Below are 103,375 nucleotides of genomic sequence, written 5' to 3'. Positions count from 1 at the left end.
TCCCGTTCGGTTGCCGTCCGCTGCTTCCATCCCGAGCTCTTGCGCCTCCTTGGTGGCCTCTCCGGCGACATTGTTGAACAATGACAACATTACCGGCGGCGAGAAAGAGGGAGAGAATAATTTGCATATGAAATAAGATAAAAATTTCCTTATTATTTTTCCCAACTCTTTCACCATCTCTTCTAAAATCAAATTTTCAAGATTTCAAAAACTTTCCTTCTATATCTCTTGCACGTCCCTCCTGTACGGACTATCTTCTTCTCCATGAAACCAAATGCGTCGAGGAGGGAGGGGAGAAGAGAGAGAGGAGAGAAGAGAGAGGGACAAAGCAAGAGCGACGTCATCGATAGAGCGAGATCGAGAAAGACGAGAGCGAGATCGAGAGAGCAGTGAAGAAGTGGTGATAATAACGAAAAAAATGGGATGGTTAGGAAAAAAAGGGATTGTTTTCTTTTTCTTTTTTTTTTCTTTACTCCACCAAATTGAGTTAAATTAAATTTTAAATTTATGATTAAAGGAGCAGATTTATATTACGAGGAAAGATTAAGGAAAAAACAGGATTTTTTTTATACTTCCACGTAATTAGATAAAATTTTAAATTTACTATTAAAGGAGGACTACCTAATTAAATTATAAATTTGAATTATAATCCTAATCAAAATTAGGGGAGATATTAAAGGGGAGATTTATGTTAATTTTTCAAATGATTCGTTCAAATAATTAAATAGGAAAAAAACAATTAAGAAAACAAATCTAAATTAAATTTCAAATTTGAATATACTAAAATTAATGCGATTTTATAATTTTAAATTTTAGTTAAAAAAATCTTCAATGCTTAGTATTTTAAATTTGAGATTTCGTCTCTCCATTCCAATTTTTAAAATCGTCTCTCGCTCAATTTCGCTCAATCTCGCTCTCGCTCACTCATCTCTCGTTTTCTCTCTCTCGCTCAATTCTCTCTCTCTCAACTTTCTCTTATTCAACTCTCTCTCTCTATCTCCTTCCCCATCCCATCGTAACTTTCTTCCTCTCCTGAGCCTCTTTCTTTGACGAACGACCTCCCTCGTCGGCTTTGATGCCGGCGGCTTTGATGCATCCGTCGCCGGCGATTGTTGAAGGTCACGGGAATTATGGAGGCTACTATTTAAAAAATGGTGAGAAATTTAGGTTTTTTTTTTATGGTTTAGTAAACAAGAAAAAACACATGCTTGTAGAAGACATGGAAAAGAGAAAGAAAGAAGAAAAAAATCTGGAAAAGGAGGAAGATGGAGGTAGGGAGAAGAAATAAAGAAAAAGAAAAATAAGGGAGGAAAAGGACGAAAACTAAAAACTTTTGACAGTAGAGTAAGGAGGGGCATGGAAGGTCATTTGGCAAAGTAGGTGATGTCAGCAATGACAAAACTTGTGTTTTGAGAAGAAGAGGCCTCACAGGAAGCTTATTTTGTCAATTTTCCTCTGCAACCCACCCTTCTCTTGTTCTTTGTTGAAAAATTGTAAACCCCCATTCTCGTTCTTTGTTGCAAAATCCTTCCCATTCTTTGCCGCAAAATCCTTCTCGTCTTCGCCGTAAAACCGGCAATCATTATCGTCTTCTGAAAAATCTTCCTTCGCGCAAATCTTTGCTGCTTCCTGTTGGAAATAAAAGGAGAATTTAGATGAAAAAACGATTGTCTTGTTGTGCCGTGGACGAAGCCACTGGCCTGAAAGCAATTACGGCACGACCACGGCGCTATATCGTATATTTGCCGATCGCTCCCCAAGATTAACACAACTTTGAACACAGGCGTGCACTCGCCGGAGCCGAATGGAATCGATAAGCATGCTCAGAAGGATTTTCTCACTGTCTTACAAAACAAAAACAAGTATTTATTTATATAGAAACAGTATGCTATTTTTGGTAGTTTAAAAAATAGTAAAGTTAAAAATAGCATATTCTAAATTTATCAACTTTAAAAATAGCTAGAAAACTAAGTTTTGTAATAACATATTAGTCATTCCGGACCATCTTTGCATAAATCTTCGTAGTCGCCGCTCTGTTCTTTCTCTCAAGCAAACTTTCTTAGTTGCTCTCAATCGTGTTTTTTGCCACTCGCTTCTTTCGCTCGCGCATTGCCTGGTTGCTAACTTTAGGTGAGGTTTCTCTTTCTCTTTTTGTCTCATAATCTTGTGAAATATATTAGATGAGTCAGTTTTTGTGTTTATATTTTGAAGATTATCTTCTTCAATTTGTCTCTGTATGGATTTCTAGACAGTCATTTGTCTCTGTTTCGGTCCAATCTTCTCTTTATCATTTGTTCTAGTCTCTGAGCATGTTCATCTCCTTTAGATACTTATTTCCTAAACTTCAATTATATGTATTATCGTTTTTCCCCTTAAATTAATGGGCTTTTAACTGTTGTTTGGATTCCATTGTTAGCTTTCACTATGTGCATTATTCTTTAGAGAATGAGAGAAAGATTACATCATTCCCTTGTTTATTGCATGATTGAAATGTTTAATTGCGAAACTAGCTTTAGGATATGTGGGTATAAAAATGTGGGGTTTGGTATGTTGGGGTCTACAAATCTTTTTGATGGAAAGTCTGTTCAATAATTATGATAAAATTCATTTCTATACTGTTAATGAAAGTTATAAAATACCTAAATGAGTTGATTTCTAGATTCGACTATTTTCTTGGATCTCCTTTAAAGTACGAGAATTACATCTACTGCACATTCAAATCAGCTACCCTTTTTTGTACTTAAACTAATAGTAAAGTAATAGTATTGAAAAATCCCAATTCCCAAATCCCATGGTGTACAGTATGTCATTAAAATGATAATGATAATAGTATGTTTTCTTGTGTTTAAATTACAAAAAGTATCTATGACTGTGCTCCCTAGTGCCAAAGTTCCAATATTATGCTTTTTGTTCACCTATTTTTCCTTTTCTTTTTCTTATTTTCTTCTTGATTCACATTTTAATTAGAGCATAAAACAAAGTACATAGAGGAGAAGATTCTTAAGGACATCACAGATCCTATGGTGAAATTGAATGTAGTTGGAAAATAAAGTTGGTTTTGATTTTTATGGTGCCCAGTTTGGGCTTAGTTTTTTCATTGTTAATGGACATCACAACACTTTAAATTTTGGCCACATTTATCTCGAGAAAGGGCATACTTTGCAAAGTTTCAGACCGATCTTATTAATAATTACTCTTCTTGTTTATGATGGGAAGATTAAGTGTTTTGGAGACACTAAAACGTGTTGCTAACTTGTTTATATTTCTAATGAGTTAAAAAAAATTTCTTATTGTAGTCGACCATTAGGATGGGACAAAAATGCCTCCATTTGAGAATGATTGACATGGAAAATATAAGTATTGGCTATGTTGCAAACTTTTAGATGAATGGTGAGTTGGAATTTGTTGGTGAGTTTCCTTAGCTACCTTATTTCTCTTTGGTATTGAGGTTTTGTACAAGGAGCTTCAGATCCTAATAAAATACACTTTTCTATTGGAACGTATATGAACAAAAATATATTTTATGTTAGTTTTGAGTTAAATTAAAAAAAAAAATGTTAAGAACAACTTATTACATATACTAAAGTTCTATGTTTCTTTAGTTAATTTTGTGTTCGCAAAAATATAATCTTATTGAAATTTTATTTTGTGTACAGATTGAAAACTATTGAGATATTAATGGGAGCAAGGGGTGAATTTAGAGCTATAGAAGCTCCATGCCTCTAGTTAACTCGCCAAAACTCATGCGCCTCAAGTTGGAAGAGGTCCACGCCAACTGGGGTTGGTAGAATATGGATGTAATGAATAACATTTAATTTGACGGGTAATATATAATCTAACACTCCGGTATCTAATCTTGTATGTCTACCACACTCAAAACACAATTCTATTTTTTATATTTCATTTTTTACATGTAGTTCAATAAAAAAAAGTCGTATATTCATGCTGAACTTGATGAGATATGAGATGAATAAGTCAGATTTGTTGCGAATTACACTTGGTTTGTTAGGGGTGGTAAATATATTTTTGTTAACGCAGTTTTTAGTATGTAAAAACCTTAAGCTATTTATACATTGGCTGTACTAGTGAGCTAATTAACATTTTGCTATTTTGTTCATTTTTTACTTTTTAATGAAGTTATTCTTACTTAATGAAAGAGTTGATATTAGTTTATGAAAACTGTGTGTTAATGTTGTTGAATTTTGTATGTGTTATGGTTTGTTGAATTCTATTGGAGATATATTAGGATTTGTGACGATTGAATTGGAGGTGTTATGTGTCTGAATCTTATTAGTCTTATTGGATTACATTGATGTTTTGATGGTTAAATTGTGTGCTGGAGCTAAGAAAAATTTTGGTATTGGATGGCTATTTTGTTTATTGCATCGCTAAAAATATGAATTATCGTACTATTTTTGTGTTGGAAATGTTTTGATACCAGCATTATAGGTATTTTAATACAGTATATATTACAAGAATTTATTATTTTCCCAACGAATTTTTTTCCAATGTTTAAAAAGTCGTCCGAAGAAGTCATATTCTCGCGACGAAAATAAAATCGTAGGGATAATTATAAGTTTTGCCGACGTTTCTACAAAAACGTTGGGAAAAAATCTATATTTACTGACGTTTCCTACAAAATATCGGGAAATATTCGATTTCTTCTAACGTTTTACAAAAAAACGTTGGGAATATGGAAGAATAAATTTAAACACACAAAAGTTACGCACTAAATATTTCGAAGTTTTAACAAAAACGTGGGGCAAAGATCCCTTCTTCCGACGATTTTACGAAAACGTTGGCAGAAGACCACTCATCCCCACGTGTTATTAAAAACATTGAGAGAAGTAATCTTATCTCAATGTTTTTGTTCAAACGTTGAGATAACATAATCTATCACAACGTTTTATTAAAAACGTTGTGAAAAGTAATCTTATCCCAACGGTTTTAAAACCGTTGGGATCAGTTCGCCCATCATTTTATAAAAAAGGTCAATATATATGTTATTTCTTCCAACCTTTTGCAACAAAGGTGGGGAATATGAGTTGATAAGTTAAAATATATCAAAATTACGCGCTAAATATTCCGACGTTTTAATAAAAATGTGAGGCAAAGATCTCTCCTCCTCACGTTTTTGTAAAAATGTTGATATAAAAGATCACTTAACCCCACATTTTACTAAAAACGTTGAGAGAAGTGATCTTATCCCAACGTTTTTGTACAAACATTGGGATGCATAATCTATCTCAATCAGTTCGCCACATATTCTGACACGTTTTAATAAAAATGTGAGGTCAAGATCCCTTCTTGGGGGAAGGTCACTTATCTCCATGTTTTACTAAAAATTTTGAGAGAAATAATCTTTTCCCAAAAGTTTTTAAAAAATGTTGGGATAATATAATGGATTCCAATGGTTGATGCAGAAATTTGGTCTCTTGAGATTTCGTCAAGTTCGCACTAATCTTTAAGGATAAAAGGGATCGACGAGACCTGTAAAATAGAATAGCACTAAAGATCGGTGTGACTCTTGCCACACAGGCTCCGATGCTTAAGTCAGAATCAGAGTAGTTGAGTATGAAGTGTAGGATGTTGTGAGCATACCTCTAGAGTTTGACGTATTTATAGAGGTCGAATCCTAATCCCTTCAGTACATCAGTTGAACCCTAATTCCTTTAGGGTTTACATTAGTCGAATCGTCCCATCTATCCTCTTGAGGAGAAGTTTGGTTTCCAACCTCTGTTCGAACAGGAGAAGTACGCCATGCTAATGTGCCTTGGATGATCCACATCTCAGGGTCAGACGCTGATGAGCACATTGAACTATCCATGTGGTTGAGAGCACTCACGACCCAGGCACAATGACGCAATTATCAGGGGCGCGCTCTACCACTGAGCTAATAGCTCGTCTCAAGAGATCTTAAACGGAGTCGGCCTCATGCTGTATTATTCAGGGCCGAGACCAAGTCGATTCGAACTGGGCTTGCATGGGGGTTGGGGTTCATCGGAGAGGTTCTCGGCCACTGGGCTGAGAACCCCTTGGCGCCGAGCACTGCTTGGCGTCGAGGTATGGTCGGCTACGGCCGGCCCGGGTCACTGGGCCCCGACCCACCTACTTCTCTTCGAGTTCGCTCCTTCTTTGACTTTCTTTCCTCTTTTTGGTTGCTTAATCTGATCTCTATTTTCTTCATATAACACCAATATTTTATAAAACATTGCGAGAAGTAATCTTATACCAACGTTTTTAAAACATTGGGGTATTATTTTTAAAATAAATTTTAAAAGTTAGAATATTTTAAAAACTTGTTTTCAAAATAGTAATATTTAAAAGAATAAAACCTTTAAAATGGCTCCAACATTCATCAAATTTTATGAATACTTATAATAAAAAGACTTACCTATGGTTTAATTTCTAATCTATATAGCATTTTTTAATTACAATGAAAGTTTAAGATTTATATTTTTTCAATGTACCAATTTATTTATTCAATTTTTTTAAATAGAAAATGTTAAGTTTATTATGGTGTGAAACTATAAAAGGATTGTTATATTATTAATAAACCATCCGGGGATGGTTCAAGTGGTCAATGAGGGTCCTATCTAAGATTTAATATCCTACGAGTTACCTTATTGGCTCGAATGCACGGATTTCAAAATATATATATATTTTATTAATAACATGTTTGATAACTATTTATTTATTTATTTCTCTTTCTTAAAACAATAATTTAACTTGTTATTTTACCTTTTATTTCTAAACTTAATTAAAAAAAAAAAGATGGAAACGATAGTTTCCAAAAACTTGTGTTTATTTCTAAAATTTACCTCAAAATTCAAATATATTCGAAAGAAAAGTGAAAAACATAATAAATAAATTTTGAGAAACCAAGCATAATTTTTAAAAATATATAATAGAAAAATAAAATAGTTTTCAAACGAGGTTAAGTATCTATGCTATATATAAAATGGGCAATAAGGAGAAATTACATCTAATCATCTTCATCCCAATATAATTTATTTTAAGAAAGTTCTATTTCAAAGGAAGAAATTAAGACCAACAAAATTAAGTGGATAAATAAGAAGAACGAAAGGAAAATTCACGGATCCAGGTTACTACATTTTTCAATTTTTAACACCAAATATTGATCTTTCCAATTTTAATCGTTCTTCAATTTTTTGTTTTATTTGTGATTCTAATTTTCATGTTATGGAAACTGCATTTATCCTTGAATTATAGAGGTGACAATTACTTAGATTAAGAGTAAAATTTCTAAAGTGATTTTTAAAGTTAAGTTTTGATGATGTAAGTGGGAAGTGAGAGACTTTGAATTAATCAAACTGGCCTACCCCATCAAAAGGGCTTTTGCATCAGTGTGTGTTTGTTTTTTTTAATCTTTTTAGATCATTTGTATTTGTATTTTTAAGATTACAAGATCTTTTTTAGAAACATTTATCACTCATCTTTAGAAAAATATCTCTTTGTCATGAAACAACCTCATTTAGGATGGTACAACATCGTTTCGTTCTTCAACATCCTGCGGCGGATATTAAATCTTAAGTAGGTGGCCACCATGGTTTGAACCCATTTACTATTTACATTTGTCCTCATTGACCAGTTGGTCCATCACATGATTATGATAGCATGCTGAATTGTTGTGAAACATTTGATGCATGGGTCATGACTTAGAAAGCATGTAGTAAGACTCTGGTGAGAGTTTTGTTATGTTATGAAGTGAATGTATTTTCTATTATGCTTAATTGCAAAATTATACACTTTTGCTTCTTTAAATAGAAGTCTTTATATAGATATAGAAGTTGCTTGTTAGAAAAGTATGTGAGTAGGTAAAAGAAAGAAAATGATATGATTGAGACCAAGGTTCGAAATGTCGAGGTCCCGATTTTATAGATATGTCGATGTCGACGGATATTTGGAAAAAAATTACGTGTGAAAATTAATAATAATTGTTTTAATTAGTAGATAAAACTTTAATTGTAGCTTAATTTAGTTAATTGATCACTTTAAATATGAGTAACTTACCCATGAAAATATCGATGTCGATAAAAATGGCGGAACAAAATAACGAGATTGATGAAAATAATTTGAATTAGTAAAGTGAAGTTCAATGTTGCTTAATTATGTTTTATTAATAATTTATAACCAAATATAGTATTTAATTATATAATTGAATATTCCTAAAAAAATTATATAATTGAAAAAAATATAAAATATTGAGATATAGCTCTGATGATTAAATTGAATTATTAAAAATTAATGATATGTTTGAAAATTTATAATTAAATTTGAAAATAAAAATAAGTGAAGATCTACGACGATAAAAATAAAAGTAAAAAAGTAAGGAAGGAAAGGAAGAGAAAAAATAAATCAAATATAATAATATTATTATTTATTTATTATAAAGAAAGAAAAAAGAAAAAAAAAAGCAAACCAAAATCACATCGGTAAGGCGAGAGAGGGGCTCGGGGCGTGCCTCCTTTAAAATCGTCCCCCGTGTCACAATCGCACTTTAACGGGACTCAAGAAGCGATTGTGCGGCACTTGCTTTCACCCTCTAGCAAGTCAGCCAATGCGGAAACGAATAGCCGGTGGCACAAAGGCTATATGTCGCAACCTCCACCCCCGTTCTCGAGAAAACGGTTTTGGAAAACGGGGTTAGAGAAAAAGGTTTTGGAAAACGTTTGTAAGCATTTTGGAAGTTGTTGTAAGCTTGAATGCAAGAGAATAGATTAGTGGTAAGACAAGAATACAACGCAATGTAGGGAGGATAACTAGGTGTACCCCCTAAGGTAACCCCCTAAGGTAGATTATAAAACATTTTTCCTTTGGCAGGCGTGAACATGCAAAGTGGCGAGGAGTCACTCGCCACCAAAAGTACAAGGAAAACTAAATAACAAGCAAAACTAAATACATGGCATGAAAGTATGTGGAAAGAGGTTGTTATGGGCATGCGGCCACGGGCAACAGGCCCTGGATAAGCATGACCATGGCACCCCGCCACCCATAATTTCAATCTTCCATTTTGGATGTGTCGGGCCATGGGTTGGGCCCGTTAATGGTCTCGGCACTACTTAAATTAATTTTTTTTAATTCAATCGAAAATATCGTCGAAATATCGATATTTTGACGATATTTTAAAATATCGTCGACGATTTTCCCCCTTTGTGTCGATGTCGAGTCTCTCACCAGTGAATTACTATACTGTTCTGACACCCCCTCCACGCAATTTTGGTATTCTTGTTCGATACTCGATAGGTACAATATATGAATGATGAGAATTCCGAGTTGGAATTCTTGAAGTGAATTAAAAAAATCAATGGTTTTCATGAAGGGTCAATTAGTTTGAATTTCCGAAAGACGCCATTAATTACCATGTGGCAGGTTTTTGTAAAAACAATGTCAGTCTAAAATTGACATCATAGTTAATGGTCATCGTAAATTTAATTCCTCCTCTAGGTTGCCATAAAATCCCAAAATACGTCATTGATTACCTTGAACTCCACTAAACCATCAATATGATTTTTTGAAAAGGGAGTGAGATTAAATGACATGTCATCACGCCAGAGGAGCGCAATCCCACCACTTTTTCCTCTACAATTCACTACAATGCAATTTTGAAACCCCAACCGGAACTTTAAGTTACTCATCTTGTCTTTTGATGCATTTGTCTCTAAAAGAAACAAAATAAGGAGTTTAAACTCTTGTACTAAATCATACAAGCTCTGGAATGTTGGGGGACCCCACCCCTCGAACATTCCAAAATAGGCCAATCATCGGGAGAGGTGGGGCCGAGATTCAGCCATCGCCAAACTATTGGAATCGGCCCTTGGGCTTAGATAGAGGCCTAACTCTTATCCTACCACTCACTTTGATTTGTAGCTTGGGAATGTACCCTTCAATTTTTGGATTAGGTGAGCTTCAGGATTCAATCTTCTCCAGCCCACTTTCTGAATCGGCCCATTGCCAATTTCCTGTCCACCCATACTAGCAGATTCCACAAGCCCTTTAGCCTTATCTAGAACCTCATTATTAATTGTCGTATCCTCACAATCCATCAGATCAGCATTTGCCTCTCCCCCTGTGATGCAATCTGCGTTACCTTTCCTAACGCAAACTGATTCTCCATCACCATTGAGGCCTTCATTATGGAATGATTGTGTTTGAGCCCGAAATCACTGAGCTTGGACAGATAGTAGATCGGAACGTACAGGATGAGCTATTGGACGCTGTCCAACACCTTCTTAGAGCACTCACGAGACCTGCAAAACAAAGTTAGCACTCCGACGAGCAAGTTAGTTCTAGTCCAAGCTAACTTGCCGATTTTATCAAGGATTGCGTACCTTGCATTTAAGGCAAGAGTTTCTATTTATAGAAACTGGACCCGACAGGAACTCTGACACACCCTAAAAATGCGGCGTGTTGTCGAGTTTGGAAGAGACAACGTTACGGACTTCGCTCAAGGTCGGCTCGACCTCGCAAGTCCTACTCTGACCGCCGACCTAGGCATTTTGGAGTCTATTCCTATATTTCACTTGCGCGTTAATTCAACTCACCTCTTCGAGTATGACGCGTGGCAGGCCATAATTCGTACCCAACATTGGCCCCCACTTCGGCGGGGCGGAAGTCGGCTCGACGAAGGACAGCGAGCTAACTGAGGATGGGTTGAATCCACGCGTTCACGTGTGACGTCATGGATAGCGCCAGCCCTAGTTTCTGCTTCGAGAACTCAGACATTGCCACAGGGATCGCCTGACGTGGACAAGTCTTGTCCGTTGATTCTCCCTCGATCGGACGGCTCTCGTGCCTCCGGGCTGTCCTATAAAAGCGGGGGTTTTTCATTTTTACTTTTCACTTTTCACTTCGAAGTTTTTGTGTACCTCGGCCGTTGTCCAAGTCTGGTATTTTCTCCTTCTCCCTTTAGGTAGTTCTTTAAACTTCTCCTTTAGATCCGACCATGAGTAGCTCGTCTAGTGATTCGTCCTCTGGGTCGTCTAGCTCGTCTAGCACATATAACACCTTAGGGGACCCCAACCTAGCTTCTACCTCGGGGAACCCTTGTGTCGAGGATAGCTCGACAAACCCCAATGTAGCCTCCACCTCGGGAAACCCTAATCCTGGTCCGGTAGTCGAGCTTCCTCCCTCGACTTGCTTGGTGGGTAAGTCAGCCGAGCTTCGCAAAACCTACCTAATTCCCAACTTCGTAGAGCTTAGGGTGTCTAACATCGGCGAGTCTCTCGACGACCCTCCTCCAGGCTTCGTCAACTTCTATCCCCAGATGTTCAGTAGGGGGGTTAGGCTTCCACTTCATCCCTTCATCCAGAGGTTTCTTAGTGCAGTCAATCTCGCCCCAACTCAGCTCTCCCCTAACGGGTGGTCTACCGTCAAAGCCTCCAATGAGTCAGAGGGTCAGTACTACCTCTCTGCTCGGCGGAATGTATGTCAGCTGATTAGGAACCCCTCCTCTAACAAAAATTGGAAGGAATGTTGGTTCCTCGTCTCTGGCGAGTGGCTTGTGAGGGACGGAGGGGGTTAGCCGATCTGCCATGTCCCAGTAGAGTTCGGAGACGTAGGTGAGTGTCCTAGGTGCGAGCTAGGGTTTTTTTTGTCTTAATTTCCGTGCATTTGTTTCTGACGTAGTTTTCTGTTGCAGATCTGCCATCTCCCGTTCCAACGATCAACAATTGGTCTTGGATGATCATCAAGCGTGCTTAGAGCCTAAGTCTGAAGTACGCGCTATGGGGCGAAGCGCTTGTTTCAAACTCCCACCTCTTCTCCAGCGGTCTCAACCCGTACGATCAACCGGATGAGCATAAGAAGCTTCCCAAGCCTCGACAACGTAGGTCGGAAAAACGCAAGTCTCCTGAAAGTAAGCTCGGCTTTAGCATTTGGGCTCACATTCGTAACCTCTTTAACTAACTTCGACTTCTTTTCAGAGATGGCCTCCAAATTCCTTGCACTCAACAGCACGAAGCGGCAGCGCGCTTTAACTTCGGTTGCCCCGCTGGCGCCTCCTCAAGTTCGTCGTCGCACGAGTAGTGCCGATGTCCCGGCCCCCGGACTGGCTAACCTGGCCAAGTTCTAGGCCTTTCAAGCTCAGCCCCTGCAGACTGTTGCAGGCGGCAAGGGGTCATCCACCCCTTTGAAGTGAAAGAGACGAGCAAGGGATGCGCCTCAATCTAAGGAGGCCATCTCCAAGTCTCTGCCTCCCACCATCCTGGTCGACTCGGAAGAGGGGTTTCCGCAAGGCCGACAACCAGGAGACGAGGTCCGACTCCCCTTCAAGCTCGATTTCTCCCGTCCAAGCATTCACACTCTGGCGACGAAGGTGCGGTCCTCAAGCTCTCGCTGGGTGGAACGTCTCTCTTCGGGCACCTGAGAACCCTGCAGAGGCAGTGAGGAGGACCTTGGCTCTTGCTGCAGAGGTAACTCTCCATTTTTATTTCTCTTTTACGTCAATCCCTCGCAGCTACACTATCATGCCAGCCTCACGGCATCCATGGTGGGTTCCGAGCTTGAGGGTCGGGACCTGATGGAGGAGGAGACCCGCACTTCTACGAGCGGCGGATAGCTGAGTTGGAAGCTGAGGTCGATCAAGCGCGAGCTGAGAAGGAGGTGGAGGCTGACAGGTCCAAAGCTCTAATCGCCTAGGCCCGCGCCAACCTGCAGAATGCCAGAGGACAAGTCGAGACTGCAGAGAAAGGCTGGAGGGAAGCTCAGCAGAATTTGGCGAGTTGGGCCTACTTGGAGAAGAAGATCAAAGAATTCCCCGAATTCGATGGCTTGGCGCACGAGATGGCGGACAAGGGCTTCTTCTACGCTATTGACAAGCTCGAGACCGCTTGCTCGGAGGAAGCTATCGTTGCTGTCAAGCAGGAGTATGAGTTCGTCTGGGCCGATTGTCCTGCTAACTCTGGCGAGGGAGTAGGGATAAACACCGCCGCTGTTGGAGTCGAGGCGGGAGCCAGTAGGCCTGCCGACCCTCCACAGAACTAGCTCGTCCCTTCCTTCCTATCATTGATCTCTCTCTGCTATTTTTTTTTTTTTGAAAAAATGAAATTGTTGTACCGAGCCGAGGCATATATACCTCGGCTCTTAATCAAATTTTAACGCAATGAAATGAGACTTCATTCAGACTTAAGTTGCTTTTTCCAAAGTCCCTATACTTAGAGAATTTCAATCAAATTTCAATTAAATTTTAGGTTTCACTTTCTTAAGTCTGGGTAATCTCTTTTCTACACAACAACTTACGAGCCGAGTTAATTCAGCTCGGCAGTATGCTCGAAATGTTAGGGATGGCCAGGTTCCTACGAGCTGACCAATGCTTCTAATGTTTGAAAAAATTCAATGGCGTAGCATAGGTCATACCACATAGTCTTCCTCGGCCCCCATTTGATGTAGCTCGGTAGTAGTAGACGATACTAACGAATAAAGTCAAATTTTGCACAAGTCATTGGAGATCGGCTTTCATTAATGAATGAAATTTTACACGTCGGACTATACACATCTTATTGATAATAAACTCGTAAATGTTCGGCGTTCCATGGGTGGGGGAGTTGTCTCCCATTAAGGTCGGATGGTAGATAAGCTCTTGGGCGGAGTGACTTCAGGACCTTGTACGGACCTTCCCAGTTCAGCTCGAGTGCTCCGACATGCTGCATTACCTTCTTGAGGACGAGGTCTCCAGGCTTGAACGTTCGGACTCTTACTATGGCGTTGTAGTACCGAGCCATACGGTTCTGATACTCTGCTAGCCTGAGTTGGGAGTGAGATTTTTTCTCCTCGAGTAGATCAAGATTCACTTCGCTGTTGGTTTGCTTATCGAACTTCTCAACTCGGTACATTGGCATGCCGATTTCCACGGGAATGACAGCCTCCGACCCGAAAGCTAGGTCGTGTGGCGTTTCGCCAGTAGATCGATGCGGTGTAGTTCAGTAGGACCATAACACCTCTGGTAGCTCTTCTGCCCACCAGCCCTTCAAAGATTCAAGCTTCGTTTTCAAATCACATTTGATGTTTTTGTTAATAGCTTCAACTTGTCTGTTGGACTGCGGATGGGCTGGAGACGAGCTGAAGTGACGTATGCCGAGCTGTTGGCAAAACTGATTAAATCTTGCACCATCGAACTGTTTGCCATTGTCGGTAATGAGGGTGTTCGGTATACCGAACCGACATACTATGCTCTTCCATACAAAATTGACGACCTTCTCCTCGGTAATAGATGCCAATGGTTCGGCTTCCACCCACTTGGTGAAATAGTCTACTGCTACCACGGCAAACTTCAACTGCCCCTTCGCTGTCGGTAGTGGGCCGATTAGATCTATCCCCCACTGAGCGAATGACCAAGGACTTGAGATTGGCATCAACGTCTCCGGAGGTCGTCTCAAGATGTTTGGGAAGCACTGGCACTTGTCACATGCTTTTGCGAACTCCTTGGTGTCAGTGTTCAATAGTCGGCCAATAGTAGCCCTAGCGGATGACCTTGGCGGCCATGGACCGAGCTCCTCCGTGGTTCCCGCAATTCCTTCATGAATCTCAAGAATAATGTACCTCGCCTCCTCTGGATCGAGGTACCGCAACAACGGTAGAGAGTATCCTCTCCTGAAGAGCTTGCCTTCTTGCATCACGTAGTAGCCCTAACGGATGACCTTGGCTTCAATTCCGCGTTCGTGGACCATGAATCTGAGGAATTTTCCCGACGAGACCCCAAAGGCGCACTTGCTCGGGTTGAGCTTCATCTAATACTTTCGAAGTACGCTGAAGGCCTCTGCTAGGTCGGCCAAATGCGAGCTCGTCTGCTTGCTCTTTACCAACATGTCATCCACACACACCTCCATGTTGCGTCTGATCTGTTTGGTGAACATCATGTTGGCCATCCGCTGGTAGGTTGCTCCGGCGTTCTTCTGACCAAAGGGCACGTTGTAGTAATACAGCCCTTGGTCGGTAACAAATGAGGTGTGCTCTTGGTCAGATGCATGCATCCGGATCTGGTTGTACCCGGAGTAGGCGTCCATGAAGGAGAGTAGCTCGTGCCCTGCTGTTGCGTCGACGAGCTGATCTATTCGAGGTAGGGGAAAACTATCTTTCGGACACACCTTATTGAGGCTCGTAAAGTCGATACAGACACGTCACTTGCCGTTAGACTTTTTAACTAAAACAACATTGGACAGCCACGCGGGGTAGTGAACTTCTCTAATGAAATTAGCTCGTAGCAACTGCTCGACTTCTTTACAAATTACATTGCTTCACTCGGCGTCGACAGGCCGACGCTTTTGCCTTACCGACCTATAGTTAGGATCTACATTAAGCCTATGCACCATTATACTTGGGTCGATGCCCGACATGTCGTCATGAGACCATGCAAACACGTCGGAATTTGCCTTAAAAAAATCGATGAGCTCTTCCTTCATTTCGGCCCCCAATCTGCTCCCGATGCTAACCTGCTTATCCGACCCCAGCAGGGGGACAAGTTCTAGCTCTTCTGCTGGAGTGTCGTGGCTGGCCTCGCCGGCATGTGGTGGCGCAATTGCTTCTAGCTCCATGATTGCTGCACAAGTGGCGGTCCCCTTCATTGCAGCTGTGTAACATTCTCTCAATGTTTTTTGCTCTCCTCGGACCGTTGCGACTCCAGTTGGGGTCGGATACTTCAGCACTTGATGGTAAGTGGATGAGACTGCTTTAAGGTTGTGAATCAGAGGCCCACCAAGTATGGCATTGTACGTCGAGCTTCGATCTATTACAACAAACTCTGTGACTTTGGTCACCTGCTGATCTCCTTCGCCGACGGTGACAGGGAGAGAGATACATCCTTCCGTGCTAACTGACTCCCCTACGAAGCTGACCAAAGGTGTCGGGCTATGCTTCAAGTGTCTTCTTTCCCACCACAGAGTCGTCTAGGTCGAGAAAGACAATATATTAGCCGACGCCCCGCTGTCTACAAGAACTCTTCTGACCTTCACATGGTCTATCAGTGGGACGATTACTAAAGCGTCGTTATGGGGCATATACACCTCTTCGCTGTCCTGCTCGTCAAATAAGATTGGCATCACGGGCTCCTTCGGGTACAAGGTACAAACCTCGTGTGCTGCTTCCCGGGCTAGAGCTTTTCTTTTTTGTCCTGACTGTCCCCCGCTCGAACCCCCGTGAATGGTGTTTATAACGACAAGACGATCTTTCTTCCGCCTGGGCGGCGGCGATCTTTCTCGCTTCTCTTCCCGAGCTGATCCTTCTAGCTCAGCTCTTTTTCTACTGCCGAGTACTTCTTCAAATAGCCTCTCCGGATCAAATCCTCGACCTGCTCCTTCAAATGGAAGCAACGAGAAGTGTCGTGGCTGTGATCTTTATGGAATCAGCAGTAGAGTCGCTTGTCTCGCTTCCCTGGAGGTTGGCGGAGCTTTTCTGGGGCCGCGAACAGCGCTTCCAAGTCGTTGTCCTCAGCTGCAGCATAAATCTTCGTGATTGAGGCATTCAACGGACTGAACCTATCGAACTTCAGCCCTCGACGATCTGAAGGGACCCTCTCATCACGTCGACCTCTATTCTTGTTATCGTCGGCTCGTCGAGACGAACTTTGATCATCACCACGTTGCTTCTTGGGAGGAGGAGACTTTCAGTCCCGATCTTTACCGCGGCTGCTCCGCCTGGCTTCGTTGGCCTTCCACAGCTCCAGTCCATCAATGTATTGGCAAGCTCGGGCGAGCATCTTGTTCAAGAAGGCCGGCGGACGGCTTCCGAATTCTATCGTCAAATTTCTGTCGTGAAGTACATCATGGCGATGTCGTCGGTACAACTCACCACCTTGACATGCTCGTCCATGAACCGAGCGATGTACTCCGTCAGGGAATCATTATCTCGTTGCTTCACTGTTCCGAGGTGAGAGGGAGGCAACTTCAACAATTGTCGAGCTGAGAACTGATTGATGAACAACCTTTTCAGCTGTTGATAACTGTCAATGGACCTGAGCTTCAACTGTCGATACCATAACCTTGCTGAGCCTTCAAAAGCTATTTGGAATGCCCGACACTTTATAGCGTCAGTTGCGGCAAAAAAATCCATCTTTCCCTCGAACACCTCCACGTACGAGATGAAATCGCCAGACCCGTCATAGGAGCTCATGACCGGAGCCTTGAACCTCGGCGGGATAGGCGCATCCATGATTGCTTGGAAGAAAGGTGGCTCCTCTTACTCGACCACACGATGCGGATCCACAGGCCTACACTGTCGCTTGAGATCTTCTATCTCCTTCTAAAACTAGTTCCGGATGAGGTCCACCTCGGATCGAAATGAGTGATCGCACTGGGAGGACCTCTCTCGATCGTCGACCTCCGAGCTTCTCTCTTGCCGTAAGTCGACTTGGTACTCCTGATGCTCGGGTGCCACCTCTCGTCGTCTCGGTGGCCCCTTACCTCGGCCCTGATGGGTGTTGTAGCTGTCGATCGATGCCTGATGGGTCCAGATTGGCCGGATCTTCGGGCTTTGGCCCTCCACCTGGTGGCCCTGCTACGGGTGGCTTCGTACCGCTCCTGGGCATCGCCCGTCCCCAGGCGCTGTGGCCTTTGCGAGGGTGCTCTAGCTCGAGCCTCCCTACAAGGTCGGAACTGATACTCTATTCTTTGGGTCAGATGCATTGGTCCCTTTCCTCGGGCGGGATCTCTGGAGACGGAAGAATCGGACACCTTGCTGCCCCTCTCGACTGCTTCGAGCTGCGCCTTGACTTCTGTAAGCTCGACGATCACGTTAGCTACCACGACAGGGTCCACGCCCGCATCGGCGCTTGCCCCGGAACGCACACCCGTGTTCCCCCAGCTACGGAGACGAGGAACACGGGGCAGCAACCCATTCCTCTGAGGCTGCAGCGGCGGAAACTGATCTGAGGTGAGGTGGAAGTCCCGGGTTGCTATGGATCGGATGTGGCGGGCCGACCTCCATTATCCTTGACAACCCCTGACTGAGGCTGTCACTCGACGACAAGAGTTCCAGCCACCTACGAGTACGTGCGGCGAGGATGGGCATGGGATGTGGCGGCATGCCTCCATGGAGAGTGGATCGGCGAAAGCTGGGACCGTGACTGCTGAGAGCGGGTTTGGGCCATTAGCTCAGATTGCAAAAGAGAGACTGTCTTCCAAATATGTCGTCCCCATAGACGGCGCCAAATGTTTGAGTCCGAAATCGCTAAGCTCGGACAGGTAGTAGATCAGAACGTACATGATGAGCTATTGGCCGCTGTCTAACACCTTCCCAGACCACTCACGAGACCTGCAAAACAAAGTTAGTACTCCGACGAGCAAGTTAGTTCTAGTCCGAGCTAACTTGTCGATTTTATCTAGGATTGTGTACCATGCAAGGCAAGGGTTTCTATTTATAGAAACTGGACCCGACAGGAACTCTGACACATCCTAAAAATGCGGCGTGTTGTCGGGTTCGAAAGAGACAACGTTATGGACTTCGCTTAAGGTTGGCTTAGCCTCGCAGGTCCTACCCTAACAGTCGACCTAGGCGTTTTGGAGTCTATTCCTATATTTCGCTTGCACGTTAATTCAACTCACCTCTTCGAGTATGACGCTTCGCAGGCCAGAATTCGTACTCAACAGATTGCGTTATTGATGAATTAGCCGCAATTCCCGCCGGCCGCTGGTGAGACAATTCCGATTGACCCAGGTCTTCCCAAATCAAAGTTCATATCAAGTGGTTGGTCTGTAGTCGTCGGAACCAAATTGTCGAAGGTCCAAAGGCCGAAATGAATCACCCTACTTTTTTCTGCCATTGATTTGATCAGAATCATTCCTAAAGGTTCAATCCTTGTTGCATTATGGACCTTCCACACCGATTTCATACCACCTAATATTTCGTCGGAAGAAAAGAAAAAGAAAAATAACCCTTAATATATAGATTATCGACACATCGAAATTTTTTTTTCTTTTTTTTTTTTCTAATCTTTAAGTACGACATATCGGAATAATATACCGGTTGATGCTCTTGCAAGCTCAACCAAAAGGGCTGAAATCTGAGCAGCGGGAAAACGAGAGAAGAAAAATGGGCAGTAGAACAAATTTCTACAAGAATCCTTCCATCTCCTACAAGAAGGATTTGAATCTCTCCTCCGCTCTTCAGAACCTAAGAGGTGATAATTCTTATTCAGTTTACTTTCTCCCCGAAATTTTGTTTGGATGTCTGAGAAAACGCCGGAAGAATCAACTCAGTGGATAATATGGCATCAAGCTACCTCTTTAATTTGTCTAATGGAAGAATAAACTTGTAATTCGGATGAGAATTTTTGCTTCCAGCATATGTAACATAACGATTAGAGTGGAGAACTTGGTGCAGCTTTATCTGTTGGTTTATTATTTGATCGTCAAGCATGTTTATGCTACTTTTCGGATTGCTGAGATTGTTTTCTTTTTTAAAAATTTCGCCAGCATATAATATTGCTACCGGTAATGCTCCTCTGACCGAAGAACAACCACCTCCCGTCGTGAAGAAGAATGAGAACCGGAAACGCCACCGGGAGCCAGAATTGTCAAGTAATCCAAAATATGATGTTGGGTACAGTGACGGACCTATGTCACATCAAGATTATATTGAGAGGAGAAGGTACGCTGAAATGTTTAATTCTTGATTTCCAATTTTTCAAGGCATGGAAGTTTTTCTTGTAGCTGATTGTTAGTGTATAATCATGCTATTGAAACGGAATTTAATGCCAAATCTCTTCAATGCTGACAGAAAAGAAGCAAATAAATCTCAACCTTACGAGATCCTTATGGAAGATGTTTTGGTAATTGAATTTTCTGGGTTTTAGTTCATAGAGAAGAGAACTTACCTACGAATGCCACTTGAAATTTTTGTTTCTATGGCAGGGAACTTCCAGCTCGGGCTTGAACTTGGTAGGATATGAAAGTAAGCTTTCAGGGCATTATTGTTATAGTTCTTTACTCGATCATACGTTGTATAGGATTACTGGGGTTTGTTATTTCTACTTTTTGATGTTGTCTTCGTATGTTTCCAGAAATTCGTACCGTGACTGGACCTAAATGGAACTTATTTCTTGTTGTTCATGATTTTTGAAGGATTAAGCTTCCATCTGGCATATAAAGTAGCATCCATCATCGTGAATGGGTCCTTTTGATGTTTCAAAAAGCTTATGTTATACTCATGGATTAGACACGTTCTCGTGAAATATTGTACTTCTCATTCTAAGAGACCACCTTCAAAAGATTAACTTTATCTGAATCCGAAATTTGAATACCCATATTTCTTTATTTTATTGTTATACTCATACATTGGATAATGTTTCTTGTTTGAACGATTCTACTCATTATTTGCTGATATGGTGGACTATTAATCCCCTCTCGTATTTGGAAGAAGACATAGGATCGATTCAGCTATCCAATGTTGCTTTGTTCAATTTTGCTTTTTTATTTTTTCAATGTTTCACATAATATATTTTTATGGGAAAATATTTAATCGTTTGCAAATTTCAACATGATATGCATTCTAACTATTTATATGGATGGAAAGTTTTTGATAATCAACTTCCTGTGCATCTGATATTTGTTATTGATTCATTATCATGGGAATCATTTTCATTTCATTTTTACATGTTCATTAGGTGATGAGAGCACGTCTTCAGAAAGTGCAGTAAAGCAAGATCATCAAAATTCCAGTTTGTTCTTGGACTCAACTATCACTTTTAAATAATTTCTCTTTCGTTGCATAGGTTATTGTTATCATGGTAATAGTGTCAAGTGGCTTAGCATCAATAAACTTTAATCTTGATTTTTAATTTTCCAAAGTTCATATTTAATACATTTAAATCTGCAATCTGCATATTGGCACAACTAGTCAGTCGTTGATTTTGGTATCTAATTTCACTGTTTCTTAGGTCCCTTGAATGAATTTGAGGAAATTAAGAGCAAAAACGAGCAATGCTTCGCCATTGCAGGAGAACCTGTTTGTGTAGTATGTGGTAGATATGGAGAATACATATGCAATGAAGTGAGATGAGAACAATTCATTCAATGATTTCACTCACATTAAACTATTGATTTAGCCCATCCTCAGTCATTATGCATGATCATTTTGATAGACAAATGATGACATCTGCAGCATGGAGTGCAAATTGAAGCTTTTGGAAATTCTTAAACGGAGGGAGGTATTTTTGCCTACCCTTATATATGATGATAAATGATGATATTGTATATAATGATTCTGATCCTTCTTTCCCTTTCTTTTCAGGAGTCTTCAAACAGTGAAGTGAAAGATGTTGCATTACCAGAAACTAAGCATATCTTGCCTTCCCCAGAGTTTGAGGAGGACACCTGGGATTATAAGAACCATCGCTGGTCCAAAAAGAAATCCAATCTTTGTACTTATGAATGGTAAATTTCTCTTCCATATCTTTTGTAATTATGATCATTATTTGGGAATATCAAATATTATTGTTATAGGAAGTTGACATAAATGTTTCTGATATTTAGTACAAGTGTTTCTGATATGGAGTACAAGTGTTTCAATTATCTTTTTTTGTATTACATGGTTTTCTAGTTCATTCTGGGTGGTCACCCTTAACCTTTGCACTTCTAATCACAGCTGGAAATGTCAGAAGCCAGGACACCTTGCTGAAGATTGTTTGGTTAAAACCAGTAACCAGGTTCACCATAGTAATTCATATAGAATAATTGAATCTCCAGATCATTTTGGGTCCTAGATTTGCTATGGTTAGTAATGCTTGACTAATGACTTTGACTTGCTTGTCTGTCCAGGTAATGCAACAAAAGACTTACAATATTATACCCGGTGATCTCCTTGGACTGTACAAAAGGTCAGGAACATGCTAATTGTCCATATTTTATGCTTTTACAAATTCTCATCACGGCTAGTCTTTAGTTTTAATACGTTAGAAAATGCCTACAATTTGATGGTAAATGCATTTGTTATCATGCCACGAGAGGTAATAAACCAGTGTGTCAACAAGTTGTATGACATGTTGAAATTTATACAATTCATTTTTCCAGGAATTATAATTATTTACTATTTTTTTAGTTTCCTTTCTCATAAAGCACAATATTTTTGTGTTATTAAAAAAGGAAATAATAACTGTATTCTATTTCCCACGTTGAGTCAGGAATTTATCTAAATAAATGTCACCTCCACTTTCTTGAACTCTTGATAGTTAGTTACACTCTATGTGGTCATGAGGTGGAGGCGTGGAGGCAGCAACGAGCCAAGATTTAAGATTTAGAGTAATTTATAGTTGTAAGCAGAATTTTGTCTGAAAAAGACTAATAGATAAACTGGCAGGATTTGCAATGGTTGTGTGGATTGTTTGTTAAAGAATATCTGATATTCAAATCTCCGAAATAGATTTCCTTGATTGTTCTTAACAGATGTAAGATGGATCGATAACTCACATATTAATGTAAAAGTAAAGATGCCACTAACATGAAATTGGTGTGCTTTGCATGCTTTGTGTCTGCACAGATGTTACCAGATAGGAAAAAATTTGTCAACGGAATTGTGCAACGAATGCAGCTGTTCATTTAGTTTGGCGACATGTCTTGATTGTAGCAGTGTTTACTGTGACAGGCAAGCACTTCCATGCATCCCTTCTCTTTGTTTGTATGTTTAGGATGGGTTCTACTTAGATCATATTTCGGTCTTATGTCTCTAGATTTTTTCTTCTCCATAAACTGGACTTAATTTGGTTAAAGAATTTTCTTACAAAAAAATAATAATGAGTACCAGAAAGCATTATAGTGGGAATTTAATGTCTTAAAAATCCAAGATTCAAATCCGGGATTCATTTGCATGTGCATATAGTCATCAATTCAAGGTTTTGACTGCCACAGTTTTCATGTAGGTTGGCTGGATACTCGTGGTATTTAAGGAAAAAAAAAGAAAATCATTTCAATAGTATTTAAATGTTATTTTTTTAAAATTTTCAGAAGTAGACATACCTAGTAGTTAGAGTGAAACTATTTTCAAAAGAATAATGTAACGAAGGTTATTTTGTATTATTGGTGAATTATTTTTTTAAAATGACTGGTAAACTTCTTTCTTCTAATGCCTCTCACTAGTATTTCATGTGTGTGTTTTAACGCTCAGAAATTGATTTGGAAGTTTCTTTGTTTACAGTGCAGGTCATTTAAATGAGCATATCCACGCACACCCAACTCATGGATTATATTACTCGCATAAACTCAAACGTCTTGTAAGTGTATAAGGCAGTCCATATCTTCTGTTTGTTGTGTATACTGTTGTAATAGCCTAATAGGTTTGCATTGATAAGTTCTACTTGACCGTAGATGAGATTAAATTACCATCTATGGTAATACTTCTAGCTGTACACTTTAAAAGTGTATTTTTTCTGTAGTATTTGGAAGGAACTTAGATCCTTGGGTTTCTTTTTTGATGGTCGTAAACTTTAGATCTTATATTCCTTTTGTCAAAGGGTGACAAGTTTTCTGGCCTTGGCTAAATCCGGTTTGGTCAAGGATAAGGTTCAAAGATGATTTATAAAAACAGGCATTTGATTCCATTATTGTTAGGAACTGGTCTGGGCTGTCATTTTTCTCATCTAGCTTCTCTCTTACCAAGTTTTCATACTATTCAAGGTTGAGGAGGCAGTCTGTGAGTTAACTTTGCTTAGAGATTGCATATACGTGAAAACAAGTATTTCCTTATTTTTGGGGCAAATCACTTAATTTACCCATTAGTTGATAAAAACCTATGGGCAAATCATTTCATTTTACTCATTAGTTGATAAAAAAGTATTTATTCTCAACTTCTTTCAACAGTATATTAGTTCTTGAACTAGTCTTCGTATGATATTTATGGAATGACATTCATTTAGGTTTCTGAGGCTAAAGATCCCCAAAATGATGTAAAATAGTCCTTTCATTTCACTCTCTTAAATTCACTTACAATGACTCTTAAGATAAAAAGAGCAAAATCAATTGAAAATTATTGAGACTGTTTGCATAAAGAAAAAATATACTAACGTGTCGGTTGATAGGGAGTTGGGGTGCCTTCCTTGCTGACTTCAAGGAGGGTGGCTCTATCACTAAGCAGGCTGGTAGAAATGACACAATAGTAAATTAAAATTACAGGGTTGGGACTGAGCCTCAATTCTGAATCGAGGAAGAATTAACTTATTTATGATTAGTATGCACTCTCTTATTGGCATCCTTAATTCCATCATGTTATTTATCTCTATTGTCTGTAGTGTTTTAAGGCAAATTGTTTCTCTCCCATGCTTTGAGTGACTTTTCATCTATTTTAAATGTGGCTTCACCTGTGTGATAATCACTTCTGCATGCAATAAAAGCCATCACACCTGTCATTTTAGTGATCATTTTAACTATCATCTTAACTGATGCTAAATCATGGTCGGCATAGGTAAAATGTTGCAAATCAACATGCAAGGTGACTGACATTAAGGATCTTCTGGTGTGTCATTACTGTTTCAATAAAGCTTTCGACAAGTTCTATGATATGTATACTGCAACTTGGTAAGTATGTGGCATGTGCTATATTGTAGATTAAGACCCTCAAAAAAAATTAAGAGGTTTTGAGATTAAGTTGAGATCACTTGGGAAGATATGTATGTATTACTACAGTAAGTTATTTTTTGTTCCGAAAATTTGTAGAAGTAGATACCAATTCTTAGCTTATAAAGAATAAATCAGTGCTCTTGCAAGAGTTCTTGACAATTGACAGACCCCTCTCCCACCAACTTAATTATCATCTTACTTCCAAATTGAAAGTGGTAAAACTCTCTCATGGGAAAATAACATTTAAAATTTAATCTACTATTTCCTTCTTCGCTTTTCTAAACTTGGAGTTCTGTATCCATTGTTTTGTCTCATTTTTCTATTTGATTGCATATCTGAACGCAGGAAGGGAGTTGGACTCTCAATCATATCAGGTTCCATTTGCTGCGAAGATCACTTCACGTGGTACATATCCCAAGTTTTGTTTTTTTTTTCTTTATCACTTTCTTAAAGCTTCATTTTCTTGTCATACGCTCTCCACTTCTCTAGTCCAATCTATTAGAGTCATCCGGTGTTCCAATTGATCAGTATTCTTCAAACCGTCCCAGTAATGAATCATGTTTGTCTCTTCATTTACTTGAAACTTAATTTAAAAGGCATTTTCCTCTACATTTACTCTCAATTATTAGATTTAATACTTTTACGTGGGATCAGTTTCTAAGGTTTCTTGTAATTATTAATTAGGTGTTATTCTTTTGTCGGACTGTTTTTTTTGTATGTCCTTCTATATTCTTTCATTTCTCTTGATTAAGGCTCGATTTCTCATTTAAAAAAAAAATTATGTTTCTCTCTTTAGTTAAATCTTCATTATTTTCAAACCAAACAAAAAACCAAAGTTTCTGAACTTATAGGAGGATTTGAACTATCTGGACAGAGCTCGACTAATATCGCTTATGTGTTGCTGCAATGCTAGGCATCGGATGAACTGTTTCAACGCGGATGTTGAGGACAACGCCTATATCATCAATAGGAATGCTCAAAAAGATAAGTCCATTTCCATTAGTGATTTCATTTTCTGAGACGTCAAGAGTTCAAAGCAACTCAACTTGTTCCTTCTCTTTAACCTTCCCTCGTAGTTCCTATAGCTTCAGATCAAGATGTATTTATGAGGATTTATTTGATCCTGCGTTGGAGTTGGAGAACGTGGTGGACTGGGAAAATCATGTGCTACTCTCTCGTTCTTAATTGGATGTGTTCAATTTGAGGATTCGATCATCTTTTGTTGTTTTGTATTTATTCTTTTTATTACGAAACATGGGTTACTTGTTGGGATTTGTATTAATTTTCAAGACCTCCCATCAAAGGAGTATTGAGAATGGAATAAGTTGCGAATTTGAATCTAGTTCAACTGGTCAATACATTATAACTTCGGCATTATAACTTGGATAAAAAAAAGTGAGAAGATAGAATTCTCACTCATACGTTGAAATAGAGAAAAAGATAAAGTTAAATTGACAATTATTTATTTAAATATTTTAGAAAGATGTTGGAATTTTTTTAATGATCAAATTAAGTTAAAAGTTTAATTTATAGACTAGAAGTATAAACATCAGTTGATTCATCAAGGTAGTTCAATTGATTAAGTTATACATTTTCAACTAAAAAAATTATGGACAAAATATATTTTTGGTCTCTGAGGTTTGAGGTGGGTGTTTATTTGGTCTATGAAATTTCAAAATGAATATTTTTGGTTCCTAAGGTTTGAGGTAAGTGTCTAATTGGTTCCTGAAGTTTTAAAATGAATATTTTTGACCTTTGAGGTTTAAAGTAGGTGTCAACTTGGTCCCTGAAGTTTTAAAATGAACATTTTTTATCTCTGAAATTTGAGAAATAGTTATAAATGGTCTTTTTTTTACTGTTAATTAACTAATATTAAAATAACGTGACAAATTGCAATTACATTGTTTATTGTAGTTGTTGATGTGACAAATTATATTAAGTAAATGATATATGTCCGATATGAATTAATTTAATTTGTCACATCAGCAACTACAATAAACAATTTAATTGCAATTTGCGGAGAGAAGCGATCCTTTTCTTAGTGCCCATACAACACGATCCTCTCCTCCCCAAGTCTCACCACATTTAATAATATGAATAAGGTTGATCCAGCTATCAACTTCCCAATAAAAGGACCTCATCGGAAGCCCAAATCCCAATCATTCTCACTACCATTCCAGCAAGCAGCAATTCTGGGCTCCTTTTTAGTGGAAATATTAAACAAATGAGTGGAGATATTAAACAAATAAGGAAAAACATCGTTGAGGGGCCTCTCTCCTATCCAAATTGAACTAATCATACATACATATATTTTAAGTTGAACTTGAATTGACAAATAATTCATTTTTTAATTTATTATTTCAACCTTTTTTTTTAATTTTAATTAAAGATCTCTGGAAAGTTCTAATCCAAGTTCATGTTATCTAGAAAATACTTAATATTGTATCTTCCACATCGTTAACTCGTCGATGGACCAATATGTTTAGTTGGATTGAACCGGGTCGAGTTGACTCCATCCATTGATTGGTTCGGTTCACAAAATAATTGAACCGATTTGTTCGATCGATTCGGCCAAAACCGAACCTTACCCAACCTATTTACATAAATTGTGATTGAGTTTCAGAGTTTTAGAGAATTTCTCCGAAGCACGATAGACGAATAACGTGCTTTCGTCTATAATTTCAATTTTTGTGGAACTTTGGTTTCAGCTTTTGAATCTCTCATCAATTCGAAGGGGTTTTCTACCGATTAATTTGTACAGATTTGTAAGGTATATTGTGATTCCCCATCTTTATATTCTCCCTCCATGCAATTTTGGTATTCTTGTTCGATAGGTACAATATATGAATGATGAGAATTTTCGGGTCGGAATTCTTGAAGTGAGTTAAAAAAATCAATGGTTTTCATGAAGGATCGATTAGTTTGAATTTCCGAAATGTCATATGTAAATTCCTTTGGTACCGCCCCAAGATGTTCTATTCGTTGCAAACCAGAACTTCCTATCTCTGATCTTGAAAATCAAATTCAGTTTCGTGTTGTCTTACAAACCCTAATTTTGGCTCCCTCGTTCCCTCTTGTTGTAACCCCAAGTTCTCTAATTATTTTTATTTTAAGATTTAAATTTTACATTTGGATTTCTCCCGATTTTGGATAAATTAGAATTTAAGTTTAATTCGTGGGTTAACATAAATTAATTTTTCAAATTTTGGAAGGAGATTTTTAATCAAATCTTAATTCAAGTTTTGGAAATTTAATTTTACTCGTGAATTTAGGATATTAGATTTTATAATTAAATTAATCTCTCAAATAAATATTCTCAAAACCTATTGTGACATCATATTTAGTTGGGGTAAAAAACGAAATAACCCTAGTTTCATCTTCTTTTTCCACTTCCTTTGTTGCCCTAGCCGCCACCCACCCCTCTTCTTCTTCTTGTTCACCGACGACGGTACCACTCTGACGGCGGACGACTCCACACGCAGCAGCGCACGTGGTAGCAGCAAACTCCGACGTCCCTCTCTGCAGCGGTGCGACGAAACCCACGCGATTTCAGCCTCCACCCGCGTTGTTGAACGGATCCGTTGGAGTTCGACGGCCGGTGACAAGCTCTGATCAGAACCGGCGGCGCGACAGCACTCCTGCAGCAGTCCACGACAGTCTGAGCTTCGATCCGCCGGCGGCGTATTTTCCTTCGGAACCCGACGGTATCAGCGGCTGCCAATAAGATCCGGAAAGTCTCTCGTTCAGATCTGACGTCCCACTAGCAAACGACGATCAGCTGTAGTCTTCTCTTCTACCCACGACCCCTCAACGACCCACGAACCCGCGACAGCACGTGAATCAACGATTCGGTGAGCCGTTTTGTGATCCCAACGCGAGCAGTAGTATTCCGGCGCATTTTGGCTTTGACCCATACCAAATCGTAGCTCGATTCATGATACCCATCCTTGTTTGAAGCTAGAATTAAGTTACCCATTACTTTTCGGTATCGAACCAGCAAGCTCGAAGCTTCTTGGACCCGGATTCGGAAGCTCAAGCCTTCTCGACGTTGACCCACTTCTAACCTAAGAGGTTTTGGTGTGAGTCAGCAGGTAACGACTCACCTAGACTTAGTTTCGATTAAATTTAAAAGTTTTGAAGCGAACTCTAACCCAAGTTTGATTGTTTTTGGATTTATGAACCCTTCGGCGAGTTTAGTAGTCTGTTAGGACTTTGGTGTAAGTAGCCTCTTACTTTAGGGGATTGTTCGTTGCTGGTATGCTTGGTTGCTTATTATGTTATGTTCTCTCTTGGCTAAATCATGCTTCTCGTTAATTATTCTAACATATTGATCTTGTTGTTGGATGCATTGTGAATGATATGGATATAGTAACTTTAAATATTTATTTCTTGTTGATGGAAGATGTGTTAATTGTTCCGTTACTGAGAGTGGATATGCTTATGGTATGATATCATTACCGTGGTTTGGTGTTTGAACTGAATTCTGGAGAAGTATATTGCTGGATATATTATTGAATTATGGATAGTTATGTAAGTTGTGTGTTTATAGTGAGTTCTTGTGAGATTTATTATATAGTGAAAGCATAATGACATACTGGTTCATGATTAGTATCTTTGTCTGTGGTTATGATAGCATGCTGAAATGTATTTGTGAGCTGAGTGATGCATGGACCATGGCTTAAGAAAGCATATAGTAGGACTTCGGTGAGAGTTGGTTCTATTATGAAGTGAATGGGTGAGTATCAGGACCATAGGGTTGACACGACACTAGTTGGGTATCGAGGCTTTGAATAAATGGTCGAGGGTCGATACGCCAACTTTGGACAAAGATGAGTGTCGATGCTTTGAATAAACGGTCGAGGGTCGATGCGATGAATCTTAGAGAGAAGGCAAGTATTGGGGCCTTGAAGGGAAAGGACAAGGACCAATACGTTGCAAAGTCATCAAGGCCTGAATAGATGGTCAAGGGTCAATGCAACAGTTCGAGGCCTTGGGTGCAAAGGTCAATGATCGAACGCCAAGCGTCGTAAGGAAGTGTCGAGGCTCTGAATAGATGGTTAGGGGTCAGTACGACTCGAAGGAGTAAGTCTTGGAGGAATATGAGAGAGAATGAGTGAATCATGATGTGAGGATTGGGTTTTGACACGTAGTTTTCATGTTTAGTTGAGTTTATATTATATAAAGCAAGATGACTTATTAAGCATGCCATTTGAAATCCTTGTAAAGTATGTTGTTTATGCGTGACCCTTCAAGTAAGGAATGCTTACTGAGTACATGTTGTTGTACTCACCCCTTCTCCTTTTTCCTTCTAGATTTTGTAGGTAACGAGGTAACGTACGAAATGGTGATGGTGAGGAGGAGAATTGACTGGAAGGACCATACAACGTTGTGTTACTTTGTTTTCATTTTTAGATTGAATAGTGGAAGTTTTTTCTTTTAGCTTGATTTTATTATTTAGTTAATTGTTTAGTTTTGTTTAGATTCCTTTTGAAGAACGCTTTAAAGTTGTCATTATGAAACCTTTGAGATTAACTTTAGTTAAACGAATAGCTTTTGATTCATTATCATTTGAGGTTTCTCGTAGTGGATAGTTTATGGTTGGTAAATGTGGATTAATTTGCCTTAAACGAACTTGTTGGTCAAAATTGTAGTTTTTTTCTTTGTTGATGGTGTTGAGTGAATAGAAGGTCTTAGTAATGTGCCCCCATTTATTTTGTTGATGGTGTTGAGTGAATAGAAGGTCTTAGAGCGGAGTTGTTCTTGTAGATTGACTTAGATCCTAGGTTGTTGAGTGTTATGGTCTTTCTTGGTCTCCTTCTCCTCTCCATCACTAGGTATGTGGACTTGTTACCTTATGGTTGGTTGATTTATGGACTTATTATTCTCTTATATTGACTTTATGCGCTTATGCTTAACATGATTTGTTTTATGAATTGCTACGATTGATGATTAGTTACGCGTAGGATGCTCCCTTAGTTAACTAGATAGTTTTTCTAGAGTAGCTCAGAACTTGACAGTGGCGCAGTCAGGTCGCAGGGGAATGCCGGGGCAATTGGGACAATTAGGGCCGAATTCGGATTCCGAATCCTAGACTTGGGGCGTTACACTTATCTTTCCTGGTTACTTTTGCATAATCTCTAGAAGCTGTTTGGCGAATTTATTTGTTGCAATTTGTTTTAGCTACCGGGATTTCTTCTGAATTTTATCGCCTGCAGGGAAGTCGTAATCTTAGTTCCTAGATTTGGTGATCATGGGAGGTCATGGAGGTCTGAATATTCTTCCTCAAAAGCGATGGAATGTGTACAACTACGAGAACAGGGAGAAAGTGCGGCGAGATGAAGAAGCCGCAGCAAAAGAAGAACAGCTTAAACGCGAGCAGGCAAGGAAACGGGATGCCGAGTATCGTCTTGAGCAGCTTCGTACTGCACGGGGTTTAGCTCCAGTGAATGACGTTGCGAGGCCTCTAGAATCAGACCTGAAACCTGGTCACATAAATCTATTTGAAGGAATCAAGATTTTTGATCCAATTAATGGTTCAGAGAACAGAGTTGAAGATGGATCTAAGAAGAAGAGGATGAAGAAGGAAGAAGTGGAAAAAAAGGTTATCACAGCTGAAGACGAGAAGTATAAGTTAGGTTATGGTGTTGCTGGAAAAGGAGTCAAGTTGCCATGGTACCTTGAGAGGCCTATGGATGATTCTGATAGCGATGAAAATGACAGTTCATCGAGAGTGGTGAGTGGGGATGTAAAAAAAGGAGAAAAGAAAACCTTGGAAGAACTGAGAGCCGAGCGTTTGAGGCGAGAGCAGAAGGAGAAGGGAAGGGAGCGTGCTCTAATTGCAGAGAGAAGCCGGAAGATCGGGTCAGCTTTTAGAGAAGGAGATTCATCATCCAGGAGGTAAGCTAAGCTAACAACAATTTTCTTGTCTTTCTTATGTGTTTGGAGAGGTCATGTTACATTACTTTCTTAAGCCATAGGATTACCTTCTAATGGGATTATAGATGGTTAGATTATAAGGAAATCTATTTTTATTCAGAAAACTTGAATTCTTTTGCTTGAGAAAAACATTATGAAACTACAAGTTCTTTTCTTTCATTCAAGAACTTTGAGGCAAATCAAAATTATCACCGACTTTTTCTGACGCAAACGATCTATTATCCTATCTCTATATTTTATTCATCAATCTGCAATCCTCAGAACATTTAGGCCCGATTGATGGGTTCAGAATCATGTCATTCACTTGTAAACATAAACATGTTCAGAAGAATAAGGCATCTCTCTTGACCATGCAGGTGGAAATCCAGACGATAAGGACACATATCCTCAGGATTATGATATCATCTTGGTTTTAGCTTGCAGTTTTTGAAGAATGCTGACTTCCAGTATATTGAGATGATCTTTTGAAGTGCAAATTCTAAGCGTAAAATGTTATTTGCATCTTATAATGGTGTGATGCATTTCAATGCTCTTAAATGAAGATCCCAGGGAATTGTTTATGTTCAAAGCCCTCCTGAAAATTTTGATACTCTTTGGGTGAAATTTATGTGGGCCTTGTGGAATATGTAATTTGCAGTTCGTGCGGACAAATATGTTCTCAACTCTCTACTGGAATCCATTGTACTATTCTCATATGTAAGTGAAAACTGATCCGAGTTTGTCAAAAATTTCAAACTTCATCATTTGTTTTTACTAGTAACAAGGCAATTGCAAATGTCTCAATAATGCCTTATTTCTTTGAAATTAGTGTGAAAAAACACATTCTTACTGTACCAATCCATCTGTGGAGTAAAATGCAATTTGTTCAAACTGCATAATTTAAAGGTTAAATTATCACAATCAACCATCTTCCGAAATGTAGAATATAAGAAAAATGTAATCCTACAAAAAAAAATCTTGGTGGGTGGCTTTATAAACTTCAAATTAGGTGTGTTAGGCTGGATTTGAAGCTCATGATTTGTAAAAATAAATATTATAAGTAAATTTCATAAGCATAAACCTATAACCGAGGTAGATTCTTTCATTCGTATCTTGAGGTAAGCTGGTATTTTGATTTAATGGCACAGTGGAAGGAAAATAAAAAATGCTGAACAATTGAGGATGTAAAATTATTAACTGAACAGTTCCACAGTGAAAAATATAACAAGTTGAATGGTAAGAGAAGCAGAAGGAAGAAAAAAACAAGAAAAAACTCTTTTAAGTTACAGAGAGTGTGGAGTGTGCTACCTTGCAAATTCAGCAACTACAAATTCTTGAACACCACCTAACAATTTGCTACTTCAACAAATAAAAACTTACTACAGATCCACCCACTGAACATTAGTAGTTCCCTTCCTTTCATCACAGAGAATATAATGATGTAAATCCACTTTGCTGCAAGGAGATTCTCAAGTCTTCTTAATAATATAGCCAAAGATTATTCCGATCAATCCGATTAATATGACGAACAGGAACGAGATGCCACCGGCATTTTTCCTGCCTTCACGCTTCAACAGTTCCTGCACAATGCAAACCCTCCACAACATAAGAAACTGATGTAGCTCTGATATTATAATTCTAATATTCCATGAAAATAAGGATCAGATTTGAGCATGACAAACCCAACAGTGTAATCAGTAATCACAAACTAAATTCAACATGGAAAATATTTTAAGAGTAACTTTCAAGAGGTTTCAGGCAAAGAGACCAAGAAATTTTTTGAAGAATCTCAAAAGTAAAGGTGATGTTTCCAAAATCCAATGCAACATGAAACTTCTTGTGCAAAATTGCATTTACTGAAGCTTCAAACCGATCCCTCTTACCAATTCCTGACGAAGTTTGTTGTTCTGTTGGATGGCATTATTCTTTTCTTCTGTGAGTTTAGTTATGAGGGCTCTAGCCTGCACATATATCGGTGGTCAATAAACTTGCAACAAAAGTATGTAGCGGCCTGCTAGAAGCAGAAGGCATATGCATATACGAAAACACACAAAACACACAAAACACACGTACACAAATAGCTGAAGTGGCCCAAGATTTAGTCAATCAAACCATCTGCCGAATAATTTAAAAAGATCTGAGAACCATGACAAAGGTTTGAGAACATTGCACAAACAAATAAGAAAAGAACAATATTCTTATTTAAAGGAACAAGAGAACGAGTGATCCAGAGGTGGTTGGAATTATACATTATTGTACTTTTCAGATTTTGGCAAGGAGCTCTGAAGCAAAACGGATGGAGTTTCACATATTACCTCCAATATCTTTAACCTAATTAGTATCTAGTCACACTTGTGATTTGAGGCTCAGAAAAAATTATGTCTTGGAAGATAGAAGCACATTCTTTCTATAATTGAATGGGGGGTATAGTCACCACGTCATAAGCCTAGCTTAGGATCTTTGGGCAAAGAGACTTAGGATTAGCTGTGTAAGGAAATTAAGTTGGATGGTGATGTCAAGGAATAGAGTATTCGTGGGAGTATTAGAACATTGAACGAGCAAGCCAACCGAACACATAAAACATGCTTTAGAGTATCAGTTAGTTGCTATGAAACTTTGGAAAGAGTATAAATAAACAGCCACAAGGATATAGCATCACTTTCTTTATGGATAAAGGATCCTTTAAATCAACCAGTTTTGGGAAGGTTCTCTCCAAGTGGACATCCTGTCCTAACTCTTTACTTGTCATTGGGAAAATGTAAAATATTTACTGACTGGGGTAGGTGATGCTCTTGAACTCATGACCTCAAAAATATTGAGGTTTACAGTTTACCTCTTCACCACCCCACTAGACCAATCCATGGTGTTTCTATCCCAATATTGCAATACTTGTGGACAAGAAATTATGTCCAAAGCATATATCCATGAATTCATTAACCCTAGCAGAATTATGCTAAGTTCATTGTTTTCTGATGATAATAGTTGTATTTAAAGTTAGGAAATACAATAAAAGATCATATAAGAGACCAGACCATTACAAGAAATCTATACAACACAAGTAACCAGCAAGTTTACTCAAAATCTCAAAAGTAAATTCTCAACTATGAATATTATGACAAGGAAGTTACATTCACGTCTGTGTTCACACTAGAACATCTTTCACATAATATGATCTTTCAGGTAAGGCTGGAAATACAATAAAAGATCCTTGAAATATAGCCAATCATTTTGAGAAATCCACAAAAGAAATTCCAACAGGCAACATTTTCACCCAAATCTTGACTAGTATATCATCAATTACTAAAAATACAATGCTTGGAAAATTATATTGTTTACTGCTCAGAGTAAAGTAACACTCCAACCACAAGGTCATATATTTGCATTGAGTTCTATCTTATAACAATTTTATCATAGAAGTGGAAATTTGGCTGAAAAAACCGAATACATCATAAAAGACACATAAATCAGGCATCAGAGTTACAGAACACAAAATAGAGAATCATCATAAACAGCAGGCACAGAACCTTATGCCTATAACATGCAAAAAATCATCCTATCTTTTACCTCTGCAGATTTATCCTGGGGCTCCAACCGTTCAACATATCCCCTTGTAGCCTGCTGCAAACAGAAGGTAAAGGCGTGTAAATCAAATTGGGAAAATGAATGAATAAGGGAAAAGAGAAAAAAGGGAATCTGACTACTCACAGTATTTAACTCGGTATCATTGAAGTTTCCATTTTCTGAAACAGAGCCTCTTGGGGACGACCCTTCTTCAGAACCTTCCGGTACTGGAGAAGGTGGTTGAGGTGGAGAAACATAAACGACTTTCAATTTGCATTCTTCTACCACATGCCCTGCCTCCTTATTGAACTGCAAATCCCAAGCCCATAAAAAAGAGTAAAAGGCTAATAAGAACCACAAGCCTTAAACATTCACACTATAAAATACCATTTCTGCGTTGATCTCCTTTGCGGATGCGCCATCAACAGTTTTAACACTCTGGAGGAGAAACTTGTCTTTGCATTGCATATCAGCAGGAGCCTCTTTCTGGGCTTGCATGGTGACTGCACAACAGAAGGGCTCCCAAAATAAGTAACCACAAAAATTGTTCGAAATTAAAAGCCATTAGTGAAATATATGATATTGGCATTTGGCACCTATAACGTCACATGTCGACCGAGGTGAGACAATTCCAGTGTTTGGGCGAACGCAGTACTTTTTAGGGTTCGTAGTTTTAACCTGGAAAAGGATAAAATTCATATTGAGTGGACAGAAACATGGAACAAAATGATCAAACACGAGTTCAATCTGCGCGCATTTTGCCAGTAAATAAAGAATTATAAACTGAAAAAAAAAACCCCCCGTTAGCAAATTGAAAATTGACGAAATTAACAAACTTCGTAACGTGATCTGACGCCAGACAGATATATCAAGAGAAAAAGGAAAAGAAATAACAAAAATTGCATACGCCTACATCACAAATCCAAAACACCTTCTTAGGAACACTAAAGCATTTCACTGGAAAAAGATCAATTACCCAGATCATAAAAATTGAACTGAACTAAAAAGAATCGTACCTTAAATGCAACGTAGCTCTCGGTCTTGTTCGACAATTGAAGGGAACAAGAGATCTGCTTCTTCAATTCGACTAACCGCAAAGAAACAGCAAAAAGAAAAGAAAGTAAGGAGAGAACAAAATTGAAAGACGCAAAAAAACCCCCAAAAGATTACAGATCCGCGTGTTAGAAACGAGTAATTTCGTCCCGACAACTACTCACAGGGAAACTTGAGCTCGAGAGGTTCGATGCTGAGGAGTTCTCCCGTACTCATTGTTGGAACAGTGGCCCGCGAACACAGGGAAGAAGAATTGAGGAATACAGAACAGAAACTAGAGGAAGAGCAGAGGAGAATCTGGAAATGAGTTTCGTTGAGAGCAAGTTTCGCGAACAGATCGAGAAAAGAGAGGAGCAACAATGGCGAACGTGCTGAAGACAAGAGAAGGCTCCACGAAAACACGTGCACCAAACCAAGTAACTCCTCTCTCTCTCTCTCTCTCTTTCTCTCTTCTCTCCTTTATTTAGCCGATCGGTCATTTTCGATGGGCCTTTCGGGCCTTTATTGGGCTTTTATTGGGCCTCTCTTTTTTGCAATATTTGTATTAAAGCCATAATAGGAATTTAATCTTGCAGAAATAGTAATTTTAAGGCTTAATTGTAAATGTGGTAAAAAACTAAATTGCATGCCAATTACTGATTACTATAATTGTCTCAATTAATGTTTGGGGCACTCATAAATTATACAGACCAATTATTTCTGTAGACAAAATTAGGAACAAATGTATTATTGCTTGCCTAGGCATAATTCAATTGATTAATGCATATATCTTCAACAAAAGGTTAGACGTTGTCAAAACGAACATAACTCATGATAATTGACATATACCTCTAACCAAAAGGTTGTGAGTTCGAATCCCCTCCTCAACATGTTGTACTAATAAAATTTATACCTCCAAAATACAATTCAAATTCAAAACTCTATATAAGATTGAATAAACTACCATCTTACCTCAATTATCCATTGTTTTTTTGGTATAACAAAAGTGAGATGAGATTGAAATTCTAACCTCTATGGGAGGAGCAATGTGAGTTATCCATAGAACTCATGTTGGCCTCAAAAAAGTACTATTAACTCTATATATATTTTTTTTGATACTAGTGAGTGTCTACCAATTTATGCTCATCTCGGTTATCCACCGCCTGACCTTACAATATTTGACGCTACAAAACATGTAGAAATTAATTTTTAAGATAGGCATCATGGAGTTTGAACTCATTCCCTCCCACTTTACCTTAGTCCCTTTGGACCAATGAACCACTCATGACGGTTAAAAGTATTATTAACTATTATTGAAACATTTTTCAAAATTTTCATAAACATGTTCTTGAAAATTCTAAAAACACAGAAGCACATAAACACTAACTCTAAACATCATCCTCAATCATATATTCTTCCAAGGGAGAAAATTACAAGCAGTTACAGATTCAGCTCTCACTTCTCATTCCATAAAAAAAATACAAGAAAATGTGGATAATTTTAGGCCAGCCATTGGTAACACTGAACAAAGCTTTTATTCCAGAGAATTAACACTAGTGTACTTATAATAGATGCCTCTATTTTGGTTGAAGATATCAAAACCTTTTTGCCATTTAGAACAGTCAACAATTATAAAGGAAACATACTGCTGAGAAGTCATCTGGTGGTGGTTAAGGCTTTATTTTCTCCAACAACTTCTCAGCTTCAATAAATCCGATCGATCCCAATGATAAATACTTTGCAAACTTCCACCTGTTCGTGCCCGATTTTTGTTGTTGAAATTAAATAAAATAGCATCAAACTGATGGATTTTTTTTCAAAGGCAATATCCCAAGCATTTATGAATCATGTGAAAACAGAGAAACTGGGTACCTGGGTGTGTAAGGAAGTGCAAAACAATGGAGATGTAGGTGATTGACACTGTTCAATGGTGGCTGATGGAAGCCAAATCTTTCAGGAAAGAAAAAATAAAGATGAGCATCAATTTAGTATTATGCAGTCTTGAGAATATAAAGGATAAGAGAACTAAATGTAGAGTTGAAATAGACAAGTTGGGAACCATGCAGTGTTTCCTTTATAAGGAACAAAGCATTTCATTGATAAAATGTAATATACAAAGAGGACCTCGAAAAACCGACCAAGTTACAAAAATCTCTTCGCCCTCGAGGGGTTGGCCTGAGTACTAAGAGCTTGGGATGTTTGGAGATACCTTACGAGATCAGCTCGATGTAAAATATTTAGGGGTCGTTTGACATCGTTCCTATTTCTTGTTTCTTGTTTTCTATTTCTAGTGAGAAACAAAATTGCGTTTCGTATGTGTTTCTTGTTTCTTATTTGTTTTTTATTAAAAAAGAAACAAAAATACGTTTGGTAATCATTTCTAGTTTCTTGCTCTTTGAAATTTTAAATTAAAAAAGTAAAAAAATTTTATATGACAATTAATTTTTCAAATTAAATATTTAAATATTTATGTTATATTTATTTTTTGATATTTATTATATATTTTATAAGTAAAAAAAAGATAAAATAATATTTTTATCAATGTTTTGAAAAAAAAAAAAAACTAAAAACAAAAACAAGAAAACAAGAAACTTGATTATGTTGTTTTCAGAATGTATACACAATTTTAGAAACATTTTCTAAAATAAAAAATAAGAAATAAGAATAATTACCAAATACTTATATCTCTAAAAGACCGAAAATGAGAAACAGAAAACAAAAAATAGGAAATGGAAACTTTACCATGGGCCTATGTGTCTATATAGATCCTGTTTATGGATTAACGAAAATGTGCAAAAGCTTTATTTGCCTCTGTCATTTTACGAGTCTCTTCCTTTTTACGTATGACATTGTCAATCCCTTTGGCAACATCCACTAATTCGAAATGGACCGAACTGTCTCACGCGTTCTGAACCTAGCTCACGTACCGCTTTAATGGACGAATAGCCCGATCATTTGAACATACTATAGTCCCAAGCAGCGGAAAGCCAACATCGACGTGCCAAACCTTCTCGTCAATGTGAGCTCTTGGAAAGATCAGCCTTAATTGACTAGTTATAAATAGAACCAAACTCTGGATCAAAGGATTATCCCGAACCTGGCTCTAGGGGGGAAAAACCTCCTAGTCACGAACATATGATTGTTATTCCTATCAAGTCCTTGGAAGACTGTTTGACCAAATTTCTCAAAAGAAAGCTCCAAAAGAATTTAGCTGAAGTACTTTGAGCCTAATGTTTATATTATAACTATGGCCACAGAACATGAGAAAAGAAATCTGCCACATGGTTTTACATTGGTTGTTCACGTACTCCTAGCACTGGAATAGTCTACAACCCAACCTTTCACCTTGGAGAAAAATTTTCCAAACACAACCTTATGCTAAAACCCATTTGTTTATATTAGGCATTTTACATCTTAAGCAGACCCAGTCCTTCAGCAGAAATCAGATCACTTAAAGAAATAAGACTAAAAACTGCTCTCCTTTTAAAAAAAAGTTTAAATACTAATTTTACTAATTTGATCCTGGTACTTTAAGTTTTGGTTCATTTTGGTCCTTGTACGTTCAAAGCGTCCAATTTCATCTCTGTATTGTCATCTTTTGTTCATTTTAGTTCCTCTACTTGCAAAATGTCAGTTTTGGTCTCCATACTTTCGAGAAATGACCATTTTGATCCGTATTTGCAAAATTTTAATATAAATTTTAGACCAAAATGGTCGCTTTTTTAAAATACAGAGACCAAAATGGATGTTTTGTAAGTATAGGCACTAAAATGAACAAAATTAGCATGGAGACCAAAATCGACATTTTGAAAGTACAGAAACCAAAATAAACCAAAGTCAAAAGTAAAAGAACGGAACTTGGTATTTAAACGTTTAAAAAAACTATAACGCTCTTCAAGTATCTTTCCTACATCTGTGCTGCTGCTCAACAGAAAGGCCACCCATATTCTTCATGCAATCTAGCAAATTGAGCTCAATGTCCAAGGTATCCTTTGGCCATGGACGAATTTTTTAGAACAAATCGAAAAGCCAAACTTGCAGAACTTCACCACTACAGTACATTATTCATCACTTAATCTACCTCACAAGAAAGAAAGAACTAAGCTGCTACCGGGATACTGTCTTTAAAGTAGCTTCCTTGATGAATGCTTTCCTCACTAATATAATTATTCAAAATATATTACCATCAACCAATACAAACAGCAACAAACTTTAAAAAGTTTTCACAATATTATGCCACAAACTATTTTGATGTGCAATATAAAGTTATCCGTACGTATGAAAGGGTTGAGAGATCGTTAGTTCATTCATTAAGGTATCTATAAAACATTAAATTTACCGTAACTCATCAAGATAAGTTTTTGAGTCGATTAGTGATTTAACTCAGTATCAGAGCAAGAGGTCATGTGCTCGAATCCTTGTAATATCATTTTCTCCTCATTTAATATTGTTTACCACTTGTTGAGTCACGAATCCTTGTAATATCATTTTCTCCTCATTTAATATTGTTTACCACTTGTTGAGTCTGTAGCAAATTTCTAAGCCCACAAGTGAATGGGGAGCATTAATATATCTATAGCTTCATGTAATCCTCTTTTGAGGTTTTTTATCCCTCTCTTTTGAGGTCTCTTGTAATTTCACTCATCAATGAAATTGTTTCTTTCAAAAAAAAAAAAAGATAAAAAGTTACCATAACTCATGTTAATATATCTATAAAAGATAAAATTACCATAACTCATCCGTATAAATTTTTTGGTTGAGGGGTGATTTAACATCTTATGATTCATTTAGTTTCCAACCTGATTTAGCATTTGGATGAGGAGTAAAATATAAACACCGATTTCTTTCTAGAGAATTACAACACAAAAGACTTCAAGGAGTGGCTATCATGAGAGGTACCTGTGCTTTAGTTGAGGGGAATCCTGGGATAATAGTGTCTGCCCCACCTCTAACATGTGACTTACTGACAGAAACAATCAAGACAGCAATGAGCAAATCATTGTCAGAATTACCAAACTACGTAGGTTTAAGAATGCTCTTGTTTTAAAAAGGTTCCAAGTGCAACCACCTTAAAATCTTTTTAGGTTTTTGCTTTTGTTACGGGAGAAAGTTGTTTGGGTTTCATTATTAATCTCCTTGCATTTTTTTTTTAACAAGAAACAAACTTTAAAAAAGGAGTGAAATGAAAATGAAAAGAAAAAAGAAAGTAGAAAGATGATAAAACTACAACAAAAGCATCCAAACAACGCTAACAAGGAAATATAAATGCCTCCCAATTATTACAAACCATGCTAGCGGAGTAATGATCGGAAAGTTGTTTGGGTTTCAACGTATCCTTTCTTTTTTTTAAATAGAGAGTTGGGTCCCTCTTTATATTATGCTCATCGCCCACCCCACTAATCCCTGGATAAGTTTCACCAACCCGAAGGTGAACTAAAGATGTGGAGGGTTAAGAGAAGGGAGAAGAAATGGAGTGTGGGAGAAGAGGGCATTATATTGCAGTCCCATTGAAGGTTTAAAAAGCAGACAAAAAACTAACACAAGTTATAACATTGAATACTTTCTTTCTTCAAGCTTTTTAATGACTTGTTGCCCCCACTTTCCCCTATTTTAACAAAAAAACCATAAATGAGTTGCAACTAATAATGATTACAATACCGAGTGAGTAATCTTCAGCTCTTCTCTGGAGATTCCTAACTGTGGGAATGTGCTGCTTGGGAATTACCAAGTAATGCCTACAAAGTGGTAGTCCAGCATAAGAATGTTTTGCATCTATGACTTCAATCACAGAAGATAAATGCAGTGCAACTAACATTTTTGTGGTGGAAATTCCAAAGGCATCCCATTACAGTATAATTACTAGAAAAAAGAACAATGGGAAGAAAAGAGATGCCAGATTTCACGTAGATGACCATCAACTAAAGGAACATAACAAAAATGACAGATGAAAGATTAAGACGATAAACCCGCCATTTCTCTGATTCTTAGTAAGTGATAACATATCTCTTTCTGTACTCTCCAAAATTCATAATGGCAGTTGATATTCACTGTTAGTCTTAGTTGCCATACGGGGGCCATCCTGAAAGCACCTTCGAGATGGCTACCACTCACAGAGGCATTTCGAGGCCACTAAGACCATGCTACAATCAGGTCATAGATTTTTTTTTTTTTTTTTAAGATATCTTAGGAGTGTCACCATCTTGACTAATCTTACGAGACAATCTTCTGACTTTACTACATTTTGTCACCATAGATACTCATTCCCTTTAAGCTCTCTACATTTTTTTCATGGGCTTAAATCACCAACATCCAACCCAAGATGATTCAATCTGTTCATAGATATTACAGGCAAGCAAAAACTACAAATGTATATTGAATGGGAGAACATCTAAAAGACTGATAGAAACGAGCGACTAAATTTCTTGTACTCTGCAGATAACCATTGAGGACTTAAATTAATAATCACATTCAAGAATGTAAATTGTGAAAATTAGATCACAACGGAAATCATTTTGGGGCAGTTGAAATTTGGAAGACCCTCGTGACGATAAATCCTTTTTTTCTCATTACTTTTGCTCAAATTTTCGAAACCTTTGCTATTCTTTAGATGCAGATTTTCCATTGAATATAAAGCAACTGATGAACTGGGAATACAACAGTAAAAGCCTTCGTAAAGAAGCTGACCAAATGCAGAAATTATTTCCCCAAATGAAGATGCAATTAACACACAAGAAATTTTAAACACCTCGTGTCGATAGCAAACTGAATCAAACGCTATTAAGAAAATTAAGAAAAAAGGGTCTATTCTACTAAGATTACGAGGTTAAAATTACCTGACAGCAGAAGGGTTTATATCTTCAAAGGCTACAACTCTCTCGTCCTGCAGAACCCATATACTTAATCAGAGATCCTTCATTCAATCGCCCGTATAAGAGAAGAAGAAACACAGAGAAAATGGTTTTATTTATCAGATAACGAAAGGAGCAGACAAAATGGAGAAGGGCATTGGGGGCAGAATCGGAGACTCTCTGGCAGAAAATACAAGACGAAGCTGTTGCCGCCATTTTTTCCCCCACAAACTTCTCCCACCAATTCCCTATTTGCAGCGGGGCTTCCTATTGGGTTTGGCGCTAGCGTAGAATGGTTTTGATTTGAATAAAGATCAATTAAGATAAGATAAAACGAATTATATAATATACTTTCCGTAATAGCCACACCAAAAAAGGGCCAAAAAGAAAAAAGGAGCAACCTTTATTTCTTAATTAACTTAATGTTATTTATAAATTATAAAATTCGAACTTCGGCGCCGCGCCGCAGCTGAGAACCAAATGCGCAGATCCTTGCTTCACATTCTACCTCTCTTACCCAGAAGCTCTGCAACTCGAACTATGAGTTCTGAGTCAACTCAGCGCCTTTTTCAGCTAAAGTTTGACCCGCTTACCGGTAACTCGGAGTGGGTAGTCATCGAAGAAAGGGCGGAAGAAGGAGATGCAGACAATTCCCAGAAGCCCCTTTTGGCCACAACCTCATATTTGGACATGCTTAATGATTCCACTAGAAACAGAGCGTTCCGCGAAGCCATTGATAAGACAATATCAAAACCTTGCCATGTTCTCGATATTGGGTATTCTTTTTAGTCCTCTTTTAAGCTTTCTTTCTCCGATAAATGGTGAAAAGAAAATGGTAATCAGATTGAGTTTGCTGTTTTTTACCTTCTCGTGTGCTCGTATATTTTAAATTTTGTTTAGGTTGTATTGATTCTTAACATTTTTTTTGTTCAGTTTGTCATTCATAGTTGAGTTTTTTCAGTAGATAAAAATTTGTTAGCTTTTATGGATCATGATTTCGAAATTGTCGATATAATCGGTGTAGGAGTTCATTCATTTCGTAAGAGATTTTCAAATGGTTGCTCAGCCTGGAAATGGATTCTAGGTTCACTGACTTTCAGTGGCAGAGCCAAGAAGGAAGGTGGGCAATTTGCACCCGTAGTTTATCATAAATTCAAAAAAAGAAAATATAAAATGCTTAAGATTTTATAGTTTTTTTCCCCCTAATTTGCCGCTTACAGTTTATTAAAAGTTACAACCTGAAATTTTTCCCCGCTCTAAGAAAATTTCTTGATTTGCTCCTATTGACTTTGTGGTTCATCTATTTTTTCCAGTGCTGGAACTGGCTTGCTATCAATGATGGCTGCACGGGCAATGAACTCTGTCGTTGGTGATTCCAAGAGAATGGTTACGGCCTGTGAATCTTACCTTCCAATGGTGAAGTTGATGAGGAAAGTTTTACGTCTTAATGGGATGGAAAGGAAAGTAAAAGTTATTAACAAACGGTCTGATGAACTTCAATTTGGCGCTGATATTGCTTCTCGAGCTGATGTCCTCGTGAGTATCATAGACATTGGCTAGTCTACAACTTTCTTTTATAATAAGACATTTGTTGGTTAATATGAGAAGGTGCATAAAGTTACTTAACTTACAGGAAAGCCATTGAGATTTACATGGTTAAAACTGAAAGAGAAAAAGGACAAGAAGAACAAATTTGGAGTTGTTTCTCTTCTCACTATCTTTAGACTGTTCCTTCTTTTCTTGTTTGTTTTCCCACAGTCTTTCTGCCGAATTTCTTAGCTATCATTAGTATATGGGATGTCTTTGAAAGCAGCTGACTGTAATAAATTGTTTCTTGGACTTTCCTTTGTGAATTCAGTATATTTCAGTTATTTTTTGCCCTTTGACTTTCATTGATTAAGTCTCAGTCTGCCAATTAATTGAAGGTTAGTGAGATTTTGGACTCAGAACTGTTAGGTGAGGGGCTTATACCAACCTTACAACATGCACATGACAAGCTGTTAGTGGAAGATCCACTGACTGTGCCATACAGAGCAACCATATATGGCCAGGTATTTAAAAAAACCTTCATTGCTTCAGAATCTTTCATTTTTTTTGTGTATAGAAGTTTCCTTTTCTTATTAACTTCCTATTGCTATGAGTCAAAATATGCAGTATGGAACAAGCATTCTTCTATATTTGTAGTTTCCTCAAACAGTGACGATAGCCGCTTCATTTTACATGAACCAAACCAAGGGATGGTATCAAGATTTCAGATATATCTCTGTTGACTGCATGCATCCATGGGCTGTGATTGAATGGACTATAAATTTGTTATAATTTGCTGAAAATACACTAAAATGGTGAAAGTGAGAACTATTCATTCCATTTCCTTGGGTACTCTAGTAAAATAGTGGTCCTATAGTTCTTATCACATGTCACAGTGGGGAGTCATGTTTAACATCTGCAAATATTATCCTAGCTTTCCAAGTTATGGAAGGTATTCTGTTTTAAGAATCTCTTTTTTTTGTTTCCTTCTCAGCTGGTAGAGAGCACATACTTATGGAAGCTTCATGATTTACATAACAATGAAGCAAAAGCATCTGATGGCATCCATCTTGTTCCAGTAGGACTCGAGCCTATCATATGTGTTAAGCCACAACAATACGCTATGCACTGTGATGCAATCACCAATGAAGTGAAACTGGTAATGACCTAAAATTTGGACCTGATTTTCATAATCTTCAAGTGGTTTTATTACTATTTTTTTCAGGGTTCATCCAGCTCTCAGAACCCTTCAAAGTTTTTGAATTTGATTTTTGGAAACGTCCAGAGAGTCATGCCGAAAACGAGCTGCATATCAAGGCAACTGAAAGTGGTAGAGTTCATGCCGTAGTGTCATGGTAACCCCTTCATTCTTGTGATAGTTGTTCTCTGCCCAATTCTTTAAATCAATCACTGTAATTGTTTTCTAATGTGTGTCTCTCTAGGTGGATGCTGCAGCTTGATCGTGAAGGAACAGTCTTTTATTCCACTGCTCCAAAGTGGATAAGTCCTCCTAAGAACATAAGTGAGTCGTAGACAAGAGTCGTGCGCTACATTCTACTTCGGAATGGTGCCATTTAATTCTACTATGACCTATAATCATAGACTTATCTGTGCTAACAATGCAAATAGTTAATATTGGCATGATGTATTCAATATTATTTCCTTCTTTTGTAAAATCGAATGCTGATGGCAAGCATTGATAAGGTGGAGATTAAAAATTTTCATAATGGGAAAATATTTATGGCCTTGGGGCCAAATTTGGGGGAAGCTTTAAAATTTAGGTTAAAGTACAAGTTCTGTACAGAACTTTTAGGGTTGTGTTTAATTGATCTCTGAACTTAAAAAATGGTTTTGAACTTTCAATTTCGAGTCTAATAGGTCTTTGAACTTTCAAATTTTGTTTATTAAGTTCTTAACCTGTTTGATATGTTTAAAAATTGATGGACCTAAGGCACAAGATTGAAAGTTTAGGGGCATGTTGTATTAGAAGGCGTTTAGGAGCTACTTTCTCTTTTGAACTCAGTATTTCAAATTGGATGGTTAATAGCAGGACCTTTCTTTTTTTAACCAGCAGGGACTTGTTATTGCTTAGTGCTTTTCTTTAGTTACAAAATCTCACAACTCAATCCAACTGATCTACAGCTACAGTAGAAAATCAGAATAAAAATAATGTTTGTTTCTCAAAGATTTACAAAGTGATTAAGCTTGTTTCCATACTTCAACAGGAGCTGGTGATTGGTGTGACCACTGGAAACAGTGTGTTTGGTTTATCCCACGCAATGGTGCGTCCATATCCAAGGATGAAAAAGTTCATCTAATTGCTTCTCATAATGATACTACCTTCTCATATCATCTGAAGACCCAAATCCCGAGAGGTGAGGTTTTGCAGCATGGCATCAATGCTGAGAATTTTAAACTCATATACCCACCAGAAAGAATTGCAGTTTATGGAGACAGAGAATGGAGGCTTGCAATGTCACTGGCAATAACAAATGCAGTATGTTCTTATACTTGAACTTGATGCTATCTGCAGAATCTCTATGTTTATAATCATTACCAAGGATTATCTTTGACATCATTATAGTCACAGGGAAGAGCTCTCTCTGTATGCATGGTTGCGGATGATAGTGTTTTCTTAACACTTTTGGTTGCTAGTATTTTGAAAACGACGCGTGTATTATCGTTGTTTCCGGGGATTCGGGAAAAGGGTGGCAAGTATTTGCAGGTGGTTGCTTGTGCGAATGGTATCTCCGCGGATAGTATAAAAGTTATTGAAAAGAGGATATCGTGCTTGACCTTGTACGATACATTTGAGAAAAAGGTGAAAAAGCTCACCAACTCGTTCTTGTATTCTTTCTTCATACACCATGATGCTGCAAGTTAAAACTCCTGAAAAATAAATAGAGTTTCAATTTCAATTTATAAGATTTTAAACGTTGTTTTTTCCAAATGTAGTGCCTCGCTTATCAGTTTTTGTTCAATCTTTAGGTTGACTTGCTTATCAGTGAACCATTCTACTATGGAAATGACAGTGCACTCCCATGGCACAACCTAAGGTTTTGGTAAGAAGTTTGCCAAGAAATTCAATATCGTCTTTTAGTTGTTATAGAGAACACATAGACATGTTATCTGGATGCGGATGCCTGTTAGCAATGTTGTGCCGACAGTTTATTTATGATAGTTTTTACATGTTTAAGATCCAAATTTTATGTTTGGATGCTTAATAAGTCAAGTTCTTAAAGTAAAATCTGCATATTACAGATTTCTTCACTTTAAACTAACTACCATATTGCAACGGATTCAACTAAAGAATGTGTTTTGTCCCCCAAAAATCTCTGTGTTTTGTCTTTCTAATCTATTAAGACAAACAAAATAGTTCCCTTCTACACAAATAGCACATGGGTTGTGCTACTGGCTCTTTCCCTTTGACTTCACCCTCTATCAAATTCAAGTTAAGTTTGTCACTATTAGTTGGGTCTATCTATCACTTATCAGCGTAACTTTTAAGTGTTTAACTCCTTTTAATTGTTTTGCCCAGGAAGGAGCGAACAATGCTCGATTCGGTCCTATCTGATGATGTACTAATAATGCCTAGTAGAGGCATATTGAGGGGCTGTATCATGTCATTTCCTGTAAGATCTCTTTTTACCTTGAAAATACGTGACCAATACTGAAGTTATCTTCACTATTCAATAGAAGTCTTAGTAATAATTTGTGCGACGTATTTTCAAGGATCTTTGGAATAGTCGTCGCCGGTTGGGAACAATCGAAGGTTTTTATCACTCAGTTGCAAATAGCACTTTAGGAGCTTGTGGTGAGTTGCCTGAAGGAGAAGAAGGCCCATGTCTGGCTTTCTATATCTGGCAGTGTGGAGAATATGAGGTAATCCCTGTATAGAAAATTAACTTGTTTAATAAGAATGTCAATGACACTGATATTTGGTGCAACTTTCTTGAAAACTTTCAGGAACTCAGTGAGATATTTACATTGATGGAGTTTGATTTCTCAAAACCAATAAGCCCTTATAGTGGGAAAAGCCAGGTATTACAATATCTTTCATCCTCATGTTGTCTGGTTTTTTGCTTTTGGAAAAAAAAAAGAACTTTGTTTTGTTTAATTTCTTTGTTTGAGAAGCAAGCTGCTAAAAGATACATCAAATATCTCAGTACTCACACATTCTTCAGTAAATAAAACTGTCCGAGGAGACAGAGGAGGTTTGTTTTCTATGTTTCCAACAATCTTCATGATATGAAAACTCTGGTGAATTGGAATTAGAAACCTTTTGGGTATGTGAACCCCTACTTCATAAACACTAAAATCCTCAGATTGTTCAATTCTTAAGGTTTAGGTTAGACGTGGATTGCTTTGAGATCAAAGTCCTCGAGACAAAAGAACAGGTTCCTTGGCCTAAAGTTTGAACACTCCACGAGAGAAGATGATCAATCCTATTTGAATGTTCTCGGCATGCAACTCAAGTCATGATATTGATAAAGTTCAAGAAAGCTCTTAGCTAAACTTGAAAGGAAAAACTCACCAACTAAAACTCGTTCATCAAAACTGATCTACGTTGAAAGCAACCTAATGGCAAGACTTTAGATAGCCTCCCAACTAAATCCGAGATGACACATCATCAATCATTGCAAAATGATTAAAAAAAAAAAACCCTATTTAATATGTTTAAGAAAGGGTTAATTGAAAAGTAATAAAATTACATAAAAAAAAAACTCTTTAATAAAGGTATCCTAAGTTGAAGTCATGATGGTTCATATCACTCATTTCTGAGATGTGCTTGTATTTAGCTGTTCTTTTGTTTTTGAATCCAAAAAAGGAAGATCGAGTACCAATTTGTAACACGGTCTGTAGCCATTTTGGGGCTTTTATTTGAGGAATAGGAAACTGGAAGTAAAAATTTAGAAGCAAAAACCCATAACAAGAAATGTGATACCCTCCAAACTCGTTCAGGCTCCCACACATGGAGAACTTAATAATTTAAAATCCTTATTGTCTCTCAAAACTGGTCTTCGGGTGAAGCAGGCTTCCTCGAGAAGTCGTGGGATGGGCCATGAACATAATGCAAAGAGTACGACCTCTTGGTACCCTAGTTATCAAATAGACCCCAACTTTCTTACCTTATCTTGACTATCAACGTTACACCACGGGTTGGATTAGTGGCATTAGGAAAGTGTTTAAATTCTTTGATAGTCACCTTTCTAGAACAAAATCCTAGTATTTCTTGACAGCCATATGTTGTAAGGTTTTACCATCCGTCTCGTGAAATTTGTTGGAGTGCGCATAAATTGACCCGAATGTTCATGATACAAAAAGAAAAATCTTGACTATCAACAGTATAATAATAGAATCATGATCCATCGAGATTCAGCCCTTCGTCTCTCCAAGTTGTCCCTTCCCATACTTCGAACTCATCAATAGTATAATAATATACTATTAGATTAGTCGTGGTGCACGTCAGACCCAACTTTGATGTTTGTCTTGCAGGTTAAGGTAACTAAGGCTGGAATATGTCATGGAATAGCATTGTGGATTGATTGGGTAATGGATCCAAAGAATTCCATTGTCATATCCACAGGCCCAGGTAGTACTGCCTTCATTTCCAAAGAAGTCTGATACTGACATTTTCTGGTAATTTAACTGCTTCTCATTTCATCATATACTGATTCAGATAAGAGATTCTGGAAACAAGGAGTAAAGCTTCTCGCCAACCCTGTGACAGTCGGGGCTCGAGGTTCTGGTGAGGGCAGAGAATGCTGCTCTGCTGTCATCGAAGCTTCCTTTGATCCATCAAGCGGCGAGCTCGACATAAGACATACTTTTTTGCAGTGCAGTGAAGCTTTTGGCCCTCGAGCTGTTACCGATGACAAAACGGTGACAATAGGACAGTGACTATCCCGAGTCAAACCAAAAATTTTTGAAATAGATAGATCAAAATGGTAGGAGGGACATCTAGAGCTTGTAGCTTGTGGTTCATAATGACTTGTAACTTATTTATTTTTTTAAAAAAATTATATTTCAAACTTATATTGAATATTTACTAGGATATGTAAAATTTTGAATCTATATCTAATGGCTATTAGAGACGTGTCACATTAAATTAACTTTTCTTTTTTTGTTAAATAATGACGTGGAATGGCCATGGTACTCAAAAATTGTGGGGTTTTGGTTGTATAGTCCTTTTCCTAAGGGAGAATTTGTTTTTATCCACTTTTTTCAAACTCAAGTTTTCTAAACTTTGCATGATTGTTGCCCCTCCCCGAATTTTTAGATTTCCCTCCTTTTTCTTTAAAACAATGTATTTTCTCTGGCTTATAATTTTAAAACTTTATTCTTCTTCCTTCCCAACATAACCCAAAAAAAATCTCTCTTTCTTTTTTTTCTACCCATTTTTCATTTTAATCTCTCTCATTCACCCCCCCCCCCCCCCTTTTTCTGTTGTTCATGAAATGTTGACAAGAAATAGTTTTTGGGTTTTCTTCCAACTTATGTGAAATCGTGAATATTGCTGAGTCTTCCATTGTGAGCTAAAGAAATCTGAACAAAAACTAACAAGATCCAAGACATAGATCGAGATCTAATGGAGAGTGAGAGAGAGTGAGAGAGAGTGAGATATGAGTAAGAACGAGAACAAGATCTGAGAGATTTGAGCAAGAGTGGGAGCGAGATCTAACCAAGAATGCTTACCTTGAACGAGATCTGAGAGATGTGAGCAATCGTGAGATCTGAGCGAGAGTAAGATCAAGATTGAGATCTGATCGAGAGCTAGATTGAAATCTAATCGAGAACGAGTGAGGGGTGGGAGGAAGAAAGAGGAAAATTAATTTTTATGGTTGAAAAAATCGAAGAAAATGGAAAGACAAAATAATAATAATGAAAACTAATTCATTTATCTCCTCTCTCCCTCCCTCTCGCTCACTCTCTCGTCTCCCCTCTCTTCCCTCTCTCCTCTCTCGTCTCCCCTCTCTTCCCTCTCTCCTCTCGCCCACTCTCTTCTTCCTCTCTCCTCCTCTCTCTCTCCACTTACTCTGTTCTCTCTCCTCTTCCCTCTCTCTGCCTCTCTCTTCTCCTCTTTTCTCTTTTATTCCCTTCTATTAGTTAAAAAAATAGAAAAAAATACATATAGCATCGCGGAAGAGAGAAAAAGAGAAGAAAAAAAAGGAGAGAAAGAATGAGTTAATGGAAAATGAGAGAGAGAAAAAATCTAGAAAATGAGGGAAAGGGAAATAGAGGGAGGGAAAAATCTGTAAAAAGAGGAAGGGAACAAGAGAGAGAAATTAAAAAAGAAAAAAAAGAGTGGAGGGGTAATGAAAGTAAGTTAGTATTCAAAGCGATGTCAATAAAGATTAGAAAACATAAGTTTTGAAAAAAGTGAGTAAAAAACAATACTACCCTGATAAAAATACTATAGAGCCCAAAAATCAAAAATTGTGACTATTGTCGATCATGATGTTTATTCTTAACCGTCGTAATTATCTAATAATCATAGTGATCCTCAAGTGTAAACATTCAACTAATTCTTATATATCATTCATAATTTTGTGTCTATACTGTTCTTAATGCTTCGTGAACATTCACTTTTTCTTAATTTTGGGATTGTGTTGCGGAAATGATTGGTTGAATCTCTATAAACCTAAGATGAGAAATATAATCTTACAGAAGCGTTTGATTCACACATCTATAGAGTCAATTTCTCGTATCAAATCCTTGAAATTGTTTCTAGTTTTCTCCATACAGTTAATTTTCTTTTTGAAGACGGAGATTGTTTTTAGGTTGAGAGAGAATGTGACATCCTTAATAATATGTTTTATTCTCGAGTACATCACTTTTAACCACAGAAACTCTTCTTTTTCGAGCTTCTCAAGTGAAGTGGTCACGACCCTAATTCCTTTCTTATTTATTTTGTGATTATTATTATTCATTTTTTCCATGATTTTTTAAAAAGGAAGAAAAATAATCCGTCAAAATTTTTATGATTTTAAAGTTTATTCCGTGATTCTTAAAAAAAAAGTGAAAAAAATTCAGTCGAAATTCCCATGATTCTTAAAGAATGAAAAAAATGACCATTTAAAAAAATGAAAAATATATAAATTTGTGGGATATTTAAACTCTAATTTTAGATGGTGGCTAGATTAATTGTCCAATATACATTTTTTTAAAAATTTTACAATCATATATACTATTAGAGGGTGTAAATAAAGCTCTGTAAACAAAATTTGTATTTGCCCCTAGATACAAATCAAGAAAAAGTAATGCAGATTTTGGAATAACTATATTGCATATACTAATAAATATCTTTTTTTTTCAAAGAAAATAAACATCGTCGTTTAACTAGTAGAATGATTCGGGTGAGAATAATGTTTGAACTTTCCTCATTAGCTCCACTTAATTAATAGCGAAAAAAGAAAAAAAGAATAACCACAACATCGAAATTACCGGATCTTGTACTAGTTAATATTCCCAACACAATAATATAATATAAGATGTAGGGACGTAAATTAAAAGTAAAAAATAAAAAAAGGCGTTGATATAAAAAATAAAAAATAATAATTACAAAAGAAGAAAGAAAGGAACGAAAAATAGAGATTATTTTGTTTGTTGGTTCAAAATCGGAGGAGAATGGAAAGCGCAATGAGCCGTTGCTGTAAGTGTGTACATGGCAGTCCCATGCACGAAATTACACAAAATTTGGAAATGAAGTACTCCGTGGTGGTAGCGTAGGGGTGCTCGGGGCGTTGAATTTTGCATGTCACTAAGCCGTTGGAGGCTACGATAGCTAGAATCTGGAGATGCGAGTCCAGCGAGAAGTTCGGTGTCAGATGGAAGGAGGGCGATGGCGGCGCACCATATTAACTATATTGGAATTATGTATTAATTTACGTTTCCTTATGACATATTTATAGGAATAAATGGTCGGGAAAAAAAACATAAAGTAATCAAATTGGGAGAAAAATTATAGGCCAATCAAATAAAGAAAACATTTCTCTTTTTTTTTTTTTCGTTTTGAAATAAGAAAACGTTACAACATGCAACAATTGAAAGAAAAAAAAGTATATATGTGTGTGTGTATACATGTTTTTTTCCTTAAAAAGATAAATCTTTTTGTTTTATTTTTAAAAGATAATTTGTTTTTATTTTTTTAATTTTTTTAAAAATTTTATTTATGTTAGTTTTTTTTTTAAATGTTTTATTATGGTTTGTTTTAAAAGTCTGATTTTATATTAATATTTTTCTTAGATGGTTAAACCTAGTTTTCCATATCGAGAACGAAAATTTTGGTATATTCTCTCAAGATAGGTAAGTTTACTCCCCTATTTTTTTTGTTTGTTTTTTCGTAGTTCTTTGGTAAAAGTTTTGAGATATTTATTTTTACTTTTAGAATAAAAGATTTTTAAGGACTTTTTCCCCTTAAAATTTTCCATAATTTTTTGTTTGAATCCTGTTTATGAAACTGTTTTTGGGCTATTACGAGACTCTTTTTACCTAAAAAGTTTACCTATTTGAATCTCATAAACTATGACTTAGTGTTTCGATTTTTACTGTATGTTTCTACCAAATTTTAAAGATTTTCTATACACTTTTCAGATTTGATTTTTCTATAAAAAGCAATAAATTGCTAATTGTTTTGTGGAAATTCTGGGAAATGTTATTTTATATAATAGAAAATTTTCCAGATTTAAAATTCCCAAATTTTCAATTGATCAGAAGATTTTAAGCTTCTGAGAAACTTTTTGTAAATTTAGCATGTATCGAAAAGTTTTGAATTGATTTCGTATCAAAAGTAAGTATTTGTTTTGTATATTTATTTGAAAGATATTTTTTATTGATTTAATAGGATAGTCGTTCTGAGGAATGTTTTGTTTATTTGGGGTAGTAGTCTAATTTGGAATTGACGATGTATTTCTGTTCTAGCTTATTTGTGGGGTTTGGTATTCTTTGGGAATGAAGATTTGTGTATGTTATTCCCTCGCGTGGCCTCACACTTAAGTAACTGTTTTGTTTGTTCTGGTCGATATTAATTCGACAACTCTGATTATATTGAAGCTTCTGATTGATTGGTGTTACCGACGGGTATTCACATATCTTCTGTAGGCTACCCAAATAATGCAACCTACCACTCTGATTTTGAAAGTATGAATGAATAAAAGATTGCTTCGAATATTTGAATGATTTAGTTTATTTGAATGTTTGAAAGTTGTGCTAAATGTTTTAGGACTTTTATAATATTTGATATGTTGAATTTTTGTTTACAAATGTTTTGAAAGGAAAATAAATTTCAATGGTTGGTATGGAAATTGCTTATTGAGTATTTCTGTACTCATTTTTCTGTTTTCTAAATGTTTTCAAATGAAGGTTCAAATGATTGCTCAGTGATTGAGCGTTCTGGCACGAGGAGTTGGAAATCTTTAGTATTTTCCATTTTTTTAAGCTTACGAGAACTTAGTTAGTTCGGCTAGTTATTCTTTTGTTTTATTATGGTATAAGTTTTTGTTTCAAAGTTGGACTTGCCCTCATCTTTTGTCGTAATATCAAATTAAATAAAGAAAATTTTTCTTTAAATATATTGGTTATTTGTTTACACTTCCACATTACTGTTAGAATGACCGTATTAGAAAATACGAGTTGTTATAGAATGCTCAATGAAGCCCAAAAATCAGAGCAGACGCTGTCACTACACTGTTTGAATTTTTCTATAATATAATGCTCAACCAATTAGATCTAAGACAAAAAGTTTTGGAATTTTTCTAGCAACCTAAATAGTACAACCATGTCTCATATAATTATGGCGTTCAAATTTAGTACTACTTTTTTTCTGGTGGGAGAGTATCATGTTTCTCCCTCCATATAAAACATTTCAAAATTACCCAAAACCTTAATAACGTCAAATCAAATATGTTGTCAAATTATTCGTATATTTACCTTTTTCCAAAGTACTCTCCAATTACTCCCCTATCCTTGTCCTTCAATACCTACACGCTACACGGCCTCTTCATTTGTAATTTAAATTTCTTTTTTATTATTTTTTAAAAAATATATTAACTTTTTGAAGTTTTGTTTTTTAAAATATCAGTTTCTCCTCTCAATTACACTCTCATAAGCCTTTTTTTTCCCTAGCACTTCACTCTCACAAACAATACTCGACACTTTTGCTATACATCATTAAATTTTTTATGGATAGTTATTGTTTTGAAAAAATAAGAGGTGTCTCTTCTCCTATGAGTCAAAAACTAAACGGTAGGAGATATTGTTACACTATTAACTTAACTTAAGTCTTAATTGGTGCTGAATACCGTTAAATATTTGACAACTAAAAGAGAGAAATACAAAAGTTGAGAAGAATTTTTCAATAGTGGTTAGCATAGAGAGATAGGTGCTCACCAATATGTCTTTTTTAGTACAAGTAGGATAGTAGAATTCGAACTCATGAGCCATGACCTCTTGAGTATTAATTACCGCTGAATTAAGTTCATGTTAGTGAGATAGATACTCACCAGTCAGGATCTAAGTATTTTTCCCAAAAAAATCTTCTCTCTTCCTTTCTACTTTCTTTTCTTCTACTTATGAAAAATTAATGACCGTACCTTAGGTAAAATATTATTCTCTCAAAAATATCTATCTTCCTCTAATTTACCTTTCTCTCTACCTTTCTCTCTCAATTTCTCTCACTCATATCTCCCTCTCTAACATATTTTTTCCATAACGTCACGTTACAAACATAGGAGAGAAAATAAAAGAAAAAAAATTACTCGTAAAAGAATACACTAAGTGTACTGTGCTAAAACATTTTGTATTCATGGGCGGAGTGAAGAAGGAAGGTGTTATAGGGAACAAAACGGTCCAAACGAGGCGAGAGGTCGGACCGTTAAAGAAGAAATGTGCCCGAGATCATTAACCTCAGCCGACCCAGCACCCCGACACCGATCTAGCGCCACGGCGCCCCGACCGTTTTGCAGTACCCCCGTTTTGCAATTACGACCGTTTCACAGTTACGCCTGCAACGGGTCTGAAGATTGAGATTCGATTAGAATTCCTATGAGACTGCTATAAGAGGGAGATGGACCGAACCCTAGAGGTATGCTCTGAGAACCCGACATCTATACTCTACTTCTCTGGTTATTCTTATTAGGTGTGTTGCCCTAAACTCGTAGTTTGTATTTTGTAAAAACAAATGTCTATTTAATAAAGTTTTATTCAATCAATCTGTTGTTGAATCATAGCTTTGCATTGTCCAAAATCCAATAAACTAAACATCCAAGGTTATTTTTGATGTAATCGGGACAGTAGATAGTTGATATACGGGGTATATATTTGATATACCCCTGATATATGAATGGATAATGTCCCGTGAATAACCTAAAGGGTCTATAGTATATGGATAAGGCTGGGTACCTTATCCTGGCAACACTATGGATACAACCCACTCTGTAAAGGTTACATACGACTCGATCCAGGTCGTTCGTGTGGAGATATGCGAGTGGGGGTATCCTATACAATGAGTTTGTATAAGACCGGACCACGAAATAGGCAATCTTTAGATGTAACACCGTTAACTAATAGGTTGCTATTTCTTAGGATGACCAGACAACTCATTCTCAATCCTGAGTGAGTTATGGACTCCTGCCCGTGAGGGCTCGTCCTTTCATCTGTATGGGTGAGAGTGGCCCAAGTCACTGACTCAACATTCCTACCAGTTTGGGGACGAGACCGAGTTGGGAGTTGGGAACATAACTTTACAAGATGGAATTCACTCCTCCCCGACTTCAGGGGAGTAGATGAGTGTTCCCTTAAATGCAGACTCCGGGACTTGAACAACGGGCCTCACCCTCTCATTGGCCGAGAGGGACTTCCGGTTATTGGTTGGACCATAACTGGGTTGTTCATTAGAAGAGCAGTGGTGTTTAAGGAGTAAGATGTAACTCAGGGGTAAAACGGTAATTTGATCCAACTTGAGTTACGAACGCTCGTGAAGGATTGACTCGTCATTAATGGTCGTATATCCATGGACACGAAAACATTCTGCAGTGAGAAGAGTGCAACTGCGGGTCTTTAGTGGAATGACCCGTAGTTAACGAATCTTGATTAACTCGGTCAATGAGTTTGACCAATTAATCTTGCATCGTTGGAGCTTCTAATCTGTAGGTCCATTAGGTCCCCTTGCTAGCTCATAACGGGTACAACGGGGATCAAGGTTTTGGAAGAATTTGAATTGTTCAAATTACTTAAGGGATTATATGTATATTGATACATTATAATATATAGTTAATTATAAATTAAAACTATATATTATGAGAGAAATTATTTGAATGATATTCAAATAAAATTAATATGAATAAGATTCATATTAAAACTATAGGTTAAAAATAATGTGCATAAGATGTACATTAGAACTATAGGTTATACAAGAGAAATGTTATAGAATATGATTCTATTTTTGTGATAAATAATTAAATGTTAATTATTTATTTGATTTATATATATATATTAATTATTAATTGTATTAATAATTAATAATTATTTATTAATTAATATGATTAATTAATAAATTAATTTTATATTTTAATTATTATATATATATTAATTATTTATATAAATATATATATATATATTATTAATATTAATAATATTAAACTCCACTGCAATTTTGCAGGGGAGTGGGAGATTAGTGTGATGTGGGGAGTTACCCCACGTCACTACTTTTGTTTTTTGCAGTTCTGCAAAAATACAGAATAGAACAGAAGAAAAAAACTCATTTGATTTTCTCTCAAAGATAAAGCTCTTTCTCTCAATTCTTCCTCTTGTTCCAAAGGATTACTCCCACCAGCACAATCCCGAGACCCAAGAGGATAGCGAGGAAGACATAGTGGTGGTGTTCGAGGGAAACTCGTTGAAGAAACGTTCTTCAAAGGCAAAGTTTCCTCTGTATTTTCCTTCTTTCAATTTCGGTTTTGTATCCCGAAAATCAGCAACGAAGATCCGCTTTCGCTCCGGGATTCACATCCCTTCAATTCTGACTTGGGCATTGGAGCCCGCGTGACAGAAGTCACACCGGTTTAGATTTTGGTTTGTTCGATTTTGCAGGTGTTTGATTCTTGATCATCAAGTTTGCTACATATTGGAGATAAGAACCGGAATTGTCAAAGTTCACACATCAACAATTGGCGCCGTCTGTGGGGACGACATAGTCCAAGCAATTAGCCGAGGTGAAACCCAGATCTGCTGAGACGAAACCCAGATCTGAAAACAAGATTGGCCGAGGCGAAGCCCAGATCTGCCGAGGTGACACCCAGATCTGAGGAAGGTGGAATGAAGCATGTCGACGTAAACCCAGGTGAGGGCTGGCAACATTTCGAAAAGAAGAGTCAGGCCGAAGCTGCTGACCATTCGGAAAAAGCAAGCCCGAGCCTTGGTCATCAACTAAGTTTGACCACCCCCAGTAGGGGAGAGCCAGCTGAGGAGGTGGAATGTATCCCCCTGACGTCCGAGGATCGACGAGTCAACATCGGAACCAGGATGGGGGATGAAGAAAGAAAGAGCCTTATAAACTTCCTAAGGAACAATGCCGACATGTTCACATGGTCGCATGACGACATGTCAGGAATCGATCGAAGAGTCATGGTACAGACAACGTCGACGAAAGCTGTAAATCAGTGAATCAGAAACGTCGTGCATTCAACCAAGAAAGGAACAAAATTGTGGCTGAACAGGTAGATGAGCTTCATTCAAGAAGTGCATTATCCCTAGTGGATATCCAACGTAGTACTGGTAAGGAACCCAAATGGCAAATAGAGAATGTGCATCGACTTCACAGACCTAAATAAGGCCTGCCCAAAGGACTCTTTTCCTTTGCCTCGAATAGATCAGATGGTTGACACTACTGCTGGACATGAAAGACTAAGTTTTATGGATGCCTACTCTAGATATAATCAAATCAAGATGCACCTACCAGATTAGGAGAAGACATTTTTCGTCACAAGCCGAGGTTTATATTGCTACATGGTAATGTCGTTTGGGTTGAAGAATGCAGGCGCGACCTACCAGAGAATGGTAAATCGAATGTTTGCAGCCTTAATCGGCAAAAATATGGAGGTCTACGTGGATGATATGTTGGTGAATAGTCGAAAAGATAAACGGCACGAGGAAGATTTGGCAGAAGCGTTTGAGGTTTTAAGAAAGTACAAAATGAAGTTGAATCCTACAAAGTGCACGTGTGGAGTAACCTCAGATAAATTCCTGGGATTCTTAGTGCACCAAAGGGGAATCGAAGTCAATCCAGATAAGATCAAAGCTGTTTTAAAAATGGATCCACCTAGAAATCTAAAGCAACTACAAGGACTTAACGGAAGGATAGCAGCACTCAACAGATTTGTTAGTCGCTCAACTGACAAATGTCTGCCATTCTTCAAAATCCTGAAGAAGAAAGGGCAATTTGAATGGACAGAAGAGTGTAAGACTGCCTTTAAAGAGCTAAAACGATACTGGGGGTAGCCTCACTCCTCTAAAAACCAATCGCCAATGATGAGCTCTACTTATACTTAACTATATCCAACACCGCAGTGAGTTCTGCATTGATAAAAGAAGAATATGGGCGGCAATCTCCAATCTATTACACAAGTAAAGCAATGGTAGATGCAGAGCTCAAATACCCACAAGTGGAGAAATTGGCATTGGCATTGGTCACTTCGGCTCAGAGACTACGCCCATATTTCCAAGCCCACAGAATAACGGTCTTCACCAATTTTCCCCTACGACAGATTTTGCAAAGGCCAGACACTTCAGGGCGACTGGTGAAGTGGGCCGTGGAACTCAGCGAGTACGACATCCACTATAAGCCAAGAACTGCAATCAAAGGGCAAGCTGTAACAGATTTTATAGCAGAACTAACACCGGCAGAACCTCAAGTATGTAGCATCGGCCCACAGCTAGTTGAGGAAGAGCAACCCTGGACGCTCTATGTAGATGGATCCTCAAATTTTAGAGCATGCGAAGCAGGACTTCTACTAGTCTCTCCAGATAAAGAAAGATTTGAATACGCACTGTGGTTTAGTTTTCATGCATCCAACAACGAAGCTGAATATGAAGCTTTGCTAGTAGGATTAAAGGTGGCAAGATACATCGAGATCAGGAATATACTGATACTCAATGATTCGCAATTGATTGTGAGTCAGGTGAAAGAAGAGTTTCAGGCTAGAGAACCACAAATCGCAAAATACCTTTCTCGGGTAAAAGACAAGCTCAGTCAGTTCTCAAAATTTGAGATTTGACAAATCCCTTGTACCCAAAACGTCAACGCAGACGCATTAGCTTGACTAGCTGCAGCTTATGAAACCGACTTGGGAAGAACTGTGCCGGTCGAAATTTTGCCAGAGCCGAGCATAGAAGCTCAGGAAACAATGGATATCGACGAACAAAGGCAACCAGAAGAAAACTGGATGAGCCCTTTGATCAAGTATTTAAAGGTTGGGATCCTGCCAAATGAAAGGATAGGAGGCCAACATCTACAACGACGAGCAGCAAGATATATGCTTAAAGATGAAAGTCTCTACAAAAGAGGCTACTTGTTGCCACTCTTAAAATGCTTAACACCCGATGAAGCTTACTATGTCATGAGAGAAATACATGAGGGTATTTGTGGGAACCATTCCAGAGCGCGATCCCTAATCCACAAAATAGTTCGACAAGGATATTATTGGACGACCATGCTAAATGCACGACGCAATTCACCAGAAAATGTGATAAATGCCAGCGGTTCGCAACAATACCTAGGCAACCACCGGAGCTTTTAACAAGCATAATGAGTCATTGGCCGTTTGCCCAATGGGGAATAGACCTTATAGGACCACCCCGGCTAGAAAAGGGTCAGACCAAATTTGCAGTGGTGGCAGTCGACTATTTCACTTAGTAGGCCGAAGCCAAAGCCCTAGCTACAATTACTGAGAAAAAGATCACCAACTTTATCTGGAAAAATATAATTTGCCGCTTTGGAATACCCTGCACCATTATCAGTGATAATGGGAAGCAGTTTGACAATGCTGCCTTTAGAGAATTTTATAAGGAGCTGGGCATTATGCACATCTGTTCTTTGCCAGCGCACCCACAAGTTAATGGACAGGTTGAGGCGGTCAACAAAATCATCAAAAGAACTCTAAAAACCAGATTAGATAAACTCAAAGGATTATGGGTAGAAGAATTACCCAATGCATTATGGGCCTACAGAACAACACCCTGTACGTCGACAGGAGAGACACTATTCTCACTATCATTTGGTTCCGAGGTAGTAGTGCCGGTGGAAATTGGTCTCTCTTCCCCAAGGGTGGAGCAGTTCAGTCTACTTGACAACAATGAATCCTTGCAGCTCAACCTCAACCTGTTAGAGGAACATCGAGAAACAACACGACTACGAACGGCTGAGTACAAGAATCGGATAGCTCGATACTACAATTCGAAGGTTAAGAAACACGACTTTAAAGAAGGTGATCTAGTTTTAAGAAAGACCATGCCAAATTCCAAAGATTTAACTAGTGGGGCATTCAGACCAACATGGGAAGGCCCATACAAAGTCACTAAAGTAGTTCGAACAGGCACCTATGCCCTGGAAGACCAACACGGGAAAGCCTTACCACACCTATGGAATGCTCAGCACCTCAAAAGATACTACCACTAGTTCGACACATTTATTTTACGCTTTGAGCCCCCTTTTATCTTAGTTATTTTATTGTAACTAATTCTCCGACAAGACGATTTTCTTACTAATAGTCCTCGACATTTGGCATAAGTACTTGAGTTTTTATGTTCGTTCTGAAATAAATTTCTTAAGCAGGAGGCATTGTGTGTAAATATCTACGACCAGTCAAGAAACTCAAGATTGGGACAGACTAGAAGCAAGCCAAACACGCAAAAGGCCCATAACGGCTCAGCATGGTCAAAACTAAAGCAGGGAAGTACTGGATAAATATATATATATATATAAGCGCCAAGCGAGTTGAAATCCGACAATACCGATACTAGCCCTGCTAAAGTTAGATCTCAGAGCCAAAGGAGGCTCGGAAGACTTGATTGTGACCAACAAAAATTGGAAAAACTTCCAATTCATGAAATAATATCGACAAACTCAAGGTACAAACCAATATCAATAACCAAGCATTGTAAATCCAAAACTGTATACAAAAGCCTTTGGTAAACGCTTTGTGGATTAGAAGTCTTGGCATAATTAACCAATATGAATTATGTTATGAAATGATATCGTGGTAGCAACAAGCGACAGATACCTTTAAAACAAAAACTTGACACAGTCATTCGTCTTCTGTTTTGAGGGTGGGGGCAACAGGGAACAAAACGGTCCAAACGAGGCAAGAGGTCGGACCGTTAAAGAAGAAATGTGCCCAAGATCATTAACCTCAGCAGACCCAGCACCCCGACACGGATCTAGCGCCTCGATGCCGAGCAGTTCTTGGCCCCCGACCGAGAACTATAACGGCCCATCCGACCGTTTTGCAGTACTCCCGTTTTGCAATTACGACCGTTTTGCAGTTACGCTTGTAACGGGTCTGAAGATTGAGATTCGATTAGAATTCCTATGAGACTGCTATAAGAGGGAGATGGACCGAACCCTAAAGGTATGCTCTGAGAACCCGACATCTATACTCTACTTCTCCAATTATTCTGAGTTAGGCATCGGAGCCCGTGTGACAGAAGTCACACTGGTTTAGATTTTGATTTGTTCGGTTTTGCAGGTGTTTGATTCCTGATCATCAAGTTTGTTGCGTATTGGAGATAAGAACCGGAATTCTCGAAGTCCATGCATCAACAGAAGGAGAGGGAAACTACGCCATTATCCATTCTTTGATCTATTAAGAGTATAAAATTACATATAAAGTTAAAAGTTTAATTTTTAAGGTTTTCTTACTATTTTACCACTTCCCCTCCTCAAATTTTCAAAATTAAAATATTATATATATGGAAAGTTATAATGTAAAGTTTTATTTCTCCCCTGAAAATTCCTAATTCTGCCCCTATAGTTTACTATAGCAGTAGCACAGAAAATATATCCGCTATTATATGTTTTTTTTTTCATTAGTAAATAACAAAGGGCTTGAGATACCTAGCTTAGCTATGTTTTATCCCAACGTTAAGAAGAAAATAAAATAAAATAAAAACAAAACAAAACAAAAATAAAAATAAAAGTGGGGCCCACGAGTGCATGGCCATGTTCGGACCATCATTCGACATCATGGTCATACTCATGCCACATAATATGACCGTTTGAGCATCATGAAGTTTCCGTATTATTAACTGATTAATCGGAACTTTCCAAATTAACTTTTTGTGTAAATATCCTAATTTTAGTTTTTATTCATTTTGGTCCCGAATTTTAATTTAGGAGAAAATACTTCCTCATTTTCACTGAATATTTGACAACTAAGAGAGAAAAATGAAAAAATATAAACTTTTTTTAAATAATAATGAATTGTCAAATATTTAGAGATGAGATTCCTCTTTTATCACTATTTATGAGGCAAGTATTTTCTTTTAATTTACGTACTTTTAAAAAGGGATCATTTTTATTTCTATTTGGATTGTAATTTTAATATAACACTTCACTCGTTAAATTTCTTGAAATGTTGTCATAAGTTTGTATTAAACTCTTCTGTTGTGTATAAAATTTTGGTTAAAATTTTGTAAATAAAGATTAAATTAGTAACTTTTTAAAATTACAGAGATCAAATTCAACCATGACTAAAATGAATCGAAATCAAAATTTCGTAACAAAAATAGCATTCAAGAGATAAGGTCGTGAATATTATATTTACAAAAACTCGAAAGTAATCAAATTATTAAAATCAAAGAACCATCCTGATTATAAATAATTGGTGAAACATATGGAGAGTTAATAACATATAAATATAAGTAGTTATTTTATTCTTCTCTAACATTCCGTTCTGTTTCCGTATGGGCAATCTTATAATTAATATATTTGTACTTTTTACATTACACATGAGGCCCTGACAAAGAACAATAAAATAAATAATGATAAACTGAAAGTTTAATTAGATTTTTCTTGTATTTTAAATGAATAAAACAACCCATAGTGTTAATTTTGACCCAAAATAAATTATATGATCTTGGTAACTTCTCTTATTCACTCAACAAATGGCTATGTGTTGGGGGGAAATAAAAACAAAATAAAACATAGCTTTATCTGTTAGTTTGTGGAGCCACTTTTATGAAATTTATTGTTGGCAAAACAAAATCCTAAATGAAAAGGGCAAAATTGGTATAAATGAATTGAAAGTTATATTAGAGTTATTTCTCTGAATTTTTAGAGTTATTATTGTTGCTACAATTAACATAGGTATATTAGGTCTCCCAAAATGAACTTTATATAAAAGTTATATTGCATCTTCATCTGTCTGGGTAACCAAAACCAGACATAATTGGGCCAAGTGGTTGGGAGACACGTGGGGAATTCACAAGTCGAAAAAGTTGCTTTAAAATATTTTATTTTTTCTGTCTTTTTCTAAAAATTCCATAAATTTATTTAATAAAAGTTAGTCTACTTTTAAGAAACCGATTTTTTTTTCTTACTTACTTTTCCTAAATGGTACTATTTCTCTTTGTATAAAATTTTTCCCTTGCAATTTCATTAAATAAATTTAGTTTGTCCACTCTTATTTATCCAATTAGGTGTCACGCATCACTTATTAGTTTAATAATTAATAGATAATCATCAACACAATATTAAATAATCAGAACTTAATTACAATAAAAATCATAGGTTCGAGAACTCAATTGAAGTTTATGAATTAAATTAACACCGGTGTATCAAAATTCCTGAACTAAATATACTTGTTTCTATATTCTTTTTTTTCCTCTAACTTTTGATATAGAGCCTTTAGTCTTTTATCTTTTCAGTTCTCAAATCTCTCTCTTAACGTCTCGTTTTACACACAACTTTTCAATTAATCTCTCTACACATAAAGTCATAAAGTTTGCCAAAATATTGGTGTTTATTATTAGAGAGATTATTTTTATTTCCACCGGAAAGAAAAAACAAAAAAAAATAAAATAAAAAAGGAATTTGTGAAACGGACTAATTTTTGTTACTCTCTCTCTCACTCTTCCGCGGGAGAAAACGGTCCTTTCCAATCTCTTTCTCGGCCCCTCTCCAAAAATTTCCCAAAAACAACAAAAAAAGAAACATATTTTACGAAAATGCCACTGCCGTAGTAGTAGCCCAATCACCAAAAAATGACCGTTATAAAATTTCTTCCCTTTATTTATTTATAAATACACACAATTTACAATTTACAACATTCTCATGTTCCTCACTCTCTCTCTCTCTCTCTCTCAAATGGCATCCTTCATCAGATTCTTGTTGTTGTTGTTGTTGATTTCCATCTCCGCCGCCGAGCGCCGCCGGCACAAGTGGGTCGGACCCAGCGGCCACAGCGTGATAGAAGTTGACGTGAATGGCTCCGGCGAATTCCTGTCGGTTCAGGCCGCCGTGGATGCAGTCCCCGATTACAACACCGTCAACACCCTCATCAGAATCAGCCCTGGATATTACGTGTAATTAAATTACTCTTTTATCCCTCTCGTCTAATTATTCATTTTCATTATATATATCATTACCACCATCGCCATGCATCATTTTTTTCTTTTGCTTTACGAATAAATCACCTTCTTCTTTTTTCTCTCTAATGGGAAACTTTACCCAAACGCCTTCCAAAAAATAAAAATCTCAATTGGGCATCTTAATTGTTTTTTAACATATCAGGCTTGTGTTTGACGTAATTATTTTGCTATTTTTGCTTCTACATTTATGCTGCGTTCATTTGGCTACTGCTCTCTTTTTTTTTTTTTTCCTTCTTCTTCGTGCAATCTTGAGTTATCAATTTTTTAAAGAGCGCCTAAATTTTATCCTAAAAATTCGTTCCATCAGAAAGTTGGTGGAGCCAAAACGAACATAGAGTAGTATGTGAAATTACTGGTAAACTAAAAAAATCAAGGGGATAGATTTGAGTAAATTTAAGGGAAAAGTGGGTTTACATATTGGTTTGGAATATGATTTTGTAGAGAGAAGGTGGTGGTGCCGGCGACGAAGCCGTACATAACGTTCCAAGGAGGGGGAAGGGAGGTGACGGTGATAGAATGGCACGACCGCGCAGGTGACCGTGGTCCCAGCGGCCAGCAGCTGCGTACTTACAGAACCGCTTCGGTCACAGTTTTCGCCAATTACTTCTCTGCCCGAAACATCACCTTCAAGGTACCACTTCATTTCCTCCACGTCAACTCCCTCCAATCCACCTCTAACATTCTTCCTAAATTATTTTTTGTTTTTTCCTACCTTTTCTAAAAAAGAAAAAATAATTCAATAATATGAGGAGATGGAGCTATTCCAATAAAAGTAAATTACATGCTCCTGATCTTTTACCTCGAGTTAATATATTCAAAATTCTCAATTTATACTTTTATTATTAGAAAAAAAAATCGCCATCAAGAGAGGGGAGAGTCGTCGGCAGGATTTGAACCTACAACAATCAGGTTTTTGAGACTCACGTTCTACCAAACTGAACTAAGAGCACTTTCTTATTAAAGTAGATCCGACTACAAATAAAAGGATTCTTTTTTACCCATGTGAAAGAGCTTGAACAATGAAAGATTTTGCATGTCTAATTTGAATCGATCTCAATGGATACCTCGTTACTGCCTCGAGGAGAAGTAATAGGTAGGAATGACAGATTGTGACAGCTTTTATAGGATACGTACTACCTTGGGATCAGATAAGCTTCTGGAGAGCAACAATGATTACAAACTTAGCTAGCGAATTCAATCAAAAAGCAATTGATTTGGATATATTAGACAAATGATTAACTCCGTCTGTAAACTTTTTACATGTAAGTTCAAAAGATTCTGAAAATTGGTATGAAATTTGTTAAAAATGCAATTGAGCTCCGACTTGAAGAAGCGAGCCCAACACAGAGAAAACCATTGCGCGCTAGCCTAACTAGCTAGCGTTTTTCAGTTGGTTGTTCTCGCGCCAGTCGCGTAGGACGATCGGACTAGGCCGAACAAAATATCTCAACGTAAACTTTATTTTTTAGAGATCAGATATTCAATCTCCTAAATCTCCAATTGTTGTCTATAAAAAGGTTTTTACACGATTATATAGATAATTTTGTGACTTGTTGTCACTGCCAATTTTATAAATTTTTTTAAAGGCAAAAAGAAGCCAAAGGCCTAGGACAAAAAGTCCATTTTTTAGTGAGGAAAAAAAGACAACAACTTAAAAAAAAGAGAGATGATATTTAGAAGCAGAAAATGAAAAAACATTGAGAACCCCACAAACAAAAAACAAGCTCAGAATATGAAAAGCTTTTGTCGTGTTGTCTGCTAGCCTTATATAGTTGTTGTTCACGTGACGGCAGAATACGGCACCGGCGCCGATGCCCGGAATGCAAGGGTGGCAAGCGGCGGCGTTCCGGATTTCCGGCGACAAGGCCTACTTTTCCGGCTGCGGTTTCTACGGAGCTCAAGATACCCTATGCGACGACGCCGGCCGCCACTACTTCAAAGAATGCTACATCCAAGGATCCATAGACTTCATTTTCGGAAACGGCCGTTCCATGTACAAGGTAATCCTAATCCCTTAATCATTCTTTTTAAATTGGAGATTAAATCCAAGACGGCGGCGTTTGGCGTTGTAGGATTGCGAGCTGCACTCCATAGCCACCCGGTTCGGTTCCATAGCGGCCCAAGATAGAAACTCGCCGGACGAGAAGACCGGGTTCGCTTTTGTTCGGTGCAAGGTGACCGGTTCTGGGCCTGTGTACGTGGGGCGAGCCATGGGCCAGTACTCTAGAATCGTGTACGCGTATACTTACTTTGATGACGTGGTGGCCCACGGTGGATGGGATGACTGGGACCACGTCAGCAACAAAAACAAGTAAAAATCCTGGTCATTTGCATACAAAATATATATATATATGTATTATTTATTTTTTTTGTTGTTTTATGAGATTAAGATATGAATTGTGAGTGGTGCAGGACAGTATTTTTTGGAGTATACAACTGCTGGGGCCCAGGAGCGAGTAAAGTGAAGGGAGTATCATGGGCCAGGGAGTTGGAGTTTGAGGAGGCCCATCCTTTTCTTGTGAAGAGCTTTGTCAATGGCAGGCACTGGATTGCACCTTCTGATGCTTAGTTCTTCATCTTCTACTTCTGCAACACTGAAACACAATACATATTTATTACATTTATTCACCTTCTACTCCCAAAGTCATTCTTTTGTAATACCGCCACGTGTAATTTAATTTTTTGTTTACTGTTTCCAGTCGACCATTGGTCTAAATCTCTAACTCTTATAAATACGCCTAAAGCATTTTTTTATTCCAACCGCCAACCTTTTAGTCGAATAAGAAAAGCAATTTGTTTAAACATAAAACTACAACGAAATTGTCAATAAAAAAATAGGGAAGGAGAGAGAAATAAAAAAAATAAAAAGCGAGAAGGGGAGTAGAGAACAGATTTCAATTTTTGTTTTTAAATGTCACAATAATAATGATGATGATATATAATTTTCTTTCAAACATCAACGTTTAAAATGACTTTTAGTTGTTTTTTCCTTCCAAAGTATCATTGTTGACTAAATTTCGTCAAAACGAACATAGTTCAATAGTAATTGACATATATCTCTAATGTTGTGAAATCAATCCTTCCACCCCTACATATTGTACTAAAAAACCACACATTGTACCATACAATTAGTTATAGATCCCCTCAAGAGAGCATCACAAGGGGAGACAGCATTTATTGAAGAAATAACCATCACTCTCTTGAGATAATCAATAAAAAACTCTCATTCAATTTCATCTCCATTTCATTTTTGCAAAATCTCAACTGACAAACAGCTTATCAGCTCAACTGCCTGTTAAAAACAAACAGACAAACTTGCAGTACGTGCAGCAAATGAGAGACAGACTGAAGTTTACAATATGAATATGAAACTCCTGATACCAAAACGCCTTTCCAAATAACATAGAGCATCACAATACATGTAGAGCATCAAAGCACCTAATCCCGGCAACCCCATTCCTATAGAGGAAAATGAATAATATGTCAGATTGAACGTGTGCTGCGATGAACAACGCTACATGACAACAGTATGATGCCAATATTATCAACCCCGAGCATGGTCTAGCATATAAGTAGCACCACATTACCATAATTTTCCTCCTGCTCCGTTGTCGTGTAATAACAACCTATAACTTTGGACAACAACCAGGATGCGATGGGACATCAAGCTCATGTTTGCCTAACCAGTGATGAGGTGGTTAACCATAAGGGCCAGCCTAAAATGGCGCTTTCGTGTTTTGAGAGGTATGCATCGTTTAAACTGCCAAATTTATGATTTGATGTTAATTCAAGTTCAAAAAATGACAGACTTGTAAATTCCCAATGGTGCATCTTTAGAAGGACAAAAGATAAAGAAACTTACTACTCAACATCTGGTGTATCCAGGGTTTCATTCCATTCCTCCCCATGTTCCACTGCAGGGACAGCACCAGCTACAGCTGCTAAATCTTGTACACCATCAACCTGAGAGAAAATAGTTCGAATAAATTGTTCCAAGATCAGAGAAGGCAACAAATCTTCTGAAACGATTAACCTTTTTTCTATAATTATATTGCTCCACGTTCCCACTAATTTTATTCTCTGATTCTAAGCCTTAGCATCCTGAAACAACAATTAGAATTCACCCAATATGCTCCCATTGGAAAATGGCTGCAAACAAATAGAAAATAACAATCACTCTGCCCATTATCTACCACAAGAGCGTACATTAACTCTTGTACAGAGATATCTAAAGAGAATAAAACTTGCCTGTTGAGGATACGAGGCATAACCCGAATATGCACCATAAGCATATAAAGATGGATCTTGTACGACTCCATATCCATAAGCATCATAACCTCCTCCATAGCCATAGTAAGCACTCCACTGGTTCGGATCAACTTGCTGACCCCAAGTAGTCAATTCCTAAAAGTTCATCGCCATTTCATAAAGTCTATTCAATACAGTAAACTCTGGTTAACTATGAAGAGCATTACACAGGTAATTTGAGAGCTTAATATCAGAAAGATAAACGTGCAATTACCAATTCTACCAAGGAGTACAACACATGGAAATTTAAAATCCTTTTCTTCTTTTTTACTTTTTTGGAAAAAAAAATCCATTTCGCCACTGTAGAATATTCGATGTTATAGATTAGGTAAATGTCATAAGGAATAATTTTGTAAATGTTTTTGTCTGGCACGGTTTCTTAGATTGCGTCTACTATAGTTTTCTGGGGACATACCTTGTCCTTAGACCATTTCTATAGAGTCCTATTTTCATACTAGGCACTAGGGTATCCTGGGTCCGTGCTAGGGATTGTAGGGCCATGATGGAGGATGTGCTTTTATAACCCCATTTTTGTTACAGGGGTTGCTTTTTATGGTAGACTGACTTTCTAGCTATGTTATAGGGTATTTGGCTGGAAAGAAATCATAGATTGTTTAGGGGTGGACCGGTGGAGAAATCTGTGGACTATGTTTGGGACATCGTTAGATTTAACACTTCTTTATCGGGCTCGGTTTCTAAACCCTTTTGTAATTATTCTCTAGGCCTTATTCTTTTGGATTGGAGTCCTTTTCTATTGGGGACCTCCTCTTTCAGGGCTTTTTTTTTTATGCCCTTTTGTAGGCTTTTTTGTAGCTCTGGTATCTTTTTTCATTATTCTCAATGAAATTTTTTTTTCTCATAAAAAAAAAAAAAAAATCTAATTTTCACAAAACAATGCCAAAAAAAATGAAAAAGAACATTATTTACTATGATGACCAATAATAAGCCTTTCTTTTCCCTAATGATGAAATCCCAACTTCACAGGCTATATAAAAAACAATATCGCTAAAGTTTACTACACAAACTCATTATACAATCAAGGTTTCATAAAGTCTAACCGAGGCATTTAATTATAAACAACATGATTACACATCACATCCACAAATGGAAAATGTTCTTTTCAGTAAATCAAGTAAAATATTTGTTCTGGACTGCAATAGAAGGTCAATTACCTGCTTGGCAGCTGGATTTCTACCCCAAGAAGTACGAACCACTTGTTGACCGATGATCTTTCCTTGCATCTTTTGAATAGCTTCTTCAGCCGATGTCCTGCACAGACACGATCAGGAGAACATATTTAATCCAAGTCCAATTGTTCATAATGAACTAAAAAGTAGAAAAAATATCTTTGATAAATGTAAATACACAAGATTTTCCATTCTCCCACAAGATTTTTTTTCTCACACTTCCTTTCCATCTTATTCACAGCAATAAAATTAACCTACATGCTAAAACATACCTCGTCCCAAACTGAACAAAACCACAGCCTTTCCCTGCAGGAATTTTCACATAAACAATCTCCCCAAACTGCAGAAAAGTTTGCTTCAACTCCTCCTCTGTAATATTAGGATCCAAGTTACCAACAAAGATCTGCATAAAGAACAATGTAGTGAGAGATAAGCATAGCAACCAGAAAGAGTAATGCTATCACTTACAGTTGTGTTATTCGAATCGTAATCTGCCGGAAGCGTGGGAACTGGTGTAGTATAGGCTGGAACTGGGTACATTGCTGGGACAAGAGGCACACAATAAGTACGAGTTTAAACATAGTAAATAACAGTCTCCTCATAAGATTTTACTATACCCTTTTTTTTAGATAAGAGACTTCTGTATGTTAAACATCAAAGCAAAAGGAGACAACCTAAGGGGTGTGGTAGAGGGAACCCGTCCTTAAGGGGTGTGGTAGAGGGAACCCTACCCAAGGACTAAATCAGCGCTTTCAGTTGCTCATAACCAGGGAAAGGTTGTAATGATAGTAGCAATAAATCCTATTTCATTCATAATTGGACAGATACCATCTCCCATCAAGGCTTGTGGAAAATATTTTTTACATTGAATAACTTTTTTAATCCATATAATATATAATTAAATGAAGAAAAGAAAAGGCAATACTGCATATTCATTACCTTTACCTAAAGTATTATATTGCTGCTGAACACCAATGGTCTTTTTGGGTGTTGCTGCACTAATACGCATAGGTCTAGTTGAGCAATAGACACCATTCATTTCTGTCATAGCCCGATTCCTTTCATTTTCATCAGCAAATTTAACAAACCCATATCCCTTTGAACGCCCTGTGTTTGGATCAGTCACAACTTTAGCGCCCCTGACAGATGGATATTGAGCTCTAAAGGTCTCTTGCAACAGATAATCTGTAACATCAGGAGCCAAATCCCCAACAAAAATTGAGTGTTCAGGGCCAGCATCAGGACGCCTTTCTCCAATTCCAAAAGAGGCCCAATTCAACCTGAAAGTTTGCTCAGTTCCAGGCATCTGAGTCCCATTGTAAGTCTGCAAAATTCTCTCTGCTGCTGCATGAGATACAAACTCCACAAACCCATAGCCCTCAGGCTGGCCAGTGATCTTATTGCGAATAATTTTAATTGATACTACCTGTAGAAAAAAATAGCATAGTCAACAAAAAAAAAAAAAAAACAGAACAATCTCTCTTTCTAAATGCGTCTTAAGAGTTATTAGCTCTTACTAAAATACAATAACACAAATAACAACTACCAGACACCAGGAATATATTTGAATGGGCCGTTATAATATAACAATTACTCGACAATAACCACAATTATACATTGGCGTTTCCACTACCACGGCTCTCAAGCATTGAACTCATCCCTATTCAGTGGTATGAAAGGCCATATGAGAGGCCCTCCCTATTATCCAGCTTTCGTAGCATAGAGCAAATACAAACACATTTATAAAATCCACTTCCGAAACCCCGAAGAAATTTCAGAACCGGATAATAAATATTTTGCACTACATCAGCGAAAAGTAGAAAACCTCTAAAATCCACTTACGCAACTCTCGGTAACAGATAAAAAAATGCTATCAGCTTGAAAAACTGACGAATTCAAATGGGTATATTTTTAGAACATTATCCTGTAACCCAAAGTGCATTCAAATTTAAGAAATTCCAATTGCCAACAACGAGAAGGGGAAAAGAAACGAACGAACGAACCTCGCCAGTGTGAGCGAAGCAAGAACTGAGATAAGATTCATCGACCCAGTACTGCAAATCCCCTATCCAAAGTGTACGAACTTCCTCGACCGTAGTTGGTTGATGGTGCGCTGGTTGGCCTGCCAGAGTCGTCATCTTATCTATTGACGCATTGTCTTCTATTTTCGTTCAACCTGCTTCGGGTAATTGTCTCGCCGACGTTCTCGTAAACTTTGTGAGATTGTTCCTCAACTGTGTATGATGCTCCGACTTCCCCGTCTCTACAAATTAATCAGCGATTCCAGAGATTTTGGCGCAAAACTTCGGTGATAACTGAAGGCTTCGTAAATTACAATAGAAGAACAAAGAAAAAAAAAAACGAAGTGGAGATTTGAAGAAACCTTCAAATTCTGCGGGGTCTTGGGACTTGCCACTGCTAGGGTTTCCTTCGTCGCGGACCTTCGATGGGGCTCCAAAGTCCGGATTGTAGCATTTCTTTTTTTATTTTTTCTTCTGAGTTTTTTACTTTTATTTTTATTTTTTGACAGACTTTCTTAGTTTCTTCTGAGTTTTAATCCAGGAATTGTATACTTTTCTTATAAGTTTAATTATAAATTTAATCCGTAAATTTAATACTATTTCATTATTTGAACGTTAAAAAAATTACTGGCATTCTTTCCTAGTAAAAAATTACTGATGGATTTAACTGTAAAAAGATTAAAAAATTAAAAAGATGGTGAGAAAAATACTCGATACAGTAGTGATTAAGACATCTTGCAGGATCAAAATAGTATTGTCACGTCAAGAATAGAGGAGGGTCGGAAGGACCAGATTTTTCCTGAAGACTTGGGATAATGGTCGACCTTTGTACTTAGTCATAGAACCACACTAGTAAACTTCTATTTGGCGGAAGGTTTTATCTATCTCCAACCTTGTCAATTGACATGCTGATCGCCTTTAGCAACAAACTATGTGACAACCAAAATTGTTGGTCGAATACCTTGTCAGACATTTTACCTATGACTTCACTCCAGCATGAGATATTGAATTCTAGTTCAATCTTAATACTAAGGTCGAACTTATATTGACTGAAGCATCCAAGTTTTTGTTTCTCTTGTGCAGGTCTTCACTTGTCAAACGACACTCAAGTTCGTTTCCAATCGTCTTACTTTGACTAGTTTCTGCCTAGACCAAAAATCAACATAAACAAGGTATGATGTTCAATATCCACATCCTCATATTTATTGTATTAAAAAAAGTAGTGGAACTAATTTGCCAAATGTGGAAATTTTGAATTAGCATATTGAACTAATAGGCAAAATTTTTAGTTTTATTCAAGAGGAGAAAGATAACATTTTTAATACTCTTGCCGTCACTATTCCTATATTTCACACTATAATTAAATTTTATTCGATAAATAATCTCTAAACATTTTTAGACTTTACATCCTTCTTAAATATTCATAATATTTTACTAACATAGTAAATAAATGAGAGAAATATGAGAGAATTGTAATACAACAAGTACTATGGTAAGTCAACTAAAAAATAAGGAAATGCAACCTTTAACTAAACTAATGAATTAACGTAATACATGTTTGGACATGCAAGCTTTAACATCATACTGTTTTAATATGTCTCATTGATAAACAATTCGTCACATTTTATTTTTTTTGTACACTTTACTCATATTAAATTATCTATTAAATTTTCATCTAGTACAATAATAAACCAGATAAATTATAATTCAACAAATTTAATCAGTTGGGACTCTTTTCTCATAGTGTGGAATAAAGGACTTATTTCCGATGAATACTTATATGGTAGGAGAAATGATGAATTTAGTTGGTATAATATAGAAAGTGGGAGAGTGGAGTGAGGGCGTAAAAGAGGGTAAAAGGAAACGACGTCGTGGCGTGTGGGGTTGATTTGTTGAAAAGAAGTAGACCGTATGAGAAAGGAGACACGATGAGAACAAATATTATTAAGGCCTTTTATTTCATTTTTATTCAAAATAAAACATTTAAAGATATTGTACAAACAATAATTCTACTGATGTTATAATATTTTAGATTGATTAAATATTTAGTTGATAAACAGTACTAGTTTATAAATATATTATTATACATGAACAAATTTTTAAATTGAGATTTAATTTCTAAATATACTACCAACCACTGATAACATAAAATGTAACACTGATAACCTAAAATGTAACTCTTATTTTTTTTTGAATTATTTGTTATTAGATCTCTGTTTAAAGATCACCAACTAAAAGAGGCAAACTTAAAATTAATGAGATAATATCTTGGGAGAGGGCTATTTTGAAATCTTTACACTTTTAGATATTTGCAGTTAGGATTTTATTTTAATACCGTTTCTACCCTTATTTATTGTTTTTTATTTTATTATAATTTTTAAATTTTAAAGATTTGAATCCTTAATTTGTAATTATATTCATTTAATTCTCGTGGGCTCCATTCAAAATTTCAACCTTAATTCCACAAATCTCTCCCTCAAAAAAGATTTTTTTCTCTCACCAATTAACAACTTCCAATTTTGTTAAATGAATTAAATGCTGCCGATTCTCTTTCCTCATTTGGTGTAGATTTTCTCCAGCCACCGTGCAAAGCCGATTTTCTTCACCGCTGTCTTCGTTTCCAAGGTGCAAAGACGTCTGCTGCCAGACCTTCATTTTCCATCTTCAGGGCTTTTATGAACAAGGTATTTATTTCTTTTGCACGTTTCTAACGCCGTTCATTCCCGTCGCCGTTCATTCCCGTCGATATCTTTGCAAGTTTCCAACGTCGTTCATTGTACACTAAATCAACGAGGTATTGATTTCTTCTTCCCCAAACACGTCCAAACCTTCAATTTCCGTCGTTGAAGTCTTTGGACGTTTCCGACGTCGTGCAGCGTGTTCCTCGTCTCATGTCCCCTTCTGTTTATACCATGGGTAATTAATAGTCTTCCGTTGAGATTGGTATATATGGGGATATATTTTATGTATGTGTACAGAAAATGGAAGTTCTAAACGTCTCACAGTGTTAGTATTCCTGATTATATTTGTATATATAGGTATATATTGTATATGTGTATACATATATCTTATAGTTCTGTAGAAGTGGTCCTCCAAAATTGAAATTTTAAACGTCTCATGAATGAAGGATTTGGAGATATTTTGGGAGGTTATGATTTCAATTTTGAGAATTTAGGGTTTTGTTTTTAATGTTTTGGTGTTTTAATTTGTTTTGGAAAGTATCATTAACCTAAAATTATGGGATCTAAATTATAACTTTCCAATTAATCAATTTTGCATATTAAAATGAATTTAAAATTAATTTGTAAATACAAGAGGCTATTTAAGTAATTTATATGATGGGTACCCTCTTAAATAGGGTTGATACATGACAAATGTGTAAATTCTATACTATCCATCCTTTTATCCTTTTATGTAATTAGGATCTTTAAATAGCCCATCAATGTACTAATCCCAAAATTACTAGCTTTCTAGCCTCTAGATCTACTAAACTTCTTGACATTTTCGATGACCAAATCACCATAATTTGTGTATTATCGAAAGAACAATACTTAAGTGTTTACTGGTCAGATCAGCCCAACGAATAAATTTTTTACAGCTTTTTAATTTCTTTACGCATCTTTTTTCTGCATTTCTCTCTCCTACTTGTAACAAAATTTTATGGTAACCAACAAATAAAAGTCATAGTAATGATCAGAAATTTATAGTAAGTAAATTGCAATTCAACTACTGAAAAGAGGAGTTAGTCAACAGCGCTACTATGACCAATTCAACCTGACAATTGACATAAATATGTGGCATGGATGTGACTAGGACGACAATAGTCCTTATAACATTCAACTATTAAATATTCTTCTACAGGACGTCGATATTACTATTGACATGTCTATGTTTAAATGAATCGATATCAATACATTTTTATTATTGTAAAAAAAATTGAAAAATATAAAAACATATAAATAAAATGCCGCTAATATATACATAATATTATTTATTTTTAACTTATTTAGAAATAGAAAAATATTATTTGTTAATTTAAATATTTTTTACGAATTCTTAATTTCTCTAACTTTTACAAATATATTCATAGACATCGACATTTTATCAATATTTTCATAAAATTGAGATCTCGATACGTGCAAACTAACCTGAATACTCACCGAGAAGTAAAATAAAATAAAATAGATCCGCTCACAAATACGAAAATAAAAGATAAATTATTATAATAATGCGTGTCACTCTAACAAATGACACAGCACACTCTAAGTAGTCCTCTCTCACCAACATTCCGGCACTCCATTTTGACTGTTACCATTATATTTATTTATAATGTCTTTTTTCCATTTTTAGCCGAGGGATTAAAAAATTCGATTTTGAATGTATTTTTCAGGTACCACTTTCGAAATTTTGCAATTCCTAACTATATTTTTCATCATTTTGTATATTTTTTTTCATTTTAAACTTATTTTATTAATAATAGTGTTTACTTATAACCTTATATTTTTATAACCGCTCTAATTATAAATAATAAAATATATTTAATGTAGTTGTAACATTTCTATGAATTTAAAGTACATAATAATTTAGTTAAATAAATCATTTTTATAATAAATAAAATAAATATTTTATTACTTGCATTAATACACTAGTACCAATAAATTACAAAAGTTTCAACGTTGGTACATGCAATGTAAATAAAGAAAAATTAAAAGTATAAATTCAACTCACTGTAACTGAATGACCCTTTAACTTACTAGAGTGAATATCAATGAAAAACGGCGGAAAGCTACCAAAACACAATGTTGGCAGACGTGGAGGAGGAGGAGTCATGGCAGACGGATCAACTATCTTCACGATTGGCTGAAAAGCTTGAATCCGGTGAGGCAAGCCGTAGAGAAACCCTTCACGTTGCTCTACCGGAACCTTGAACATTTGCTTCATCTTTGTGTATACTGCAGCAGTGAGCAAACTATCGGAACCGGCAAAATGTGCTATGCCTATTCGTTTTACGTCGAGCAGCTTAGCCAATTTTTTTAGTCCTAGGTCGCCGTCGAGCAATCCGTCACAATAGCGACACATATGCTTCAAATCGCTGACAGTACCTATCAAGTAAATATTAAATATTAAATTTATCGTAACACATCAAATTAAGCTTTTAAATTGATTGACGATTCATTAGTACCTAATAGATGTTGAGCAGTAGCCGCAAACGTTGCCATAGAAATTGGTATGTATTTGATTTTGAGCAGCTTCAGTAAATAAGCGATGTCGTAGAAGCCATGAAATGTAATCCATCTCTCGATTCTACCACTACGACAAATCGGTAGAAATAGGGTAGTGAAATCTTCTAGAGCTATTCCGTCTCTCTTCAATTTGTAGAAATCGAACCCCTTGTTCTTAAGAAACGAGTCCAGTGAAGAAACGCCTTCCATGTCACTAATGTGATCAAAATCTCTGAAATTAAACTCCCAAGTCATCGCTACATTTCCATTTTGATTTGCGAGTGTGAGACCGAGTTGGAGTATGTTCAATCGGTTCACATTAAATCGGAGACAATCGTAGAATTCTTCCTCCGAAACACCTTTCGGAGTGTACCGGAGAAATCCTGGTTCATCATCGAGCTTGCGAGCATAAAAATATTTTCCAGCTAAACTTAGAAAATAGATTCGATTATCCTTAAGCAACCCGATACCTGGAAACTCTGTATCAATGGCGACTATTGGAAACTCTGGAAGATACTCATTTAGTATCTCTAACTCTTTGTGTAGATTGTAAGACCAAACCTCTCGATTCTGGTGGACGGATCTTGGAGCTGTCGGAGACTTTCCGAATGTCTTTTCCATGCTTTCTGGTGAATTCTTCACTTTAAATGTATTTCGTTGGTTTGATATAGGATTTCGTTGTTCATTTTTCCCATAATTTTTCTTTATTTCTTCACTTGGAAATGACTTCTTATATGGTGCTTCTCTATGATATCCTGAGCAAAAAATTTCTACTATTACTTTTGCATGTTTGATTTTTGAAATGTTAGTTTGATTTTTTAAAATACAACGTGGTATAGTATTTTTTTTTCCTTTTGTAATTTGAATTTTAATCTCATCATGAAGATATAATTACTTGAATAAATTTTATATTTTCCAATAATGAGTTAAAAACAATATATTATATTTTTACTTTTTCATCTCAATCATCATGCAACTTAAGGTGTAGGAAATGGCAAATTTAAATACTACGTACTATGGAAATTTTTCATACTTTAAACATAATTTGCGTCTATTAAATAAAATAATATATTATTTAATAATGTGTCAAAATATGGATTGAACGAGTAGATACTAGATGTTAAGGACAAATTTTGTAGACATGTCTCCCATTTTTCAATACCTCGTTGTTTTCATATAAAAATATTAATAATATAATACTTTTTTAGTTTAGAATTAGAAATTTAATTTTATAATTAAAATTACTAATTATATATTTAAATTATTTTTAAATTTTTACGAATGAGAGAAATTTATCTTTCTTTAATATATATATCTCTATATAACGTTTGGACAATATTAAAAAGAATTATGTGTATTTAGGATTTCATTTTGAAATTGTATTGTCCTAAAATTTGAGTGAGAAACCTTCTCAGTTCTCTTATTTTTTTTGTTTTGTCTCTTTTTTTTATAATAAAAATATTTCAATTTTCTTAAAATGCACCATAAATATCTTTTTATTAAAATCTCCGGTTATGGAATATTGTTAATAATAAGGTATATATATTTTTATAAAATATTATTAAAATTAATAAATACTTGAAAGAAGCATTTTAAAACTAAAAGGAATGAAATTGTACTAAAAAGTCAATTATTTCAAAAAAAAAATAATAAATATGTTGACTTCCTTTTATAAAGAAAAGAAATTATCAAATTATTAATAGGGGAGTTTCTTTATTATTAATCGTTGAAATAGGGGACTCTCTTCAATCAAATTATTAATAAAAACAACAAATATTTTTTTATAAAAAAATTAATTATCTCAATTAAAAATAGGATAATTAAAATATATTTTATTTCATTTATTTGTTAATTATTAGTTCATTTCAGACAACATTATTAAAAATAACCCTAAAATTTTGTAGGTTAAGTTATATGGTTTAAAAATTATCATTTAACATAAAACTCATTCAAACATATAACCCTACAATTTTAACCCTATTTTTCTTTTTTAATGTTACTCATTTTAAAACTTATTTTTAAAATATTATAACTTTCATACTTATTTAAAAATTCTTGCGATTAAAATTAGGACCTATAAGTTAAAAAGATGGACATATAGTCACTCCAACATAGCTAATGAAGGTAACCTACTTTCGGTAGACACAAAACTAACGAGTTCAGTCAAACAGCCTAACAAGTTCAGTCAAACAACCTAACAAGTCTAAGGTTATAAAAGCATTCACCAATGTAACTTTGATAGGTATAACATTGCAAGCAAATAGAACAAAGAAGAGCTTACCGTTTGTTTCTATTATTGTCACGAGCTTCTTGTAGTAGGTCAACAAGAGAGAATCTTGCTGCTTACTTGCTATATCTCTGTGTTTTTGCACGGCTCGCTCGTTCTTTGAACCTTACTTCCCTGAGATTCCAACAGCACAAATGAGTTTTTTATTAAATATGAAAGATCGAATATTTTTAAAATAAATTTTAAGAATCATGAATTGCACATTGACTTACACGACATTTAGAGAAATGAAAAAGAAATATGGCAAAAACTAATAACCACGATCCAATAGACAATCACTACTTTTATTTTTATTTTTTTCTTGAATGATGACAATCACTAGTTTAAAGTAAGAGATGAGTTAAAAAATAGAGAGTAAGATTGTTATAGGCAGGTTGACTCGATATGATATGAGGCTTTAGACATAAGTTTTATAATGAGACCCTAATATAGTAAAGATGAAATTTATTTAATTACATGCTTTCATTTCAGCAATATCATTATCTACTATTTTTGTTTCATCTTTAGATTTGTCTATCCCTACCATTTTTTCTATTATTTCATTATTTTTATTACTTTTAAATCCATAACAAATTTATCAAATACCTTTTTGAGATTCAATGAGTTTTCCATTATTATTTTCTTTTAACTTCATATTCAAATTCATATTTCATTTTCTGAGCAATAATCAATTCTAAACAAATATCTTTGTTATAAAAAAAATATCTAAACAAATTTCATATATAAAGGTATTGAACAATAAAAACTAATAAATAAATTTTTAAAAAATGGTGAAAATTTTTGAAAGGCCAACTGATTTCGTTTTTAGTAAATACCTAATTTCGATTTCAACTTTTTAAAATTTTGATTCTAAAAGTCATCCATTAGATCGATAAGGATGAAATTGAAATAGAAAATTCACTTAGAAGTAAGAAGTTTTGAGCTGTCTATTTTAGCCAAGATTCTATTCAGAGAAAGTAGAAAAAGAGGATAAAAAATAATTTATTTTTTAATTTAAGATAGTTTAAGAGTATTTTTAAACAAATTCATATTTTCTAATAGGCATAATGAAAAAAATCTGAAACTTTGAAGCGACTAGATTGATTTGAACAAATAAAAAACTTTGATTTTTACTCATGGATAATCACACCGGAAGGAATTGTGATACCTAAAATCAAAGATGAAAATTTTGAGATTTGAGAGAGTATGAGAAAAGGAAGGAAAGAGTTAAACATGATATATTTATAGATTTTTTTAGATAAATTTATTCAAACATATACCTATAGAATTTTAGGGGTAAAATGAGGATATATATATATATATATATTTTAATATTTCCAATTTAAAAACGTATTTCAGATTAAAATTTTGTAGGTTGTTTGTTTAAAAATTCCCATTTCACATTTAAATTTATTCAAACATAGACCCATAGAATTTTATGATAGAATGAAGACAATTTTTTAAATATTAATAAATTAAAACTTTATTTTTAAAATATTATAACTTTCAAACTTATTTAAAAATGACAAACGTCATAAACTACATCTAAACTATGATGATTATTAGCATTTTGCGCCCTCAAATTTTTAATGGTAAAAATTAAACCCTTCAACTTTTACAATTGAAAAAATTACCCCCAAAAATTTCAAAAAATAAACCATTGAACTTTCATTAATGAAAAAATTAAATCAAATTTTACCCCTCTCTTCCTACTTTTTCTCTCTAAAAAACTTGCTGGTCCGTTACCATCCATTCTTTCATTTTGACAAATACTTAATTTCGATTTCGACTTTTCAAAATTTTTATTCTAAAGGTCGTTAATTAGATCCATAAGGATGAAAATTGAAATAGAAAAATGCACTTTGAACTTTGAGCAACCCTCAAGTTTCTGGGGAGAAAGTAGGAAGAGGGGATAAAAATTAATTTAATTAATTTTTTAATTTATGATAGTTTAAGGGTTTATTTTTAAAAATTAAAAATTTATAAAAGTGGAAGGGTTTAAATTTTAGCATTTGAGGTTACAATTGTAACCACCATCATACTTTAAGGGTGGTTTTTATGCAATTTATCCAAAAAATTCTTACAATTAACCTACTTCTGGTGGACTCGAAGTCAACCAATTCAATCAAACAGCGTGATGATTCTAAGGTTATAAAAGTATTCACCAAGGTATAATATTGCAAGCAAATCTAATAGAGATATTGATATTGTAAGCCAGTAAATCTAAATAAATCTTAGATATAAAGGTATTTAACAATAAAAAAAAGGAATAAATAAAAAAAAGTAGAATTTTTTAAAGAAAAAAACCTGAAACTTTGAAGTCATTCGATAAATAAAAACTTTGATTTGTACTCTAGAATTTTGATTGTGAGACCAAGATCAAAGATGAAAATTTTGAGATTTGAGAGAGAACGAAAAAGGGATGGAGAGACTTAAACTTAAAATAAATCTTAACCTAACCTATATGATATATTTATAGGGTTTTTTTTAGATAAATTTATTCAAACATGTAAACCTAGAATTTTAGGGGTAAAATGAGGATTTTGTTTTAAATATTTCTAATTTTAAAACTTATTTGACATTAAAATTTTGTAGATTAAGTTCTATTATTTAAAAATTCTCACTTCACATTAAAATTTATTCAAACATATACCCATAGAATTTTACGGGTAGAATGAGGATATATTTTTTTTTAATATTACTCATTTTTAAACCTTATTTTTAAAATATTATAACTTTTAAATTTATTTTTTAATATTACCAATTACCGTCTCTTACTATCCATTATACCATCCCCATTCATCAATTAGATCATTTTGGTAAATACCGCCTCTTACCCCTGTCATTTCTTTTATTATTTTTTTTTAAATCCAATAAGAAATTTATTGAAGGCATTTTTAAATTAATCAGTTTTCTATTATTGTTCTCTTTTAAATTCATGCTCAAATCCATATTTTCTTACCACATATTGGTTTTCTAAGCAAGTAAATCTAAACAAAATATTAGACATAAAGGTATTGAACAATAAAAAATAATAAAGAAACTAAAAAAAAATTAAACGAAATAAATCTGAAACTTTGAAACCACTAGATTGATTTGAACAAATAAAAAGTTTTGATTTCTACTCTAGAATTGATAATCACACCCAAAAGGAATTGTGAGACCAAAATCAAAAATGAAAATTTTGAGAGAGAATGAGAAAGGGATGGAGAGACTAGCTTAAAATAAATCTAACATAATATATATGATATATTAATAGAGTTTTTGTAAGATAAATTTTATTAATTATAGATTTTTTTTTTGTTTTGAAGCGAAGTATCTGCAAAGTATTTCGATATTATAATAAAATTTTTAAAAAAAGTATATTACTTTATATATTAAACTTTTTTTATAATTAAAACTAAAATAAACAGGTATGAAAATTATAGTATATATATATTATATATTATACGAAAAATATGAGGCTCAAACCTTAGCCGGCCTTGAATTTATGAATAAGATATAGAAGGGAAATTCGATTAACTTATAATCTAATTTATGCATGTTATAAATTTTAACGTTTTATGCTCTTTATACTTTCATTTATTTTGCTTTAATTTTTATAGTTCTTTTCAGTACTGTTGAGAACACATTAATTTACTAAATTAAACACATTCTATAAGTAATTATTGTAAAAAGTGGCAATTTTATTTTAAAAACCACTTTTTTCGAAACCATTTCAAACGCTACATATAATCTTTACTTTAAAAATACTTTCCACTAAAAATTTGTTAATCATTTTCTTCGTCTTCTCGAAGTAAACACATTTCTCTGGTCAAAACAGAAATAAAGAAAGTCTCATAATTAAAGAATTGACTAAATTCAAACCACACCCACTCTTTCACCGAAACTTCTTCTTCTTCCTGTTACCATTCAGAAAATTCATCATTCACAGCTTCCAAAATTTTCAGTTTCTTCTTTTTCCCCATAACCAGAAAATCCCTGATATATGAACAAAAAGTAATCAAACTAAGTTTCGGACAGATTCAAGGAGGCCATTGAGAGCTAATCGAAATGAAAGATGATGAACAAAAGATTTTCAAGCATAAGAAACTACACTGTAGTCGTCTTCTTCTACAGGGGCTGGTAAATTGAGATCTATGAGACTGATTTCGAGTCTGAGAGAAACAGAGACATTTACAGTGCCATTTGTGGAGGTCGCCAGATGGGATCTCTTATGGCCGCCGAGGGCTTGTCCGGACCCGAAAAGCTTCAAACAAAATGGGCATTTGAAGATTCTTCCACTTTCGAGCTCTGTTTCTGGTCGGCAGATTTTTTCATGGCTGAACAGAGCTTTGTATGATCGGAACTGCTTCCTGCACTTCTCGCATTTCTTCTTCCTCCGAATCAGCTTCATCACTTTGAGATTTCTCCCCAATTCCTCCATCGATTTTGATTTTGATTTTGATTTGGGTTCTGATTCCGATTCAGGGATGCCGTTTGGTTTTCGATCTTGAACTTGATCTTCGTTTCCGACCCATGAGTCACGTGAGAGCATCATTAGGCACATGGCGACATCTTCTTCGGGCGAGGTGTCGGAGACGGAGTTCGCCGGGGAGTCGACGGCGGCCGGAGTGGGGCTCCGTTTGGATCGTTTCCGGGTCGGGTTTTTGGACTCGGTCTCGCTCTCTCTGTCTTGGACGAGAATTTCGGAGTGGGAAAAGGCGAAAACGGGATCCGCGAACCTGAGACTTCTCTTGGGGTTTTCTCTCAATTCGTAAAGCGCCGGTTTTTCGTCGGCAGAGGAAGAGTAGGAAGAAGACGACGGCTTCGGCGGAGGAAGTGGCGCCGCCGCCGCGGCCAAGTGGGCCTTCATGTGGCCGCCTAAGGCCCGGCCATTGGCGAAACCCCGTGAACAGAGCTTGCATTTGTGGGTTTCCATGGCAAAAATCAGAGCTTTCTCTCTCTAAAGTTTCATACACAGAGGACCGAGGAGAGAGAGGGGGAGGTTTCTCTCTCTAGGAATTTTTTTCTTTTTTTTTTGGTTGGGTGAGTGTAAGTTTTGTGGGTTGGAAAGTACAGAAGGATTGGGAACTTAAAAGGAGTAGGTGACAAGCATTCTTCCACCAAAAGGTGCAACATACAGCAAATCCCATAATTTTTTTTCTTTTTCCAAATATTCTCTCTTCAAAAATAAAAATAAAAAAACAATTTAATACTTGGGTTTTGTTTTCATTTCCTTAGTACTATTTATTTATTTATATATATATATATTGAAATTGTGGTTAATGTTATATTCTAGAGAGGTAAGAAATCACCTGGAAGTTAATAGATGTTATAATTGGAAAGGCGAACATTCTCACCCTATTATATTAAACATAAGTGTATTAACCAGGTGAACTAGTTTTAGATCGACAAAAGTCCAACATTCAATTTGATAAATTTACCGTTCCAAACTTATAAAATAGTGGCAATTAAATTATGTGTGTTACAACTTGAAATGTGCATAACTATCTTTTTGAGTTACAAGTGTAGTTACGAATAAATTATGGGGTAAGCGGTTTGATTCAAATTGAATTTTAGTCAACATTGAAACGTGTCACAATTGAAACTAACAAAATTTATCAAAATTTGACTCTATGGCTATTTTATATATATATAAAATATAAAATCAAACAACCAAACCAAATAAATTTGATTGATTCCTTCTATTATTTTTTAATTTTAGAGTTCACTCCCAAGTTAAATCATAAATCCTAATAACTTATAAATTACAAACTTTGTTACAATTTCAATCATAGTGAAACTATTGCAACTAAAATCAAGCACTAATGGACTTTAACAATAGATATGGAGGATTAGAACTTCCGACGTAAAAAATGTGTTTCTAATCCAGCTATACTCATGTTGATATGAGTGCGTAATTTGAACGAAAGTAAAAAAATAATGGACAAGAACTTGAACTCTTGCTAAAATCTAAAGTTTATAAGTTAGGATGGGTAAATTCAAAAATTTAAATATAATTTCAACTAACAAAGAATCTAAATAATTACTTTTGGTAATAATCGGAAAACGTAATTTAGAATTAACATAAAGAAAAAAAGGGTAAATCGATAAAATAAAATAAAATAAAAATAAAAAGCAAATTTGGGTTCCGAAACGACAAGAAATTTAACAAAGTTAGAGCCATGAATGGGAAAGGAGGGACAAGTAACACGCAAAACTTGCCGATCAGAGTAATTACGCCCTTTTTCTTTTCTTTATTTCTGTTACGCACCCGCCTTTTTTCGCAAATTCCACAATTTTCCAATTTCTTTGCTATTATTACAAATATTCTACTTTTTGGGGGTTAATCATTATTATTTTTTTATTTTTCAGATAAGGAATATGTAAACGGCGTTACCCTATCATGGGTAGCACAATGATGTTCCCTGTATTTTTCCTAGACAATGTTGATTATGTAACATGTCTTTCTTTTTAATATATTTTTTCAAACCAAAAAAAATTAATTTTAAATTTTGTTTTGAATGATATTTAATTTTCTTAATCTAAGGGTTATTTTTTGAGATTGTTTAGGGGTCCACATGGAACTTTCTTTTAATGACTTGATCTCATCATGTTTTTATTATTAATATATATATATATATTTTTTTTTTTTGTGCTGTTTGTCAATTTTCTTATTAATTCAATTCAATTTGTTTTGAGATATGTAATCCGTCTCATAATGAATATGTGATACTTATTTTTTTAAATCCGAGTGAGGTGGATGACATGATGTGACAATATTTGTTAGATAAATTTAAAAAGTTGAGTAGGTAAGTGATTACTCGACTTTATTACTAGCTTAGTCAGTCTCTCAAATATAATATATTAATTACTATCGATAACTAAAGAAACCAATGATATAACATTTTATACTTATTTATAAGAACTCGTGATTTAAATCGTGAAATGTATCATCTTAAAGAATCAAATGGATGGTATAGTGAAAATTATGGGTATATTAACCCTGAAAATATCAAACCTAATATGATTTGATTATATGATATTAATATTCTTATATTATTAATTATTAGAAATCCATTCATTTTTAACATGCCAATATATTAACTACCGCAATCAAACCAACCCATCTAAATTTTAAGAAATAGAGTGGTTGAAATTTTGAACCTTTATTTTTTATTTATTTATTTATTTTGATAACTTGAACATTTAATTAATTGGAAATTATATAAGATTAATGAGTATCTCAATTTAAATGATCCAAATATTTGGATTGTACTCCATGGAACCATTTCTCTTCGCACATTATATGATAATATATATATATATATATTATGTTATTAATTTTACATTTAATTCGAGAACTTTTGTTTGTTGTTTTTTGTTTTTCACAGAACTCTTGAGTCCATTAATCCACATATATTTCAGTAATTTTTTTATTTATTTTGTTATAAGTTTTAATCGTTTTCCTTGGTTTTTATCATTTATTAATAATTTCTTCGATACGGTACTTAACTTTGACTAAGTAAAAGACAACGGTGCCGTATTGAACAATGTGGAATTTTTTAAAGTGAGAACCTTATCAACGAATTGCAAATTACTCACAAATAAAATTCTTAGTTATTTATTTTTCTTCTTTCCTAAGTGTCTCCCTGTTCTAGTTTGACTCCAATACTAGGATAATGGTCTAATTCACAATTGATAACTTCTGTTTGATAAAAAAAAAAAATTAGTTTCCTATTTTAAAGGTTTAGCTTGTGAACAATATACTTATATTTTTTTAAAATGAGAATTAAATTTAAATTTCTTTGATATAAACCTTGGAAAAAACAAACGGAAAACAAACCTTCCAACGGCATAGAAAAATATTAGAATTACAATCAAAACAAGGGAAATGGTTTTTGTTGATGCATGATTCTCTATTTGGTGAATAGCAAATTAAATTTCTTATCTAAGGTAGATAGTTTGATTAGTCGAGCTGATAATCTACTGGCAAAACCTTACACCAGTGTAGTGCTTGACTAGATACACTATAAAATTTAAGTTAGTACTTAATCTGAGCTAGTTGTCGAGCCGAGTTTAGTAAGGTTAGATAAGGATTGCGTATCTTTGTGGGGAACAAACTCGACGTTTTATAGGACAATTTTCGAAAATGTACGTTGTCCTGCCATTAGACGTTCCATACCTATTAGTTAGCAGATCCTCCGTCGTCAGTATTTTCACTCTCAAGTCGAAGCTAAGGTAGACTCTAACATTTAGGGACTAAGGAGAGTTGTCCAAGACCACCCACCCTAAGCGCAGCTGAATTGAGACTCATCCACATGTTTTGGCGAGAGAGTTGCATGGTATAGAGGAGGCCACGTGGCATGCCTCGATCTCATTCCTAACAATTTTGATTCATGTATTTTGTTTGGTCTTGTAGATTTAAGACGTTTTATATATAGTACTAAGTTTCTGGTTGATTTTAGGATAATGGGATAAAATAAATGATTATTTAAAAGAAAATATAAGATTTAATTAGAAATTCCAAAGAGACGTATCAGAGAAAATTAAGATTAGAAAATGCTATGTGTAGTCACATCTATTAAATATAGAAACCAAGCAAGTCTTTCGAAGAGTACCTCTAAATAGAGAATCTACTCTAGGCTAAGGCTACCTATTCATTTTATTCAATACATTAAACTTAATTAATATCTTTAACAAATAAAAATGACTTCATCATCAAGTTTCACTGCAAGGACAAAAAATTATTCAATAAGGCTGCCAACAAAGTAACTATCCTTGATAATCGTTGAATATAAGTTTAAAATCTTCTAATAAAGATTCGATGTAGGTTTGATATTATCTTTTTCATACACTGAAGGAGGTAGAATTGTCAGTCATATTGCTCCAACCTTCTCAATTAATTTTTCTTCGAGAAACTTCTAGTATTCAATGTTTAAATTAGATGATCGTGTTTGGATGGTGAGATACTTTGTTTCGCTGTAATGGAGATTTATTTGTTGGCTATATTAATATATATATCTGAATGTAAAAAAGTGAAAAAAGTGAAATGAAAATTAATGTGAAGAAATTGATTGGATGGAGGAAAAGGACACGAGTGGCTTTTAAGATTGTGGATGGGATGTTAACCTAGACAGTTAATATGTCACATGGATTGTCCAATTTATTTGATTGGGCAATATTATTTATTTAGCTCCTAAAATATTCATCTCTAAAGAAAAATACATAATTTAAATCTTATTGTCTTACTTGTTTGGTTGTTTGTTTGTTTTTTTTTTAAATAAAACAAAGAGACAATTTTGATTACCTTCATCTTGTTACATTTTATGTTTGTAAAAACAAAACATTATTAACTGCTAATATTAATAGATGTGATAAAAATAAAGAATTTTGTTTACGAAGTAGTTACATAAATAATATAAAATAAACGTGTATTTTCAAATAGAGTATAAAATTTAAATTTTATAAAAATAACCTAATTTAAATCAAACTTAAGCTCAAATGTAATTAAAAAAGAACACGCTAAAAAAGTTAAATTTATATCACATTTGAAAAAAGAAAAATTATGAAATTTTTAAATACATATTAAATTTAATATGCTATATAGTGTAATTTCCTTTTTATTTTTAGTTTTTACTTTTACATTTCCTTACAAAACTATCCTAACGTTGATTAAAACTATCAGGCCTAGAACGTACCCTTTTTATATATAAGGTACTTTTTTTTTATTCAATAAATTGAACTTTATTTTACTAGTGAATTTAAGTCAACCAGTAATAACTCATTTTTAAGAGAATTCAAGTCAACCAGTAATAACTTTAGAACTTCTACTCATTCTTAAGCGGTGAATTTAAGGAGACCCTTGAACGTGAGAGAATATCAAAATATGCTGGTTCTCATAAATCAGAATTCTAAATCTTGGATATGAAGTGTTATCCATACTATAATCGTTTACAATACAATCAAGTATAAGCATCATGTCAAATAAAAATACGTTTTTTTGCACCTAACCAACACAAGAAGTTAAATTGACGAGTAATGACTCGATCACGATCTTTGTAACTTAGAAACAACCATGTGACTATACTCCAAAGAAACACAATAGGGGCTAAAAGTTTCTTAGAAATGAAATTTTTGTGTGACATGTACAAAAAAGTTTGAAGCAATTAATAGAGTAGTGATAGTGAGTGTAACATAGAAAGAGCTTTTTGCATGGCCAAACAAATGAAAAAGGCATTGGTTTGGTGATGGGGAAAGTTGAGCAGGTGGGCTTTTCCACCAACATGTGGGACCCACTACTCTGACTGTGCCACACATTTATGCAATCTTTTGACACCCACTTACCCATTTTCATCACACTTGTGTGTGCACCAAACCATCACTATCTTACAACTACACATTCCAATTAACCAAATTAATACTAACTTAATATATGTTTTTTGGAGATATAATACTAACTTAATGGAACAATAATAATTATATGTCTACATTGTTTTTATATATGTTTATAGTTAAATCTATCACAAAAGTTTTCATGTGTGTAAATTGTGATTTTGTAGAGTATTTGATGGAATCATGAATTTGAAATGCTTATTGGATAGATTTTTTATTCATCGTCTAGTAAAACAAGTGGATAAATTATTGTTAAGTTAAGCTCATGTTGATATTGAAATAAAAGAAGTGTTCCGGGTCCACCTCGAACCTACCAAAGAGACTGGACTCGCCCGCAAGCAAGGCTAAGTGTAAAAAGTCCTGGTTCGACCTGTACGGGTTCGAGCTGTTCAAACCCGACATGTTCGACATGAAAAAGACAAAGGTAACCGCCGGTCGTGAACACTGTCGGACCCACCATCTATAAATAGATGCCTCATTTCACGAGTACTCATGTACAGAAATTCACCTCGAACTTAATATTGAGTCTGACCAGAACTGACTTGAGCGTCGGAGAGTTTGCCCTCTTGTGCAGGTTCACTCTTGAGTTCAGGTTAAGCCGGGGACCAGGTTCGAGCTTGGTTCGTGAAACAGCGTTGTGCAATTCTTTGCATAAACAAGCAATTTCCGGCAAATTGCATGTATTGCTTTTCATGGGTAAGTAAAATAGGTCTAATTAAGATCCATAAACTTCCAATTAGTGGTGTGATGTGCTGGACAGATACCGACCTGTTGACCCTAGGGGATTATGGGAAACCTAAAATCAACTTATAAATACGAGGTCATGATTCTCAATACGCCACACAGTTCTACTATAGAAAATTTGAATCCCATCTCATAGATCCAAATTATTCGAACTAACCTACAGTTTGTTTTGGATCCTATAATAAATTTTTGTTTTCTAACAAACAATCCATTGTGAAAAGATGGGAAGTGAATCAAATATTACATAAAAAAAGTGTAAAAGGGGGGAAATTCCATGGAACACACCTTTCCCACCAATATTCGCTTCCTATGTTTCCCATGAAACTTAATTGGGATGCTCAAATTCGATCAAATTTTCACTTTATTGAATTTCATAACAAAAAACAAAAAACAAAAACAGTTGTTGATTCCATTTCAAATAAAATAAAATGCTCATCTAGCTTTTAAAATATGTGTAAAATTGTCACTAAACCAGAGAGAGAGAAACCTTAAATTGTAGTATATTTAGGATTCAATATATTCTCAATAAGAATATTTTTCTCTCGCAGAGGAACAAATTCTCAATAACTAAAAATTTAAATTGTTAATTATATATAGACAATGTCAATTTGAAATATAGCTTAATGAGTTAAGGTATTTATGTTCTATCAGAGAGATCTTGATCATGGCTAAAAAAGTGATCGGCTGAACAGTTGGAAATTTTGAATTCATATGTATTTCCACTTTTTTAAAATTGCTATTTTCAAACAATTTTATAATTTTAAATTTGTATACTAGAAAAACATGCAAGTCTATTTTATTATTATTACTATTCTGATAAAGAGAATTAAAACTTAACTAGAAGGAAAGTCAGTTTTAAGTAGTGCATAAAGCCAATTAGGACGAAATTAAAATAGTACACGTGGAAGCATTTGCCCAATTCCATAGCTCGCTAATCTGTGGAAGAAAAAAACCATAACCCGAGTAAAATCTACTATGTGAAAAATTATTATAATCACATAGATTTAAATTATATGAACCCTTATTTCTTTTCTCAAAATCATTATTACTACTATATAATATATCCCGTCGAATACATAATTAAATTGGTTTGAAAAATCCTAACACAAATTCTATACACAAGGAAAACCTTTTAATCCAAAGCTACGGCAATATTTCTATAAATTTATTGAGTGTAGTGGTGGGCTGAAATTGTAATCTAAAAAATATCCTATTTTAGTTTTTCATTGAAAAAATGAGATAGAAAAGAAAACAAAGGAATCAACGACCGGTAAAGCATTTCAATTGGGATGATTAAAATTAAGACCATGAGCTCTTTTTATAATACTTGGAGCACTCTCTTATTGTACAAAAGTAGGAAATAATGACATCATCTTCCATGTCTTTGGAGTCAACATGTAGGGTGGGGATGAAGAATCGAACTCACAATCTCTTAGTTTGAGATATATGCTAATTATCGCTGAGTTATGCTTGCTTTGACTTTTCTAAACTAAGTTTAGTACTAGTAATTCTATAGGTAGTAGACATACAATTTCAAGAAAATTTCACTATTTTGTTAAATTAAAATAAACAAGTTTAGATATTGAAAATTTGAAAATTATCATATTCATAATTAGAGAGTGAAAGGAAATATATAAAAAATGAAAGTCCTCAAGATTGAAACTTTGGCTATATACCTAGACGCTCCAATTAGAGGGGACTAAGGTGAAATTATCCTATCAAATTTGAGGCATGTGTTTGGTGTCTGAGTTCGAGATCATGTCTATATGTATATGTGTTTCTTTGTAGCTCAATATTTTTTTTTTGAGATGGTTAAATATTTTGAGAAATATTAAATTTTTAAATTCAGTTCAATTTACTAGTTTTGATTTTAAAGTATGGTAGGTAGCAGACATTTTCGTTTTGTCTCCCGAACGAGAACGAGAAATAGGCGATGCACCATCCTTGCTGCTACGTACGTGTTCCTGAGAAAACAGATATATATTATTAGCGAGTTTCACTATACAATAGAAAACTCGAGAAAGGCTAAAATTAATGAATTTCCACTGTTGCCGTCGGCTAGCTAATCCGCGTGCCTGTTGAAGAATGAGCTGGCGATTCATAGGTAGTGGCTTGGTTAAGGGAACCCACCGGAGCCATAGCAAAAGCGGCATCCTTCCGCATTGGCGGCGAGTGAAAGTGTCACAATCCCATTCATCATTTTGGATCTACATAAGCCAAAACTCATAGCATTGACGATGTCTCCGACATGTCAAAAGGACCAACGACGATGAATGAGAAGAAAGAAGGAATTTTGGGAAAGTCAAGAGAGCTTTTAAGTTTGTCCGAGGATTTGTCATCCGATCCAGATACACTCCAAATTCGAAAGGATAAGGCACCGCCCAAGCTTAATTAAGTCTTCACTTTTTGTTAAAAAAAATGTTAAATTACATATATAGTTACTAAATTTTAATGGTTCAATTTTAAAAACTTTTAATAATTACTTTCACAAACTATGAATTATAATTCAACTTCTTTGATACTAACTTAAGCATCGAAGTCCGTATGGTAAAAGCCACATCGATCTTAGGGTGGTTTCGTTTTGCAGGTCGTATTGGTCCCTTTCGTATTTAGAGAATTGACGCAAATTTGGAAGAATTTAGTGGAGTCAAATTTCTGCATCAACAATTACCTTTGAAATGTATGCTCATAAAGTTATAAAATTGTCATGAGTATAACTTAGTAGTAATTGACATTTACTTATTTTTTTTGAGGTTTGAAATTCGAACTTTCATACCCCAACCCCAATTTATTGTATTTAAAAAAAAGGAGTTATTAACAAATCACTTTTCGCTTTCAAATTTTTTTTTTATCCTTGAGGTGGTTTGATAACCATTTCGTTTTTTGTTTTTGGTTTTTAGTTTCTAAAAAATAGGATTGTTTGATAACCAATTCAATTTTATGTTTTTTATTTTAAAAAAAAAAGTTTTCAAAAACAGATTTTTGTTTTTCAAAATCTGATTTTTTCTTCCGATACTCAACTTTTTTTCCTTTCTCATATTAAATTTTATTTCTCACTCTAAAATTTCTCTCTACAAACTTTATTTTTCTCTCTCTAAAATTTTCATATTTTGAATAATTAATTTCGTCTGTCTCCAAATTTTTATGTATTTTTGTTTTTTTCTAACAAACAAGTTTCATGTCTCTCTAAAAATTTAATATTTTTCCTAACTTTTTTCTCTCTAAAATTTTATATTTTATAACTTTTCTTTCCCCTCGTAATCTATTTTTTCATCTGAAAATTATTTTTATTTTCTCGTTCAATTTTCTTTTACTGTAACTTATAACTTTTATTTATCTTTGTATTTATTTATTTTCTCTAAAAATTATATTTTGAATTTTGTTTTTATCTCTAAATTTGTTTCCACTATAATTTTTCTCTTTCTTTATAATTTAATTTTTTCTTTAACATATCTTTACCTCTCGACTTTATTCTTTTTCTCTTTTTGTCTTTAACTTTTCTTTCACTATTTTTTTTCTAAATCTTTTTATTTATCTCTCTAAAATTTATCTTTCAAAAGTTTATTTACATCTCTCTAAACTTGTATTTGCATGTCTCTACGTTAAGGGAAAGAGAAAAATTTCCGCAGGGTCGGGTCCCAAAAATAGGAAATGCATGTCTCGACCTCATCCCCATCCCCGATTCTATTTTTTAAATAATTAATATATATTTATTACATTTTTTTATACTTAAATTCTAAAAATAATTAAAAACAATTATAAAATTGATAATTTTTCTTGAGAACATCTCTCAGACCCAAGAGACGGAGACTAAAAATTTTCACGAGCATGAGAATGGAGGAGAACATCCTCACTCGTACCCACACCATTGTCATCTCTACTCTATATAAAATTTTCTTTCTTTAATATATATTTTCAATTTTCTAACTTTTTTAAAAACTAAAAACTAAAAACTAAAAATGGTTACCAAACATGTTTTGGTTTTCTATTTTTTAAAAACAAAAAACAAAAAATGGTTATCAAACGTATATGGTTATTGTTTTTTGAAAAAAAAAAAAACTAAAAACAGGAATAGTCAAAAATCAAAAACCAAAATGGTTATCAAACGAGTCCTAAGTTTCTTGGTATTTAATTGGGAAATTTATAAGAATGTGAGGTATCGGAGGATTATCATGGTTGATAATGCTATAGAAGTGAGGTAGGAAAATGAAACGAGAAACTAATAGCATCGTTTGGAAATGATTTTCAAAGGAATTTTTAGATTTTAAAAAATATGGAAAAATATGTTTTGTATTTATTCTTATAAATTGACTTGCTCCTTTGAAATTGGACCTTAGTAAGGCCTTTGACCGAGTGAAATAGACTTATTTAGAGCAGTTAATGCTCAAGTTTGCTTTGCACCAGATTGGGTTTCCTTGATTATGAACTGCATTACTTCGGCTCGATTCTCTATGCTTATTAATGGAAAGCCAACAGGTTTAATTATTCCTAGCAGAGGCATCCACTAAGGTGATCCCCTTTCACCTTATTTTTTTCTACTATGTGCAGAAGGTCTTTCCATGATAATACATGGCACGAATTCAAGAGGTAAACTCCATGGTGTGTCCTTTGATTCTGAAGTTGCCCCTGTTATTTCTCATCTTCTATTTGCCGATGATAGCTTAATCATTTGATAAGATGAAAAATATACCAATATTTTATATATTTATTTTACATTTTATTAATTTATTATGTTTAAATATTGTAATTTAATTATAATTTATCATTTTGTGGCAGATTGAAGATATTCAAGAATAATAATTTAAAAACGCAATTTTAGAGGATAATGCGAACTTCACCAAATTGGGAAGAGTTCAACGGATAAATACAGACACAATTATTATGGGGGGAAGCTTCAATTTAAGAATTATGAATTTTTAGAATATTTTGTAAATAAAGAGATATAATCAAAGTAGGAAACATAATCCTTCAATTGATTAGGAACTCTTTTATTTAATTTGTTTTGTTTTAAAAATGATATTTCCCAATTAGTTAGGAATGAAGATAAAGTTAATCTCTATAAATAGAGAAGTCTTATTGGGAGATCCATCATCCAAGTTCCAACGAAAAGCTCTCTTCTCCAAAATTCAGTTCTCTCCCTCTATAATGAGTGGCTAGACTTTAATTCTTCCAACTCAAGGGCGATTCAAGTCCGATTGTAAGTTTGGAAGGCTCAAGTTAGATAGAGATTTCTTCTTTTCAAGTATTCTTTGTTTCTTGTTCTTATTATTTATGAACAATTTATATTAATTAAATTGACGTCTTAATTCATATTAATTGTTCTACTACTATCCATGAGTTTGTGATCCGTAATTGTCATGAATGATTGAAATAAGTAGCAAGGGGTTGGCTTATGTGTGTGTATTATGGCTTTTCTATGTTTACATAGCTGGCATAATAGACTCTAGGGAAACAAACGGACAAAATTAATTAACTTGCAGCTATTTCAAATTAATTAATTTTAGTTTAGTCATTCTCATCATCCTTAATGCTATTCTTTGATTAATATGGAACGCTATCGTGCCCAGTTGATTAATTAATAAGATTTAATTTTGATGCTTGGTCTAAATTAATTAAATTAGGAGAATTAAAATTTACCACGACTGTTCCGAGTAAGTAGACTAAGTTCTTGAATCAAAAAATCGATTTTTTTATATAAAGCCTATGATCAAGATTACAATTGGATGAAAATCACACCTTTGGATTGGAAGCTCGGTAAGATTGACTTTCCTTTTCCTTTAAGTTTATTTTTTTTAATTTCAAAATTTAAATACAAACCCCCATTTTTTTAACTTTGAGAAATTAATTTCACTGGTTCCCTTGGGATTCAACCTAGTCTCACTACTTCTACAAGTTAGATTTAGTAAAGTCAGTAATTATTTTGGAGGGCCTCGACAACCCTTACCATATTTCTTAAGGCATCTGAGCTTGAGTGCACCTATTTGAAAGGGTTATTGGAAGCTTATGGAACTGCCTCCGGCCAATGTATCAATTTCTCTAAATCTGCTGTCTTGTTCTCCCCAAATGTCCATGCTGCTAGGCAAGCCTATCTTCAATCACTTTTGGGAGTTGAGTTGGTACAGGATCTAGGGAACTATCTCGGTTTGCCATCAACTTTCTCAAGGAGAAGAGGGAATGACTGGAATTATCTAAAGGATAGATTATGGAAGGCGATGCAGGGGTGGAAACATAAGTTCTTCTCCGCTAGTGAGAAGGAAATCCTTATCAAAAGCGTGGCTCAAGCTATCCCTTCTTATGCCATGAGTCTGTTTCGATTACCTAAAGGCTTTTGTGATGATGTTGCTCGTATTTTTACTCGTTTTTGGTGTGGGTCCACAAATGAGCAAAGGAAACTCCATTGGATGAGTTGGGAGCGCCTTTGCATGCTTAAGGAGATTGGTGGTCTCAACTTTCGTGACTTGGAGGGATTTAACAAGGCTTTAATAGCTGAGCAAGCTTGGTGGTTCCTGAAAAATCCATCATTATTAGCTTCCAAGGTCTTGGAAGCTATTTATTTCCCAGACTCTTCTTTTCTTTAGGCTGCTAATCACTCTACAACTTCGTATTTATGGAAAAGTCTTATTTGGGGCCGTGAACTCCTACTTATGGGGATTCGCAAGCAGGTGGGCAAAGGAGACACTATTAGGGTCTTTAAGGATCCTTGGCTACCTAGAGAAAGGTCCTTTAAACCGTTAACTCCACCATCTTCTAATGACAACCTGTTGGTTTCTGGTTTACTTGAGGCCCCTGGCTCTTGGAACATGAGACTTCTGTCTAATATCTTTTGCAGGGATGATTTTGATCTTATTCTACAGATCCCCCTCAACTGTTATCACTTTGAGGATTATTGGCTATGAAATTATGATAAGAGAGGTCTCTTGAGTGTAAAAAGTGCCTACAAACCTTTTATGCATAACAAAGTAGCAGCAGACACAAGCAACCATTCACTCAGAGGTGCATTTTGGAAGAATATATGGCACATGAACATCCCTACAAAAATTAGATCTTTTCTAGGGAGATCCATGCACGGGTTTTTACCTACTATGTACAATTTGCAAAGGAAAGGATTAGATGTCTTACCATATTGCCCATGTTGAAAAAACAAAGTGGTATCCACAGCCCATGCTCTCTTGAACTGCTCTCGGGTACAACCCCTTTGGTCTGCTGTTCTTCCCTCAGCACTCAACCATTGAGCTCCGCTGTGCCTTTTCCTGGCCAATGGGAGAGATGGACGCAGCTGTTGGTTTGAAATTGAACATTGATGCTGCATGTGGAGCGAATTTGACGGGATTGGGGTTTGTTATTAGGGATGAATCCGATCATTTAGTGGCAGCAGGGAGTCGGTCGCTTCCTCTTCCGTACGCCCCTTTACTTGCTGAGCTCTTAGACATCCGGGAAGGTCTCCTCTTTGCAATTTCACTGGGTTTTTCGTATCTTACAGTCGAGTCCAATTGTCTCACCGCAGTATCCCTTCTTCGTGGCGGTTTGGAAACCCTCGGACCTGAATGGGTTTGGATTCACGACATCGGTACTCTTGCTCTTTCTTTGAACCTCTATGATTTCGTTCATGTTCACCGGAGTAGCAATCGTTCAACGGATTTTCTGGCAAAACGTGGTCTCCTTGATGAAATCTCCTCTTCGTGGACCTGCAATTTTCCGTTTTGGCTTTTGCGTGTTAATGAACACGAAATTTCCTCCACTTCTGTAGCCCATGCGGCATTTGTTGTTTAATAAAATCACAACTTCAAAAAAAAAAAAAAAAAAAAAACTATCACACGACAACAAACAAAACATATGATGTCATGTACTTTTCCTCGTAAGATTACACATTATTACAATGTGTAGAATACCGATCTCTATAAATCATTACTTAAATAAAAGCAAAAGGATTTTGCTTAAAAAAAACAAAAAAAAAAAACAAAAGGATTTAGAAAGAAAAAAAAGTAATGCAAAAAATATCCTCAAGAGTGGAGACAACTAAAAAAATGTTGAATTAAGAGTCTAACCTTTTTCATTTTTTGGTTTATGTTTCTTATTTCTAATTAAAATAAATATAATTATATAATCCCAACACCATGAGTTCAGGAATAATAAAACAATATATATGTTTTTTTTTAATTTTGAAATAACTTAGAAATAGAAATAAGAAAAAAGAAACTTGTTTTTATTGTTTTCAAAATTTCGATTTGGATTGTAGAATATTTCTATAAAAATGAGAAATAAAAAATATAAATAATTGTCAAATAATTTTTTTTTAATAAAATTGACAACAAGAAATAAGAAACGAGGAGGTTAATAAATTGAACAAATAAATTTTGTTTATAAATATTATGTAACTCCGAACGGTGTCGTTTTCTCAGACTCAGGATAATAAAAATGGGCCGGCCCAAGTGGGCTTATTTGAACAACCGTCTTTGGATGTGCCATGATATTTCAAAATGATATCACATCCACAAAAATCATTAATATATTTTAGCATATTCCTAAAAATAAAATCTTCTTTTTTGGCTGCATTCTCTTTCATTCTTTATCTTGATCCTCAGATGTTGTAAGAGATTTTTTTTCTTCTTTTGGTTAGAGATAGACGCCTTAATCACTTGAGTTATGCTCGATTTGGATCGTAAGAGAGATTTTGATCTTAAATGGTGAATAACTCCTCTATTTATAGGGAGTTTTTCATAGGCTTCAAGGGATTGAGTCTTTCACTGAGCCTTTAACTGAGCTTTGTTGAATTTTTAATGTTTTGTTAATTTAATCTAAAGATACTTGTCAAATTCTAATCCATCATGGGAATATAAGTTTAGTAATTTGTGGTTGACCAACAAAACCTTTATTAACTAAAACAAAATATTTTATTAAAAAAAAACTAAAAAAAATTTAATAAAGTATGTACAAAAATTGGAAATTGAATAAAACATATTTTATAATTCATTGTGAGTATTCAAATGCGAGGAAAAATTTTGTTTTATTAAAAAGGTAAAGAAAAATAATAATAAAAGTACCATTAATGATGTATCTTTAATAAATGCATGAACTAATTTCATTTAAGTGAATAAGACTTTCACCCAAAATATGGATCAACCTTAGAAAATTGTAGCTAAAAAAAGTAAAATAAACATTTAAAAGACATAGAATTAAACTCGATAACATTAAATTTAAAAACCAGAATTATAATTTTCTTGTTAATCTGAAAAGTTTCTGAATAATTTTTGCATAATTGACTGGGCTTTTCAACTCCCAAAATTTGACTGGTATTACTATTTTCCACGTGTGTTTGTAACTGTTTTATTTATTTATTTATTTATTTTATCTCTTGGTTTGACTTATTATTGATGGCTTTTTGTTTTTGTTTTTGAAAAATATTCGAAGAAAGCTTCACTATTTTTTAAAAATTGGGAAAAAAAAAGGAAGAAAAAAGAAGATCAGTTTAGGTTTCTTGCCTTTGAAAGGCCAATCGCTGTCTATGGATGACTAAGCTACAATTGGGGGCGGCATCACCTCAGAAAATTTACTTGCAGGCTCAAATTAAAGAAAAATATAGATCGTTGAATATTTTGAAATATTAACTTTTTAAATTCAATTTCAATTTATATAAAAAATAATAATAAGAACCATTGTTCTATTTTGAACCTGTGAAAGTGGTCACCTATGTCCGATCAGAAGGTTTAAGTTCGAATTTCTCACCCTACATGTTGTACCTAAAACAACATGTGAGGTTCCGGTTCAATCAAAGATATATATCTTAATTAGTTAAGTTATGATTAAATCGATATATTTTGAATTATATATCCATTCTCTAAATTAAAAAATATATATATATATATATATATATATAATTGCTGAATTAAAAAAGTTTCAATTATATATTTTTTTTAGTATAACAAAGATACTAACGAGAGGTTGCTCATGAATTTGACTCAACATAGATGCTGAATAAATAAAACTCCAATTCAAAAGTTTTGAAAGCAGCCAATGGAAAAATGTAAGGGTATTGAATTTTCTTTAGATATTGAAAATTTTAAAATTGCCATATATACAATTAGAGAGTCAAAAGAAAACATTTAAAAATCAAAATAAAAGGAAAGAGATTTAAAATTTGATCATTTCTAAAATAGGGGAGAATCAAGCTCCACATCAAAACATTTTATAAATTGATTTAAAACCTTATGATTTGAATTTATGAAAGTCATTTTAAATTTTGTTATCTGGTTTGAAATAGTCTTATACCCAAAAGTTTAAGCTATTAGTTAAATTTAACCCACTTATTGAATGTCTTACCAAATAGAAATGATTTAAAATATATGTAATTAAGTTTATTTATTTAGACGTCTGTTGAAATAAGAAAAGAAATATTAATAGTAATATAGGTTTTTAATCTTAAGTTATTAATTAAAAATTAAAATATGACAAAATTAAATTGGTAATTTACCTTTAAATTCTCTAAAATCCTATCCTCCTTCTAGTTAGGAAAGTTTTCTTCAAAATCACCTAAGATTTCATTCTCTTAACATTCAGTAAAATTGCTAAAATAGCATTCACATTTAGTTTTGAACTTTACCCAAATGATATATATCTATAATATATAATATACATATGATATATTATTGATACGAATGTCTGATATATTTGCAATATGTATGTGATATATTACTGATATAAGTGAAAATTTGTGCTATATTTGAAAATTTTAAAAACAATGACATATTTTGAAATACATAAAAGATTTTTGCTACCTACTACAATTTTCCTAAAAAAACGTATTTGTGAAATAAGATATCGGTGAGGGGTGGGTTACTATTTTCTTGAGAAGAAAGTGATACCCAAAAAGGTTAATTTTGACCCAAAAGGTTAGGTTAGGCATATTCTTTGTAAAATCCAAATCAAAATGACACAATAAGAAGGGGTCTCCTCCACTCTACAACTTCTTCCCCTGTTTTTGGCTTTGGCTTTGATAACTTCATCTAATTAAAATAAATTTATCTTTCTTTCCTATCTTTTGCCTATCTTGTCCCTAAGTATTTGGGGCCTTTTTCAGTTGACAGTTCCATTCTTTAAGAGTAATTGGCCCACACACTACACACCCTTGAGTTGGACTCTTCAAATTGGATAGGTTTTTTCATTTATTTTAA

At 35.3% G+C, this 103,375-nt stretch overlaps 10 protein-coding genes across 19 annotated transcripts; 5 read left to right on the top strand and 5 right to left on the bottom strand.

Annotated features, from left to right (window-relative positions):
- The first annotated feature begins 18,969 nt into the window (after window positions 1–18,969).
- LOC111021991 (uncharacterized) lies at window positions 18,970–25,899 on the top strand. The gene is made up of 15 exons (XM_022299137.2): window positions 18,970–19,129; window positions 19,425–19,599; window positions 19,729–19,780; window positions 19,863–19,902; window positions 20,615–20,668; window positions 20,888–21,000; window positions 21,092–21,157; window positions 21,241–21,383; window positions 21,595–21,655; window positions 21,768–21,826; window positions 22,486–22,590; window positions 23,140–23,215; window positions 24,403–24,515; window positions 24,903–24,962; window positions 25,471–25,899. The coding sequence occupies exons 1-15, from the start codon at window positions 18,979–18,981 to the stop codon at window positions 25,574–25,576; spliced, it is 1,374 nt and encodes a 457-aa protein (XP_022154829.1). The 5' UTR covers window positions 18,970–18,978; the 3' UTR covers window positions 25,577–25,899.
- A 2,011-nt stretch (window positions 25,900–27,910) lies between these two features.
- Window positions 27,911–32,221, top strand: LOC111021987 (leukocyte receptor cluster-like protein). Its single transcript, XM_022299133.2, has 3 exons — window positions 27,911–28,648; window positions 30,773–31,454; window positions 31,850–32,221. The coding sequence occupies exons 2-3, from the start codon at window positions 30,808–30,810 to the stop codon at window positions 31,866–31,868; spliced, it is 666 nt and encodes a 221-aa protein (XP_022154825.1). The 5' UTR covers window positions 27,911–28,648; window positions 30,773–30,807; the 3' UTR covers window positions 31,869–32,221.
- A 417-nt stretch (window positions 32,222–32,638) lies between these two features.
- PVA12 (plant VAP homolog 12) lies at window positions 32,639–36,526 on the bottom strand. 2 transcript variants are annotated; one of them, XM_022299117.2, is made up of 8 exons: window positions 36,251–36,526; window positions 36,050–36,120; window positions 35,630–35,711; window positions 35,421–35,536; window positions 35,178–35,342; window positions 35,037–35,087; window positions 33,356–33,433; window positions 32,639–33,052 (listed from the first exon to the last, which is right to left on the bottom strand). In XM_022299117.2, exons 1-8 carry the CDS (start codon window positions 36,300–36,302, stop codon window positions 32,942–32,944), a joined length of 726 nt encoding a protein of 241 aa, XP_022154809.1. In that variant the 5' UTR covers window positions 36,303–36,526; the 3' UTR covers window positions 32,639–32,941. The 2 variants fall into 2 exon arrangements, with proteins under 2 accessions (XP_022154809.1, XP_022154808.1); XM_022299116.2 differs by having other exon boundaries at window positions 35,037–35,090; window positions 36,251–36,525.
- A 915-nt stretch (window positions 36,527–37,441) lies between these two features.
- On the bottom strand, window positions 37,442–43,343 carry HINT4 (histidine triad nucleotide-binding 4). Its single transcript, XM_022299094.2, has 6 exons — window positions 43,055–43,343; window positions 42,899–42,945; window positions 41,724–41,800; window positions 40,965–41,028; window positions 37,938–38,015; window positions 37,442–37,817 (listed from the first exon to the last, which is right to left on the bottom strand). Exons 1-6 carry the CDS (start codon window positions 43,127–43,129, stop codon window positions 37,736–37,738), a joined length of 423 nt encoding a protein of 140 aa, XP_022154786.1. The 5' UTR covers window positions 43,130–43,343; the 3' UTR covers window positions 37,442–37,735.
- On the top strand, window positions 43,270–50,553 carry PRMT7 (protein arginine methyltransferase 7). Of its 4 annotated transcripts, XM_088126045.1 has the most exons (15): window positions 43,554–43,689; window positions 43,938–44,033; window positions 44,227–44,449; window positions 44,839–44,964; window positions 45,435–45,599; window positions 45,677–45,795; window positions 45,883–45,962; window positions 46,666–46,937; window positions 47,025–47,261; window positions 47,429–47,502; window positions 47,979–48,072; window positions 48,173–48,322; window positions 48,407–48,481; window positions 49,937–50,033; window positions 50,121–50,553. In XM_088126045.1, exons 2-15 carry the CDS (start codon window positions 43,987–43,989, stop codon window positions 50,339–50,341), a joined length of 1,980 nt encoding a protein of 659 aa, XP_087982171.1. In that variant the 5' UTR covers window positions 43,554–43,689; window positions 43,938–43,986; the 3' UTR covers window positions 50,342–50,553. The 4 variants fall into 4 exon arrangements, with proteins under 4 accessions (XP_087982170.1, XP_022154832.1, XP_087982171.1 ...); XM_088126044.1 differs by lacking the exon at window positions 43,938–44,033 and having other exon boundaries at window positions 43,270–43,689; window positions 47,031–47,261; XM_022299140.2 differs by lacking the exon at window positions 43,938–44,033 and having other exon boundaries at window positions 43,273–43,689.
- A 9,516-nt stretch (window positions 50,554–60,069) lies between these two features.
- On the top strand, window positions 60,070–62,111 carry LOC148210979 (uncharacterized). The gene is made up of 2 exons (XM_088125262.1): window positions 60,070–60,669; window positions 61,353–62,111. The coding sequence occupies exons 1-2, from the start codon at window positions 60,070–60,072 to the stop codon at window positions 62,109–62,111; spliced, it is 1,359 nt and encodes a 452-aa protein (XP_087981388.1).
- A 3,638-nt stretch (window positions 62,112–65,749) lies between these two features.
- PME5 (Pectin lyase-like superfamily protein) lies at window positions 65,750–68,780 on the top strand. Its single transcript, XM_022299090.2, has 5 exons — window positions 65,750–66,016; window positions 66,524–66,713; window positions 67,876–68,082; window positions 68,155–68,393; window positions 68,495–68,780. Exons 1-5 carry the CDS (start codon window positions 65,766–65,768, stop codon window positions 68,649–68,651), a joined length of 1,044 nt encoding a protein of 347 aa, XP_022154782.2. The 5' UTR covers window positions 65,750–65,765; the 3' UTR covers window positions 68,652–68,780.
- A 508-nt stretch (window positions 68,781–69,288) lies between these two features.
- LOC111021961 (RNA-binding (RRM/RBD/RNP motifs) family protein) lies at window positions 69,289–74,120 on the bottom strand. Of its 6 annotated transcripts, none has more exons than XR_015791695.1 (9): window positions 73,581–74,046; window positions 72,517–73,003; window positions 72,046–72,119; window positions 71,850–71,980; window positions 71,563–71,659; window positions 70,331–70,486; window positions 69,945–70,045; window positions 69,670–69,842; window positions 69,289–69,541 (listed from the first exon to the last, which is right to left on the bottom strand). XR_015791695.1 is itself a non-coding variant. In XM_022299100.2 (9 exons), the coding sequence occupies exons 2-9, from the start codon at window positions 73,713–73,715 to the stop codon at window positions 69,752–69,754; spliced, it is 1,272 nt and encodes a 423-aa protein (XP_022154792.1). In that variant the 5' UTR covers window positions 73,716–73,840; window positions 73,961–74,120; the 3' UTR covers window positions 69,289–69,751. The 6 variants fall into 6 exon arrangements, 5 of the variants coding, with proteins under 5 accessions (XP_022154792.1, XP_022154793.1, XP_087981803.1 ...); XM_022299100.2 differs by having other exon boundaries at window positions 69,289–69,842; window positions 73,581–73,840; window positions 73,961–74,120; XM_022299101.2 differs by having other exon boundaries at window positions 69,289–69,842; window positions 73,581–73,892; window positions 73,961–74,066.
- A 4,197-nt stretch (window positions 74,121–78,317) lies between these two features.
- Window positions 78,318–79,075, bottom strand: LOC111021965 (putative CCR4-associated factor 1 homolog 6). The gene is made up of 2 exons (XM_022299106.2): window positions 78,781–79,075; window positions 78,318–78,700 (listed from the first exon to the last, which is right to left on the bottom strand). Exons 1-2 carry the CDS (start codon window positions 79,073–79,075, stop codon window positions 78,318–78,320), a joined length of 678 nt encoding a protein of 225 aa, XP_022154798.2.
- A 5,889-nt stretch (window positions 79,076–84,964) lies between these two features.
- Window positions 84,965–86,210, bottom strand: LOC111021966 (zinc finger protein ZAT9). Its single transcript, XM_088125819.1, has one exon. It carries the CDS (start codon window positions 86,005–86,007, stop codon window positions 85,165–85,167), a length of 843 nt encoding a protein of 280 aa, XP_087981945.1. The 5' UTR covers window positions 86,008–86,210; the 3' UTR covers window positions 84,965–85,164.
- Between the last annotated feature and the right edge of the window lie 17,165 nt (window positions 86,211–103,375).

This window comes from Momordica charantia (assembly GCF_013281855.1).
Source record: "Momordica charantia cultivar OHB3-1 chromosome 6 unlocalized genomic scaffold, Mcharantia_2.0 BLBB01000006.1, whole genome shotgun sequence".
Classification (NCBI taxonomy): Eukaryota; Viridiplantae; Streptophyta; class Magnoliopsida; order Cucurbitales; family Cucurbitaceae; genus Momordica; species Momordica charantia.
Note: the sequence above shows the minus strand (reverse complement) of the source record. Positions and strands in the feature narration are given on the sequence as shown.

Coding starts and splice junctions, on each gene's coding strand:
- LOC111021991 (XM_022299137.2), top strand. CDS start 18,979: ATGCTCTTGCAAGCTCAACCAAAAGGGCTGAAATCTGAGCAGCGGGAA. Junction 21,656..21,767: donor TGGTTAAAACCAGTAACCAG/GTTCACCATAGT, acceptor TTGTCTGTCCAG/GTAATGCAACAAAAGACTTA. Junction 24,516..24,902: donor GATATGTATACTGCAACTTG/GTAAGTATGTGG, acceptor ATCTGAACGCAG/GAAGGGAGTTGGACTCTCAA.
- LOC111021987 (XM_022299133.2), top strand. CDS start 30,808: ATGGGAGGTCATGGAGGTCTGAATATTCTTCCTCAAAAGCGATGGAAT.
- PVA12 (XM_022299116.2), bottom strand. CDS start 36,302: ATGAGTACGGGAGAACTCCTCAGCATCGAACCTCTCGAGCTCAAGTTT. Junction 36,121..36,250: donor TCTCGAGCTCAAGTTTCCCT/GTGAGTAGTTGT, acceptor CTTTGCGGTTAG/TCGAATTGAAGAAGCAGATC. Junction 35,343..35,420: donor AGGAGATCAACGCAGAAATG/GTATTTTATAGT, acceptor TGGGATTTGCAG/TTCAATAAGGAGGCAGGGCA.
- HINT4 (XM_022299094.2), bottom strand. CDS start 43,129: ATGGCGGCAACAGCTTCGTCTTGTATTTTCTGCCAGAGAGTCTCCGAT. Junction 42,946..43,054: donor CCAATGCCCTTCTCCATTTT/GTCTGCTCCTTT, acceptor TGGGTTCTGCAG/GACGAGAGAGTTGTAGCCTT. Junction 41,029..41,723: donor AGCTGAAGATTACTCACTCG/GTATTGTAATCA, acceptor TGTTTCTGTCAG/TAAGTCACATGTTAGAGGTG.
- PRMT7 (XM_022299140.2), top strand. CDS start 43,394: ATGCGCAGATCCTTGCTTCACATTCTACCTCTCTTACCCAGAAGCTCT. Junction 46,938..47,024: donor CACTGGCAATAACAAATGCA/GTATGTTCTTAT, acceptor ACATCATTATAG/TCACAGGGAAGAGCTCTCTC. Junction 48,073..48,172: donor GCTGTATCATGTCATTTCCT/GTAAGATCTCTT, acceptor CGTATTTTCAAG/GATCTTTGGAATAGTCGTCG.
- LOC148210979 (XM_088125262.1), top strand. CDS start 60,070: ATGGTAGATGCAGAGCTCAAATACCCACAAGTGGAGAAATTGGCATTG. Junction 60,670..61,352: donor TCGCAAAATACCTTTCTCGG/GTAAAAGACAAG, acceptor TTCACTTAGTAG/GCCGAAGCCAAAGCCCTAGC.
- PME5 (XM_022299090.2), top strand. CDS start 65,766: ATGTTCCTCACTCTCTCTCTCTCTCTCTCTCAAATGGCATCCTTCATC. Junction 66,714..67,875: donor CCCGAAACATCACCTTCAAG/GTACCACTTCAT, acceptor ACGTGACGGCAG/AATACGGCACCGGCGCCGAT. Junction 68,083..68,154: donor ACGGCCGTTCCATGTACAAG/GTAATCCTAATC, acceptor TTGGCGTTGTAG/GATTGCGAGCTGCACTCCAT.
- LOC111021961 (XM_022299100.2), bottom strand. CDS start 73,715: ATGACGACTCTGGCAGGCCAACCAGCGCACCATCAACCAACTACGGTC. Junction 72,120..72,516: donor ATATAATACTTTAGGTAAAG/GTAATGAATATG, acceptor CTCTTGTCCCAG/CAATGTACCCAGTTCCAGCC. Junction 71,981..72,045: donor ACGATTCGAATAACACAACT/GTAAGTGATAGC, acceptor TTCTTTATGCAG/ATCTTTGTTGGTAACTTGGA.
- LOC111021965 (XM_022299106.2), bottom strand. CDS start 79,075: ATGACTTGGGAGTTTAATTTCAGAGATTTTGATCACATTAGTGACATG. Junction 78,701..78,780: donor TACTGCTCAACATCTATTAG/GTACTAATGAAT, acceptor TTTACTTGATAG/GTACTGTCAGCGATTTGAAG.
- LOC111021966 (XM_088125819.1), bottom strand. CDS start 86,007: ATGGAAACCCACAAATGCAAGCTCTGTTCACGGGGTTTCGCCAATGGC.